This window comes from Hordeum vulgare, chromosome 7H, assembly GCF_904849725.1.
Source record: "Hordeum vulgare subsp. vulgare chromosome 7H, MorexV3_pseudomolecules_assembly, whole genome shotgun sequence".
NCBI lineage: Eukaryota > Viridiplantae > Streptophyta > Magnoliopsida > Poales > Poaceae > Hordeum > Hordeum vulgare.
This window is the reverse complement of record NC_058524.1, coordinates 380,767,538-380,911,716: the sequence shown is the minus strand read 5'-3', so window position 1 is coordinate 380,911,716 and position 144,179 is coordinate 380,767,538.

Here is a 144,179-nt window from a genome sequence, read left to right as displayed (position 1 = left end):
TTATTATCCATGGAAGATTGAAAATACAGTAACCCAACATCAACATAAGTAGAATTTCAGTTTTCAACAGTACCTAAGGAAGTGGTGGTTTGCTTTCTTATACTAATGTTATCACGAGTTTCTGTTTAAGTTTCGTGTTGTGAAGTATTCAAGTTTTGGGTGAAGTTCTTATGGAAAAAGAGATAAAGAGTGGCAAGAGCTCAAGCTTGGGGATGCCCAAGGCACCCCAAGATGATTCAAGGATGCCGTAAAAGCCTAAGCTTGGGGATGCCCCGGGAAGGCATCCCCTCTTTCATCTTCAATCCATCGGTAACGTTACTTGGGGCTATATTTTTATTGACCACATGTTATGTGTTTTGCTTGGAGCGTCTTGTATTGTAGGAGCCTTTTATTTTTGTTGTGTCACAATCATCCTTGCTGCACACCTAGAGAGAGAGACATGCACTCACCGTGATTTTGTCGAGCTTCACTTATATCCTTTGGTAGACAATTCAGCTCACATGTGCTTCACTTATATCTTTTGGAGCACGGCGTTGCGTGGCTTGGTAGTTGATCTATGCTATGAATAGTTACAGAAGTTTGATTCATCTCAATTAGTTTTGAGTTGTGGTTTTGGTAATATTGAAGTTATGCTAGTAAGGTCTTGTGCATCTAGAAATACTTGTGTTGAAGTTAGTGATTACCATAGCATGCACGTATGGTGAACCGCTATGTGATGAAGTCTGAGCATGATTAGTCTATTGATTGTCATCCTTTGTGTGGCGGTCGGGATCGCGCGATGGTTTATACCTACCAACCCTTCCCCTAGGAGTATGCTGTCGGGACCCCGATCTTGAGTCATAAGAACCTAGCCAGTAACACATCACATCACTTTGCGGCCTCACGCACGGTAAACTCCATGGCTGCCACCTTACCTTGGCCGGGACCGTTTGCGTCTTTTGGCTCACGTATATGAATATGTTGCTAGCGTTCAAACGACAAAGAACCCGGGTCGACATGACTAGTTATAAACCCCAGCGGTACAACCGTACAGGGATAGGCATACATAACCCAGAAAAGCAGGTGTCGGTCATCAGCGTGGGTAGACGAGTCGTAGCAAGCAACAAGGACTCCACTACACCGCGTGACATCTCCCCGAGGGGACAGACACAGCAACAAAGAAGGATACATGCCGGTCAATCAATGTGTTCCGAGCAGTAGCAAGCTACCAAGGCCCGATGGAAACACAAAGAGGCATTTCCCTGCAAAGAGTACTACTAAAGGCAAACAACTAGGTGTCGAATCCCACACATATAATGCATTTCAAACATACACACATTATGCACGATATGTGTAGATACAACATGGCATCACAACATAACTCTATGACTCAAGCATTTATTAAAGACTCATAAGAGTCAACATAGTATGATATTACAAACAGGGGTCTCTTGACCCGACACTCAAGTCATACAAACAACAAGCGGAAGCAAATCATGTCTGGGTACATACATCTACTAAAAGTGGGTGGAAAAGCCTGAAAAGCTACTACGACCCTACCAAAGGAGCCAGACCTCTGTCTGGGATTCCCAAACTATTCCGGTCAACATCGAACACATCGCGTAGAACCTTTTAATGAGTCTAAGTCTTCTCTGCAAAAACATAAATAAAGCAACCGTGAGTACAAAGGTACTCAGCAAGTCTTACATCAGAACTATCTACATATGCATCATGTTTACATGAAACGATTGTGGGGTTTGATTGGAGCAAGCCAGCTTTGACTCTTGGCTAACCTTTACTACGACTACAAGTTCTTTCTTTGAGGTGGGATAGCGCACACGAGTCCACATATTCACCAATTCAATACACCACTATGGACCCACTCTCGTCTCCCTATGAGAAGGCCTTCCATAGCACTCACACTTATCTTGCATGTTTTAGAGTATCCATTTAAATTGTCTATGTACCACGTAATGTTTCCAAGTAGTCCATAACCGAGGAACGAAATCTGGTTGATCGACCGAGAGACATTTAGCACTCCGCTTCTAATGTTCTCCTATGTACTAGCACAACCCAATTATAGATCGTGCTTGATATCTAGCGCATCAAGTATAGGTCGGACTTCGGGACCAAAGGGGATCCATGAGGAACAACTTATAAAATAGGTCATACAAAAACCACACGAAAGATGGCTAAGATTGCTGATACAAGATATTATAATATCAAGTCTTACGGCTAGGTGTGTTAGCCATTTCACCACTTTACCGGTTACATAGAGACCAATATTATAATTCTTGGGGAAGTTCCAACCATTATAACTGCCTGAGGTCCAGCTCCGGTTGGTGCCACGATGCTTCAGACTCAGCATGTCCGAAAAGAAAGTTTGCAACACAAATCGACGAGATAACGTTGCATGATCCTGAGGAAATGAACTACGGAAGACCACTCCAAAACATGAGTTGGATCTCAAGACCCACGTGAACACACTGCCCAAGACAACTGTGAACACATGAAAAATCTTACAACAAAACACTACCGAGTTCTGGATGGGAACCATCATTGCGGATAACGAAGCCATGTGCAAGTCCGTCTGGGCCCTTCGGGAATGACACCTAACTTCTTTTCCTTGAACAAATCAATCAGTGGCTTGGTGTGCTAGGAGATACATATGGAATGGAGGTAGCTAATCTCTCAGACCATAGAATACTTCGCACGTGCATGACTAACTTGAGATGATTCCGAAGAAAACAAATTAACTTTTCTCGAATTCACGGCGACAACTTGCATCAGATGCACATGAATTAGAGGAAGTCACTTCTTACACCTAACATATTCCTTGTGCACGAGACACGAAGACAATGTCTACAAAGTTTTCGGCACTAGCTTAATGTCCAACATAGATCATGGGACAAATGAGAATGTTGCCGATGGGCTCAACAACAATTCATCAAGATACCCATATAAATGGATTTCCATAACTACGTGAGAAAGATAATAGCATTGGTCAGATCGAAGAATATAATGGTGTATGCTCAGAGAAATCCATGAGTAAAACACCGCTACGAAAATCTTTGGTTCTGAGTTTGATTTGACGATAGCCCATGCTCAAATCAAAATTGAACAAGATAATATATGCAACAATTGATCACATGAATCAATCGATGAAAATATCATCTTTCTTCAGACTCACACAATAGAAAGATATCCCTTTTAAATGAGTTGAGTTTAGGCGAAGCTTTATCTTCCAACTCTCCAAGTTGCTGTTTAGCTTAACCAACTAGCTCGGGGTATCCAATACAGATTCTTGGAGAAGGGGTTGGTTTATAGAAAAACCAACTAGATCACGAGCTCTGTCATAACAGTCAGGAAACAACCTGGTAATACTTCCGAGAAGATAATCGGAAAATCACGAACCACCGATATATTATTAAGCTCGGGAACAATCTCGTTTTTCAGGGCAAGATGATGTGATCAATAGAACGAGGGATTGACAAAATCCTAACTCGTTGATCGAAAAGTGCTCGATGAACCATGGACTAGGTAGCACTGTCAGTCTTAGGATGACGATTCAATCACCATCACCATAAGAGTGAAATTATTGTCCATTAGCTACCAAGCAATAGCATTGCTAGGAGTATTGATTTCACACATCATGGTTCACTTGTCGATATTCCGGTTACAACCAACATGAAAACCGAGGAATGAACAATGATAGAGAAAATTATCGCTACATCAAGAGCTCATAAGAGATGGTGGAATTCTCATAACACTCTTGACAAAAAGAGGGTAATACTCCAAGATAGGACAGAACAAAAGCTGGTTTAGCATTTCGATCTGCGGAATACAACTACTTTGACCCAATCCAAGAAATGGATAAAGTACTAGAGTTTGCTTCTCCCAGTCATTCGAGAATAGAACAACTTGATAGACTAAAAGAATAATAGGCATCGATGACATGGATGCACAACTACTCTTAGCTATCCTCTCATAGATGAAGGTCAGAATCCAACTAAAGAGGGGCAACTCAAAGGCACATGATTTTCGGAGTTGTAGATGCATGGATTAGCATGTCGAACGAGTTCAACATAATTCTTCCAGATAACCTATGCAGAAAGGCGGAGTTGACATAGTCACAATATGGAATGGGGAACTCAGCACGAGCACTCTTATTATGATCTTTAGTTCACGAAGAACTTTGGAAGAATGATATACCACGCACCTTGAGGATTACAACAAGGTTACTAATCATTCTAAAGGAACTAGCAACACTATCAACAGAATTGAGCAGAATGATCCTTGGATTCAAAGACCCAGAAATAGAATACCTACAAGCTATTTAACATCAAGAGATGTTTTTTTTTCGAAGATGATGGCCAGAACTATCACACTGGAAACCAAAACACATCTAGACTATTGGGTAGTTATCGGAGTAACATGGTTTCCTAATACTTCACAAAATGTCGAGGTAATAGAATACCTCATCACGATGATTATTGTGCTTTGTCTGGCCAAAAGACATTGGGAAAAAGGAAGGAATTTGCATTCGCATCAGATTATTTGGGAACTTTGGAAAACTCGGACATCATAACGGCTGTACGGGCATGAACTATGAGGCAACCTGCAAGAAAACTAACAACATAACAATTGAATTCTTCTGGAGACACTGATCCAGGAAGACAACAACTTCTCTATAAGTCTCCAACATAGTAACTCGTCATCCTAATGAATAGATGAGAAAGCCTAATTCTTAAACCCCGTAGAATAAAGAAGAGGGTGACTCAGAATAGGAATGACACAAGGAAAGGAGTAAAAGAGCCTTACGTTCCCTTCCACAAACAATTCCCTTATATAACTAAAGAGTTGCTAGACACAACATCGACCAGTTTGGCTCGGTTATCCTACAGGCAGTCAAGCTCTGATACCAAAGCTGTCGGGACCCCGATCCTGAGTCATAAGAACCTAGCCAGTAACACATCACATCACTTTGCGGCCTCACGCACGGTAAACTCCACGGCTGCCACCTTACCTTGGCCGGGACCGTTTGCGTCTTTTGGCTCACGTATATGAATATGTTGCTAGCGTTCAAACGACAAAGAACCCGGGTCGACATGACTAGTTATAAACCCCAGCGGTACAACCGTACAGGGACAGGCATACATAACCCAACAAAGAAGGTGTCGGTCATCAGCGTGGGTAGACGAGTCGTAGCAAGCTACAAGGACTCCACTACACCGCGTGACATCTCCCCGAGGGAACAGACACAGCAGCAAAGAAGGATACATGCCAGTCAATCAATGTGTTCCGAGCAGTAGCAAGCTACCAATGCCCGATGGAAACACAAAGAGGCATTTCCCTGTAAAGAGTACTACTAAAGGCAAACAACTAGGTGTCGAATCCCACACATATAATGCATTTCAAACATACACACATTATGCACGATATGTGTAGATACAACATGGCATCACAACATAACTCTATGACTCAAGCATTTATTAAAGACTCATAAGAGTCAACATAGTATGATATTACAAACAGGGGTCTCGTGACCCGACACTCAAGTCATACAAACAACAAGCGGAAGCAAATCATGTCTGGGTACACACATCTACTAAAAGTGGCTGGAAGAGCCTGAAAAGCTACTACGACCCTACCAAAGGAGCCAGACCTCTGTCTGGGATTCCCAAACTATTCTGGTCAACATCGAACACATCGCGTAGAACCTTTTAATGAGTCTAAGTCTTCTCTGCAAAAACATAAATAAAGCAACCGTGAGTACAAAGGTACTCAGCAAGTCTTACATCAGAACTATCTACATATGCATCATGTTTCAATGAAAGGATTGTGGGGTTTGATTGCAGCAAGCCAGCTTTGACTCTTGGCTAATCTTTACTACGACTACAAGTTCTTTCTTTGAGGTGGGATAGCGCACACGAGTCCACATATTCACCAATTCAATACACCATTATGGACCCACTCTCGTCTCCCTACGAGAAGGCCTTCCATAGCACTCACACTTTTCTTGCATGTTTTAGAGTATCCATTTAAATTTTCTATGTACCACGTAATGTTTCCAAGTAGTCCATAACCGAGGACGCGGCTATTCGAACAGATTGAATCACCCTGCAGGGGTATACTTCTTCACACACGCTCCCACCACTTATCACCATATGCACGTCATGCATCTCGGCAACCTTCAAGCGGAAGCACTGGCGTGGGTGTCGGCCACGACTGTTAACCACACAAGACCCTAGTCCAGGTTTATCGCCTATTTAAGACTGAACCCGCAAGGAAGTCCGGCCGAGGTTTCCTCTACGGCCCCAAACGATGCGCGCAGGGTTCCCAAGCCCACCATCCGGGTGCCACTTGGTACACCGTGCCACTGTGTATCTACCTAGTGAAGCCTACCCCGTCGGGCAGAGCTAAACACGGCCGCCAACACTTTTCCTACAAACACTAGAAACTAATTGCAACTCCTGGATAGAGATCTAGGCAATTAATAAGCCGAGCGGGGTCATATTTCAGGGCCCAATGCATGGTAGTATCTTGTCTTGGATAACATACACATAACTCAGTTCTTAAGGACGGTCCCAATGAGACAACCCGCCATGTACTCCTACATGGCCTCTCATTGCTACCTTTACCAAATCAGATTCACACCTTTACTCTCACACTATAGGACATGAACACAACCATTCCGATACATCATTCAGATGGATCAGACCCGACACGACTCTAAGCATAGCAGGCATTGTAACAAGCATGGATGAGTAAGCACAACAAGGCTCAAGCAGTTGCTACTCATGCTAAGTGGTTTCAACTATTTACTGTGACAAAATCAGGTCATGCAGAGGAATGGGTTCAACTACCGATAACATGTACAGTTGAATCGTGTTTGTCCTGATGCAGTAAAAGAGAGCAGGAGCGAGAGAGTGGGTTTATATCAATATGTTCAAGGGGGGTTTGCTTGCCTGACACGTCTGCACATAGCAATGAGTCTTCATCAATGTCAACGATCACATCGTCGGAGACATCGTTTACCGAGGGGGAACAACACCGACAAACAAGAAAGAACAACAATTACTTCACGGAAGTGCAACACTATGATGCATGCTCAACACAAGAAATGAAAGGTGGCATGGCTAATGTGGCTATCATTTCTTAAGTTGAAGTTGGTTTGAATTAGGATTCAAACATCACGTCAAGCCGGGTATCTTTCCAAGTACCCATATAATTGATTCGACCTGATGCTCATAACAAATTGTATCAACATGTATGGAGTTAGTATTTTGGGGTACTTATTTGCATTGACCAATGTTTGGTCATAACAATTGAAGTGGAATTCAAATAAGTATCAATTTCCAACTCCAAACTATTTATTAGATTTACCCTATTCATCATTTTGCCTATTTAGTGTTGTTAACTTTTTCAAACATGCATGAAAATGTCATAATCAGATTCCTTGGATTTTTTTGATACTTTTTCATAAATAAATTATTTTCATCTGAGTTATCTTTTAATTTCTATGATTTTTACAAGTTTTATTAATTTCCTGGATTAATTTTCTAATTGAAAATCAATTATTGCGTCAGCACTGCATCACCATTGCGTCAGCAGTCCACTGGCTTGGTCAGAGTCAAACCTGACGTGTGGGGGCCACACGTCAGTGACTCATTTTAATAATAGGTTTTTTTAGCTAACTAATGACTTAATTAGAAGTGGGGCCCGTCTGTCATTGGCTCTGGGTTAAACTAACATGTGATTAGCTCTAAGCTAATCACCTGATGATGTGGACCCATCGTTCAGTGGCTCACCGGCGAGGTTCAACGCCGGCGACCACCGCATGTGGCGGAGTCCATGACTCCGGCCATGGGAGCGACACAGCAGGCCACTAGGGCATAGCCCGAGCTCGCCCGCATCCATTCCGGGGGTTTTGAGGGCGAGGGGGTCGCCGGAGACGACGACAGCAACGACGGGGCGGGGGCCGGAGCTTGGCCAGCTCAGGCTCGTCTCCAGAGGCTGCGAGAAAAGGAACTGGGGGCCGGGGCGGCACCTACGGGCCCCTAGGAGCATGCCGGCACCCCCCAAACGGGCGAGAGAGAGGCTCTGCCGTGACAGCCATTGCCGACAGCAGGGAGCTCGGGCTCCGGCGGCAAGAGGGAGATAGAGGAGGGAAGCTCGATGCGGAAGGAGGGGAATGGAGAGAGGGCCTCACTTCGGACCTCGTGGCACCGGTGGCGAGGTCGGGGGCGCGCCGTAGGCGGTGAATCGACGCCGGCGGTTCTCGGATCTGAGGACGAACGCGACCTCGAGGAGGGGGAAGAGGGGCCTGAGATGGGGAAAATGGATAAGGACGGAGTTGGGGCCTTCGTGGCGCTGTTAAAGCGAGGGGGGGGGGAGGCAGGCAGGCACGGTGGAGGTGGTCGGCGACGTGGCCGTGTGCGCCACGCACCTGCCTGCCCTCCTGGCACGAGGAAGAAGAAGACCCTCCTGCCCCTGGCGGGCTGGGCTGGCTTCCCTCCTCGGCAAGGAAGGCCAGGTAAGGTTCTTTCTTCTTCATTTTTTTTGTTATTTCCTGTTTTCTAATTTCTGACATTTGTTTTGATTTGTTTTGGCTCCAACCCTAGGCCAAAATATTTAAATCATTTGTGGGGTTTTGTTTGGACTATTTCCAGGTTCCACAAAAAGATTTAGTATTTTTGAAATAACTAAATATTTATAGTTATTTGTTTTGGCAATTTCCAGTGCCTTTGTGGAAAATTTAAATGTCAAAAGTTATTGAAAATAAAAGTCATCACTGAAATGTTGTTTCCAACATTTATCAGAAAAGATGAACACTTTTTTAAAACCCATTTTGGGTTCATTAAAAATCACACTTAGAAGAATTTCCTTTAGTGAGGTGAGGTGCTAGGGTTTTGTTAGTCCAAAATTCAAAAACATTTGGGTTTAACATGATGCAAGATGATGATGCAACTAATTGCAACCAATTATTCTAGGGCTATCACATATGCGTTGAATGCTTTGTTTCGATTACTACAAAAACTTTTGCAACAAGTATATGAGTTCTTCATGACTAATGTTGACTCCATGGTTTAGATGCACTTTCACCTTCCACATCATTATCTTCTTAGTGCCGTGCAACTTTCATCGGTGCACAAAACCCAACACTAGCCTCCCTCAAAACAACCACCATACCTACCTACTATGTCTTTTTCAAAGTCATTCCGAGATATATTGCTAGGCAACTACCACCATGACATGTGCCACCACGTGTACATTGCCATTGCATGATCGTAAGATATCTAGCATGATGTTTCCATTAATGTCTATGTCATTCTAGATCATTGTCACAGCACGCTACTGAAGGTATTCCATATAGAGTCATCATTGTTCTAAGTTTTGTGTTGTAAGTGTGATGATCATCATTGATGGAGCATTGTCCCATCTGAGGAAAAAAAAGAGGCCATCGAAGCCCATATACAAAAAGAGGCCAAAGAGCCCACCAAAAAAATGAGAGAAAAAGAGAGAAGGGACAATGCTACTATCCTTCCACACTTGTGCTTATTAAGCACCATGATCTTCATGATTGAGAGTCTCTCGTTTTGTAACCACCATATAGCTAGTGGGAAATTTTCATTATATAACTTGGCTTGTATATTCCAATGATAGGCTTCGTCAAATTTGCCTTAGGTCTTCGTGAGGAAGCAAGTTGGATGCACACCCACTAGTTTTATTTAAGAGATTTCACATACTCTTAGCTCTAGTGCATCATTTGTATGGCAATCCCTACTCATTCTCATTGATATCTATTGATGAGCATCTCCACAGCTCATTGATATGCCTAGTTAATGTGACCATCTTCTCCTTGTTTGTCTTGCAACCTCCACCACACTCCATTCCACTTATAGTGCTAAAACCATGGCTCACGCTCATGTATTGCGTGCGAGTTGAAAAGGTTTGAGAAAGTAAAGGTGTGAAAACAATTACTTGGCCAATACCGGGGTTGTGCATGATTTAAATTTGTTGTGCAAGGATGATAGAGCATAGCCAGACGATTATATTCTTTTGTAGGGATAGCTTTCTTTTGGCCTTGTTATGTCGAAAGTTCATGATTACCTTGCTAGTTTGATTGAAGTATTATTGTTTCCATGTCAATAGCAAACTATTGTTTTGAATCTAATGGATCTGAACATTCACGTCACATAAGAGGAGTTACAAAGGACATCTATGCTAGGTAGCATGAAAGCATCAAAAATTCATTCTTTATCACTTCCCTACTTGAGGACGAGCATGAGTTAAGCTTGGGGATGCTTGATATGTCTCAAACGTATCTATAATTTTTGATGGTTTCATGGTGTTATCTTGTCAACTTTGGATGTTCTATGTACCTTTTATATCTTTTTTGGGACTAACTTATTAATTCGGTGCCAAGTGCCAATTCCTGTTTTTCTGCGTTTTTGACTCTTTTCAGATCTTATTTTGGAACGAAGTCCAAACGGAATAAAATCCCCGACATAAATTTTTCCAGAACGGATGAAGATCATGGGACTTGAGGGCCAAGGCACGAGAGCCACAGGGGGCCCACAAGCCCTATAGACGCCACCAGGGGGCGGCGGCTACCAGACTTGTGGCCTCCCTAGCGCCCCCTGACCTAGCTCCTTCGCCTATATATTCCCTAAAATACAGAAAAAATAGGGGAATCCACGAAAACACTTTTCCGCCATCGCAAGCTTCGGTTTTGCGAGATCTTATCTGGAGACCCTTCCCGGTGCCCTCCCGGAGGGTACTTTGGAGTTGGAGGGCTTCTACATCAACACCATCACCCCTCCAATGACTCGTGAGTAGTTCACTTCAGACCTACGGGTCCGTAGTTAGTAGCTAGATGGCTTCTTCTCTCTCTTGGATCTTCAATACAAAGTTCTCCATGATCTTCATGGATATCTATCCGATGTAATCCTCTTTGGCGGTGTGTTTGTCGAGATCCGATGAATTGTGGATTTGTGATCAGATTATCTATGATATATATTTGAGTCTTTGCTGATTTCTTATATGCATGATTTGATATCCTTGTAAGTCTCTTCGAATCTTGGGTTTTGTTTGGCCAACTAGATCTATGATTCTTTCAATGGGAGAAGTGCTTGGTTTTGGGTTCATACCGTGTGGTGACCTTTCCCAGTGACAGAAGGGGCAGCAAGGCACGCATCATGTTATTACCATCAAGGGTAACAAGGTCGGATTTTATCGTAGATATGAGATTGTCCATCTACATCATGTCATCTTGCTTAAGGCGTTACTCTATTCTCATGAACTTAATACACTAGATGCATGCTGGAGAGCGGTCAACGTGTGGAGTAATAGTAGTAGATGCAGAAAGTATCGGTCTACTTGTTTTGGACGTGATGCCTCTAGATATAATCATTGCCATAGATAAAGTCACGAATTTGCGTGGTTCTATCAATTGCTCGACAGTAATTCGTTCACCCATCGTCTAATTGCTTTCACGGGAGAAGCCACTAGTGAACACTACGGCCCCCGGGTCTATTCACACCTATCGTTTCCACTTTTGCTTTTACTTTGCTTTGTTTCTTTTTTTCTTTCAGTTCTCACTTGGCAAATAATCTATAAGGGATTGACAACCCCTTCATAGGGTTGGGTGCAAGCTCTTTGTGTTTGTGCAGGTACTTGTGACAATCCTTCACTGGATCGATACCTTGGTTCTCAAAACTAAGGGAAATACTTACCGCCGTTGTGCTACATCACCCTTTCCGCTTCGAGGGAACACCAACGCAAGGCTCCAAGGCCACGGGGGAATCCTTTCTATATTTACCAAGGAAGTCCCTAAAGGCATAGCCGTAGCCAAAAGATTCCTGGTGCCGTTGCTGAGGAGTATCAAGACAAGAATAGTCTCCCATCAGCACGCTTGTTTCTGGCATCGTTGGAAGGTCTTTTGTTGTAGTAGCAATGATCATTTCCCTAGATACCATTACTACCATTGCCATGCTAGTTGTCTCGTGTCTTTCGCTATGTTCCGCTACCCACTCAAATGTCAGCCTCCCAACATTGCCATGAAAAACCTCTAACCTTTCCACAACCCAAAAAAGCACTGTTTGTCTATGATACCGCTTGCTCAGCCTTCTTATAGCGTTGCTAGTTGCAGGTGCAGTTGCTTCCATGTGCCAACATGGGTAATTGATGTATCACCATATTAAGTGCTATTTATTTAATGCACCTATATACTTGGTCAAAGGTGGAAGGCCTGGCCTTCTAGCCTGGTGTTTTGTTCCACCTTTGCTGCCTTAGTTTTTGCTACCGGTGTTATATTCCATAAGTAAGTGCTCCTAACACGCTCTGGGTTATTATGGGGACCCCCTTGATAATTCATCTTAGATTAAAACTGGTGTGGCAAGGACAACTTTGGTACTACATTTGCCTAATAACTAATAAACCACATAGGGAGTAATTAACCCGAGGATAATTAATCAACAACCCATGCCAGTGCTCCTCATGAATATTGATGCAAAATAGAGCATCGTGCAGGGCCAACCGAGGGCAACTCGGGAGATGTCTATCACGCCACCGTATGAAATATCTTGTGCATCAGATGCCTTGGGCTATCTCAGAGTTGAGGTTTTCCACTAAGGAATCCGAGGATATCACGAGTTTCGTGATCGAGGTTTTCTATGCAGCTTGTGGTTATTTGTGATGGATTAGTTCGAGCACCCGTGCATGGTTAAATCTCTAAGAAAGTCGTGCCCGTGGTTATCTGGCAAACTTGGAAACTTTGTTTAACATTCGGTTCTAGATAACTTGAAGTAAGCTTAATTAAAATATGCCAAATGTGTGCGTAACCCTTGAAAGGACGTGGATGTCGCCTAGAGGGGGGTGAATAGGGACTTTACAGTAATTATGGTTTAGGCTTGAACAAATGCGGAATAAAACTAACGTTTAATTTGTCAAGCACAAAACCTAAAACAACTAGGCTCACCTATGTGCACGAACAACTTATGCTAAGCAAGATAAACAACTAAGTGATAGCAAGATATATGACAAGAAACAATATGGCTATCACAAAGTAAAGTGCATAAGTAAAGGGTTCGGGTAAGAGATAACCGAGGTTCGCGGATACGTTGATGTATCGTAAAGTCCACACCCTTGCGGATGCCAATCTTTGTTTGGACCGGTGTGGAGGCACAATGCTCCCCAAGATGCCACTAAGGCCACCGTAATCTCCTCACGTCCTCGCACAATGCAAGATGTCGTGATTCCACTAAGGGACCCTTGAGGGTGGTAACCGAACCCATAAAAACAAGGTTGGGGCAATCTCCACAACTTAATTGGAGGCTCCCAACAACATCACGAAGATTCACCACAATGACATATGGCTTCGAGGTGACCACAAATGCTCGGGGCAATCTCCACAACTTAATTGGAGACCCCGATGCTCACCCGGAGCTTTACACCACAATGATTGAGCTCTGAGGCACCACCAAGCTTCTAGGACGCCAGAGCATCCACGAAGAACAATCTCTAGGGGTACCAAGTAGGCAAGTACCCAAGGGTAATAAGCTTCTTAACTTCTCACTTCTACGTATCACCATGGAGTAGTCAAACCGAGGCAACTAATGCAATGGCTAGAACACACGAACTGATCAAGTCCCTCACACTCAAATTCTGCACAACAACAAAAGATATGGAGAAATATGAGAGGAATAACAAGGAGCTCACATAGAACTCCAAGATCAAGATCCAAGGGGCTCCCCTCACATAGAGGAGAAAGTGATTGGTGGAGATATGGATCTAGATCTCCTCTCTTTTCCCTCAAGAACTAGCAAGAATCATTGGAGGGTTGAGAGTTAGCAATATCTAAGAAGGTCAACAATGGGGGAAGAACACGTGCACAACCGATAGATAAAGTCCAATGGGGAAGAAGACCTCCTTTATATAGTGGGGGAAAGAATCCAATTGTTACCCCCACTGACAGCCCGACCGGAGCGGTATTACCGCTGCTAAGAGCGGTACTTGCACTGCCAGAATGTCGGAGGGAGCGGTACTACCACCCGGGAGCAGTAGTAAAAAAATACTACCGCTCCAGGGGCGGTACTACCGCTGGCACGAGGAGCGGTACTACAGCTGGATACTGAAACTGCCATAACTTTCGCAACATACTCCGAATCGAGTAAACTCAAGCTTGTTGAATTCACGACAACAAGAGCTATCCAAAAACGACATAAAACCTTAAGAACATGCAGTTATGAGAATGATATAGAGATGTGAGACCTATATGAATGACGAACCGGAAAAAACTCCCAACATCGAAAACATCATAGAACATACATATAGACTCTGTTTTTCATGAACTCGAGCTTGTCATGAAGATGACCATAAGCAATAAAACTGAGAAGGAGAAACACCAAACAAGAACAAGGATATGATGCAAGGATGCTAATGGTTTGATCTCTCAACGAATGATACGATCAAGCTACTCACTTGAGAGCCCCCCTTGACAGTACGACAATCTATCCTACAACAAAAAAACCTATCAAGGGCAAACCTATACCTTGCACCTAGTACTCTTGAGCTATTTGATGATGATCTTGGCTTCCTCAAGATGGACCATCTTTCTTGATTGCTCCCCCATACTTACTATGGGGGAGCCACTCTTCAGCACATTATTCATAAGTCCATTGCCACCACAATGGACGGCAAGCTTGAAGCATGATATCTTCGGGATGCTCCACTTGAACTTGCACACCGCAATCTTGATGACTATCACCACATGATGTCATCCTTCATAGGTTGAATAAGATCTTACTCTTGACGCAAAACCATGGATACACACCTAACCCCACATAGAACTCTCACGAAGACATGGGTTAGTACACAAAAGCGTTATGGACAATGCTTACCATACCATGGGATCACTTCATCTTGTACACTTTGTGTGTTGACCATCTTGATTTACTCTCTGCTTAGTCTTGATTAACCTTGTGTCCTTACGAACAACCTTTGGATAATACTTTGAATACCACCTTGTTCATCATATAAACTCCTTGAAACCAACAGATGGACTTCAAGAAGTGCCTATGGACAAATCCTTCGAATATAACTTAAGGCAACCATTAGTCCATAGGGATTGTCATCAATTACCAAAACCACTTATGGAGAAATATGCTATGACAACCGCGACTGTCTCTTTAGTGAGCTCCTTCTCCGACCGAGGACACAGTGGGGTTATGTTTGATGTAAGTAGGTGTTCAAGATCATTCATTTGATCCTAATTGGTTCACGTCCGCTAAGGGTAGATCAACCCCCCCCCCTTTATCCTTGTACTCTTAAGTTAACCACCTCAAATAAACGCTTAGTTTCTTGTTGCAGCCTTACCAGTTAACCATACCTCACCCTTTAAGCTTTGCTAGTCTTGATACCTTTGGAAATGAGATCGTTGAGTCCTTGTGGCTCACAAATTACTACAACAATAATTGCAGGTAAAAGTAAAGCAATACTTTGACGTGAGCGCAATGGTTGTTCTATTTGGAGTTTCTTCTTCTTCTTCTTCTTCTTTGATCTAGGATGTGTTCCAAGCCGACAGCCTAGGATAGAAAGGATGGACGTCGTTCTTTTATCGTTTGTTTTTGTCTGTAGTCAGACCCTCCTCTTCTACACGGTGATTTATGTTTATGTATTGATGTGATCTTGATGTATCTTGTGGCGAGTGTAAGAGCATTCCATATACCCATCTCTTCTATACATGTACTTGTAACGACATCCATTCTTGCAAGACGACAAGATGTGCTTCCATCCCTGTCGAGCCCCTCATACCAAAATAAGGATAGGATCGCATCTTGGGTGTTACAAGTTGTTATCAGAGAAGTACCGACCTAGGAGCCCCCTTGATTGATTGAACTTGGCCGAGTCGAGTCTAGTAAAATTTTGCTTTGAGTCTAGTTATATATCGGAGAGTAGGAATATTTTCTCCTCGTCTATTCTCTAGTGAATTTTAATACTACTCCTCTTCTTGCTCAATTTTTTTAGGATCACGCGGGTATTTTGGAATCTATATGATGTCGATGTGACGGAGTTCTGTCTTGGTGCCTCTTGTCTGACTTGATTTCTTCCGAGGAGTTGAGCTCCAAGGGATTCTTGAGCACATCGTTATCATTCAAATTTCTTAATATCTCAGGAGAGAGGATGTTTGAAATTGCTTCAATACTAGTAGTGGCGAGAGGAGTTTGGTATCCCTAGTACTGGTGGATTGCGTCTGGATGTACTGCCATACTTGGGATCATTGTGTTTTCGAGGGTCCGAGATAGATGAGTTTCCGAGATCTCTAGTTATGTGTTGACATATGTGATACACTGGACGGGTAGTGTTATTTCTAGGAGTTGACTGATGGATTATACTCCTTGTATCTATGGACCCGATTGCATGACGACAAAATTTCAGGAGTTCTTAGGTGGGAATTCAAGTAGTTTCCTATAGGGCAATCTTCCAACAGATTCATGATGTGAGGTTGGGGTTCGACATCTAGTGGATTTGTTTGTTCACGGTCGTTTTTTATAGTGGAAAGTCTCGATATATGTCATTAGTATGCTTCGACAAGCCTTGTAGTTCACTATGCCTAGGGAGCATATTCGAGCGTCATTTTAATAAGACAATCCAATGTACGATCGAGCCCGTGCGAACCTTACCAAAAAAATATCGAAAGGAATCGCTGTCATGAATTTGTTCTGGCTTATTTTGTAAGCATCATCCATTGTTTTGTTAGACTATGGTAATTCGAGTTGCTTCGACGTCAGGTGGTAAATTCATATCTTTGCAAGAGGTGTTCTCATATTTTATGGAAATGTTGATTCTTTTTCTCAATCAAATTATCTTATCAATTCTTTTCAACCGGTGTGCTTATCTTCAAGATAATTCAATCCTCTCCAATATTGCAAGATCAATCTCTCATTTATTTCTGGGGTTTGTCTCATATTTCCCAAGTTGTCTTTGTTTTTCCCGCCCTCCCGCCCTTTTTCTTCACTGATTCAATTCTCATCCCAGTGCCTTTCTTGCATTGTCGCTTCCGCTATCTTTCCTCCATATCGTATCCGGTGATTCATTGTGAAGATTCTCAGGAGTTGTCAGTTCATCGTTTTTCATTCTTGTTCTCTTTTTTGGTGAATTCAATTCAAGCTATCCATGTTCATCATATCCTCGTCATCCTTTAAGTACTTTCCCATGTTGGTAATTCTTATCAAGTTTTTCGTGTTTTTCATCACTCTCTATTCCATCGGGAGTGTTGAAGATATCTCAGAAGTTTCTTGATTTCAACACTTTCAATTATTTTGAGGTTCCCAACCTCATCATGTTTTCCTTATACCGGTGCAATATCTCTCTTCCTAATCAATTGTTTCATCGGTGGTTTTTTTTGACTGCGCCATAACCCACATGTTTGTCCCAGGTTCTTACCTGGCTCTTCTAATTTTTTGTGCAGATCTCTAAATCTTTAAAATATGATTTAAGTATGGATCCCATAAGTCATATTCCCTCTCCAAGATTGCTACATTAATTTTATTTGTTGGCTCAACCTTTCTTTCTTCATTATTCCGGAGTGTCTCAGTAATTCGTGATGGTGCTTCTTGCCATCATTCTCTGCATTGAAGACGAAAGAAGTGTTTCTCTCAAAATATTGGTCCATTCTTTTGAAGATTGTTATTTCAGCTTCGCGCTATCCTCTCAATTGTTTCCAATCATGAGTAATTCCTTCCATATCTATACGATGCATTTATGACTTGTATTCATTTCTCGTTCCTCTCAAGGCCATCATTTCAGAAGATTTCTTCGTTCTTAGGTTTCAACTTTGAATATCAAATTCTTCACAATTGTCGTCTCTTCGTTCGTATCTCAATTATTCCGGTGCCTCATTCAAGTTTTCTCTTAGGCAGCTCAAAATCTCTTCATTCTCATGTTTTCCATGCATTTCTAATATCCCCATATGTTCTAAGTTCTTCATTTGATCATGATCTCTTCATTCTCATGTATCTCCATTCATTCATGGTATTCCCATTCATTTGTGAATTCTTACCGATGGCTTGTTCAAGCATTCTCTAATTGAATCGTGCTCTCTTTGTCCTCATGTAGCCCTGGTACTTCTTGAGCTTGCGTTGGTTTCCCCTTGAAGAGGAAAGGGTGATGCAGTAGAGTAGATAAGTATTTTCGTCAGTTTGTTGAGAACCAAGGTATCAATCCAGTAGGAGGAACAAGCAAGGCCCCAATCTTAGCACCTACACAAACAATCAAACACTTGCACCCAACGCTAAAAAGGGGTTGTCAATCCCTTCACAGTTGTTTACAATGATGAGATCTGACAGAGATAGATAAAAGATTGCTAGAACTAAAAGTAAAACAAAAGTAAATAAATGGCAGCAATATATTTTTGGTATTTTTGGTTTATAGATCTGAAAATATAATATGGAAAATAGACCCGAGGGCCATAGGTTTCACTAGAGGCTTCTCTCATGAAGGGAAAGAATACGGTGGATGAACAAATTACTGTCGAGCAATTGATAGAATCGAATAATTATGAAGATACCTAAGGCAATGATTATGCATATAGGCATCACCTCCGTGTCAACTAGAGCGAAACGATTCTGCATCTACTACTATTACTCCACACATCGACCGACTCCTACCTGCATCTAAAGTATTAAGTTCATGAAGAACAGAGTAACGCATTAGGTAAGATGACATGATGTAGAGGTATAAACTCAAGCAATATGATAAAAACCCCATATTTATATCCTCGATGGCAACAATGCAATATGTGCCTCGCTACCCCTACTTTGTCACTGGGTGAGGACATCGCAAGATTGAACCGAAAACTAAGCACTTCTCCCATTGCAAGAATTACCAATTTAGTTCGCCAAACCAAACCAATAATTCAAAGAGACTTGCTAAGATATGAAATCATGCACATAAGAATTCAGAGAAGATTCAAATAATATTCATAGATAATTTGAACATAAACCCACAATTCATTGGATATCGACAAACACACCTTAAAAGAGTATTACATCGGATAGATATCCAAGAAGATCATGGTATTGAAGAACAAAGAGAGAGAAGAAGCCATCTAGGTACTAGCTATGGACCCGTAGGTGTGTGGTGAACTACTCACGCATCATCGGAGGGGTAATGTACTCAATGTAGATGCCCTCCGTGATCGATTCCCTCTTTGGCAAATTACCGAAAAAGGCTCCCAGATTGGATCTCTTGGGAATAGAGGCTCCCGGCGGCGGAAAAGTACTTTTTGGTCTCCTTTTGGTATTGGGGGAATATTTGGGAGTTAATAGCCAAGGATTAGGGTTAGGAGAGCTACAGGGGGCCCACAAACTAGGGGCGCCCCCGAGGGCGCGCCCTGCAGGCTTGCCGCCTCCCAGCAGGTCTCTTGCCCCCTTCTCCAAGTGTGTCAGATGTCTTCTGGTCCAAGAAAAATAATCCCTGAGATTTTATTCCGTTTGGACCCTGTTTAATATTTCTTATCTGCAATACTCAAAAGATGGAAAAACAGAAACTTGCACTAGGCTCTAGATTAATAGGTTAGTGCCGAAAATAATATAAAGTAGCATATTAATGCATATAAAACATCCAAAACAGATAATATAATAGCATGGAACAATCAAAAATTATAGATACATTGGAGACGTATAAGGCCCACCTCATTTGTGTTATCCTCTTTCATTCCGAATTCTTATCGGGGTTTCTTCCAAGACTTCTTTAAGTTTGTGCTCTATATCTCTCCTCAATCTTTTCAAGAATAATAAGTGGTATGCTAAATCCGTTGCTTCTCATCAATTTAACTTGACGAAGGATAAGCATAATATAATTTTTAATCTTGTTTCGTCAAGGTGATTTCAATTCTTCTTTCGGAGTGGCTCATGATGTCAAATATTGATTCTAATTTGCTTATCTTTTCCTTTCCGGAGTTCCAAGTATTTATCAAGTATCTCCCATGAAGCTTCATCTAGTCTTTGCAAGGTTATTATTATTCTTTTCAACCTTCATTCCTTAATCATCCTTTTCTAGTGTTCTTCAACTAGTTCTTCATGGTGGTTTGTAGAGTATGTAATTCTTTTTGAAGTATTCTTCAAGATTATTGTTGGAGGATCTCAAGTATTATTTGTCTTGAATCGCGAAGTGCAATTCTTCCTAGTTTTGCTTTGAGGTGGTGTTATAGCATTCTTGACTCGAAAGGTGTCCCGAAGAGAATTTGTTTCAAGAATGAGATAGTTAAACCCAGCTATTTCCTTATTATGAGACATTTTCAACTCACGATTCTTCATTGAAGTTTTCTTGGTTTAGATTTCACCTAAAGCTTTGTCTAAGGATTGTTGCTATTATGGTGATTATTGTTGACCCAAGCTCTCAATGTATCCTCTTGTTGTAAGAAGTTGTGCTTATCTTGATGCTCCCAATCAATCTTTGTTTCTGTTAGTGGCTGGTTGTCACCTCATTATTTTGAGATGGTTTCCATAAGCCCATAACAAGCTTGTTCTTTTCGTTGTTGGTTTTCCAACAACTCCGATCAATTCTTCTTGCAAATATGCTTGCCAAATTCAATTGAGGTAGAAGTTTTCATTTTCTTCTTCGTTCTCTTCTCTCCAAAGATCTAGTTTCTATTCTCTTGTTCTGGAGTTGTTGTGATGTTGCTCTCTTTCATCCATTATCTAGTTTTGTCAAGATCGTGTTCTTCCCTTTCTTATTCATTTAATTGGAGGGTTGTGTCTTCTTTCATGTTCTTTCCTTGCTTATCAATTTAGTTAGTTTATTTTGAATCTTGTCAAGATCTTTCCATCTAACAAATTTTGCCTCTATTTCCTACCGAAATGCTGCTGAATTATCTTTTGAATTCTTGATTGTTTCTCATGTCATTCCTCATCTCATTGCAACCTCTAAGAGTCATTGGTTTTACTTGTTTGTCAAAGAAGAAACTAAGTTTTTACCTCTTGCTTTCTCTTCCTCTTCCCCTTTCATTCTTAGATCTCGGGGCGAGATCTCATGTTGGTGTAGGAGAGTTGGAACAACCCGGATCCGACGCTCCACAAGGTTCCACTTTTAGTCCATTGTCGCCGTGTGATTATTTTATTTGTCACACTCATCATCACATCATTCGCATAATCCACATTGCATTGGCACTCCGTTTGCGCCAGCTTTCAAAACTTGCATCCGTTATTAGTTACACGTTCTCTCCGTTTTTGTCGTTGACCATTTCGAGATCAACCACACACACACGCGCCCGCGGCATTGATAAAATATTGTTTATAAAAGTGTGTTAAAACTTTCTCGGATTGGCTTGACACTTGGCGTGCAGTCTAATTTAAATATAGGTAGGCTGCCTGCCAAATTTCGTCGCAACCGGAGTCCGTTTGCTACCCGAACGATCAATCGTAGCGGCACCGTCATCTTTTATTCGTCGGACATTTTTCTGTTTTAAAAACTCGTGTCTCGGCCCACAAACATTCCCTCTCTTCCCCACCTAGACTCTCTAAGGCATCCCACTATCCCACCTAACCCAACACCATGACTGGAGCCGTACGATCGCGCGGTCGAAATCGGACCCAAAACTACTAACCTACCCCTTCCTATTTAAACAGCCCTCCCGTGTTTAATTTGGACCTAACCCGTCTTCCACCTCAGGATTAGTGCCCCCCCAGAACCCTAGCCGCCACCACCCAATGCCGCCTCTCTCCTCCAGCGTGCAGGGCCCGCTGAGCCCATTAAGGACCCGCCCGAGCCCAAACCAGCCGCCGCGTGCTACCTCTTGAGCTTGCATTGGTTTTTCCCTTGAAGAGGAAAGGTATCAATCCAGTAGGAGTATCAAGGCAAGTCTCCAAAGTACCTACGCAAAAACAAGCAAACTTGCACCCAACGCTACAAAGGGGTTGTCAATCCCTTCACGGTTAACTTCAAGGTGAGATCCGAAGGCAGAAAGTGCAACAAAGTAAAAGTGTAGAGCTGAAAATATGATGTGAAGTAGACCCGGGGGCCATAGTGTTCACTAGAGGCTTCTCTCATGATAGCAAGTACTACGGTGGGTGAACGAATTACTGTCTAGCAATTGATAGAACCGCGCAAAGTCATGATGATATCTAAGGCAATGATCATACATATAGGCATCACGTCCGAGACAAGTAGACCGATACTTTCTGCATCTACTACTATTACTCCACACATCGACCGCTATCCAACATGCATCTCGTGTATTAGGTTCATGACAAACGGAGTAACGCCTTAAGCAAGATGACATGAAGTAGAGGGATAAATTCATGCAATAGATACAAACCCCATCTTTTTACCCTTGATGGGAACAACACGATACGTGCCTCGCTACCCCTTGTGTCACTGGGTGAGGTCACCGCACGGTATGAACCCAAAACCAAGCAATTCACCCATTGCAAGAATTATAGATCAAGTTGGCCAAACGAAACCCACAACTCGAAGTGAATTACAAGGATATGAAATCATGCATATAAGAGATCAGAGGAAACTCAAATAACATTCATAGATAATCTGATCATGAATCCACAATTCATCGGATCTCGACAAACACACCGCAAAAGAAGATTACATCGGATAGATCTCCATGAAGATCATGGAGAACTTTGTATTGAAGATCCAAGAGAGAGAAGAAACCATCTAGCTACTAGTTATGGGCCCGAAGGTCTGTGGTGAACTACTCACGCATCATCGGAGAGGCAATGATGTTGATGAAGAATCCCTTCGTATCCTAATCCCCCCTCTGGCAGGGCACGAGAACGTTCCCCAGATGGGATCTTGCGGAGACAGAAGCTTGCGGCAGTGGAAACATATTTTCGTGGCTCTCTTCCGTGGTTTCAGATTTTTAGGGAATTTATAGGCGGAAGAACTAGGGCAGGGGAGCCACAGGGGGCCCACAAGCCTGCTAGGCCCGCCCCCTAGACCGGGCCTGGGTGGCTTGTGACCTCCTCCTAGGTCTCCTGCCTTGGTTATCAAGTTTCCTGCGTGTCTTCTGTTATGGAAAAAATCATTCTGCAAGTTTTATTCCGTTTGGACTCCATTTAATATTCTCTTCTGAAAAAGGTCAAAAACACAGAAAAACAGGAACTGGCACTTGGCACTGAGTTAATAGGTTAGTCCCATAAAATATATAAAATAGCATATTCATGCATACAAAACATCCAAAGTTGACAAGATAATAGCATGGAACCATAAAAAATTATAGATACGTTGGAGATGTATCCCTGAGCTTAACTCCTGCTCGTCCTCGAGTAGGGAAGTGATAAAGACTGAATTTTTGATGTGGAATGCTACCTAACATGTTTGTCCTTTGTAACTTCTTTCTTGTGGCAAGAATGTTCATATCCGTAAGATTCAAAACAATAGTTTGCTATTGACATGAAAACAATAATACTTCAAGCAAACTAGCAAAGTAATCATGAACTTTTGAAATAACAAGGCGAAAGAAAGTTATCCCTACAAAATCATATAGTCCGGCTATGCTCCATCATCCCCACACAACGAATTTAGATCATGCACAACCCCGGTATTGGCCAAGTAATTGTTTTTGCACTCTTACTTTCTCAAACCTTTTCAACTCTCACGCAATACATGAGCGTGAGCCATGGATATAGCACTTATAGGTGGAATAGAGTGTGGTGGAGGTTGTGAGGCAAAAAGGAGGAGATGGTCACATTGACTCGGCATATCAAAGGGCTGTGGAGATACCCATCAATAGATATCAATGTGAATGAGTAGGGATTACTATGCAATGGATGCACGAGAGCTATATGTGTGTGAAAGCTCAAAAAAGGAACTAGTGGGTGTGCATCCAACTTGCTTGCTGACGAAGACCTAGGGAAATTTTGAGGAAGCCCATCATTGGAATATACAAGACAAGTTATATAACGAAAATTCCCACTAGTATATGGAAGTGTCAAAACAAGAGACGCTCTGTCATGAAGATCATGGTGCTATTTTGAAGCACATGTGTGGAAAAAGATAGTAGCATTGTCCCTTCTCTCCTTTTCTCTCATTTTTTTGTTTTTGTTTTTTTTGTGTTTGGGCTCTTTGGCCTCTTTTCATTTTTTTTTCTCATTTTATTTGTGTGGGCATCTTTGGCCTTTTTTTATTTCCTCACATGGGACAATGCTCTAATAATGATGATCATCAGTCTTTTATTTACTCACAACTCAATACTTAGAACAATGATGACTCTATAGGAAATGCCTCCGGCAGTGTACCGCGATGTGCAACGATGTAGCTTAGCGTATGACGTTCAAACATCTCGCTAGCTATCTTACGATCATGCAATGGCAATATGAAAGTGACGGCACAAGTCATGAGACAGAACGGTGGTAGTTGCATGGCAATATATCTCGGAATGGCTATCAAAATGCCATAATAGGTAGGTATGGTGGCTGTTTTGAGGAAGGTATATGGTGGGTTTGTGCACCAACAAAAGTTGTGCGGCACTAGAGAGGCTAGCAATGGTGGAAGGTGAAAGTGCATCTATACCATGGACTCACATTAGTCATCAAGAACTCATATACTTGTTGCGAAAGTTTTATTAGTAATCGAAACAAAGGGCTAAACGCATAGTCCTAGGGTAAGGGTTGGTAGGTGTTAACCATCGAGCGATGCCGACCGCAACACAAAGGATGACAATCAATAAATCAATTATGCTCCGACTTCCTAACATAGCGGTTCACCATACGTGCATGCTACGGGAATCACTAACTTCAACACAAGTATTTCTAGATTCACGACACTCTACTAGCATAACTCTAATATTACCAAATCCATGTCTCAAAACTAATTGAGAGGAATCAAACTTCTCTTTATAATCAATGCACAAGAATATGGAAGTTCTTATTATATCCTCTTTGGATGCCTATCCTCTTCTGGACTACTTTCTTAGCACAAGCCAATTACCAAGTTACTCAGAGAGAGCACTCTAAAAAAGATATAAGTGAAGATTGAGAGTTCTTATTTCTCCAAAATATGACACCCCGTGCTCTAAAAGGATCTAAGTGAAGCACTTAGAGAAAAATTATCTAGCTCAAAAGATATAAGTGAAGCACATGCGAGCTAAATTGCCTAACTCAAAAGATATAAGCGAAGCTCAATGAGTATTCTAGCAAAGTCATGATGAGTGCATTTATATCTCAAAAAGGTGTGCAGCAAGGATGATTGTGACACAAAAAAAGAAAAGACTCCTATAATACACGACGCTCCAAGCAAAACACATATCATGTAGTGAATAAAAATATAGCTCCAAGTAACGTTACCGATGGATTGAAGACGAAAGAGGCGTTGCCTTCCCGGGGCATCCCCAAGCTTAGGCTTTTTGGTGTCCTTTAATTTGGATTGGGATGCCTTGGGCATCCCTAAGCTTGAGCTCTTTTAACTCGTTATCCCATTGTCCATGAGAACATCACCCGAAACTTGAAAACTTCACAACACAAAACTTAAAAAGAAACTCGTGATATCGTTAGCATAAGAATACAAACCACCACCTCTTTAGGTACTGTAGCAAACTTGATTTCTATTTATATTTGTGTTATATGACTATATTATCTCTTTTCCATGGCTAGTACCCCCCGATTCTATCCATAGTTTCATCAAAATAAGCAATCAACACAACAAAAATAGAATCTGTCAAAAACAGACTAGTCTGTAGCAGTCTGCATACTTCGTATACTTCTGGTATCTCAAAAATTCTGAAACATTACGAAAATTTGGGCAATTCTCATATCAACCAGAATCAAAAAGAATCAACTCAAAATCTCTTTCTGGATAAGAATGAAAAATAATTTCGTGAGCGCAAAGTTTCTTTCTTTTTCAGCAAGATCAAACAACCAACACCAAAACTAGTCATAAAGGTTTTACTTGGCACAAACACAAAGAGAAAGAGAAAAACACAATCATAGCAGAATTATGATGGTGTGGACACAACAAAACAGACAGCAAAAAGCAAAAATAAATTCATTGGGTTGCCTCCCAACAAGCGCTATTGTTTAACGCCCTTAGCTAGGCATAAGGCGATAGAATCAAGTATCATCGTCTTTAGTACTCAAACGATAAGTAGCCCTCATCATGGATTCATAAGGCAATCTTATTTTATTTCTAGGAAAATGTTCCATGCCCTTCGTCAATGGAAATTCAAATCTAATATTCCCTTCCTTCATATCGATGATAGCACCAATAGTCCTTAGGAAAGGTCTACCAAGAATAATAGGACATGTCGGATTGCAATCAATATCAAGCACAACGAAATCTATGGGTACATAGTTCCTATTTGCAATAATAAGAACATCATTGATCCTTCCCATAGGTTTCTTAATAGTAGAATCCGCAAGATGCAAATTAAGAGAGCACTCATCAATCTCATTGAAGCCTAGAACATCACATAAAGACTTTGGAATAGCGGAAACACTAGCACCCAAATCACCCAAAGCAGTGCATTCATAGTTTTTGATCTTGATTTTGATAGTAGGTTCCCACTCATCATGAAGTTTTCTAGGGATAGAGACTTCCAACTCAAGTTTCTCTTCAAGAGATTTCATCATAGCACCGATGATATGATCAGTAAAGGCCTTGTTTTGGCTATAAGCATGTGGTAAATTTAGCATGGATTGCATCAAGGAAATACATTCATTCAAAGAGCAACTATCATAATTGAAATACTTGAAATCCAAAGTAGTAATTTCATTACTACTCAAAGTTTTGATATCCTCTACTCCACTTTCAGTGCTTTTAGCATCAAGATAGATAGACTCCGAATCATTGGGGCGTTTCTCAACCAAAGTGGATTCATATCCAGCCCCATCATCATTAGGTTTGACATTAGAAAACAAAGATTCAATGGGAGTCACACCAATCACTTTAAGATTTTCGTGATTCTCGTCACATATTTCAGGTTTAGGAGCCATTTTATTGACTAAGGTAGCCTGTTTATTAGAAATCTGGCCTACCAATTTTTCAAGACGAGCAAACTGAGAATTTAACGCAAGGAATTCTTTGGCCATATCATGAACTTTTTATTCATAAAAGCCATAAAAGAATTTTGCTCCCTTAGTTCTCTAGGAAAGTAACTATTATAATCAAACTGCGTAGACATGAAGCCTTTAACACTTGTTTCAATCTCTTCCAACCTTTTATAGTAAGCATCGTAATCCTTGGGTTGGGCCATATAAATCTTAGCACGCATACAAGCGCACAAGCGAACAGAAAGCAAGCGAAAGAAAAGGGCAAACTAAAAAGGCAAATATTTTTGTAATTTTTATTTTTCAGAAGTGGGGGAGAGGAAAATGAGAGGCAAAAAAGTAAATGCAAGAGATGAGTTTGCATTAGTTACTTGGATAAGCTTCACTTAGAACAGTCCCCGGTGCCAGAAATTGACACGTTGGAGGAAGACTATTCTTGACTTGATGCTCCCCGGCAACGGCGCCAGAAATTCTTCTTGCTACCTCTTGAGCTTGCGTTGGTTTTTCCCTTAAAAAGGAAAGGGTGATGCAGCATAGTAGCAGTAAGTATTTCCCTCAGTTTGAGAACTAAGGTATCAATCTAGTAGGAGTATCAAGGCAAGTCTCCAAAGTACCTGCGCAAAACCAAGCAAACTTGCACCCAACACTACAAAGGGGTTGTCAATCCCTTCACGGTTAACTGCAAGGTGAGATCTGAAGGCGGAAAGTGCAACGAAGTAAAAGCGTAGAGCTGAAAATATGATGTGAAGTAGACCCGGGGGCCATAGTGTTCACTAGAGGCTTCTCTCATGATAGAAAGTATTACGGTGGGTGAACGAATTACTATCGAGCAATTGATAGAACCGCGCAAAGTCATGATGATATCTAAGGCAATGATCATGCATATAGGCATCACGTCCGAGACAAGTAGACCGATACTTTCTGCATCTACTACGATTACTCCACACATCGACCGCTATCTAGCATGCATCTAGTGTATTAAGTTCATGACAAACGGAGTAACGCCATAAGGAAGATGACATGAAGTAGAGGGATAAATTCATGCAATAGATATAAAACCCATCTTTTTACCCTTGATGTCAACAACACGATACGTGCCTCGCTACCCGTTGTGTCACTGGGTGAGGTCATCGCACGGTATGAACCCAAAACCAAGCACTTCTCCCATTGCAAGAATTATAGATCAAGTTGGCCAAACGAAACCCACAACTCGAAGAGAATTACAAGGATACGAAATCATGCATATAAGAGATCATAGGAAACTCAAATAACATTCATAGATAATCTGATCATAAATCCACAATTCATGGGATCTCGACAAACACACCGCAAAAGAAGATTACATCGGATAGATCTCCATAAAGATCATGGAGAACTTTGTATTGAAGATCCAAGAGAGAGAAGAAGCCATCTAGCTACTAGCTATGGACCCGAAGGTCTGTGGTGAACTACTCACGCATCATCGGAGAGGCAATGGTGTTGGTGAAGAAGCCCTCCATGTCCGAATCCCCCCTCCGGCAGGGCACCAGAACATGCCCCTGATGGGATCTTGCGGAGACAAAAGCTTGCGGCGGCGGAAAAGTATTTTCGTGGATCTCTTCCGTGGTTTTAGATTTTTAGGGAATTTATAGGCGGAAGAACTAGGGCAGGGGTGCCACAGGGGGCCCACAAGCCTGCTAGGCCCACCCCCCTAGGCCGGGCCTGGATGGCTTGTGACCTCCTCCGAGGTCCCCTACCTTGGTTCTCACGTCTCTTGCGTGTCTTCTGTTATGGAAAAAATCATTCACATGTTTTATTCTGTTTGGACTCCGTTTTATATTCTCCTCTGAAAAAGGTCAAAAAACGCAAAAAACAGGAACTGGCACTTGGCACTTAGTTAATAAGTTAGTCCCAAAAAAGATATAAGATAACATATTCATGCAACCAAAACATCCAAAGTTGACAAGATAATAGCATGGAACCATAAAAAATTATAGATACGTTGGAGACGTATCACTGCCCGAGCGAGATGCTCCGCCATTGTGATGCTTTGCTTTATCGCTACTAGTAGCTTTAGTAGTAACAACATAGTTAGCGCGACAACCTCGATGGCAGCACGATGATGGAGATCATGATGAACTAGCCGCCGCCCGAGAGAAAGGACGAAGGTCGTCCCCATGCATTAGCCGTAGGCTCTATAGTATGCTATGTTTGTGCCACACCTCATGTGTGCCTTGCCATGAATCTGTCAAGGGGTACATGAGTGATCTAGGATTGAATCACTGAACAACAGTCAAAGTTATCCTTAATAACTAGTGGACTTAGGAATTTTTCTCGATTATGGAGGTGATTAAAGAGTTCGTCGTAAACGGTTACGTCGATGCAAGCTTTGATACTAATGTGAATAACTCTGAGTAGTAAACCGGATTCGTATACTAGAGGAGTCATTTGGAATAGTTCCAAATGGCGTGTGTTAGCAGCATCTATAGGATGACATAGAGATTTTTAAAGCACACATGGATCTGAAAGGTTCAGACCCGTTGACTAAAATCTCTCTCACAAGCAAGACATGATCAAGCCCCATAACTATATGGGTGTTGGATTCATTACAATCACATAGTGATGTGAACTAGATTATTGGCTCTAGTGAAAGTGGGGACTGTTGGAAATACGCCCTAGAGGCAATAATAAATTGGTTATTATTATATTTCCTTGTTCATAATAATCGTTTATTGTCCATGCTAGAATTGTATTGACTGGAAATTCAAATACATGTGTGGATACATAGACAACAAATTGTCCCTAGTGAGCCTCTAGTTGACTAGATCGTTGATCAAAGATGGTCAATGTTTCCTGGCCATAGACAAGTGTTGTCACTTGATAACATGAACACATCATTAGGAGAATGATGTGATGGACAAGACCCAAACTATAAACATAGCATATGATCGTGTCAGTTTGTTGCTACTATTTTCTGCATGTCAATGTATTTGTTCCTATGACCATGAGATCATGCAACTCCCGGACATCCGAGAATTACCTTGTATGTATCAAACTTTGCAACATTACTGGATGACTATGAAGGTGATATATAGGTATCTTCGAAGGTGTCTCTTGGGTTGGCATGGATCAAAACAGGGATTTGTCACTCCGTGTGATGGAGAGGTATCTCGGGGTCCACTCGGTAATACAACATGAAAATAAGCCTTGCAAGCAATGTGACTAAGGAGTTAGTCACGGGATCTTGTATTATGGAACGAGTAAAGAGACTTGACGGTAACAGGATTGAACTAGCTATAGAGATACCGACGATCATATCTCGGGCGAGTAACATACTGAAGGACAAAGGGAACAACATATGGGATTAACTGAATCATTGACATGGAGGTTCAACCAACAGAGATCTTCGTAGAATATGTAGGAGCCAATATGGACATCTAGTTCCCGCTATTGGTTATTGACCAGAGAGTGTCCCGGGTCATGTCTGCATAGTTCTCGAACCCGCAGGGTCTGCACACTTAAGGTTCGGGGATGTTTCAGTATAGTTGAGTTATAGGTGTTGGTGACCGAAGGTTGTTCGGAGTCCCGGATGAGATCCTGGACGTCACGAGGAGCTCCGTAATGGTCTGATGGTAAATATTGATATATAGGAAGTCCTATTTTGGTCGCCAGAAAAGTTTCGGGCTCATCAGTAGTGTACTGGGAGTGCCGGGAGGGTACCGAGGGACCACCGGGATGGGTGTGACGACCCTAGGACTTCATGGGCCAAGAGAGGAGGACAACCAACCCCTAGTGGGCTGGACTAAGCCACCTCTAAGGGCCCATGCGGCTGGAGTGGAAAGTAAAGGAAAAATACGAAAGGTGGAAAAGGTTTCCAAGTGGAAGGGGAATCCTACTAGGAGTAGGATTGGAGGAGGACTCCTCCTCTCCTCCCACTTCGGCCGACCCAAAGGGGAAGCACTAGGGCAGGCAGCCTCCCTCCTCTCCTCCTATATATACTAGAGCTTTTGAGGGTTTTGATACACAACAATTGCCACGTGCTCCCTCTACTTCTCTCTAGATCTGTTTCTCCTCTAGTCTAGTTCGGCGGTGCTTAGGAGAAGCCCTGCTGGATTAGTTCAAAACCACCACCACCATGTCGCCATGCTGGAGAACTCATCTACCTCTCCGCCCCTTCTGCTGGATCAAGAAGGCAGGGATCGTCATCGAGCTGTACGTGTGCTGAACGCGGAGGTGCCATCCGTTTGGCACTAGATTGGGATGGATCGTGATGGGATCGCGGGATCGATCGTGATGGGATCATGGGACCGACCGTGATGATATCGTGGGACGGGCTGCAACTTGGATCGCGAAGATGTTCCACTACATCAACCGCGTTATATACGCTTCCGCTTAGCGATCTACAAGGGTATGTAGATTCACTCTCCCCTCTGATAGATGATCATCACCATGGATAGGTATTGCGTGTGCGTAGGATTTTTTTTGTTTCCATGCAACGTTCCCCAGGAGTGGCATCATGAGCTAGTTTCATGCGTAGATAATATCTCGAGTAGAACACAAAAGAGTTTGTGGGCGTTGATGTCCAATTAGCTGCCCTCCTTAGTCTTTTCTTGATTCAGCGGTATTGTTGGATTGAAGCGGCCCGGACCAACATTACCCGCACTCTTACGAGAGACCGGTTTCATCGATTAACATCCAACTTGTTGCACAAAGTTGATTGGCGGGTGTCTGTTTCTTCAACTTGAGTTGAATCGGATTTGACCAAGGCGGTCCTTGGAGAAGGTGAAATAGCAACGTGCATATCGCCGTTGTGGTTTTGCGTAAGTAAGATGCGATCATACTAGATACCCATAGCAGCCACGTTAAATTTGCAACAACAAATTAGAGGACGTCTAACTTGTTTTTGCAGGGTATGCATGTGATGTGATATGGCCAAAGACATGATATGATATATTGGATGTATGAGATGATCATGTTGTAATAGTTAAATATCTACTTGCACGTCGATGCTACGGCAACCAGCAAGAGCCATAGGGTTGTGTTTAATTATTTTGTGCTTGGTGATGCTTTGCTTTATCGCTACTAGTAGCTTTATTAATAACATCATAGTTAGTGTGACAACCTCGATGGAAGCACGATGATGGAGATCATGGTGTGGCTCCGGTGACGATGGAGATCCTGCTGGTGCTTTGGTGATGGAGATCAAGAAGGACAAGTTCATGGCCATATCATGTCAATCCTTTTATGCACCTTGTTTTGCTTAGGATGACGGTAGCATAATAAGGTGATCCCTCACTAAAATTTCAAGATAAAATTGTGTTCTCCCCGACTGTGCACCATTGCGACAGTTCGTCGTTTCGAGACACCACGTGATGATTGGGTGTGATAGACTCAACTTTCACATACAACGGGTGCAAAATAGTTGCCCACGTGGACGACTCGGGTTAAACTTGCAGAGCCTAGCATGTATAGACATGGCCTCGGAACACAAGAGACCGAAAGGTCAAGCATGAATCATATAGTTGATATGATCCAGATGGAGACGTTCACCATTGAACCTAAACTCAACTCATGTGATGATAGGACTTGATTTAGTGGATTTGGATCATGCGCCACTCGAATGACTAGAGGGATGTCTATTTGAGTGGCAGTTCTTAAGTAATATGATTAATTGAACTCATTAACATGAACATAGTGAAAAGGTCTTTGCAAATTATGTTATAGCTTGCACTGTAGCTCTATTGTTTTAGATATGTTCCTAGAGAAAATTTAGTCGAAAGTTGATAGTAGCAATTATGCTGACTGGGTCCATAAACTAAGGATTGTCCTCATTGCTGCGCAGAAGGCTTATGTCCTTCATGCACCGCTTGGTGTGCTGAACCTCGAGTGTCGTCTGTGGATGTTGCGAACATCTAACATACATGTTTTTGATGACTATGTGATAGTTCAGTGCGTAATGCTTTACGGCTTCAAATTGAGGCACCGAAGACATTTTGCAACGTCACGGAACATATAAAATGTTCCAAGAGATGAAATTGGGATTTCATGCTCGTGCACTTGTTGAGAGGTATGAGACCTCCAACAAGATTCTTTGTCTACAAAGTAAGGGAGAAAAGCTCAATCGTTGAGCATGTGCTCAGATTGTGTGAGTGCTACAATCACTTGAATCGAGTGGGAGTTAAACTTCCAGTTGAGATAGTGATTGTTCTCCAAAGTCACTGCCACCAAGCTACTAGAGCTTCTTGATGAACTATAACATATGAGTGATAGATCTGATGATCCTTGACATATTCGCGATGTTGACACCGCGAAAGTAGAAATCAAAAGGGAGCATCAATTGTTGATGGTTAGTAAAAGCACTAGTTTCAAGAAGGGCAAGGGCAAGAAGGGATACTTGATGAAACAGCAAACCAGTTGCTGCTCTAGTGAAGGGGCCCAACGTTGAACCCAAACCCAAGACTAAGTGCTTCTGTAATGAGGGGAACTGTCACTGAAGAGGAACTACCCTAGATACTTGGTAGATGAGAAGGCTGGCAAAGTCGACAAAAGTATATTGGATATACATGATATTGATGTGTACTTTACTAGTACTCCTAGTAGCACCAGGGTATTAGATACCGGTTCTGTTGCTAAGTGTTAGTAACTCGAAATAAAAGCTACGGAATAAACAGAGACTAGCTAAAGGTGAGGTGACGATATGTGTTGGAAGTGTTTCCAACGTTGATGTGATCAAACATCGCGCGCTCCCTCTACCATCGGGATTAGTGTTTATTTGGTGTTTGCGTTGAGCATGAACATGATTAGATCGTGTTTGCTGGAAATCAATTACTCATTTAAAGAGAATAATGGTTATTCTATTTTCTTGAATAAATACCTTCAATGGTTTATTGAATCTCGATCGTAGTGATACACATGTTCATAATATTAGATGCCGAAAGATACAATGTAGTAATGATAGTACCACTTACTTATGGCACTGTCGCTTGAGTCATATTGGTGTAAAACGCATGAAGAAGCTCCATACCAATGGATCTTTGGACTTACTCATTTTTGAATCGTTTGAGAGATGCAAACCTTGCCTATTGGTGTAAATGCATGAAGAAACTCCTTGCAAATGGATTGTTTGGACTCACTTGATTTTGAATCACTTGAGACATGCAAGTTATGGGCAAGATGACTGAAGGCCTCGTTTTCCAGTGAGATGGAACAAGAGAGTAACTTGTTGGAAGTAATACATTTTGATGTATACAGTCCAACGAGTGCTGAGGCATGCGGTGGATATCATTATGTTCTTACTTCACACATGATTTGAGTAGATACTCGTATATTTACTTGATGAAACACAAGTCTTAATTATTGAAAGGTTCAAGTAATTTCAGAGAGAAGTGGAAGATCATCGTGACAAGAAGACAAATGTCTACAATATGATCGTGTAGATGGATATCTGAGTTGCGAGTTTGGTACACATTTAAGACAATGTGGAAATTGTTTCACAACTAATGCCACATGGAACACCATGGTGTGATGGTGTCTCCGAACGTCACAGCCTTGCCATATTGGATATGGTGCATACTATGATGTCTCTTATTGAATTACCACTATTTTTTGGGTTATGCATTAGAGACAACCGCGTTCACTTTAAATAGGGCACCATGTAATTCCGTTGAGATGACACCGTATGAACTATGGTTTGGAGAAACCTAAGATGTCGTTTCTTAAAAGTTTGGGGCTCTGACGCTTATGTGAAACAGTTTCAGCGCGATAAGCTCGTACCCAAGGCGGATAAATGCATCTTCATAGGACACCCAAAATAGTTGGGTTTACCTCCTATCTCAGATTCAGAATCAAAGCGTTTATTTCTAGAAACTCGTCCTTTCTCGAGAAAAAGTTTCTCTTGAAAGAATTTAGTGGGAGGATGGTGGAAATTGATGAGGTTATTGAATCGTCACTTCAACCAGTGTGTAGCACGGCGCAGGAAGTTGTTCTGGTGGCGCCTACACCAATTGAAGTGGAAGCTCATGAAGCTTTAGGATCAAGTTACTACAAGCCTCGTAGGTCGACAAGGTCACGTACTGCTCCAGAGTGGTACGGTAACCCTGTCTTGGAGGTCATGTTGTTGGACAACAATGAACCTACGAGCTATAGAGAAGCGATGGTGGGCCTAGATTCCGACAAATAGCTGGAGGCCATGAAAACCGAGAGAGAATCCATGTATGAAAACAAGTGTGGACTTTGGAAGAACTACTTGATGGTCTTAAGACTATTAAGTATAGATGGATCTTTAAAAGGAAGACAGACGTAGATGGTGAAAAGTCACTATTAACAAAGCTCGAGTTGTCGCAAAGATGTTTCTGACAAGTTCAAAGAGTTGACTATGATGAGACTTTCTCACTCGTAGCGATGCTAAAAGTCTGTTCGAATTATGTTAGCAGTTACTGCATTATTTATAAAATATTGTATATAGGATGTCAAAACATTGTTTCCTCGACGATTTCCTTGAGGAAAGGTTGTATGTGATAAAACCAGAAGGTTTTGTCGATCCTAAGGATAATAACAAGTATGCAAGTTCCAGCGATCCTTGTATGGACTGTCGCAAGCATCTCGGAGTTGGAATATATGCTTTGATGAGATGATCAAAGTTTTTGGGTTTATACCAAGTTTATGAGAAACTTGTATTTCCAAAGAAGTGAGTGGGATCACTATAGAATTTCTGATGAGTATATGTGCTTGACATATTATTGATCGGAAATAATGTAGAAATTCTGGAAAGCATAAAGGGTCGTTTGAAAGGAGTTTTTAAAACGAAAACCTGGATTAAGCTACTTGAACATTGATCATCAAGATTTATAGAGATAGATCAAGACGCTTGATAAAACTTTCAATGAAATGCATGCCTTGACAAGGTTTTGAAGGAGTTCAAAATAGATGGGCATAAGGTCTGAATTTGAGTAAGACTCAAATCTTGACCATGGCATAAGAAAGAGAAAGGACGAAGGTCGTCCAGATGCATTAGCCGTAGGCTCTATAGGATGGTATGTGATAACCCACAAGTATAGGGGATCACAATAGTTTTCGAGGGTAGAGTATTCAACCCAAATTTATTGATTTGACTCAAGGGGAAGAGAAAGAATATTCTCAAGTATTAGCAGCTGAGTTGTCAATTCAACCACACCTGAAAGATTAGTGTCTGCAAGCAAAGTGTCAGTAGCAAAGTGGTATGATAGCAACGGTGCCAGAAAAAGGTCTGTTGACGGCAGACTATTCTTGACTTGTTGTATCAATGGCGTTAGAAAATATGTCTTGCAGCAGGTAACAACAAAGTAGCAAGTAACAACAGTAGTGATAGCCGTAGCAAGTAACAGCAGTAGTGATAGCAGTAGCAAGTAACAGGAGTAAAAGACTCATAGGCATTGGATCGGTGATGGATGATTATGCCGGATGTGATTCATCATGTAACAACTATAACACGGAGAGATAAGTAACTAGCTCCCGTTCGTCAATCAAATGTAGGTATGTATTCCGTATGTAGTCATACGTGCTTAGGGAAAAGAACTTGCATGACATCTATTGTCCATCCCTCCCGTGGCAGCAGGGTCCTAATGGAAACTACGGGATATTAAGGTTCTCCTTTTAATAAAGAACCGGACCAACGTATTAACACTTGGTGAATACATGAACTCCTCATACTATGGTCATCTCCGGGAGTGGTTCCGGCTATTGTCACTCCGGGGTTGCCGGGTCATAACACATAGTAGGTGACTACAACTTGCAAGATAGTATCTAAAACACACATATATTGGTGACAACATGGCACTCGGGCCCTAGTGACAAGCATTAAGCAGGGCAAAGTAGTAGCAACATCAATCTCAGAAGATAGGGGATAGTAGGGATCAATCCCCGTCAAAACTAACTCGATTACATGATAGATCTCATCCAACTCATCACCGTCAAGCAAGCCTACGATGAGATTACTCACGAATGGTGAAGAGCATCATGGAATTGGCGATGGAGGAAGGTTGATGATGACGATGGCGATGATTTCCCCTCTCCGGAGCCCAGAACGGACTCCAGATCTGCCCTCCAGATGAAGAACAGGAGGTGGCGGCGCCTCCATATCGTAAAACGCGATGAATCCTTCTCTCTAATTTTTTTCCAGGCGAAACGGAATATATAGAGCTGAGTTTGGAGGTGGTGGAGCCTCGTGGGCCCCACAAGCCCTCACGACGCGACCAGGGGGGTGGCCGCGCCCCCTGGGCTTGTGGCCCACTTGCTCACGTCCTCCGATGGATCTTTGAGCATGTATTTTTCATTAATTCCAGAAAAATTCTCCGTAAATTTTCAGGTCATTCCGAGAACTTTTATTTCTGCACAAAAACAACACCATGGCAATTCTGCTGAAAACAGCGTTTGTCCGGGTTAGTTCCATTCAAATCATGCAAGTTAGAGTCCAAAACAAGGACAAAAGAGTTCGGAAAAGTAGATACGACGGAGACGTATCAAATCCCGCAAGCTTAAAGCCTTGCTTGTCCTCAAGCAATTCAGTTGACAATCTGAAAGAGACAAAAGAAAAACTTTGACGAACTTTGTTTGATCTTGTTTTTGCAACTATGTCTAACTCATAACCAAAATTTCAGCAAAATCACAAGCAAACCACAAAAGCAAATGACATCTAGGTCTCACGGTAAACTCATATCAATGGCATAATCAGCTAGCAAGCAAATAATTATAAGCGTCAAATGTCAACACTTCAATCAATACAACATGAAGCAGTACAAACAGATGGTATCTCGCTAGCTCTTTCTGAGATCGCAAAACATAAATGCAGAGCACCTTCAAAGGCCAAGGGCTGACTAAACATTGTAAGTCATGGCAAAGAAGATCCAGTCACAGTCATACTCAACACAGTTCAAAGCAAAGCATAAAATGACAGAGGTGCTCTCTAATTGGTGCTTTGATAAGAGGAGGATGACTCAACAGGAACATAAATAGACAGGCCCTTCGCAGAGGGAAGCATTGATTTGCAGGGGTGCCAGAGCTCAAGCTTTGAAAACAGGGATAATAATTTTAGGTGGCATGCTTTTCATTGTCAACGCAATGACTAAGATTTCTCAACATCTTCCACGCTACACATGCTATAGGCGGTTCCCAAACAGAAAAGTAAAGTTTTGACTCCCCCACCACCAATCAATCACACTCCACGGCTAGCCGAATCCTCGTTTACCGTCCATACCAACATCAATCCTGGGGGAGTTTTGTTTGCAATTATCTTTTCGATTTGAGCATGGAACTGGGAATTTCAATTACCGGCCCCTTTCTCGTGAATATAGTGAATAAACACATATCGAGGATAACACGCCTAGCATGGAAGATACTGATAGCCCCATGTCACCACATGAGCGGTTCGGGCACGCAAAATAGATTATTTCTTGAAGATTTAGAGAGTGGCACATGCAAATTTACTTGAAACGGCAGGTAGATACCGCACATAGGTAGGTATGGTGGACTCATATGGAACAACTTTGGGTTTATGGAAGTGGATGCATAAGCAGTATTCCCGCTTAGTACAAGTGAAGGCTAGCAAAAACTGGGAAGCGACCAACTAGAGAGCGACAACAGTCATCAAAATGCATTGAGATTAACTAACATTGAGTGCAAGCATGAGTAGGACATAAATCACCATGAACATGAACATCATAGAGGCTATGTTGATTTAGTTTCAACTACATGCGTGAACATGCGCCAAGTCAAGCCACTTGAATCATTTAAAGGAGGATACCATCCTATCGTACTACAACACAGTCATCTCAATATTCATGTGGGCATCCAAGACAAACCATTATAAGCTCCTAGCTAAGTAAGCATGGCATAAGCAACTATGATCTCTAAGTTGTCATTGCAAACATGTTTCTCTCACAACAAAGCTGAGTCAGGCATGATGAGCTAGTCATATTTACAAAAACAAAATAGATTGAGTTCATACCAGCTTTTCCAGGCTGAGTCACTTCATCATATATCATCATTATTGCCTTTCACTTGCATGACCGAACGATGTGAACAATAATAAGCATGCTCGTTCATTGGACTAAAGCTGGAATCTGCAAGAAAACACAAAGGAGAAGACAAAGTAATATGGCTCTTTGATAGCTAAACAGGTATGCATGCGAGAGCGACTAAACATTGTAACCATGGTCTTCTACCTTGACCCAAAGAAAAAGAAAACTATTTACACGGGAAAGCTCCCAACAAGCAAAAGAAGAAAAAGGAAATCTTTTTGGTTTTATTTTAAACTAGACAGACGCAGGAAAAGAAAACGAGAAAAAGAAAATAAACTAGCATGGATCATACAGTGACAAAGTGTGAACACCGACGAACAAAGAGAAAGCATAAGCAAGAATGTAAAGTCGGTGAGAACACGTACTCCCCCAAGCTTAGGCTTTTGGCCTAAGTTGGTCTACTCCCAAGGAGGGAAATAACCAGCTCCGGGGTACTCCGGACTGGACTGAGGATGCCACTGCTGGCTGAGCTCCTCTGGCTCCCACTGATAAACCGACGTCTGGTACTCGACTAGTGGCTCGGGCACGGGCACCTGTGGTTGGGCTAAGCCCCAATATGCGTAGATGTACGAGGGAACAATAATGTACCTGCCTGCATGAAGATTGAACAAAGAAGGAGCAGGCAAAGTAATAGTCTCACGAGTACCCTGACTGAATACCAGGTTATTATTCATCCTTCTATTTATATCTCTATCAAGAAAGTCATGGCGAACCATGCTATGGTAACCTAGATATCTCTCGGGAAGAAGAACCTCTTCTTGCTCCTATAGTCTAATGGGTATCTCAAAGTGTCTGGCAAGACGGGTAGCATAGATACCTCCATAGACAACACCTTCAGAACGGTTCAGGTTCAACCGTTGAGCTACTATAGCGCCCAAGCTATAAGTTTTAGCGTTATAAAGGGCTTCGCGCAAGACCGCAAGATCTGGGGAACTAAGTGGCCCAGCTTTCCCACGGCCAATCAAACATTTTCCCACAAAAAGTGAGAAGTACCGAAGCACGGGAAAATGAATGCTAGCAGCTCTAGCGCAAGACACTCCTCTCTCCTCTCCTACAGCAATTGTATTGATGAAAGCTTACAGGTCTCGTGGACGAGGTTCATGAATATCCCCAACATAAGATAATTTGCAAATATTGCAAAAATCTTGGAGTGACATGCGCTGGGGGATATCATAAAGTTTGAACTCAACCATAGGAGGATTCTTCCTCGGATAGAAGTTAAAGCTTTGTACGAACATATTAGTGAGGAGGAGGTATTGCGGACACTTATCTTCAACGAAGGCGGTATAAGGCCTGCATTTTCCACCAAGTGATAAAAGTCCTTATAAATTCCACCGGCGCGTAAGAACACATCGCTTGGCCACTCGCACGCTCGAACTTCTGCGACTCGAGGGACCAGTTACTTGGGCTTCTTCTCACTTCCATCATCCTTGGGGTCACGGCTTGACGAGCCTCTTAAGAACCTCCTCATCTTTTCCCTTTTCTATCTTTGAAAATTTCTGAATTTTTTAGTGACTCTAATGAAAAGTGAATAAGGCTCAATTAAACTCGTAGCAACTACTCCAACAAGTCCCTAGAGGCCATATTATGCATGAAAGCTACTTGGGACCAGCTAAAATCAGCATGCAAAGCTCAAGAACATGGTCACCAAGTCAACAAAACTACGCGGAGTATAAGGCACTAGAGAAAAAAACTAATTGGACCAATGGAGGAGTCACTTACCAAGGAGTAATTTCCCCAAAACAGTTCGGAGAATGGTGGTATGAGCAAAGAGATCGAAAGGAGTAATTTCCCCAAAACAGTTCGGAGAATGGTGGTTTGAGCAAAGAGATCGAAAATCCTAGCAAGAGGAGCAAGAACACGGGTTTGAGCTGCGAAACGATTTTTTTTGGAGGTAGGAGGAGCAGATAAGAGCAAGAATGAGTGGAGGGGGTGCCTGTGAGACCCACAAGCCTGGGTGGCGCGGCCAGGGGGGTGCCCGCGCCATCAGGGCTTGTGGCCCATAGGTGCAGCCCCCAGACAAGCTCTTTGTCTCAGGATTTTTCAAAAATTCCAGAAAAAATCATACTTGATTTTCAGGACGTTTGGAGAACTTTTATTTTCGGGGTACTTTTCTACCGGACGCTAAAACAGAAAACTGGGAAAACTAAACTAAATCTATCATTTTTCTTCTAAGCAACCGAAGGTGAAAGCTTGGAACAGAGGTTTGTGACTCCTCAATTCATCCATCTCATGGTCATCGAAAGAAATCCGTTAGTGAGGTTGATCAAGTCTCCTCAACAAACCTTTTCGAATCGCAAAAGAGAACGAAGAATTTCTGAATAGTCACTAGATCACCTCAATGGCGATGTGTATCTCCCCAACAAGCAAATCATACTTCATATTAGCAGGAGGAATAGGGCATTCAAAGCTCCCAATAAGAATCGATGAAGTTTTTTTGATAGCATTGATGCAATGTACTCGATATTGTTTCTTCGGAAAGTGCATTGTATGCTCATTACCGTTGACATAGAAAGTGACATTGCCTTTTTTGCAATCTATAGCAGCCCCTGCAGTGTTTAAAAAGGGTCTTCCGAGGATGACCTTCATGGCATCATCCTCAGGAATATCCAAGATAACAAAGTCTGTTAAGATAGCGACGTTAGCAACCAGAATAGGCACATCCTCGCAAATGCCGATAGGGAAAGCAGTTGATTTGTCGGCCATTTGCAGAGAGATTTCAGTGGGTGTCAACTTATCCAGTTCAAGTCTACGAAAAGAGAAAGAGGCATAACACTAACACCGGCTCCAAGGTCGCATAAAGCAGTTCTAACGTAGTTGCCTTTAATGGAGCATGGTATAGTGGGCACTCCGGGATCACCTAGTTTCTTAGGAGTTCCACCCTTGAAGGTATAATTATCCAGCATGGTGGAAATCTCAACCTGAGGTATCCTCCTCTTATTAGTCACAATATCTTTGATGTACTTAGAATACAGAGACATTTTGAGCATATCTGTCAAACGCATTTGCAGAAAGACGGGTCTAATCATTTCAACAAATCGCTCAAAATCCTCATCGTCCTTTTTCTTGGATGGTTTGGGAGGAAAGGGTTTCCGAACCAATGGTTCCCTTTCTTTACCATGCTTCCTAGCAGTGAAGTCATTCTTATCGTATCTCCTAGCCTTAGGCTGTGGGTTATCAAGATCAACAGGTTCAATCTCCACATCCTTATCATTGCTTGGTTGAGCATCATCATGAACATCCCTATTGATATTATCATTAGGCACATGTTCATCACCAGATTGTGTTTCAGCATCAGAGACAGAGACATCATTTGGACTCTCAGGTGTAGCAGCAACAGGGTTGCTAGCGTGCAGGTTCCTATCATCTTTCTTCTTCTTTCTAGTATGACTAGGTGCATCAGTGCTAACTCCTTGAGAATCTTGTTCAATCCTCTTCGGATGACCCTTAGGATACAGAGGTTCCTGGGTTATTCTACGGCCTCTAGTGACGACTCTAACGGAATTTTCATTCAACTCATCGAGAAGGTCATTTTGAGCTTTAAGTACTTGTTCTACCTGAGTAGTAACCATAGAGGCATGTTTACTCAGAAGCTTAAGATCATTGACATTTATGTCCACACAAGCACTTAAATGACTAAGCATACGAGCATTCTGTTCCAATTGTCTTCTAACATAATTATTGAAACTCTGTTGTTTGGCAACAAAGTTATCAAATTCATCCATGCATAAGCTAGGAGGTTTATCAAAAGGAATATCACTCTCATCAAACCTACGAAGAGAATTTACTTCTACTACCTGTATCGGGTTATCAAGACCATGGATCTCTTTGATAGGTGGTAGATTTTTGACATCTTTAGATTTAATGCCTTTCTCTGGCATAGATTTCTTGGCTTCTTGCATATCTTCAGGACTGAGGAATAGAATACCTCTTTTCTTCGGAGTTGGCGTAGGAGGTGATTCGGGAATAGTCCAAGCATTCTCATTGCACAAGATGTTATTCAGTAGAGTCTCAGCTTGTTCAGCAGTTCGTTCCCTAAAAACAAAACCGGCACAACTATCTAGGTGGTCTTTGGAAGCATCGATAAGTCCATTATAGAAGATATCACGTATTTCATTCTTCTCAAGAGGGTGATCAGGCAAAGCATTCAGTAGCTGGATGAGCCTCCCCCAAGCTTGTGGGAGACTCTCTTCTTAAGCTTGAGCAAAGTTGTATATTTCCTGCAAGGCAGCTTGCTTCTTATGGGCAGGAAATATTTTTCAGGGAAGTAGTAGACCATATCCTGGGGGCTATGCACACAACCAGGAACAAGAGAAGTGAACCAAGTCTTAGCATCAGCCTTCAGCGAGAAAGGAAACAGCCTGAGGATATAGTAGCGGCGGATCTTTTCCTCACTAGTGAATAGGGTGGCTGTATCGTGCAGTTTGGTAAGATGGGCTACAACCGTTTCAGACTCACAACCGTGAAAAGGATCAGATTCGACCAGTGTGATTAACTCAGGGTCGACAGAGGATTCATAATCCTTATCGGTCACGAAGATAGGCGAAGTAGCAAACTTCGGGTCGTATTTCATCCTAGCGTTCAGAGATTTTTCTTTCCACTTGAGCAGTAATTTCTCAACATCATAGCTATCCTTACACGCAAGAAAATCCTCAGCTATCTCTCCCTCCATAACATAGCATTCAGGCATAACAGGAAATTCAGGCATAGTTGCAGGTTCTACTTCAATAGTATCAGTAGTTTCAGAAGTATCATCACATCTAGCAGCAACTCTAGCAATTTGCGCATCAAGGAATGCACCTAGTGGCAAAGCAGTATCAAGCATATCATCATCATAAGCATCATGGGCAGCAGAAGTAGCATCATCAAGCACATGCGACATATCAAGATTTCCAACAGGAGGTGATGTCGCATACTTACTTATAAATGAAGGTGAATCAAGTGCACAGCTAGATGGCAGTTCCATACCTGTCCTCGTAGTGGAAAGCAAGATTTCAGTTCTTGGATCTTTCATATTCCTCATAGTGATGAGCATACGTCAATCCCAAGTGACTCAGAGAATATAGCCGTGCCTCCCCGGCAACGGCGTCAGAAAATAGCCTTGATAACCCACAAGTATAGGGGATCGCAACAGTTTTCGAGGGTACAATATTCAACCCAAATTTATTGATTCGACTCAAGGGGAAGCGAAATAATATTCTCAAGTATTAGCAGCTGAGTTGTCAATTCAACCACACCTGAAAGATTAGTGTCTGCAAGCAAAGTATCAGTAGCAAAGTGGTATGATAGCAACGGTGCCAGAAAAAGGTATGTTGACGCCAGACCATTCCTGACTTGTTGTATCAATGGCGCCAGAAAATATGTCTTGCAGCAGGTAACAACAAAGTAGCAAGTAACAGCAGTAGTGACAGCAGTAGCAAGTAACAGCAGTAGTGACAGCAGTAGCAAGTAACAACAGTAAAAGACTCGTAGGCATTAGATCGGTGATGGATGATTATGCTGGATGTGATTCGTCATGTAACAGCTATAACACGGAGAGATAAGTAACTAGCTCCCGTTCGTCAATCTAATGTAGGCATATATTCCGTATGTAGTCATACATGCTTAGGGAAAAGAACTTGCATGACATCTATTGTCCATCCCTCCCGTGGCAGCGGGGTCCTAATGGAAACTACATGATATTAAGGTTCTCCTTTTAATCAAGAACCGGACCAATGCATTAACCCTTGGTGAATACATGAACTCCTCATACTATGGTCATCTCTGGGAGTGGTTTCGGCTATTGTCACTCCGGGGTTGCCGGGTCATAACACATAGTAAGTGACTACAACTTGCAAGATAGGATCTATAACACACATATATTGGCGACAACATAATAGGTTCAGATCTGAAATCATGGCACTCGGGCCCTAATGACAAGCATTAAGCATGGCAAAGTAGTAGCAACATGAATCTCACAACATAGTGGATACTAGCGATCAATCCCCATCAAAACTAACTCGATTACATAATAGATCTCATCCAACTCATCACCGTCTAGCAAGCCTACGATGAGATTACTCAGGAACGTTGAAGAGCATCATGGAATTGGCGATGGAGGAAGGTTGATGATGACGATGGCGACGATTTCGCCTCTCCAGAGCCCACAACGGACTCCAGATCTGCCCTCCAGATAAAGAACAGGAGGTGGCGGCGCTTCCGTATCGTAAAACGCGATGAATCCTTCTCTCTGATTTGTTTCCGGGCGAAACGGAATATATAGAGCTGAGTTTGGAGGCGATGGAGCCTCGTGGGCCCCACAAGCCCTCACGGTGCGGCCAGGGGGGTGGCCGCGCCCCCTGGGCTTGTGGCCCACTGGCTCACGTCCTCCAGTGGATCTTTGCGTAGGTATTTTTGATTAATTCTAGAAAAAATCTTCGTAAATTTTCAGGTCATTCCAAGAACATTTATTTCTGCACAAAAACGACACCATGGCAATTCTGCTGAAAATAGCGTTAGTCCGGGTTAGTTCCATTCAAATCATGCAAGTTAGAGTCTAAAACAACGGCAAAAGAGTTTGGAAAAGTAGATACGACGGAGACGTATCAGTATGCTGTGTGTCGCACCTCATGTGTGCCTTGCCATGAATCTCTCAAGGGATACATGAATGATCCGGGATTGAATCACTGAACATCGGTCAAAGATATCCTTAGTAACTATTGGACTAAGGAATTTTTCCCCATTATGGAGGTGATTAAAGAGTTCGTGGTAAAGGGTTACATCGATGCAAACTTTGACACTAATCTGAATAACTCTGAGTAGTAAACCGGATTCGTATAGTGGAGCAGTCATTTGAAGTGGTTCCAAATGGCGCGTGGTAGCAACATATATAGGATGACATGGAGATTTGCAAAGCACACATAGATATGAAAGGTTTAGACTCGTTGACTAAAACCTCTCTCAAAAGCAAGACATGATCAAGCCCTAGAACTATATGGGTGTTGGATTGATTGCAATCACATAGTGATGTGAACTAGATTATTGGCTCTAGTGCAAGTCAGAGACTGTTGGAAATATGCCCTAGAGGCAATAATAAATTGATTATTATTATATTTCCTTGTTCATAATAATCGTTTATTATCCATGCTAGAATTGTATTGATTGGAAACTCAAATATATGTGTGGATACATAGACAACACACTATCCCTAGTGAGCCTCTAGTTGACTAGCACGTTGATCAACAATGGTAAAGGTATCCTGGACATAGACAAGTGTTGTCACTTGATAACGATCACATCATTAGGAGAATGATGTCATGGACAAGACCCAAACTGTAAACATAGCATATGATCGTGTCTGTTTGTTGCTACTGTTTTCTGCATGTCAATGTATCTATTCCGATGACCATGAGATCATGCAACTCCCGGACACCATAGGAATACCTTGTGTGTATCAAACGTCGCAACGTTACTCGGTGACTACAAAGGTCCTCTACAGGTATCTCCGAAGGGGTCTGTTCGGTTGGCATGGATCAAAACTGGGATTTGACACTCCATGTGACGGAGAGGTATCTTGGGGCCCACTCGGTAATACAACATCACAATAAGCCTTGCAAGCAATGTGACTAATGAGTTAGTTGCGGGATCTTGTATTACAGAACGAGTAAAGAGACTTGTCGGTAACTGAATCCTTGACATAGAGGTTGAACCGATAGAGATCTTCGTAGAATATGTAGGAGCCAATATGTACATCCAGATCCCGCTATTGGTTATTGTCCGGAGAGTGTCTCAGGTCATGTCTGCATAGTTCCCAAACCCGCAGGGTCTGCACACTGAAGGTTTGGTGATGTTTCGGTATAGTTGAGTTGTAGGTGTTGGTGACCGAAGGTTTTTCGGAGTCCCGGATGAAATAATGGACATCTCAAGGAGCTCCGAAATGGTCCGAAGGTAAAGATTTAGATATAGGAAGTCCTGTTTTGGTCACCGGAAAAGTGTCGGGCTCATCAGTAGTGTACCGGGAGTGCCGGGAGGGTACCGGGGACCACCAGGAGGGGTGTGATGACCCTAGGGCTTCATGGGCCAAGAGAGGAGGCAAACCAGCCCCTGGTGGGCTGGCCGAAGTGTAAGTGCATCTAGTGCCCCTTAGTGATTTTGGTGGTTTGAATACTTATAGGTTAAGTATCTAATGTGTTCTTGAGTGTACACAGGATATATAAGTCGCTGAAGAGTTTGAAATATTTGATGAATGTCGACCCTTAAAAATGTATATCTTCGGTTGAAGAAATTGGTCTGAAGCTAAAGAATTGAATCACGAAGAATTTGCGATGAAATTGATATTCCTCATGAAGATATTGAAATTGAGGAATTCGGTGTGTCCTGAAGAAAATAAATCTGAAGACTTTGAAGCACGAAGATTTATCCTTTATGTTTTATTTTCTTCACACTTGAGTAATAGGATGACGGTACTGTTAAAGGGGGTCGAGGTAACACTTCAGAATGAATTTCCTCATGATGCTCAACCCAAGCCTAATCCTACCAAAAGCCTCAAGTGAGGAATATGAGAGACATGAGGATTCTCATAGTTGAGGGTCCCGACCGTTACCGATAGTCGCGCCACATCATAGGTCTTATCCACATCAACGGTCATATTATTTAAGGGCATTAAACTCAAATCATGTCGGGATGCTCCCAGGCTATAAATAGCCGCCCCCACAACCATTAGCTGGTTGGCTGCTCCGTTAGAAAGTGACACTTGTCATAAGAGCAACCCAAATTCCTCATAGTCTTCGAGAGTAATTCATCAGTGAGGAATACCCCAAACACCAAACCACAAACCAAAAACCAAGTGATTGAGCATCAGTGAAGAAGTTGTTCCTGTGTGGGACTGAAGCCTTTTACCTTTGAGGACTGTGCATTCTCCAGACGGTTAGGCGTTGTAAGTGCATCTAGTGCCCCTTAGTGATTTTGGTGGTTTGAAGACTTATATGTTAAGTATCTAATGTGTTCCTGAGTGTACACATGATCTATGAGTAGCTGAGGAGTTTGAAATATTCGATGAATATCGACCCCTAAAAATGTATATGTTCAGTTGAAGAAATTGGTCTGAAGCTAAAGAATTGAATCGCGAAGAATTTGCGATGAAATTGATATTCCTTATGAAGATATTGAATTTGAGGAATTCGGTGTGTCCTGAAGAAAATCAATATGAAGACTTTGAAGCATGAAGATTTATCCTTTCTGTTTTATTTTCATCACAATTGAGTAATAGGAACACCGTACTGTTAAAGGGGGTCGAGGTAACACATTGGAATGAATTTCCTCATGATGCTCAACCCAAGCCTAATCCTACCAAAAGCCTCAAGTGAGGAATATGAGAGACATGAGGACTCTCACAGTTGAGGGTCACGACCGTTATCGATAGCACGCCACATCATTGGTCTTATCCACAACAAAGGTCATATTATTTAAGGACATTAATGTCAAATCATGTCGGGATGCTCCCAGGCTATAAATAGCCGCCCCCACAACCATTAGCTGGTTGGCTGCTCCGTTAGAAACTGACACTTGTCATAAGAGCAACCCAAATTCCTCAGAGTCTTCGAGAGTATTTCATCAGTGAGGAAATACCCCAAACACCAAACCACAAACCGAAAACCAAGTGCTTGAGCATCACTGAAGAAGTTGTTCCTGTGTGGGAATGAAGCCTTTTACCTTTGAGGACTGTGCATCCTCCATACGGTTAGGCGTCATGGTCTAGAGCAATCCAGCAGTCAATTGTGAATCGCTAGGTGACCAAGTTTGTGAGGGTTTGGAAGTCTGCCCTAAAGACTTACCACGAGTGTTGGGCGAGGACCTTGAGTTCTTACCCAAGGAGAATACGGTAGGGACCATGTGTCCCAGGACTGTGTGTCCTTTGGTTTCAATACCAAGTCGCTCCAAACCAGATGTACAACTGTCACAGCAGTTGGAACTGGGTCATCAACCACTGTCTTCACTGTGAAACTGATTCTATTTCCTCAACTCTTTATATTCCTCATATTGTGTGTTGATGATCTTCACTATCACTATTTGAAGAATTTGCTGAAGACTTTCTCTGAAATTCCTCAACTCCAAATTCTTCACGCAAGTTAATCCTCATCTGTTTTCTGCCTGCCTGCATACTGTGCAAATTGTTTTCATATTCTTCATTTGAAAAACTGTTGTAGCGATACTTTGCACTCCTGATCCTTTGATGTTTCCGTTGTAAGTTAGTCATCAGTGAGGAATTTCCTCAAAAGGAATTTCCTGAGTGATGAAATTCTAAAAATCTCCTATTCACCCCCCTCTAGTCGATATAACGCACTTTCAATTGGTATCAGAGCAAGGTACTCCCTTGTTCTGTGTAATTTTGGTTTAACCACCTGGAGTTTTAGTTATGTCGACTGCAGGCATGTTTAAGGTTACTGCAGCATGTCCTACTTTCGAAGGAAAGGACTTGACCTTCTGGAAGACCAAGATCGAGATGCATCTACAAGCTATTGACAATGATATCTAGTATATTGTGGAACATGGCGTCCCTATCATCTCTGCTACTATCTCTGCCGCTGATGTGAAGAAATTGAAGCAACTTGATTCTCAAGCGAAGAATATCATCTGTGGCCATCTAAGCAAGGGCCAGTATGGCAGAGTAAATGCTTTGGGCTCAGCAAAACTTATTTGGGAAAGTCTGTCCAAAGTTAATGAAGGAGTATCAACCCAGCGTGATTCTCGTGTTGATGTTCTTCGCAATCTCTTCAATCGCTTCAAGAGGTTTGACAATGAAAGTTGCCAAGATACCTTTGATCGCCTCACTGACATATCAAATGAACTGCAAGCACTGGGAGCACGAGACATTACTGATCACGAATTGTGAAGAAACTGCTAAGATTTTTGGATTCTTCATTTGATACTTTAGTTCTGATGATTCAAGAAAGACCAGACTACAAGATGCTTGATCCAGCTGATATACTAGAAAGACTCAATACTCATGAATTCCAACAAGAAGAAAAGAGAGATTTATATGGACAAAGCTATTCTAGACCACGTGCACTGAAGGCCAAAGAAATCTCCTCATCTCAAGAAGAAGACTCGGATGGTAGCATTGGTAATCCTGAAGAATTTGGACATGAGCTTGCAATGCTCGTGAGGAAATTCCAGAGGTTTACACGATGTGGCCAGTTCGGTAAATCTTCAAGAAGAGATATGAGGAAATCAGAATCTTCATCTGAGGACTACAAGAAAAGAACCTGCCACAAATACAAGAAATCAGGTCACTACATTGCTGATTGTCCTCGTTGGGGAAAGGAATCAAAGAAGAAGAAATACAAGGATGAAAGTTCTGATGACTCAAAAAAAGATGAAATCTTCAAAATCCTCATCTTCAAAGTTCTCATCACATAAGAAGACTAGTTTCAGAAAGGCTCGGGCACTTATTGGCAAGGAAATGGATTCCGAGGCAGAATCGAAGGAATGTGATGAAGAGGAGGGTTCTGATGAAGACTCAGAATCAGAACAGGCTAGTCTTGCACTTGCAACCACATTCGTGAGCAAGTCAATCTTCAACACTTAAGAAAATGATAACACCATCCACACTGATGACTATGCTGATGACTTCGCTCCAACCTATTGCTTCATGGCAAAGGGTTCAAAGGTACCGAATGATGCTTCCTCCTCTGATTCAAGTGACTGTGAACCTCATGATTATAAAAAACCCAGTTACAGTAAACTTGCTATCATTGCCACTAAACAACAAACTACCTGGAAAAGCTTCAGAAACTGCTAGATAGAAGCGATGATCTGTTGAATGATGAAATGAAAATTACTCAAATCCTCACTGAAGATATGAAAAGTCTTTAGTCCAGATTTGATAATCTTCAAGATCGTCATGTTACACTCCTCGCTGATCATGAGAAACTTTCCTATGTATTTCTTCAAAGGAATCTTGGTCTAGAGAAGCTAAGGATTTCTCATGATGATCTTCGTTTGGAAAATGATTCATTACTAGCTCAACAAATCAGTGCTGCTCAAGATGAATTCATTCCTCCGTGTCTTAAATGCATCAAACGTGAAACTGCTAATTCTTCACCAGACTCATCAAATGCTTCAATTGCTACAAATTCTTCAACTACTCATGTAGTGTCAAATCCCTCACTTGAGGAAAACACAAATGTCAGTAATGAAAATGCAGGGCTGAAGGAATTGTATGTCATAGGGATATACAAAAGTCTCAAAGGACATCAAACCCTTTGTGATGTGCTCAAAAAGCAGATCTTGAACAGGAACCCGAGGAAAGAAGGAATTGCCTTTGAGAGGAAATTGAATGCTGATGGATCTTATTGGAAACATGAGACGTATCCCAAAACCTCATGGGTTGCTGCTACTGGGCCTCCTTTTGACCCATCCAATCTAATAGGCTTTTCATGTGAATTATCCTATTCCTCAGATGAGTCATTTGACTCCAACTATAAACTATTCAAAAACCAATATTGTAAAGTATTTGCTCGATATGTTGGAACTAACTGCAGGAATAGCCCGCCCTTGAGGAAAATCTGGGTTCCCAAATGTTGCCTTGAAAATCTTCAGGTGAGTGTCCTCATGACACCACCTATTAAGAATTTGAACCCCAGATCAAATTCTTCAGGAGGACCAAAGTCTTCAAGAGGATCAAAATCCTCAACTGGTCGAAACTATGCTCGTACCCGTGCTAATGCTTCTAACATGTAGGGAATTACAAGGAATATGAATATTGAAAGTGCCTTATATCGACTAGAGGGGGGTGAATATGAGATTTTTAGAATTTCATCACTGAGGAAATTCCTTATGAGGAAATTCCTTATGAGGAAATTCCTCACTGATGACTAACTTATAGCGGAAACAGTAAAGGATCACAAGTGCAAAGTTTCAGAACATCAGTTTTTCAGTGTGAGGAATGTGAAAACAGATTGCATAGTGAGCACGCGCGCAGAAAACAGATGAGGATTAACTAGCGTGAAGAATTTGGGGTTCAGGAATTTCAGAGAAAGTCTTCAGCAAATTCTTCAAACAGTAAAAGTGAAAGTTATGAACACATAATCTGAGGAATGTAAGGAGTTGAGGAATTAGAACCCGTTTCACAGCGAAGACACTAGTTGATGACCCAGTTCCAACTGTTGTGACAATTGTACATCTGGTCTGGAGCGGCTTGGTATTGAAACCAAAAGACACACAATCCCGGGACACACAGTTCCTACCGTATTCTCCTTGGGCTAAGAACACACAGTCCTCGCCCAACACTCGTGGAAAGTCTTGATGGCAGACTTCCAAACCCTCACAAACTTGGTCACCCGGCGATCCACAATTGACTGCTGGATTGCTCTAGACCATGACGCCTAACCGTCTAGACGATGCACAGTCCTCAAAGGTAAAAGGCTTCAGTCCCACACAGGAACAACTTCTTTAGTGATGCTCAATCACTTGGTTCTAGGTTTGTGGTTTCGGTGTATGGGGTATTTCCTCACCGATGAATTACTCTCGAAGACTCTAAGGAATTGGGTTGCTCTTATGACAAGTGTCAGTTTCTAACGGAGCAGCCAACCAGCTAATGGTTGTGGGGGCGGCTATTTATAGCCTGGGAGCATCCCGACATGATTTGACACTAATGCCCTGAAATATTATGACCGTTGGTGTGGATAAGCCCAATGATGTGGCGTGGCAATCGAAATGGTCGGAACCCTCAACTGTGAGAGTCCTCATGTCACTCGTATTCCTCACTTGAGGCTTTTCGTAGGATTAGGCTTGTGTTGAGCATCATGAGGAAATTCATTCCAAAGTGTAACTTCGACCCCCTTTAACAGTACGGTGTTCCTATTACTCAAATGTGAAGAAAATAAAACAGAAAGAGTAAATCTTCATGCTTCAAAGTCTTCAGATTTATTTTCTTCAGGACACACCGAATTCCTCAATTTCAACATCTTCATTCATTCCAATGTGTTACCTCGACCCCCTTTAACAGTACGGTGTTCCTATTACTCAAGTGTGAAGAAAATAAAACAGAAAGGATAAATCTTCATGCTTCATCTTCAGATTGATTTTCTTCAGGACACACCGAATTCCTCAAATTCAATATTTTCATGAGGAATATCAATTTCATCGCAGATTCTTCGCGATTCAATTCTTCAGCTTCAGACCAATTTCTTCAACCGAAGATATACATTTTTAGGGGTCGATATTCATCAAATATTTCAAACTCCTCAGTGAATTATAGATCCTATGTACACTCATGAATACATTAGATACTTAACCTATAAGTTTTCAAACCACCAAAATCACTAAGGGGCACTAGATGCACTTACAATCTCCCCCTTTTGGGTGGTTGATGACAATTGGGTTAAGTCTTCGACAGGGATAAAAATATGAAGTGTAAATACTTATTTGAGGAATTTGAAATCAAGATGCACAAAGACTCCCCCTGAAGATGTGCATATCTTGAGGATTTTGCTTTTCACAGCAAATGCACATTGATGATTTATTATCATGGAGATCTCCCCATGAGTCTTGTAAATCATGCATGCATATAACGTATAGTATGAAGAAAATGAAGATGCATGATGAGAAATGGTATCTGACGAATTCCATCATGCATGCTTTAAAAATTTGAGGAATAAGCATACAAAGAAAGAATGTTCAAAACCGTCAGAGTACCATCGGGCTTAAGTTACTACTCATTACATAAAAACTTCAGAAGATCCAAGAGTTTGTAACTTAAATATAGTTCATAAGCCCCCAAATATCCCACTTGAAGAATAAATCTCAAGTTTCTCCCCCTTTGTCATCAAGTGACAAAAAGGGACAAACTGAGGACTAACGCCCGTGAAGACTTCACTTCTTCGCGGTTGATGAAGATGTGTGGTGCTTCTTGGGAGTAGTCTTCTTCCTTGGACCAGTGGCAGTGTCGAGCTGTTCTTCATCAGATTCAGTAGTGCGGAATGAAGAAAAGGAACTGTCTTCAAGATCTGGAACTGGAATTGGCCTAAACTTCTTCTTGGGAGGCCACGACCAGTCAAAGTCTCGCTCAAAGTCCAATTCTTCAAGTTCTGTCTGAGTCTTCAGACCAGCAAGTGTGGCCCAGGTGCAATCAAAAACCTCATGCAGATAGTGATGGTTAAGCTTCACAGAGTTCGGTGTTTCAGTGAGGGTTTTCACAATGGCGTCGAACTGGCGTTTGACCCACTTGTGATTGTGATCCACCTTCTGGTGAAGACTGAGGAGAAGCTCTCTTGTATTCAGCACGCGAGGAGCAACAGGGCTTTGAGGGTGAGTCTTAGTATCATCCCATGAAAAATATGCTTCCGGCTCTCTGAACTAGCCATCAAGGGGCCTACGACCTTCATCAATTACTGACTTGCCTTTTCCTTGAACCGGCTCGAAAGTCTTCTTTTTGACCCTGATAGGAGGCATATAACCAACATGGTTGTTGAAATCAGCGTGGAAGTTGATGCCTGTCCTTGTCCTGATGAATCTCATGATCCATGGGGCATATATCTTGTCATCAAATGGACACATAGAATTGTCGTCCAAAGTTCTCAAGAAGAAATAATGTATGTTGATAGGAATACCATGGATGATGTTGAAGAGGATATTCTTCATGATGCCTACGACATCTTCTTCATCATCATGGCCTTTGATCGGTGCAAGCACACTGCAGAGGATTCTGTAAACAGACCTTGGTGTATATTTGAGCTCGTGGACGAGGAAGGTTTTTCTCGGTGGTTGCCCTTTAGCCAAAGGCTTCATGAGGACTTCCATCATCCCGTTTGGCAGCTCACTCTCACCATAAAGCTTCACAGCCTCCTCTGAGGGAATTGATACTGGCAGTTCACGCAGTAACTCAGTAGCAGGAGCCTTATAGTGAGTGTTTTGCGTCATCCAGTCAAACACCCAGGTGTTAATGTCTTCAAGATCGCCAGATATGTGAAGAGTGGCATAAAACTGAAGAATGAGCTCACTGTTCCAATCAGAGATGTCTGAGCACATTTGTAGCAGGCCAGCTTCATGAAGGACATTGAGGACTGGAGCCAGGCATGGTATTGCTTCAAGTTCAACGGGATGAATATGCGTGTGCTAGAATATCTTATTTCTTCCACACAACACCGAGGCATAGTAATTCAGCTATGTCCTTGTCCAAAACTACAGATGTCTGATTTGAGGATTATCATAGGGATTTTTTCCAATGAAATACATGCGTTCTTCAAAGAAGTTCTCCTTTTGAAATTGCGGTCGCTTGTATAATGGCTGACGCTGCATTTGCTGAAGATTTTGCTGAGGAACTGGAGGGGAGACAACAATTGTAGTCTCTGGGTTCAGCACGACGAAAGCATTTTCTTGGTTTGGTGCATTTTCCTCAGCATTGTCCTGAGGGTGAGGAATTTCATCAGCTTGTGCTTCAGGCTGAGGAGCTTGCTCATGTTGTGCTTCATGTTGAGGAATGGGATCTGGCTGGGCATTAAGCTGAGGAATTTCATCAACTGGAGCATCCTGTTGAGGGTTCTGCTCTGGAGAAGGAATAGGTTCATTCTCTGCCTCAGTGTGAAGATCTTGCTCAGGAGGAGGAGATGGGTCAGCCTGTTTCTCAACTTGAGGATTTTTCTCACGACTTTGAATTTCATCAGCTTGAGGAATGTCACTTTGCTCTTCCTTAGCTTGCTTGGTGATAGAGGTAGTTTCATCAGCTGGTGTAGTTGATCCTTGTGCAGTGTCTTCCTAAGGAATGGAGGGCTGAGGACTGTCGTCAATACGAATTTCTTCGTCGGTGTGTTTGTCAGATGCGGCATCCTTCATTTCCTCATCTGGCCCTGTCTTCTGGTCTTCAAAGGTGACCATTTCATAAGATGGTGCGATGTTGAGGGGCACAGGGTCCAGTGGAGCATTTTCTTCAAGCGCTTTGAGGCGCTTGCCCTCGGTGTTTTCTTCTCCTAAGGAGGCCTTTCTCTTTTTTGCTTCCTTCTCAGCAGCCCTTGTCTTCTTTATGTTTGATACAGACCAAATCATCTTCTTCACCTTTGAAGCTTTTGGTGAAGGCGTTCTCTCAACAGATTCATCAGCTGGCATTGAGGAGCCATCTGGAACAGAGTCATCAGCCTGCTTTGAAGCAACAACTGGATCAGGGGCAGTCTCACCAGCTATAGCAGATTCATCAGCTGGATTTTCCGTGGTGATTTCTTCAATAGACGGTACATCCAAACTGCTTTCTTGGGGTATTTCTTCAGCTTCAGGAGTTTCATCAGCTTGAGCAAATTCATCGGCTAGCTCTTCAATCAGAGGCTCGGGAGTTGGTACTCGAGGGGCAGCCTTCTTGTTGTAGTCGTCAACAACTTTGGTGGAAAATTTGATGAAACTGCTTTTGAGACTCTGACGATCAGATATCTTGGAGTACTTATCTGTCAAAGTCTTCAACTCAGCCTGTGTTGAAACCAGTGCATCAGGCGTCAAGTTGAGGAGATTCTGCTTGAGGAATTTCTCCTTCTTGAGCTTAGCAAATTTGGCCTGTTTGGCTTGCTGCTCCTTCCACTTGGCCTCTTTGATGAATGTGGCCACCATGTGGCTGATGCCACGGGGAAGTTTCAAATCATCAAGCGGAGTGTTGGGGTCCTTATACCAGATGTTTATGTAGTCTAGGAGGACCTTGGGGTCCATGGCCAGAGGAATGGCGCTACCCGAAGCTCGAGCTACCCTCTCCTGCTTGTTTCTAATTATAGCTTGCAGGGTTTGATCATCATATTCATCACTACCCTATGATGCAGACGGGACTGTGATGATTTTGCTGGGGCTTGGTTGTGTTCCTCTTTCAGCAGACACCTGAGTCTTCACAGGAGGTGGTGAAGACTTTGTCTCCGAGCTGGTTGCAGCTGGGAGTGAGGAGCTGGAGGTAGCGGGCAGTGGCTTCATGACCGGCTTCAGTACTGGATTCTCTTGAGGCTTTGGTGGTGGTGCTGAGGATTTTGGCGCTCAGGGTTTTGTAACTGATGCCTAAGTTGGTTCCTCTTGAGACTTTGGAGCCCTGGGTTTTGACGGCATAGACTTTGGTTGAGGAATTGCTGAACCGGAGGTCTCAGCGGCAGAGGAAGTAACTGTAGTTGAAGCAGCAGCTCAGGATTCATTGAATTTCCTCACCGCAGCATCTACCTGCTTCTTAGGATAGTCATGAAGGGTCTTGAGGCTTGAGGGGTGTGCTACTTAATGAGCCTCAAGTGGAGCCCGTTTGCAAGGAGGCTTTAGAGCGAATTTCTTCGCATATTTGGCAGTGACAAATCTGTATTCCTTCCATTCCTTAGCCCATCGACGTTCTATCTTCTGAAGCCGAATCTTTCTCTTGGCCATTGTTTCATTTTCATCAGGTGTGCAATAGTCCAAGTAAATATCCTCAGGGATATCCAAAGCTGTATTCTGCTCAAGTTTCTTCCCTCCCTTCTGTTTCCTATCATCCTCCATTTTCTTTAGCTGAGGATTTTGCTGATGAGATTGAACTCTTGAGGATTCTGATGAGACTTGAAGATTTTCTTCAAGAAACGCAGCAAATGAGTTAATGTGATAAGCACCAAGAGATTCATCAGCTGACATGTGTGTACCTGTGAACAGAGTATAGTTGCGAGGAATTTGGAGAGGTCATATGCGTTCTCAGATTTGAAGAAAATGAAAAAGTTTGACAGTTGAGGAATTTAACCAGTGGTTGAAGAATTTGCCTAAGCATATTGTTCTTGGGTTCCAGAGTTGTACAGATCCGAAAATTCGCACAATTGAGGAATCTCGTGAAAATCTTAGATGCCTAGTGAAGTTCATCAATGGTGTGGTGACAGGAAGTGTTTGAGGAATCAGGTGCATATGGATTCTTGAAGAAAAACAGATTTCACATCACAGATGTAAAATAGTAGATCTAACTTGCTGTAAAAATAGGGTTTTTATTTACCCTATATGGCGCGCACGAAGAACAGAGAGGAGTTGCAGAGAGAAGTTCTTCGGTGCGTGTCCAATGCACCCTAACCGGGCAGCAGAGGACGACTACGGCGGCGGCGGACGAAGATGGTCCGACTCCGGCGTGGTTCCGGCGACGGAGAACTCGAGGCGGTGAAGCTGTTCTTCGTCGGCGACGAGACTTCCAGCGGTGGCGCTAGGGTTCGGGGCTTTTGCTGTAGCGAGAAAGTGATGGAGCGAAGAAGTGTTTGCCGAGGGGGATAAGGACATATTTATAGCCACGCAGTTACTGTTGGCGCGAAGAATTCGGACCAAACAGCCCCTGCCTCTACGTCTCCGCAGGACAAGTGTAGCTCCCGAGCAAGGCGGTGGAGATAGTGGAGATCGTGGTTATCCGAACGTGGGAAGTGGGTTCAGTTACTGTGTATTAAAGAAACATTTTTGAAGATTTGATGATTTTGTTAAAAAAATCATCAGCTAACAAGGACGCAGTGAGGAATTTGAACAAAGTTTCAAGTAGAACGCATATGAAGAATTGAATAGAGTGGAAGAGAATAGCATAGAGGGAAGGTAGGGTCTGATCACATTCACTTAGATGAAATATCAACTTGAGGAAATAGCTTTAAGTGAATGCTGTTGAGGACTTGAAATCACAGTCTATCTAATTAAACAAAAATCGTCAATGGAACTTGAGGATTTTGTGATAAATCGTCACAATGAAGAAAAATGTTTTGAAGAACAAGTTTTGAGGAAATGGAACTTTTCAAGAAAATCAACTTGAGGAATTTCACGTTGGGCGGTGGCGTGACCCACCATATAAGAATGTTGATTGCAGACGTCGCGTACAATTGTCGTAGGGCCCTGAGAATCAATTTCTTCGTTGATTTGTTCACATTCAGAGTGATATTCTTCATCAGTTGAAGAAAATCAATTCATCATGTGTTGCACATCTAAGTCATCAATTTTGCAGAAGTGTTAGGATGTGTGCATGTTTTTACAAAACATTTGAAGATTCTAAGATATTTAGCTCACACCGCAACTTGCAAAACCTTTTCTCATCCAAGGGCTTAGTGAAGATATCTGCCAGTTGATCATCAGTCTTCACATGGTTGATGAGGATATTGCCCTTGAGGACATGGTCCCGAAGAAAATGATGACGAATCTGGATGTGCTTAGTCTTCGAGTGCTGTACTCGGTTGTATGCAATCTTGATAGCACTCACATTCTCGCAGTAGAGAGGCACATTCTTCATGTTGATGCCGTAGTCCTTGAGGGTTTGCTTCATCCATAGTAATGGAGCACAGCATGAACCAGCAGCAATGTACTCAGCTTCGGCACTGGAGAGTCATACGCAGTTCTGCTTCTTTGAGGACCAGCAAACTAGTGATCTTCCGAGGAAATGGCATGTACCAGAAGTTGACTTGCGATCCACACGATCACCAGCATAGTCAGAATCAGAATACCCTACCAGATGAAGATTTGAGCCCTTAGGATACCATAATCCTAGTGTTGGTGTGTGAACTAAGTATCGAAGAATATGCTTCACAGCCTTATGGTGTGATTCCTTTGGTTTTGCTTGAAAACATGCACACATGCAAACACTAAGCATTATATCTGGCCTAGATGCACACAGATACAATAAGGAGCCAATCATAGAGCGATATACCTGTTGATCAAATTCTTTACCATTTTCATCAGTGTCGAGGTGGCCGTTTGTAGGCATTCGAGTCTTGGCACCTTTGCATTCATGCATGTCGAATTTCCGCAGAACATCCTTGAGGTATTTCTCCTGTGATATGAAGATTCCATTGCGTTGTTGACGAATTTGAAGCCTAAGAAGAATTTCAGCTCCCCATCATAGACATCTGATATTCTTCACTCATCATGTAAGCAAATTCATCACTGTATCGTTTGTCAGTACAACCAAATATGATATCATCGACATATATTTGGCACACAAATAGCTCATTATCACAGGATTTAGTGAAAAGAGTTGGATCGAGTGAACCAGGTTTAAAGCCTTTCTTCATGACGAATTCCTTCAATGTATCGTACCATGCCCGAGGGGCTTGCTTGAGACCTTACAGCACCTTTTTGAGTCTAAAGACTTTGTCTGGATTCTTTGGATCCTCAAAACCTGGGGGCTGAGCAACATATACTTCTTCCTCAAGCTTACCATTGAGGAATGCACTTTTCACATCCATCTGATATAAGATGATGTTATGATGATTAGCATAAGCAAGTAGTATTCTAATAGCTTCAAGTCTAGCAACAGGTGCAAAAGTTTCATCGAAATCTATTCCTTCAACCTGGGTGTAGCCTTGGGCTACGAGTCGTGCCTTATTCCTCACCCCTTGACCATCCTCATCTTGCTTGTTTCGGAAAATCCACTTGGTTCCTATGTTGTTATGCTTGCGAGGATCTGGTCGTTTGACTAGCTCCCATACGTCATTCAGCTTGAATTGAAGAAGTTCGTCTTGCATAGCTTGGATCCACTCTGGTTCCAAGAAAGCCTCAACAACTTTTGAGGGTTCTGTAATAGATACAAAGGAAAAATGCCCACAAAATTTAACTAAGTGTGAAGCTTTTGAGCGAGTGAGAGGACCTGGCGCGTTGATGTCGTTGAGGATATTGTCATGTTCAGCTTCATTCGCAATCCTCGGATGAGCTGGTTGAGGATTTCGTCTGGGCTGTGGAAGTGGTTCTGGAGCAATTTCCTCAGGAGCATCTTCTTGATTTTCATCAGTGACAGGGATGGTTTCTTCATCAATTTCCTCAGTGGGAACAATGTCTTCAGTAGGTTTGAGCTTTATTGCTTCCTTAGGAGACAACTTATCTAGATCAGAAGGCAATTCCTCTCTTTGTGAGCCATTAGTTTCATCGAACCGCACATCTACAGTCTCAACAACTTTTGTGATAGTTGTTGAAGACTCTGTATGTCACGCCAAGATGCAACCCTATCCTCAATTTGGCACGAAGGCGTCGTCAGGTATAGAAGCGCATCTCGTCGTGTCGCAAGAATGGATATCGTTACAAGTACATGTACTGAAAAGAAGAGAGATATAAAGAGAGTTGGCTTACACTTGCCACAAGCTACATCAGAGTCACAGCAGTACATTACATGACCATCATGAAGAAGAGCAGGGTCCGACTACGGACGAAAACAAACGAGAAAAAGAAACGACGTCCATCCTTGCTATCCCAGGCAGCTGGCCTGGAACCCATCCTAGATCGATGGAGTAGAAGAAGAAGAAGCAACTCCAAATGAACAATCAACGCGCTCGCGTCAAGTAACCTTTACCTGTACCTGCAACTGGTGTTGTACTAATCTGTGAGCCACAGGGGACTCAGCAATCTCATTTCCAAAGGTATCAAGACTAGCAGAGCTTAATGGGTGAGGCATGGTTAAGTGGTGAGGTTGAAGCAACGACTAAGCATATATGAGGTGGCTAACTTACGAGTACAAGAAATAAGAGGGGGAATATCTACGCATAGCGGACGTGAACTACTGATGATCAAATGACTGATCCTGAACACCTACCTACGTCAGACATAACCCCACCGTGTCCTCGATCGGAGAAGGAACTCACGAAAGAGACAGTCATGGTTACGCACACAGTTGGCATATTTTAATCAAGTTAACTTCAAGTTATCTAGAACTAGTGTTAAACAAAGTTTCCACGTTGCCACATAACCGCGGGCACGACTTTCCGAAAAGATTTAACCCTGCAGGGGTGCTCCAACTAGTCCATCACAAATTACCACAAGCCGCATAGAAATCCTCAATCACGAAGCTCACGATCTCGTCGGATTCCCTAGTGGAAAACCTCAACTATGAGATTACCCAAAGCATCACCGGAATCCCGATGCACAAGATATTCCGTCAAAGGTAAAAATAATCCAGCAAGGCCGCCCGACGTGTCGACGATCCCGATAGGAGTCGTGTACCTCGTTCTCAGGACACGGCGGATGAGCTAGACGTCGGGATCGCTAAACCTCCGGGTGACCAGAGGGGCGCCGGACATCGCTCAGGTGGGACCAACACTCATGAGGAGCACTGGCCCCGGGGTTGATTAAATTATCCTCGGGTTAATTACTCCCTATGCAGTTCATTAGTTATTAGGCAAATGTAGTACCAAAGTTGGGCCTTTCCAGACCAGCTTTAATCTAAAACGAATTATCAAGGGGGTCCCCATAACAACCCCGATCGTGTTAGGAGTGCTCATTTATGGAACATAACACCGGTAGTCGGAAACTAAGGGGGGCAAAGGTGGAACAAAACACCAGGCTAGAAAAGGCTGAGCCTTCCACCTTTTACCAAGTATATAGGTGCATTAAATTAAAAAGCATTTAAATATGGTGATATGACAAGGAACCCATGTTATCACATGGAAGCATCTGCACCTGTAACTAGCAACGCTAACAACAAGGTTAAGCAAGCAATAACATAGCCAATCAGTGGTTTGCTAGGTCGAAAAGGTTGAAGGTAATCATGGCATTGTTGAGAGGCTGATATTTAACAAGTGGTAGGCAACGAGACATAAACGATAGAAGCGGTAAACTAGCATGGCAATGATAGTAATGGTATCTGGGGAAATGGTCATCTTGCCTGAGATCCCGCCTGGAAGAAGAATGACCCCGTGAAGCAGACGAACCAACGTAGTCGAACGGTTCCTCACTTTCCGACACGCTTGCGGAACTCTATCGGAACGGAGCAAAGCAGAAACAAACATCAACACAGATATTCACCACACGATGCACAACATGGTGCACAACCTAATATGATGCATGATCAGTTCAATGATGCAAGGGATGGCATGGCAATTCACCTCACACAAACTCTACACATTAAGTGAAGCTCAATATGCAATGGGTTGCATATCGACGAAACTCCACGATCAATTATTTAATTAACTCCCGGTTATTTACACGACAATATTAAATGTTGTTAACATGGCAAGGGGTGAGCAATGAACCTACATGACAACCTAGTTGACAGCATGTCGGACTTAGAACGGAGCTACGGCACAAGTACATGCAACACAAGATTATATGCCATGAATGCGTCATGCATGCGAGTTCATAACACGGACAAGAAGGGAAAGAAACAGGTATCTCCACGGCGAGTGAAAGGGGAACTATGGTGGCAAGACAGAAACGATGCCACGACAACGCTCCTATCCCGATAAATCATCGAGATACCATGGCAACGAATAGGGAGCGCGTGCGGGAACGCTAAATAAAGATGGGGTGATCCCGATTACCGGGTTCCCATGTGTCGAGGCACAACAAAAGAGGAACACAACGTGCAACGGCCAACATACGGCGCGAACATACACACATCTCATACATCACAACATTATGGTACCCGACACGTCCCATCGGTATACCTTCAAGGCGTGCAAATCGGAGGGGATCGGGTCGTTGAAGGAGAACAACGGTCGTCGTGGAAGTCGTGGAAGTAGTCGTACACGGTCTCGTCGACGGTAGTCGTTCGCTCGGCATCGTGGTTCACGGTCTTCGGCGACGGTAGTCGAACTCGTTTCCAGGAGTCGTCGAGGACGTCGTTGAACTCATCGAATTTGTCGATGACTCACGGTAGGTGGGGATGGTCTACGTGGCGACGGGAGGCGACACAACAACATCTAGCAGCAACATCTGGCAGCAACTCGACAGCAACATAGCGGCAAGCTACATCATCTACCAAAAGCAGCAACTACAACTAACAATCTAGCAGGCAAGCAAACAACGGCGCAGGCATGCAAAGCTATCGCACCTAGCGTCATCTAGCAGCAACAGCAACTAAGCAACCTAGAAGCAAACTACAAGCAGCATCAGCAAAACACAGCAGCAAGCAGAACAGCGCAACAACACCACGCGCAGCAAGGCAACAACGGCATTAGGCAAGCACGGCAGCATAAGCAACCAGCAACAGCTAGCACGGCAGGAGGAGGCCGGGCAGGGAACTGGAGGCACGCACGGGGACGGAGGAGGCCGCAGCACATGGCTCTGGCGCGGGAGACGGCAGAGCAGCTCGGCTCCATGGGGAACGGCGACCCGCAGGCGGCAGGGGGCTGCTGCGGCGGCTCGAGGCTGGTGACTGGGAGGCGCGGCAACGTCAGCGGACACGGGGAGGCGAGGCCAGCAGCGCGGGCGAGCATGGCGGCACGCGGGAGGCGCAAGAGACGGCACGGCGGGCACGGCGCGGGAGGACAGGGCGAACGCCATGGCGGGGCAGGAGAGGGAAGCCAGGGCGACGTGGGGCTGCTGGCGCGGTGCTTGCAACCATGGCGAGGCCGATGGGATCAAGACTTGGGGAGGCTGCGCGAGAAGGGGAACACGGCGAGGGAGCAACGACGCATAGGGGAGGACGAGGGGATCGGGCAGAGGAACGAGAGGGCTCCCCGTGTCGCTAGGGTTGGGGTGCTGCTGGGCCTTGGCCCAACTCGGCCATAGGCTGGGCTACCCCTCTCTCTTGCTTTTCCCTTTTTTTTAAAACATAAAACAACCACAAAAGAAAAGGTTTTAACAAAAATAAAAAAATGCCTTTTGATTCCTTTAAAAATATACCCCAACTATAAAATAGATTGGGCATTTTTTTTACAGAAATAAAATGAAACCTATTTTTTAAATAATAAAATAAAACCCTTTTGAAGAATTAAAATTAAAACCCGTTTACAAGAGAATAAAAAAATCAAACCCCTTTTATAAATAAAATGCTACTCTAATTTTGAAATAAATCAAAAGAAGAAATAAAAGAAAAAACCCAAGGGTTGCCCCCACATTTAATAAAACGGTTTTAAAAGAAGACGAACTTGTTTCTAAAAGGGGTTAAAACCGAAATCTTTAGCAAACCACAAAAACAAATAAAAGAGGAGAGAGGGGGGGTCCTATTGCACGCAAAGACACCGAGAGCACTTGAAGCACACACACTCAAAACACCACAGGCAACAGACGATGCAAGATGCCATGCATGATGCGATGATGCAAACTAAATGAAGATGCAACAAATAAAAAATAAGCACACGATGGAAACGGAAATAAAGGGGAATCTTCTGGGGCGTCGGTCTCGGGCTGTCACACTATAGGTGTGCGAGTCCTTTCCATAACCGAGCATAAAACCCTCATGTACCTTAGGTGCAAATTTTGAGCTACGGTGAAGATCTCTCATCCAATATTTTGCACCGAAGACTTTGAAATAACTTACATTGGGTTTTTTATCAGTGAGGAGTTCATATGAGGTTTTGTTGAGGAATTTGTGAAGATATACCCTGTTGATGATATGGCATGCAGTGTTGATTGCTTCAGACCAAAAGCGACGAGGAGTCTGATATTCTTCAAGCATAGTTCTTGCCATCTCAACCAGAGTTCTGTTCTTCCTTTCGACAACACCGTTCTGCTGAGGAGTATAAGGAGCAGATAATTCGTGAGTAATACCAAGTTCATCAAGATAATCATCAAGACCAGTGTTTTTGAACTTTGTTCCATTATCACTCCTGGTATGTTTGATCTTGATGCCAAAGTTCATAGAGGCCCTTGAAGAAAATCGTTTGAAGATTTCCTGCACTTCAATTTTATATACTACGATATGCACCCATGTATATCTGGAATAAGCATCAACTATGACGAAGCCATATAAGGATGCTGCATTGGTTAGTGTGGCATAGTGAGTAGGTCCAAATAGATCCATATGAAGAAATTCGAAGGGACGTGTAGTGGTCATGATAGTCTTCGAGGGATGCTTGGATCTGCTCATTTTTCCGGATTCACATGCACCGCAGAGATGATCCTTGAGGAATTTGACCGATTCGATGCCGATGACATGCTTCTTTTTCGCGAGCTTGTGCAAATTCCTCATGCCTGCATGACCTAGTCTTCGGTGCCACATCCATCCTTCTGAGGTTTTTGCTAGTAAGCAAGTGGCTGGTTGAGGACCTGTAGAGAAATCAACAATGTACAAATCCCCTCTTCTTACACCTTCGAAGACTTTGGATCTGTCAGATTCCACGATGACTACACATCTATATCTACCAAAGATAACAATCATATCTAGCTCACAAAGCATCGAGACTGACATGAGGTTAAAACCAAGGGATTCAACAAGCATCACTTTGTCCATATGCCTATCCTTGGAAATAGCCACTTTGCCAAGTCCCAATACCTTGCTTTTACCTTTGTCAGCGTATGTGATTTGCTTCAAAGGTGATGGAGTTAGTGGCATATTCATCAGCAAGCTTTTATCACCAGTCATGTGATGTGTGCATCCACTATCAAGAACCCACTCAGTATTCTTGGGTTTATCAACCTGCAGATGAATTAGTACAGCTTACCATCTCATATGCTTCAGATTTGAAGAATATGATATCAATTTCATCAGATAAGAATTTCATCACAACAGAATTATAAGGATGTGTGAAATATTTCTATTTCATCAATATTAGCTTGCATCCTATCAAGCATTTCCTCAGGTCTTCAGCAAATTCTTCAGATGATGATTTTCATCTGGAGACCTGACGTGCACAAGTGATTCGTTCGATTTCTTCACCACCCACATCTGAAGGGGTGGTAAAGCATTCATCATCCTGCGAGCACCATATGAGAAAGGTGGCATTGAAGCTAATGCACTTCTCTTAGCAGTAGGGGGGTTAAAGTACTCATATGAATATGTAGAGAATTGGTTTGAGGATTTATGAACATAATGATTTGAAGAGTAACGCTCATATTCATATTCCTTGTAGTTTCCCTGCATGTTAGACGCATTAGCACTGGTACGAGCATAATTTTGACCAGTTGAGGATTTTGATCCTCTTGAAGACTTTGGTCCTCCTAAAGAATTTGATCTGGGGTTCAGATTCTTCATAGGTGCTTTCATGAGGACATTCACCTGAAGAGTTTCAAGACAGCTTTTGGGAACCCAGATTTTCCTCAAGGGAGGACCATTCCTGCAGTTAGTTCCAACATATCGAGCAAATACTTCACCAGATTGATTTTTGAACAGTTTATAGTTGGAGTCAAATGACTCATCTGAGGAATAGGATAATTCCCATGAAAAGCTAGTTAGATTGGATGGATCAAAAGCAGGCCCAGTAGCAGCAACCCATGAGGTTGTGGGATACTGCTCAGGTTTCCAATAAGATCCATCAGCATTTAATTTCCTCTCAATGGCAATTCCTTCTTTCCTCGGGTTCCTGTTCAAAATCTTCTTTTTGAGCACATCACAAAGGGTTTGATGTTCTTTGAGGCTTTTGTATATGCCTGTCACATACAATTCCTTCAACCCTGCATTTTCATCAGTAACATTTGTGTTTTCCTCAAGTGAGGAAATAGACACTACATGTGCAGTTGAAGAATTTGTAGCAATAGAAGCATTTGATGATTCTGGTGAAGAATTGGCAGTTTCGCGTTCAATGCATTTAAGACATGGAGGAATGAATTCAGCTTGAGCAGCGCTGATCTGTTGAGCTAGTAATGAATCATTTTCCATACAAAGATCATCATGAGAAATCCTCAGCTTCTCTAGATCAAGCTTGCTTTGAAGAAATTCATAGGAAAGTTTCTCATGATCACTGAGGAGTGTATCATAATGATCTTGAAGATTATCAAATCTAGACTGAAGACTTTTCCCATCTTCAGTGAGGATTTGGGTAAGATTCATTTCATCATTGAACAGATCATCACTTCTATCTAGCAGTTTCTGAAGTTTTTCTAGGGAAGTTTGTTGTTTAGTGGCAATGATAGCAAGTTTACTGTAACTGGGTTTTTTATAATCATCAGGTTCACAGTCACTTGAATCAGAGGAGGAAGCATCATTCGGTACCTTTGAACCTTTTGCCATGAAGCAATAGGTTGGAGCGAAGTCATCAGCATAGTCATCAGTGTGGATGGTTTTATCATCTTCTTCAAGGTTGAAGATTGACTTGCTGACGAAAGTGGTTGCAAGTGCAAGACTGGCCTGTCTGGATTCTGAGTCTTCATCAGAACCCTCTTCTTCATCACATTCCTCTGATTTTGCCTCGGAATCCATTTCCTTGCCAATAAGTGCCCGAGCCTTTCTGAAACTAGTCTTCTTGTGCGATGAGGGCTTTGAAGATGAGGATTTTCAAGATTTCTTCTTCTTCTTCGAGTCATCAGAACTGTCATCCTTGTATTTCTTCTTCTTTGATTCCTTTCCCCAACGGGGACAGTCAGCAATGTAATGACCTGATTTCTTGCATTTGTGGCAGGTTCTTTTCTTGTAGTCCTGAGATGAAGATTCTGATTTCCTCTTGTCTCTTCTTGAAGATTTACCGAACTGGCCACGTCGTGTAAACTTCTGAAATTTCCTCACGAGCATTGCAAGCTCCTGTCCAAATTCTTCAGGGTCACTAATGCTAACATCCGAATCTTCTTCTTCAGATGAGGAAATTGCTCTAGCCTTCAGTGCACGTGGTCTAGAATAGCTTGGTCCATATAGATCTTTCTTTTCTTCTAGCTGGAATTCATGAGTATTGAGTCTTTCAGGTATATCAGCTGGATCAAGCATCTTGTAGTCTGGTCTTTCTTGAATCATCAGAACTAAAGTATCAAATGAAGAATCCAAAGATCCTAGCAGTTTCTTCACAACTTCGTGATCAGTAATGTCTCGAGCTCCCAGTGCTTGCAGTTCATTTGATATGTGAGTGAGGCGATCAAAGGTATCTTGGCAGCTTTCATTGTCATGCCTCTTGAAGCGATTGAAGATATTGCGAAGAATATCAACACGAGAGTCACGCTAGGTTGATACTCCTTCATTCACTTTGCACAGTCTCTCCCAGATGAGTGTTGCTAAGCCCAAAACACTCACTCTTCCAAACTGGCCTTGGCTCAGATGGCCACAGATGATATTCTTCGCTTGAGAATCAAGTGGCTTGAATTTCTTCACATCAGCAGCAGAGACACTAGCAGAGATGATGGGGACGCCATGTTCCACAATATACCAGACATCATTATCAATAGCTTGTAGATGCATTTGCATCTTGTTCTTCTAGAAGGGAAAGTTATTTCCTTCGAAAGTAGGACATGCTGCGGTAACCTTAAACATGCCTGCAGTCGACATAACTAAAACTCCAGGTGGTTAAACCAAAATCACACAGAACAAGGGAGTACCTTGCTCTGATACCAATTGAAAGTGTGTTATATCGACTAGAGGGGGTGAATAGGAGATTTTTGGAATTTCATCTCTAAGGAAATTCCTTATGAGGAAATTCCTCACTGATGACTAATTTACAGCGGAAACAGTAAATGATCAGAAGTGCAAAGTTTCACAACAACAGTTTTTCAGTGTGAGGAATGTGAAAACAGATTGCACAGTGAGCACGCACGCAGAAAACAGATGAGGATTAACTAGCGTGAAGAATTTGGGGTTGAGGAATTTCAGAGAAAGTCTTCAGCAAATTCTTCAAACAGTAACAGTGAAAGTCATCAACACATAATCTGAGGAATGTAAGGAGTTGAGGAATTAGAACCCGTTTCATAGCGAAGACAGTAGTTGATGACCCAGTTCCAACTGTTGTGACAGTTGTACATCTGGTTTGGAGCGGCTTGGTATTGAAACCAAAAGACACACAATCCCGGGACACACAGTCCCTACCGAATGATAACACCATCCACACGGATGACTATGCTGATCACTTCGCTGCAACCTATTGCTTCATGGCAAAAGGTTCAAAGGTACCGAATGATGCTTCCTCCTCTGATTCAAGTGACTGTGAACCTGATGATTATAAAAAACCCAGTTACAGTAAACTTGCTATCATTGCCACTAAACAACAAACTGCCCTGGAAAAGCTTCAGAAACTCCTAGATAGAAGCGATGATCTGTTGAATAATGAAATGAATCTTAGTCAAATCCTCACTGAAGATATGGAAAGTCTACAGTCCAGATTTGATAATCTTCAAGATCTTCATGTTACACTCCTCGCTGATCATGAGAAACTTTCCTATGAATTTCTTGAAAGGAAGCTTGATCTAGAGAAGCTAAGGATTTCTCATGATCATCTTCGTATGGAAAATGATTCATTACTAGCTCAACAGATCAGTGCTGCTCAAGCTGAATTCATTCCTCCATGTCTTAAATGCATCGAACGTGAAACTGCTAATTCTTCACCAGAATCATCAAATGCTTCAATTGCTACAAATTCTTCGACTCCTCTTGTAGTGTCAAATTCCTCACTTTAGGAAAACACAAATGTCATTAATGAAAATGCAGGGCTGAAGGAATTGTATGTCATAGGCATATACAAAAGTCTCAGAGGACATCAAACCCTTTGTGATGTGCTCAAAAAGAAGATCTTGAACATGAAGCCGAGGAAAGAAGGAATTGCCTTTGAGAGGAAATTGAATGCTGATGGATCTTATTGGAAACCTGAGCAGTATCCCAAAACCTCATGGGTTGCTGCTACTGGGCCTCCTTTTGACCCATCCAATCTAACAGGCATTTCATGTGAATTATCCTATTCCTCAGATGAGTCATTTGACTCCAACTATAAACTATTCAAAAACCAATCTGGTAAAGTATTTGCTCGATATGTTGGAACTAACTGCAGGCATGGCCCTCCCTTGAGGAAAATCTGGGTTCCCAAAAGTTGCCTTGAAAATCTTCAGGTGAATGTCCTCATGAGACCACCTATGAAGAATTTGAACACCAGTTCAAATTCTTCAGGAGGACCAAAGTCTTCAAGAGGATCGAAATCCTCAACTCGTCGAAACTATGCTCGTACCTGTGCTAATGCTTCTAACATGCAGGGAAATTACAAGGAATATGAATGTTGAAAGTGCATTATATCACCTAGAGGGGGGTGAATAGGAGATTTTTAGAATTTCATCACCGAGGAAATTCCTCACTGATGACTAACTTACAGCGGAAACAGTAAAGGATCAGAAGTGCAAAGTTTCAGAACAGCAGTTTTTCAGTGTGAGGAATGTGAAAACAGATTGCACAGTGAGCAGGCACGCAGAAAACATATGAGGATTAACTAGCGTGAAGAATTTGGGGTTGAGGAATTTCAGAGAAAGTCTTCAGCAAATTCTTCGAACAGTAAAAGTGAAAGTCATCAACACATAATCTAATGAATGTAAGGAGTTGAGGAATTAGAACCCGTTTCACAGCGAAGACAGTAAGGACTTGATGACCCAGTTCCAACTGGTGTGACGATTGTACATCTGGTCTGGAGCGGCTTGGTATTGAAACCAAAAGACACACAGTCCGGGGACACACAGTCCCTACCGTATTCTCCTTGGGCTAAGAACACACAGTCCTCGCCCAACACTCGTGGTAAGCCTTCAGGGCAGACTTCCAAACCCTCACAAACATGGTCACCCGACGATCCACAATTGACTACTAGATTGCTCTAGACCATGACGCCTAACCGTTTGGAGGATGCACAATCCTCAAAGGTAAAAGGCTTCAGTCCCACACAGGAACAACTTCTTCAGTGATGCTCAATCACTTGGTTCTAGGTTTGTGGTTTCGGTGTATGGGGTATTTCCTCACTGACGAATTACTCTCGAAGACTCTGAGGAATTGGGGTTGCTCTTATTACAAGTGTCAGTTTCTAACGGAGCAGCCAACCAGCTAATGGTTGTGGGGGGCGGCTATTTATAGCCTGGGAGCATCCTGGCCTGATTTGACACTAATGCCCTTAAATAATATGACCGTTGGTGTGGATAAGACCAATGATGTCGCGTGGCTATCAAAACGGTCGGAACCCTCAACTGTGAGAGTCCACATGCCACTCGTATTCCTCACTTGAGCCTTTTGGTAGGATTAGGCTTGGGTTGAGCATCATGAGGAAATTCATTCCAAAGTGTAACTTCGACCCCCTTTAACAGTATGGTGTTCCTATTACTCAAGTGTGAAGAAAATAAAACAGAAAGAGTAAATCTTCATGCTTGAAAGTCTTGAGAATGATTTTCTTCAGGACACACCGAATTCCTCAATTTCAATATCTTCATGAGGAATATCAATTTCATCGCAGATTCTTTGCGATTCAATTCTTCAGCTTCAGACCAATTTCTTCAACCGAAGATATACATTTTCAGGGGTCTATATTCATCAAATATTTCAAACTCCTCGGTGACTTATAGATCCTGTGTACACTCATGAACACATTAGATACTTAACCTATAAGTTTTCAAACCACCAAAATCACTAAGGGGCACTAGATGCACTTACAAATATGAGCGTTATTCTTCAAATCATTATGTTCGTAAATCCTCAAACAAGTTCTCTGCATATTCATATGAGTACTTTAACCCCCCTACTGTTAAGAGAAGTGCATTAGCTTCAATTCCCCCTTCTCATATGGTGCTCGCTGGATGATGAATGCTTTACCACCCCTTCAGATGTGGGTGGTGAAGTAATTGAACTAATCACTTCTGCAGGTCACGTCTCCAGATGAAAATCATCATCTGAAGAATTTGCTGGAGACCTGAGGAAATGCTTGATGGGTCGCAAGCTAATATTGATGAAATAGAAATATTTCACACGTCCTTATAATTCTGTTATGATGAAATTCCTATCTGATGAAATTGATATCATATTCTTCAAGTCTGAAGCATATGAGATGGTAAGCTGTACTAATCTTCTGCAGGATGACAAACCCAAGATTACTGAGTGGGTTCTTGATAGTGGATGCACAATCCACATGACTGGTGACAAAAGCTTGCTGATGAATATGCCACTAACTCCATCACCCCTGAAGCAAATCACATATGCTAACAAAGGTAAAAGCAAGGTATTGGGACATGGCAAAGTGGCTATTTCCAAGGATAGGCACATGGACAAAGTGATGCTTGTTGAATCCCTTGGATTTAACCTCATGTCAGTCTCAATGCTTTGTGATATTGATATGATTGTTATCTTTGGAAGATATAGATGTGTTGTCATCATGGAATCCGACAGATCCGAAGTCTTCGAAGGTGTGAGAACAGGGGATTTGTACATTATTGATTTCTCTACAGATCCTCAACCAGCCACTTGCTTACTTGCAAAAACCTCAGAAGGGTGGTTGTGGCATCGAAGAGTTTGTCATGCAGGCATGAGGAATTTGCACACGCTTGTGAGGAAGAAACATGTCATCGGCATTGAATCGGTGAAATTCCTCAAGGACCATCTCTACGGTGCTTGTGAGTCTAGGAAAATGACGAGATCCAAGCACCCCTCGAAGACTATCATGACCACTACTCGTCCATTTGAATTGCTTCACATGGCTCTATTTGTACCTACTCATTATGCCACACTAACAAATGCAACATATTTATATGGCTTCGTCATAGTTGATCATTATTCCAGATATACATGGGTGCATATCATCTTATAAAACTAAAGTGCAGGAAGTCTTCAAACGATTTTCTTCAAGGGCCTCGACGAACTTTGGCATCAAGATCAAACACATCTGGAGTGATAATGGAACAGAGTTCAAAAACACTGGTCTTGATAATTATCTTGATGATCTTGGTATTACTCACGAATTGTCTGCTCCTTATACTCCTCAACAAAATGGTGTCGTCGAAAGGAAGAACAGGATGCTGGTTGAGATGGCAAGAACCATGCTTGAAGAATATCAGACTCCTCGTCGCTTTTGGCCTGAAGCAATCAACACTGCATGCCATATCGTCAACAGGGTATATCTTCACAAATTCCTCAAGAAAACCTCATATGAACTCCTCACTGAGAAGAAACCCAATGTAAGTTATTTCAAAGTCTTCGGTGCAAAATGTTGGATTAGAGCTCCTCACCATAGCTCACCATTTGCACCTAAGGCACATGAGGGTTTTATGCTCGGTTATGGAAAGGACTCGCACACCTACAGAGTATTCAACAACTATGACAACAAGGTTGTTGAGACTGTAGATGTGCGGTTCGATGAAACTAATGGCTCGCAAAGAGAGCAATTGCCTCCTGATCCAGATAAGTTGTCTCCTCGGGAAGCAATAAAGCTCAAAGCTATTGAAGACATTGTTCCCACTGAGGAAATGGATGATAAAATCATTCCCAGCACTGATGAAAATCAAGAAGATGCTCCTGAGGAAATTGCTCCAGAACCAATTCCTCAGCCCAGACGAAATCCTCAACCAGCTCATCCGAGGATTGCAAATGAAGTAGAACTTGACAAAATCCTCAATGACATCAACGAGCCACGTCCTCTCACTCGCTCAAAAGCTTCACACTTAGTTAACTTTTGTGGGCACTTCTCCTTTGTGTCTATCACAGAACCTTCAAAAATTGCTGAGGCTTTCATGGAACCGGAGTGGATCCAAGCCATGCAAGACGAACTTCTTCAGTTCAAGCTGAATAACGTATGGGAGCTCGTCAAACGACCAGATCCTCGCAAGCACAATATCATCAGAACCAAGTGGATTTTCTGAAACAAGCAAGACGAGGATGGCCAAGTGGTGAGGAATAAGTCACGACTTGTAGCCTAAGTCTACACACAGGTTGAAGGAATAGATTTTGATGAAACTTTTGCACCTGTTGCTAGACTTGAAGCTATTCGAATACTACTTGCTTATGCTAATCATCATAACATCATCTTATATCAAATGGATGTGAAAAGTGCATTCCTCAATGGTAAGCTTGAGGAAGAAGTATATGTTGCTCAGCCCCCATGTTTTGAGGATCCAAAGAATCCAGATAAAGTCTTCAGACTTAAAAAAGCGCTCTATGGTCTCAAGCAAGCCCCTCGGGCATGGTATGATACACTAAAGGAATTCCTCATGAAGAAAGGCTTCAAACCTGGTTCACTCGATCCAACTCTTTTCACTAAATCCTATGATAATGAACTATTTGTGTGCCAGATATATGTCGATGACATCATATTTGGTTGTACTGACAAACGTTACAGTGATGCATTTGCTTACATGATGATTGAAGAATATCACATGTCTATGATGGGGGAGCTGAAATTCTTCTTAGGACTTCAAATTCGTCAACAACACAATGGAATCTTCATATCACAGAAGAAATACCTCAAGGATGTTCTTAGGAAATTTGACATGCATGAATGCAAAGGTGCCAAGACTCCAATGCCTACCAACGGCGACCTCTGCACTGATGAAAATGGTAAAGAATTCGATCAGCACGTATATCGCTTTATGATTGGCTCTTTACTGTACTTATGTGCATCTAGGCCAGATATAATGCTTAGTGTTTGCATGTGTGCACGTTTTCAAGCAAAACCGAAGGAATCACAGCATAAGGCTGTGAAGCATATTCTTCGATACTTAGATCACACACCAACACTAGGATTATGGTACCCCAAGGGATCAAATCTTCATCTTGCGGGATATTCTGATTCTGGCTATGCTGGTGACCATGTGGATCGCAAGTCATCCTCTGGCACATGTCATTTACTCGGAAGATCACTAGTTTGCTGGTCCTCAAAGAAGGAGAACTGTGTTTCACTCTCCACTGCCGAAGTTGTGTACATTGCTGCTGGTTCATGCAGTGCTCGATTGCTATGGATGAAGCAAACCCTCAAGGACTACGGCATCAACATGAAGAATGTGCCTCTCTACTGCGAGAATGTGAGTGCTATCAAGATTGCATACAACCGAGTACAGCACTCGAAGACCAAGCACATCCAGATTCGTCATCATTTTCTTCGGGGCCATGTCCTCATTGCAATATCCTCATCGACCATGTGAAGACTGACGATCAACTAGCAGATATCTTCACTAAGCCCGTGGATGAGAAAAGGTTTTGCAAGTTGCGGTATGAGCTAAATATCTTAGAATCTTCAAATGTTTTGTAAAAACATGCACACATCCTAACACTTATGCAAAATTGATAACTTAGATGTGCAACACACGATGAATCGATTTTATTCAATCAATGAACAATATCACTCTTAGTGTGAGGAAATCAACGAAGAAATTGATTCTCACGGCCCTACGACAATTGTACGCGCCGTCTGTAATCAACATTCTTATATGGTGGGTCACGCCACCACTCAACTTGAAATTCTTCAAAAGTCGATTTTCTTCAAAACAGTTGTTCTTCAAACTTGTTTTTCTTCAAAACTGAAATTCATTATCATGACGCTTTGTCACAAAATCCTCAAGTTAATCAAAATTCTTCAAAAACACTTGATGATTTTTGTTAACCTAGATAGACTGTGAGTTCAAGTCCTCAACAGCATTCACTTATAGCTATTTCTTCAATTTGATATTTCATCTAAGTGAATGTGATCGGACCCTACTGTCCCTCTATGCGACTCTCGCCTAGTCTATTCAATTCTTCATATGCGTTCTACTTGAAACTTTGTTCGAAATCCTCACTACGTCCTTGTCAGCTGATGATTTTGTAACAAAATCCTCAAATCTTCAAAAATATTTTTTATTGTTACACAGTAACTGAACCCTACTTTCGTAGTTCGGATAACCATGATCTCCACCGCTTCGGTCGTGGGCTACATGTGTCCTGCGAAGACGTAGAGACAAAGGCTATTTGGTCCGATAATTTCGCGCCAACAGTTACCACCTGTCTATAAATACGTCCCCATCTCCCTTCGGTAAAATCTTCTTCCCATCGCCCTCCTGCTACAGCAAAGCTCCAAACCCATAGCGCCACCGCTAGAAGTCTCGACGCCGGCGAAGAAGAGCTTGACTGCCTCGACCTCTCCGTCGCCGAAACCACACCAGAACCGGACCATCTTCGTCCGCCGCCGCCGTAGCTGTCCTCTACTGCCAAGTTAGGGCGCATTGGACTTGCACCGAAGAGCATCTACTACTACTTCCTTCTCTGTTCTTTGTGCGCGCTATCTAGGGTAAAAAAACCCTATTTTTACAGCTCGTTTGATCTACTATTTTACCTTCGAGATGTGAAATCTGTTTTTCTTCAAGTATCCATCAATTTCTTTTTCCATCAAACACTACCATTCCTCAACTATTGATGAACTTCACTAAGCATCTAAGATTTTCACGAGATTCCTCAATTGTGCAAATTTTCGAATCTGTACAACTCTAGAACCGAAGAACAATGTGCTTAGACGAATTCCTCAACCACTGGTCAAATTCCTCAACTATACAAAATTTTCATTTCATCAAATTTGAGAACGCATATGACCTCTCCAAATTCCTCGCAACTATACTCTGTTCACAGGTACAAACATGTCAGCTGATGAATCTCTAGGTTCTCATCAACTTAACTCATTTGCAGCGTTTCTTGAAGAAAATCTGCAAGTTTCATCAGAATCCTCAAGAGTTCAATTTCCTCAGCAAAAGCCTTAGATGAAGAAAATGGAAGAAGAGAGGAAGCAAAAGGGTGGCAAGAAGATCGAGCAGAATACTGCCATAGATATCCCTGAGGATATATACCTGGAATACTGCACTCCTGATGAAGAAGAAACTATGCCCAAGAGGAAGACCAGGCTTCAAAAGATAGAACGCCGATGGGCTATGGAGTGGAAAGAGTACAGATTCGTCACTCCCAAGTATGCAAAGAAATTCGCTCTGAAGCCTACTGGAAAACGGCCTCCTCTTGAGGACTATCAGGATGCACACCCCTCAAGCCTAGAGGCAATTGATGACTATCCTGAGGAAAAGTCAAAACACTTGTCAAAGCTTCACAAGCAAGCAGAAGCTGCTGTGAGGAAATTCAATGAAGAATCTGCTGCTGCTGCAACTTCCGCCACTTCCTCTACAGCTGAAACTTCTGGCACGGGCATTCCTCAAATGAAGTCTGTGCCACCAAAACCAAAGGCTTCAAAGCCTCAAGAGAAAATGCCTCACAAAGCTGCACCAGCATCAGCTCCAAAACCCTCAGCACCTCCAAAGGCTTCAAAGCCTAAACAGAAGCAAATAGTGAAGCCACTGTCCACTGTCTCCATCTCCTCAGTCCCGTCTGCAACAAGATCCGAGACAAAGTCTTCACCGACTCCCCTGAAGTCTAAGGTGACTGCTGGGAGAGGAACAAGACCAAGCCCAAGAAAAATCTTCAAAGTTCCTTCTGCATCAGAAGGTATTGATGAATTTGATGATGACACTCTGCAAGCCATCATCAGAAACAAGCAAGAGAGGGTAGCTCAAGCTTCTGGCAGCTCCATTCCTTTGGCCATGGACCCAAAAGTCCTCCTAGATTACATCAACATCTGGTATGAGGACCCCAACACTCCAATCGATGATTTGAAGTTTCCCCCGGGCATCAGCCACATGGTGGCCACATTCATCAACGAGGCCAAGGGGAAGGAGCAGCAAGCCAAACAGGCTAAGGTTGCAAAGCTTAAAAAGGAGAAATTCCTCAGACAGAATCTCCTCAACCAAACTCGTGATGCACTTGTGTCAACACAGGCTGAATTGAAGACTTTGACAGACAAGTACTCTAAGCTCTCTGACCGTCAAAGTCTCAAAAGCAATTTCATCAAATTTGCCACTGAAGCAGTTGACAAGTACAACAAGAAGGCTGCCCCTGCAGCACCATCACCTTAGCCTCTGATTGAGGAACCAGATGATGAAACTTCTCATGCTGAGGAAATCCCTCAAGAAAGTCGTGCTAATGAACCAGCTATTGAGGAAATTGCCAAGGAAAAGCCAGCTGATGACTCTGCTCCAGCTGATGAAACTGCTTCAACTGAGAAAACGCCTTCACCAAAAGCTTCAAAGGTGAAGAAAATGACTCCGTATGCATCAGACGTGAAGAAGACCAGGGCTTCTGAAAAGGAAGCCAAGAAAAGAAAAGCTTCATCAGCAGAAGAATCAACTGAGGCCAAGCGTCTCAAAGCTCTTGAAGAAAATGCACCTCTGGATCCTGTGCCTCTCAACGTTGCTCTATCATATGAGGTCACTCCCTTCGAAAGTGAAGACAAGGAGCACGTGGCTGATGAGGAAATGAAGAATGCTGAGTCTGAGGAACTCACTGATGAGGAAATTCGTATTGATGAAAGTCCTTAGACCTTCATTCCTTGTGACGAAACTGCACAAGCATCAGCTGCAACAAGCAAGATCCTCAAGCTGAGGAAAAACAAAGTGAAAATCCTCAGCCTGATGAAATTCAAAATCCTGAGCAAACTCCTCAACTAGAGGCTCAGGCTGACCCAATTCCTCCTCCTGAGCAAAATCCTCAAGCTGAGGCTCAGGATTAACCAATTCCTCCTCCAGAGCAAAACCCTCAACAAGAAGTTCCGGCTGATGACATTCCTCAACCAGAGCATGCTCCTCAGCCTGAAGCACAAGCAGATGAAATTCCTCAACCTGAGGAACATGCTGAGGACAATGCACCAGATCCAGAGAATCATCTTATCATCCTCAACCCAGAAACTGCAATGATTGTCTCTCCTCAAGGCAAGAGGCAAAATCTTCAACCAATGCAGCGTCACCCGTTCTCCAAGCAGCCAAAGTTTCAAAAGGAATCTTTCTTTGAAGAACACATGTTCTTCATCGAAGGAAATCCCTATGACAAGCCTCGCATCAGGCATCTGAAGTTTTGGACCAGGACACAGCTCAACTACTATGCCTCTGTGGTGTGTGGAAGAAACAAGATTTTCAAGCACAGGCACATTCCTCACGTTGAGCTTGACGAAATTCCTTGCTTCACCCCAGTCCTCAACATCCTTTATGAAGCAGGACTCCTCCCTATGTGCTCAGATATCTGTGATTGGAATAGTGAAATCATTCTTCAATTCTATGCAACTCTGCACATCTCTGGAGATCCAATAGACATCAACACATGGGTGCTGGATTGGATGACGCGGAACACACACTTCAAGGCTCCTGCCAATGAGCTGCTGCGTGAACTACCAGTGTCAATTCCCTCAGAGCAGGCAGTAATGTTGTATGATGAACGTGAGCTGGCAAACAAGTTGATGGATGTCCTCATGAAGCCTTTGGCTAAGGGGCAACCACCAAGAACAACCTTCCTGGTTCATGAGCTGAAGTACGAACCCAGGACGGTTTACAGAATCCTCTGCAGCGTTCTTGCGCCAATCAAGGGTCATGATGATGAAGAAGACGTTGTAGGCATCATGAAGAATATCCTCTTCAACATCACACATGGCATTCCCATCAACATCCATGTTTTCTTCTTGAGGACTCTGGCAGAAAATGCTATGGCCCCTTTCGACCTGAAGATTTACGCTCCATGGATCATGAGTTTCATTAGACGCAGCTCAGGCATCAACTATCACGCTGATTTCAACAATCATATCGGTTATATGCCTCCTCTAAGGGTCAACAAGAAGACTTTCGAGCCTGTTGAAGGAAAAGGCAAGTCTGTCATTGATGAAGGCAGTCGGCCCCTTGATGGCCAGTTCAGAGAGCCGGATGCAAATTCCTCATGGGATGACACTAAAACCCATCCTCCTAGACCTGTTCCTCCAAGGGTGATGAATACCAGAGAGCTTCTTCTAAGTCTTCACCAAAAGGTTGATGGGAATCACAAGTGGGTCAAACACCAGTTCGGCGCCATTGTGAAAACCCTCAATGAAACACAGAATGCTGTGAAGCTTAACCATCATTATCTTCATGAGGTTTTTGATCGCACCTGGGCTTCACTGGCTCATTTGAAGACTCCACCAGAACTAGTAGAATTGGAGTTTGTGCAGGACATCAACTGGTCGTGGCCACCAAAGAAGAAATTTAGGCCAGTTCAAGTTCCAGACCTTGAGGACAGTTCTTTTTCTTCATTCCGCACTACTGAATCAGATTAAGATCAACAAGACACTGCCACCGGTCCAAGGAGGAAGTCTGCTCCCAAGAATCCTCACGCGTCTTCCTCAACTGCCAAGAAGTGAAAGTCTTCACGGACGTCAGTCCTCAGTTTGTCCCTTTTTGTCACTTGATGACAAAGGGGGAGAAACTTGAGAGTTAATCTTCACGCGGGATATTTTGGGGGCTTATAAAATTTATTTAAGTTACAAACTCTTGGCTCTTCTGAAGTGTTTTATGTAATGAGTTGTAACTTAAGCCCAATGGTACTCTGACGCTCTTGAAAGTTTTTTCTCCGCATGCTTATTCCTCAAAATTTTAATGCACGCATGCTGGAATTCGTCAGATACCATTTGTCATCATGCATCCTCAATTTCTTCATACTATATGTCATATGTATGCATGATTTACAAGACTCAGGGGGAGATCTCCATGATATAAATCATCAATGTGCATTTGCTGAGAAAAGCAAAATCCTCAAGATATGCACATCTTCAAGGGGAGTCTCTCTGAATCTTGATTTAAAATTCCTCAAATGAGTATTTACACTTCATATGTTTATTCCCGTTGAAGACTTAACCTAATTGTCACCAACCAACAAAAAGGACGAGATTGTAAGTGCATCTAGTGCCCCTTAGTGATTTTGGTGGTTTGAAGACTTATAGGTTAAGTATCTAATGTGTTCTTGAGTGTACACACGATCTATAAGTCGATGAGGAGTTTGAAATATTTGATGAATATCGACCCCTAAAAATGTATATCTTTTGCTGAAGAAATTGGTCTGAAGCTGAAGAATTGAATCGCGAAAAATTTGTGATGAAATTGATATTCCTCATGAAGATATTGAAATTGAGGAATTCAGTGTGTCCTCAAGAAAATCAATCTGAAGACTTTGAAGCACGAAGATTTATCCTTTCTGTTTTATTTTCTTCACACTTGAGTAATAGGATCACCGTACTGTTAAAGGGGCTCGAGGTAACACTTCGGTATGAATTTCCTCATGATGCTCAACCCAAGCCTAATCCTACAAAAAGCCTAAAGTGAGGAATATGAGAGCCATGAGGACTCTCAGAGTTGACGGTCCCGACTATTACCGATAGTCGCGCCACATCATTGGTCATATCCACATCAACGGTCATATTATTTAAGGGCATTAAGGGCATAAATAGCCGCCCCCCACAACCATTAGCTGGTTGGCTGCTCCGTTAGAAACTGACACTTGTCATAAGAGCACCCCAAATTCCTCAGAGTCTTCGAGAGTAATTCATTAGTGAGGACATACCCCAAACACCAAACCACAAACCAAAAACCAAGTGATTGAGCATCACTGAAGAAGTTGTTCCTGTGTGGGACTGAAGCCTTTAACCTTTGAGGACTGTGCATCCTCCAGACGGTTAGGCGTCATGGTCTAGAGCAATCCAGCAGTCAATTGTGGATCGCCAGGTGACCAAGTTTGTGAGGGTTTGGAAGTCTGCCCTGAAGACTTACCACGAGTGTTGGGCGAGGACTGTGTGTTCTTAGCCCAAGGAGAATGTGGTAGGGACTGTGTGTCCCGGGACTATGTGTCCTTTGGTTTCAATTCCAAGCCGCTCCAAACAGAAATACAACAGTCACACTAGTTGGAACTGGGTCATCAACCAGTGTCTTCACTGTGAAACGGGTTCTATTTCCTCAACTATTTATATTCCTCAGATTATGTGTTGATGATTTTCACTGTCACTGTTTGAAGAATTTGCTGAAGACTTTCTTTGAAATTCCTCAACCCCAAATTCTTCACGCAAGTTAATTCCTCATTTGTTTTCTGCGTGCCCGCATACTGTGCAAACTGTTTTTCATATTCTTGATTATGGAAAACGGTTGTAGTGATACTTTTCACTCCTGGTCCTTTGTTGTTTCATTGTAAGTTAGTCATCAGTGAGGAATTTCCTCAAAAGGAATTTCCTCAGTGATGAAATTCTGCAAATCTCCTATTCACCCCCCTCTAGTCGATATAACGCACTTTCACGAAGCCACCTCGAAGGGCCCATGCATATGGAGTGGAAAATAAGGGGAAAATACAAAAGATGGAAAATGTTTTGTAAGTGCATCTAGTGCCCCTTAGTGATTTTGGTGGTTTGATGATTTATAGGTTATGTATCTAATGTGTTCTTGAGTGTACACAGGATCTATAAGTCGCTGAGGAGTTTGAAATATTCGATGAATATCGACCCCTAGAAATGTATATCTTCGGTTGAAGAAATTGGTGTGAAGATGAAGATTTGAATCACGAAGAATCTGCGATGAAATTGATATTGCTCATGAAGAAATTGAAATTGAGGAATTAGGTGTGTCCTGAAGAAAATCATTTTGAAGACTTTGAAGCATGAAGATCTACTCTTCATGTTTTGTTTTCTTCACACTTGAGTAATAGGAACACCGTACTATTAAAGGGGGTCGAGGTAACACATTGGAATGAATTTCCTCATGATCCTCAACCCAAGCCTAATCCTATCAAAAGCCTCAAGTGAGGATTATGAGTGACATGAGGACTCTCACAGTTGAGCGTTCCTACCGTTTCGATAGCCACACAACATCATTGGTCTTATCCACACCAACGGTCATATTAGTTAAGGGCATTAATGTCAAATCATGTCGGGATGCTCCCAGGCGATAAATAGCCACCCCCACAACCGTTAGCTGGTTGGCTGCTCCATTAGAAACTGACACTGTCATAAGAGCAACCCAAATTCCTCAGAGTCTTCGAGAGTAATTCATGAGTGAGGAAATACCCCAAACACCAAACCACAAACCGAAAACCAAGTGATTGAGCATCACTGAAGAAGTTGTTCCTGTGTGGAACTGAAGCCTTTTACCTTTGCGGACTGTGCATAATCCAGACGGTTGGCGTCATGGTCTAGAGCAATCCAGCAGTCAATTGTGGATTGATGGGTGACCAAATTTGTGAGGGTTTGGAAGTCTGCCCTGAAGACTCACCATGAGTGTTGGGCGAGGACTGTGTGTTCTTAGCCCAAGGAGAATACGGTAGGGACTATGTGTCCCGGTACTGTGTGTCTTTTGGTTTCAATACCAAGCCGCTCCAAACCAGATGTACAATGGTCACAACAGTTGGAACTGGGTCATCAACTACTGTCTTCTCTGTGAAACGGGTTCTAATTCCTCAACTCTTTACATTCCTCAGATTATGTGTTGATGATTTTCACTGTCACTGTTTTAAGAATTTGCTGAAGACTTTCTTTATAATTCCTCAACCCCAAATTCTTCACGCAAGTTAATCCTCATCTGTTTTCTGCGTGCCTGCTTACTGTGCAATCTGTTTTCACATTCTTCATATTGAAAAACTGCTGTAGTGAAACTTTGCACTCCTGATCTTTTACTGTTTCCGTTGTAAGTTAGTCATCAGTGAGGAATTTCCTCAAAACAAATTTCCTCAGTGATGAAATTCTAAAAATCTCCTATTCACCCCCCTCTAGTCGATATAACACACTTTCAATTGGTATCAGAGCAAGGTACTCCCTTGTTCTGTGTGATTTTGGTTTAACCACCTGGAGTTTTAGTTATGCCTCGTCAACCCAACGGAACTTTTCACTGCCTTCCGATTCCACATGGCTATGCTATTGTGATGGTGGATCAATTAATGGAGAATTTTGAGCAGCTTGAGCTTGACTACCCTACAGGTGAAGGGGAGATTTAGCTAGTTCGTGTTGTGGGGAGTACATGTCTATGGCAGAAGGAGTTCATCAAGCTGCCAAACTGGACGCCTTCGCCTCCTCCGACGACGACGACGAGTCAGGGCACTCCGCCTCCTCCCCTCCTCTCCTCCTCCTCCTCCTCCGGCGAGTGATCAGGGCACTCCGCCTCCTTCTCCAGCTCCTCCGACACGTGAGGGCACTTCACCTCCTTCTTCGCCTACACTAGCACATCAAAGCAGTCCGCCTCCTCCTCCGCCTCGTGGGCCATGTCGGAAGGCAAATGCCGCCGCTCCAGCTCGTCCGACGCGTCAGAGCAGTTCGCCTCCTTCTTTCAAGCGGAAGAGATACACCTCCTTCTCTCCGGCAGCTAGCAGTACAAGCAGAAGCGGGAAATTCGGTCCATCTCTCAAGCCTGTGGAAAAGTTACCATATCAGAGGGCCAAGGAGGAAAATGAGGATATATGTTGTGCCGAATTGAGGGCCCATTTTGCAAAGAGAACTCCACCTCCGAAGGAGAAGCTAGATCCGGTGAGAGTGGAGCGCACTATCAATCAACTACAGCGTCCACCATCGCCTCCGTCTGATTCCAACTATGACCGCATTCTTAAAAAGACATATGCACAAGCTGTTCGGTCGGGAACTACTTCTAGTGATGCAAGGTTAGCAGAATGAAGAAGTGGGAAAACAATTCCCGAGCTCGATATCGTCGTCGCTAATCATCCGGAGATGGTGGCCGGTACCAATCCTGATGATTGCTTGCGGGATGATGTACCAAAAGAACAATACAAATACGTGCACGCGAAGCCTCTCGTCAAACCTGGTCATCCTGCTCTAACAAAGATGATGCACAGATTGCATGAGTGGTACATGAAAACCTGCAGGGAGTCTGGGAAAAAATCTATGCATGTGGCAGTGAAACCAGAGCACGAATTCATTGGACTTCCCATGATTACTATTCAATTTGAGGAGTTATTTCAGTTATACAATAAAACGGCCCTTGACAAACAACTCATGGCTTCCTACTGTCTGGAAGTATTACTTCTATAGTTAAGTGTCGGGACCCCGATCCTAAGCCATAGGAATCCAGCCTGTAACACATCGCATCTCTTTGCGGTCTCACGCACGGTTATCCCCACGGCTGCAGCCTGACCTTAGCCGGGACCGTTTCCGCCTTTTGACTCGCGTATGCAATTGTGTCGCTAGCAATCCAATGTCAAAGAACCCGGATCGACATGTCTAGTCATAAACTCAAGCGGCAGTTCCGTACAGAGACAGGCATACATGACCCAGCAAAGCAGGTGTCGGTCATCAGTGAATGTAGACAAGTCGTAGCAAGCTACAAGGACTCCATTACATACAAGTGACATTTCCCAAAGGGACACACACAACAGCTAAGAAGGACACATGTCGGTCAACCAATGTGTCCGGAGCAGTAGTGAACTACCATGGCTCGATGGAATCACAAAGGGGCATTTCCCCGTAAGGAGTGCTACCAAGGCATACGACTAGGTATTCGAACCCCATACATATCAAGTACAACACACATACGCATGGATCCCGATATGTATAGATACATCGATGGCATCACAACATAACCATAAAAATACAAACTTTATTTAGAAGGCTCGGAAGAGCCTCACACATAATATTACACAGATCGGGGTCTCACGACCCATTATCACCAGTCATACACAAAAGTCTTACAAGCCAGCGGAAGATTAAAACTGTCTGAGTAAAGATAAATGGAAAGATAAAGGCACATGGCCTGACTATCTACAGACCCAACCTAGGGCCAGATCGTAGCTGGGACACCAGCTACTCGTCGTTGTCAACGTCTAGGTAGAACCCTCCATTAGGGTCATTAACAACCTCTGAAACAATTTATTAATCAAACATGAGTACAAAAGTACTCAGCAAGACTTTAGGATAATCTATCTACTCATGTAATGTATCAACAAGGAGTTGTGGGTTTTCATGCAGAAAGCTAGCATTTGACTCTTGGCTAAACAACTTGCATTTTTAAATAGTTTTGACAACTATGTTTCTCGCACACGATTCCACTAACACCACAACAATACTCTATCATGGAATCATTCCGTCTCCCTACGGAAATGCCATCCACGACACTCACACTTATCTTGACAATTTTATGAGTAGCTATTATAGTTATCTATGAACAACATATGCTTCCAAGTAGTCCATATCCGCGGACACGGCTATTCGAATAGATCATAACCCTACAGGGGTGTACTTCTTCACACACGCTCTCACCACTTATCGCTATGTGCATGTCATGCACCTCGGCAACCTTCAAGCGGAAGCCCAGCGAGGGAGTCGGCCACGACCGTTAACCACGCTAATACTTAGTCTAGGTCTATCGCCTATCGGAGGGTAACCCGTACGGAAGTCCGGCCGAGGTTTCCGCCACGACACCAAACGATGTGCGCAGGGTTCCCAAGCCCACCATCCGGGTGCCCTAGGTACACCGTGCCCCTGCCTACCGAATCATAGCCCACCTCTAACGCCAGTGCTACGGACGGCCTCGAGCATAACTATAAACACCAGAAACTACTTGCAACTCCTGGACCGAGTACTAGGCGAATAATAAGTCGAGCGGGTCATATTTTAGGGCCCAGCATGTGGTAGTATCTCGACTTGGATTACATACACGAAACTCGGTTCCTAAGGACGGTTCCAATGAAACAACCCGCCATGTACTCCTACATAGCCTTTCACCGGTACCTTTACCAAATCAGGTTCAACACACAACCTTTACTAACTGAACACATTCTCATGATCTTGTTCATCACCCAGATGACAGACCATACACAACTCTAAGCATAGCATGCATAGCAGGATAAGACACATCATGGCTCAAGCAACTACAAGGTATGCTAGGTTGCAAGGTTCAGCTATTTACTGTGACAAGGAAAGTTCATGCGAAGGAAGTGGGTTCAACTAACGTGGTAAAAGCATTGAAAGCATTTGAACCTAATGCAATAAGTAAGGGCAGGAGCGAGAACATGGGATTTATCGGGATGATCAGAATGGTTGCTTGCCTTGTTGCTCAGCAGAGGGGTGATATCCGTCAGTCGGATAATCAGTCGTATCCGGAGGGGCGGAGCCTACCGGAATAACAACAATCAATCAATATCAAACATATGCAACAAAATGATGCATTAAATGCAATGTAGCATGGTTTGAGATGACTAACAAAACCTTTTGGGGTATCTTGATTTGAAATCATAATTCAAATATCATTTGAATTATAATTTAGCAAATTCTTTTAATTGATTTGACCTGATGTTGTTTCATAACTTTGTTTTTCATGCATGAAAATAGCACCATTTGATTCCTTGATTTTTCTGATCATTTTACATATATTATTTGTCAAATTTGGAGTTATATTCAATTTTCTATGAATTTCCAAAGTTTTGAACTTATTCTGGAATTCATTTTAAACAGAAAATCAGTTATTGCATCAACATGACATCAGCACGTCAATCTAGCCGTTGAATGTCAAACCTGACCAGTGGGACCCACTGGTCAGTGACTCTGGCCAGTTTTTAGTTTAAATTTAACTTAATTAGCTAATTAACAAGGTTGGACCCACATGTCAGTGTCTGATTAGGTTTTAAAATAATATTTTTTTTGCTAATCTTAATTAGCGTGGGGGCTGGCCCCACTTGCCAGTGACTCAGGGGAGTCAGATCCACCGGCGGCGAGGTGGATCTCACCGGCGATGAGCCTCCGGCGACCACAGAGACGGCGGAGGGGCTCGTGTTTTCCATTCCGGCGACCAAACTTCACGCGGAGGGCACGAGACGAACGACACTTCACCCGCGGTTCCATTTTTGCACGCAGCACGGGGTGAAGTTGCCGGACATGACGCCGGCGATGAGATCGGCGGCGGCCGAAGCTCGTACATCATCGGGGGCACTGCTACGAGGCTCAACACGCGCGGGGCTAGGCTCCTACAGCACCTACACAGCGCACTGAAGCCATTGGTGGCCTCAGAATGACCAGCCGATCACCGGAGGGCTACCGGCGACGAGGTCCCGCGGAGGATCTCGTCGGGCTCCTGTGGAATCGGGGCCTAGAGCTCGGAATCGAAGGGGGAAATGAGGGAGAAAGAACCCTGAGCTCACAGGGAGTGCAGAGGCGACGAGAGCAGGCTCGGGGATGGTCTGAGGAGGAAGAATGACGGCGGTGAATGTCGGCAATCCGAGGAAGAAGACGATGGCATCATGGCGTCTCAGGGGTTCTTGGCGTCGCGCGACTGGCTGGAGAGCTTCAGGGGACCAAGGCGAAGCAGACGCGCAGCTCAGGTGAGAGGGAGAAGGGCTGGAGTGACGGCGAGCTCGAGCTCAGCTCGGGCTCTAATGGCGGCCGAGAGGGGGAATGAGCTAGTGGCGAATGGCGAGGGGATGAGCACGGGGAGCTTATCCCCTTCGCGCCAGCGCGATGCGATGGCCAGGCAGGCACGCAGGTGCGTGGCAGCGCCGGAGGGAGCGGCGGCCACCTCCTGGTGTCGACTGGCACAAGGAAGACGACAGGCGCTGAGGTGGGCTGGGCCTCAGGTGAGCGACAGGTAAGGTTTTTCTTATTTCTTTTCTTTTATGTTTTCTGTGTTGTTCTTACTGACTTTGTTTTGTTTTATTTTTGGTTCCAAACTATTCCTAAAATAGTTTGAATGATATTGGAGCGTTAGTTGGAATATTTCCAACCACATATAAAGTTTTCAACTTTTTTTGGAAACTTTAAAATATTTGAAATCAAATATATACTCCCTCCGTTCCATAATATAAGTCTTTTTAGAGATTTCACTAGAGGACTAGATAGGGATGTATATAGACATACTTTAGAATGTAGATTCACTCATTTTGCTCTGTATGTAGTCTTTTAGTGAAATCGCTTAAAAGACTTATATTTAGGAACGGAGGGAGTAATTGATTCCAGTAGCTTTTAACTTAAATTTAAAATGCCAAAAGTATTTTGAAAATATGATTCACCTCGGATATCTTGTTTTCAACATTTAACAGAAAAGATGACCTTTTCTAATGGCCATTTTGGGATCATTGATTTGGCACTACTTTGGTTTTCTTTTGAATATAGAGTTTGTTGAGGTTTTGCTTTGATTTCATTTCCTTCCTTGAGTGCAGTTCAAAATCTTAAGATGCAATGGAAGAAAACATGAGCTCAAACTTGCTAAACCCTAATGGGGATCAGGGATGTGACATTAAGTCTCTAGCTCAGCTCGTTCATTGCATGTATATATAATTATCCTCACTATATATTATGTAGATTGAAGATCATCGAATTAAAAAAGCAGGAATCGTCGACGTTGGGTTTATTAGCCCAGATGCCATAAATGAATTGACGGTACGAAACTCAATCAAAGAGACCGAGGAGAACTTGCTAAACTCGTTCCTTATACATAAGAAAGTGGAAATAATCTTTCCTTACAACTTCAAGTGAGTGTTGTTGTCTTCTTTGTAAACTCGGTCTCGCTTACTCGAGGTTAATTAAGTAATGTAAGTGATGAGTTATATATGCGTGCGCAGAGACCGGTTTATTCTGCTATCCATTGAGGTTGGCAGGGCAGTAGTAAATGTCTTAGACTCGAGACATAAAGACGAAGAGGATTATGAGGACATTACTGCAATGCTCAAGAAGTAAGTTCAGTCAGTATACCGAGACCATATCGGCATGCAACTTTTGTTAATTTCCTGATATTAAGTAATCATTTTCTTTGCATGGTAGGGTTTGGACGAATTTCGCTAATATGGTTCCCGGTCTAAACAAAGAGCTGCAATTTACGCACCCCAAAGTAAGTAGTACTAGCTAGTTCCGCGCATCCCTAATTGATTCAAATTTTCATCAATATATCATTAACATGCTTGCTTATCAGTTTGATTGAACTCTATTCTCGTAAAGTGTATGTACCAGAAGGAAGGAACTCTTTTATGTGCATACTATGTATGCGAGTTCATTCGCCACTCGACCTGTGAGCGGGTCTTCTATAAGAAACAATTTCAAGTATGTAAATAGTATTCACAATTGTGTTGAGTTTTATTCATATATATGCATGTATTGAACCCCTTCTTTAAATTAGATCTACGAGATGCGGGATCAACTCCTACCATACGATCGCACACGAGCAATTCAAGAGGAATTGGCGGGATTCTTTGTTGACCACGTCATATCTAAAGACGGAGAATGCCATGTGGATTTGTCATTGATCTTAATTAGATGATGTTTTGGATTAATTGTAAAATAAGATATATTGTATATATGTAATAGCGTCGGATAGATATACGGAAACTTGTTGTTCGACCAAGCATGGAGATATAGATGACACTTCTCTCTATTAGCTAGCTAACACAATATGAAACCACTAAATTAACGCTCCAAACCCCATCCCCCCATTCAAAAAAAAACAAAAACCCCATCTCTGACCAGATGCTGACGCATGGATGCCATGTTGTCCCTGTTGGTGTGACCAACCGAGACTAAAGAACCTCCTGCCCGAGCTACCCGCAGAGGCCACGTGGAGACCCTTCGGTTCCGGTTAGTAAGGGAACCAGGACTAACGGTTATGGGCTTTAGTCCCAACCATTTAGTCCCGGTTCAAGAACCGCGCTAATGGGCCTCTGGAACCGGGACAAATGTGCCATTTTCTACTAGTGAATGCTTAAGGGCTGGCACGCCATTGGCTCCATAGCCTCCCTAGAAATTTTATCGGAATCTGGGAAGATCTCAAGAACTCCTTCAGCCCCCGAATGCATATGACCTCATCAATGTTATCCAGAAGGATGGCGAATCAACTTGGAAATTTTGGAATCGGTTTTTAACTAAAAAGAACCAAGTTGTTGACTGTTTAGAAACCGTGGCCGTTGCAGCATTTAGGCACAACATCTGGGATGAATGGTTGGACTGGCAGCTCAGAGAGGATAAGACAAGGACCATGGCGGCCCTCACGGCAATAATGACCTGCTCTTGCATGGGAGAAGATACTTGCTCACATGCAGCTCCCAAAGAAGCAACACTGGACATCGAAAGTCGGAAACGAGAATTTCAAGCTAGGCGCAACAAGCACAAGCGCCAAAACAAGAACAACGATAGTGATGTCAAGGACCCAGTAGTTCACACGGGATTCAATAGCTCATGGACTAGACCCAAAAGGACATCCTTCCAAGGAATCAAGGACGACCGAAGCGCTCTAGACAAAATACTTGAAAAGCCCTAGCAAATCCATGCCACCCCGGATAAACCCGCTAACCACACCAATCAATACTATTGGATGTTCAAGAAGGATTGTAAGGCTTTTTCCTGGGAGCCACGCAAGGTGGAGTCTAGGAGCGACGACGATGAGGACGAACCTCGGAGGCCAAAAATAGTTTCCCTCTAAAGTAAAGGAAGTGTACATGACTTATGTAACACACATTCCTAAAATGAAGAGAAAACATGCACTTCGGAATGATTACTTCATAGAGCCAGCAGCCCCGAGGCTCACCCCCTTGATGTCCTTCCCGATTACCTTCGATAAAAAGGACCATCCGACTAGCATCCGTCATGGTGGATTAGCCGCCCTATTTTTGGACCCCCATTGTCGACGGGTTTCACCTTACACGCATCCTTACGGATGGTGGAACCAGTTTGAACCTGATATATGCGCACATGGTCAGGAAGATGGAGATTGATTCATCAAGGATCCTACCCAGCAAAACCACATTCAAGCGAGTGACACCAAGCATGGAGGCCTGATGCACATGCTCCATTGTACTTCAAGTTGTTTTTGGCTCGCCCGACAACTTCCGCTCCAGAAACTTGATTTTCTATATAGCTCCTTTCCCTAGCGGCTACCACACATTGCTTGGTCGTAATGCCTATGCCCGATTCAACGCGGTGCCGACCTATGCATACCTTAAGCTCAAGATGCCAGGACCCAACCAGATCATCACCATTAACGGCAACATAGAGCACTTCCTGTAGACCAAGGAGTAGATAGCAATCTATGGAGCCGATACCTGGATAGCCAAAGAGGAAACATGAATGGAAGGTCGGCAAAATTTACGGGGGTCTTCCAAACGCGTCGGCACGGACGCGGGTCAAACTCGTGTCCCTCCTAAATAGGTATACACACTTCCCTCCCCCTGCTACCTAGTAGCGCGCTATGTACCTCGCATACATAAATTCACACTTAAAAATTCTTTGTGACATCGGGGAGCACAAAATTATCATACCAGGAGTGTCATATGGGATGATCCGAACACACCTGGATCATGTTGATCTATTAGGCACATAAAGACCCACCAAGAAATCATTTCGGTAGCATCAAACAGTCAAACCATGGCTCGAGCCTCCTCGAGAATAGGAAGCACCAAGTACAAAACTCTGTCACATTGGCATAGAGGTTCCAAAATACCTGCGTGATCATAAAAAAATTGAGTGAGAAGAGGGGTAGAATTAAAATTCTTACGTCAAGATTCCTCACCAGAGTATAGAAGAGGAGTAAAAAGAATCCTAACCTCTGATATATAACTAGACTCAAAATAACGTCCATCCTTGCTGTCCTAGGCTGCCGACCTTGAACCCATCCTATGATCAAAGAAGAAGAAGAAGAAGAAGAAGAAGAATCTCCAAATAGAAAAATCATTGCACTCACGTCAAAGTTTCGCATTACTTGTACCTGCAAGTGTTTTTGTAGTAATCTCTGATCCAATGGGACTCAGCAATCTCATTTCCCTGAGTGATTAACTTAAGAGTACAAGCATAAGAGGGGGTGATCTACGCATGGTCGTGAACTTATAATGATCAAGAAATGATCCTAAACACCTACTTACGAGTCAAACATAACCCCATCGTGTCCTCTTTGAGATGCAGAACTCACGAGTAGAGACAGTCACGGTTGCGCACACAGTTTGCATATTTTAATTGAGCTCACCTACCGTTTTGTATGACCGAGTGTTACACAAAGTTTCCAAGTTGCCACATAACCGCGGGCACACCTTCCTGTAATATTTAACCCTAGAGGGGTGCTCCAACTAGTCCATCGCAAAGTACCACAAGCTGCGTGGAATAACCTCAACCACGAAAGGCCCATAGTCTCCTAGGAAATTCTGATGGAAAACCTCAACCTTAAGATAGCCAAAAGTATCCTCGAAATCAAGCACACACGACGTTCTAGAAGGGTAAAAAAATCCAGCAAGGCCGCCCGACGTGCCAACAATCCCGATAGGACCCGCTTATCTCGGTCTCACGACATAACTGGATCAGCGGAGTGTACAATGGCCTGATAGAAATCTCCTAAGTTGCCCCAGGTTGGTCCCGCACACGACTCTAGTTTGGACCAACACTCAGGAGGAGAACTGGCCGAGGGTTGATTCATTATCCACGGGGTGATCACCCCCTATGCAAATTTTAGTTGTTATTAAGCAAATTGTACCAATGTTAGTCCTTTCCAGAAGAGTTTTATCCCAAGACAAAAATCAAGGGGGTCCCCATAACTCCCCAAGCATGTTAGGAGCGCTCAATATGGAACATAACACCGGTACACAAGTAACTAGGGCGGCAATGGTGGAATAAAACACCGAGCTAGAAGGCCAAGCCTTCCACCTTTTACCAAGTATATATGTGCATTAAATTAAATAGAAATAATATGGTGATATCTCAAGAAAACCATGTTGTCACATGGAAGCAACTGCACCTACAAGTAGTAGCGCTATAAGAAGAGTGAGCAAACAGTACCATGGCCAAACAAAGGTTTGCTGGGATGTGGAGGGGTTAGAAGATTTTCATGGCAATGTCGAGAGGCTTGACATAATAGGTGGTAGGTAACAAGACATAACCAAAGAAGTGAGACAAGTAGCATAGCAAAGATAGTACTGGTATCTAGGGAAATGATCATCTTGCGTGAGATCCCGCTTGGAAGAAGAACAAATTCCTGAAGTAGATGAACCAACGTAGATGAATGAATCCTCACACTCCGAAGTGGATCGGAACCCTATTGAGAAGAAACAATCCGAAATAACAATCAACACACGATAACACCACAACATATGCAAGACATGATGCACAAACACATATGATGCATCTCTGGTTTAATTATGCAAGGCATGACAATCACAACAATCGAACGGTACACATTAACTGAAGCTCAATATGCATTGGGTTGCATACTAACGAAAATCCACATTCGAATCATTTAGTTCACTCTTGTTTATTTACATGACAAGTTTAAATGTTGTTAAGCATGGAAAAAGGTGAAGCATAAATAAACTATCTATCTATGCATTTTAAATGAGGTCGGAAACGACTTATAGCATTTCTAAAACGACCCCATAGGTTAAATGCAAAAGTGGTCGAGATCTGAACTAATCATATGTTATAATTATTAAATAGAAAACTAAAGAGAACCATGTGATTTTACACGTCATTCTAGTCGATTTACTTATACAGATAATTCAAAGCAGAGTTATAGTCTAAAATATATGACCATCACAAGATAATATGTCATGTGTGCAAAATGTATGCAAATGACAGCCACAAGTATGTTAAAACACATATGCAACAAGATATATGAAACTACATGAGATTCTAAGAATTTTTCATATCTAACATATTCAAAACGGAGGTACGGTTCAACAAATACAACCATCACAAGTTATAGCTATAATCTGTCCAAAAGTAGCAACATGGCAATTTTCCACATCAAAACAACAAGCTACAGGAATCTAAAATGCACAAATAAGATATGGGGAAGTACTTGACAATATGAACAACAATCATCTCCTAATGGCGAATAGAATAGGAGCATGGATCACTAGGAAATGAGCTCACAAAATGGCTACTTGAACACAGTTTTAGACTTAGTGAAAATATCAGTTTTGCACTACCAGAATTATCACGAAGGCATATTGACAATAGTAAAACTATATGTTAAAAGGACTTCCATGGCATGAAATTTAACAGGGTGATGGAGGGCAACATTTACTACAATTAACTTCAAATACTGCACAGAATCATTGATAGCATCCACCCAATATGGCATCATGAACTAAGCAGATTCTCAGACTTAGAAAAATTACACGGTGAAGTGCACATCAGTTTTCATCAGCATGGCATATTTGACAACGAAAACAACTAGCATGCAAAACCTATATTTGAAAACTATTGCCACAAACTAACAGAGGACAACATACTCTATCACTATCTTCATTGTACCAACCACAAGCACCTATGGATTACTAGCAAAAGGCATGGCAACATAGCAACAGAATAACATAGATTTCATACTTAGAATTATTTGACCCTACCAAATACCAACATCATGTTAGCATGTTAACATGATGAAAACTACAGCTAAACAAGATATACATGGCATGGGAAACCTACTAACATCACCTAGGCATGTCCTACTACAAATCACTCCATTTCACACATTCAGAAGAGTCACGTTTTGCTTAATTTGAGCTTCGCAAAATAGGAACTTTACCAAACAAATATTGCAGTGTTTAACATGATAGCAATTTTAGAGCAACAAACAAACATGTTAATGATAATCTACATGGCAACCCGAGGCATGGCATCAAAGTAGAGATATCCTAGAGCAATTCTGATGAATGAAGCACATGTAAAAGGCCTATGGATTGTTTGTAATCATCCATGAAAGTTCAAATAAAATAACAGTTTTAGATTATCACGAAGCACTTGCAACATAGATTTGAGCATGCAAATGCATCCTATTATGCATGCAAATGTTATAAACATGCACAGTGGAAAGAGTACATGATTGTTCATATAAAGTTTATGTAAATCAGAGCTACGATTATTTAGCTACAAATTAAATCATTCTAAATGACAACCATGCAAATCAATGCAAACAACAAGTTTAAATATTTAAACATGGATGAAAGTTGGTTACAATTAATCTACACAAAATTTTGTACATTTTACAAATATAAAATATTTTCATCCTATGCACGGTTATTTATTTATTGGAATTTTTAAATCATGCATTTTTCTGAAATTATGAAAAAACCTGGAAATTAGCTAAATCGCAGAGCAGAAAAATACACGATCTGGGCCCAATCTGATGGGCGCCAGATACTAACCTACGCTTAGGACGGAACATAGGGTGGTCCTCACCAGCATGGCCCTCGGCCGGTAGAGCTACGGTGCTGGCGCGGGGCGAGGCAAAACCCACGCGGGCACTTGGCACGATCAACACCCCGTGATGGGCCGACCCACAACGGCACGGCAAGCGAGAGTAGGTGGGCGCTGCGAGGAGTTGTTCCTGTGTTGGATCCCGAGCAAGGTCACGACAGCGCGAGGAACACACGATGCTCCGGCACCCATGACGGGGTAAAGACGACACGGATGAGGCGGATCGTGCATGGACGGGCTAGATTCGGCGGCGGCGGAGGTCGGGAGACGACCGACGGCAGCTCAGGCATGCAGCAGGATGACATTGTTATATCTATTGCTACACTTATTAGGCGGTCTGGCTACACTTTATTGAGACCGTGATACATCCCAAACGTATCTACACTTTATTAAGACCGTTTTATATGTTTTGCTACACTTTTATATCGTTTCACACATATTTGGACTAACCTACTAACTCAGTGCACCGAGTGCCATTTTCTATCTGCTGATGTCTATTTTGCACTCACTTTTACCCAATTTTCCGAAGCCCGAAAAATTCCAGGAAAATATATAAAAGATCAGCGTAGCGGAAGCTTCCAGATCACCGAAGATGGGCCAGAGGGGGGCCTGGGTCCATCAAGGCGACCTCCTGGCATGGCCTGCCCCCTGGCCGTGCAGGCAGGCCGCCTGGGTGGGTCCCACCTCCTTCATTGCACTCCTTCGGCGTATATTTAGTCCTCCGACAGAAAACCCTTCCACAACTTCTTGAATCGCGAATTTGTTCATCGTTCCGCCGCCGCAGCGCTTCCGATATCGAAAGCATCACGAGACCTCTTCCCGCACCCTGTCGGAGGGAGGATTGACCTCCGGGAGCTTCTCCACCGCCATGGACGCTTCCCAGACGTGCCGTGAGTAGTCCTCGTTGGACCATGAGTCCATGACCAGTAGCTATGTGATGTCTTCTCTCCAATCTTGTGCTTCAATGGTTAGTCCTTGTGAGCTGGCCTACATGATCATGGCATCTATGTAATTATCTTGCTATTGCTATGCTCGGTTTGTTGGGATCCGATGGATTATGAGATTATGTTGAGATTGTTCTGAGTTATATTTGATTATCCTTTTGTATTATGTTCCTTAGTGATTCATGCATATTCTTCGTTGCTATTTTTTGCTTTGACCGAGTAGTAGATTGTAACTCCAAGAGGGAGCGTTATGCATGATTGTGGATTCATGCCCCTCGATGTCTAGCTTGTGTGACAGAAGCATGAGACTGGGAAATGTGTTGTTGCCACCAGGGAGAAAACAACGGTGCTTGTCACCACGGTTGCAAGGATTGTTTACCTTACGCATAGTTCGTTAATGCAGTTGTCCATTGCTTTGAGTTTACAGTTTGGGTGCGCTCACAACTTAATACCAGCGAGATGTTCTGGATATATATCTCAAGGTGGATGATTAGTAAGTAGATGCTGATGAATAAACAATCTACTTGTCTTGGCGTACTGCCCATTACTATTGAACCTCTAACTATCAAGTAGCATAATTAGGATTGCGGTGTGTTCATAATTCTGTCAATATCCCAACTGTGATTTGTTTACCCAAGCATAGTTGTTTATCATCTTCTGGGAGAGAGACATCTCTACTGAACATCATGTGACTCTGGTCCATATCACCATCATTGTTTACACCTCCATCATTTACCGCTTTCATTTACTTTTTCGTGGCAATCACTATTACTATTCCCGCTTGTGTTTTGATCCTTTGCAAACTACAAGGCCGGAGTGATTGACAACCTCTTTGTACTCGTTGGGAGAAAAGTTATTTGTTGTGTGTGCAGGTCCACGTCTTCTGCTAGCGCCAGGGTGGAAGACACCTACTTGTTGTTCCTAGGAGTCCTCCTGGTTCGATAAACCTCACAGTTCCTGTGTGAGGGAAAACTTGCTGCTCACTACATCTCAACCTTCCACTTCGGGTAACCAACGAGGTGCGAGAAGTATATACATCATCTCGTCATCAAGCAGAGTTTTATGGCGCAGTTTCCAGGGACTCCAGTCTTCAAGATAAGGGAGTTGCACACTATCTTTTACCTTTGCTTTGTTTACTCAGTATGTCTAAATCCTTTGCCTCTAGTGTAGCTCCCGAAGGAGAGATTCTCACCTTCAAACAAAGGGTTGGAGAAAGTTTGAAAGATGCTTGGTATAGAATTAAAAATTCTCTAGATAGAGCCACCAAGAAGCAATCCACCACTATTCTGCTTAGAAATTTTTATGTTGGTATTATTTCTTGGCATAGGTTTGTTCTAGACATAGCAATAGGAGGGAATTTCTTGGAAGCTCCCGTTGGGGAGGCTCTTAACGTTATGGAAAATCTTGTCGGAATCCCACCTATTGTTGACATAAAGGATGATATCACTTTATCTCATGTTATGAGTAAACTTGAGAAGATAGAGCTAGAGATGCCAAGCATGAGTAAAATTAATGAAGTAGATCATAGGATTCAAGGGAACTTAAATAGACTTGATAGCTCCATGAACAAAATTTACAAAACTTTGGAGACCCTTAAATCCCATGATGTGGATCCTTCTAGGATTGATAAGATCGAGGATATTTTTGAAACTTTAGGAACTACTCTATCCTCCATCAAGACTAAAAAGGTAGAATCCCTCGCAAGGAAAGGACCTAGGTTCGTTAACGTACCCAAGGTTCCTCAACCCAAAACGAGTATACCTATTGCTAAGGGTGTTGAAACTGTGAAGACCTTGGAAGAGACACCTCTCTTAAATAGAATTAGAAATGAAATTCCAATTGGTCTTACTACCTTTGCTTTTTCTCCTAGAAGTGTTGCTGCTAAGCCTCTCTTTAGAGTCCTCTTAAGACTAGTTGTATTATGGAAGAGCTCTTTGATGATCTTGATGATGGTTCAATTGATACAAGTTGATCTTCTTGCATTATGCCTAGCTCAAAGGCATAAAAGAAAGCGCTACTTGGGAGGCAACCCAATTTTTTTTTTACTTTCTGTTTTAGTGGTCTTGATGCTTGTTACTACTGTAGCAACATCATTGTATCTTTATTTTTAAGCTTTGTGCCAAGTTATAGTCTTCGATTGCAAGAAAATTCAAAAATTGTGACATGATGTCCAAAAAACAGATTATGTTAGCTTGATGGAAAAATTCTCCAAAAATCACCAGATCACCTTTTTTATCAGAATTGTTTTGACAACATGTTCTATATAATTACCTTTCTGGCGTCTGTTCTGATTTTTTAAATTTGAGTTGGAGAAGTGCCCCGAATAAATTATTTACTACCGGTTGTTCTGTTTTTCACAGATTCTGCCATGTTTTGCGTTTTCATCATTTTGCAAATCCTAAGCTTACTTTTTATTTGCAAAAACCGTTTGGAAATCATGAGAAACAGTAGCTTTTCATGAAAATATTTATTTCCAGCAGGTAATGAATTATTTTATTAAGGGTACTAACCACTCTAATAAGCTTATGATGAGTTTTGAATGATGGGAGTTTTCAAGTATGTGATGGGACATGATGAAAAAAGATACAGGAGTGTCAAGCGCTCAAGCTTGGGGATGCCCCCATTCACCCCAAGAAATATTCAAGGACACTCAAGCGTCTAAGCTTGGGGATGCCCCATGCATCCCCTTCTCTATCAACAAACATCGGTTGGTCCCTCTCGATGTTATATTTTTATCACTTCATACGTTATGTGCTATGCTTGGAGCGTCATGCTATTTACTTTTTAGTATGTTTTAGTTTTTCTTGTTGTTCATAACAAGTCGGAACCTAGCCTACCTTGTTTCGGAGAGATACACTCTCCATTCCACTCTAGAACACAACATAGGTTTTCATGCTTATCTTTTTTGTGTGTTCTCTATCTTTACATAGCTACTGTCATGCCTAGCTCTTAGTGTTCATGATATATCTTTTTAAGAGCTTTTATTTAGGTTGCTTTTAGAAATCTCTTGAGTTATCATGCTTATCTTGTTTACAGAGTTGGCCCGTTGCACTGAGTTGTGTGTCTTGCATGAGTAGGTAATTGAGGTTGCTATTTAAGTATAGTAGTAACTTGCAATAGTTTTGAGGTATTGATTTGAGTAATGTTTGGACTATTGGTTCCAAGAGCTTGAGCCTATTAGTGATAGGTGTCGTATTTAGGGAAATCCGTGTGTTTTTCAAAACTAAAAATTAGTTGAGAACTCTTGCTACTAAATTGATCGCTAACCTCTAGAGGGGTTGGAATATATAGAGTACCATCACGTTACCATGAGTCGACGATGCGCAAGGATAACCAAACCCGCAAACACTCCTCCTCGGGGTACTTCTCTCTTTGTGAATTTCCTAACTAGATAGAGAGTTACCGATAATAAGTGTATGAGTTCTTCGGACTAATGTGAGTATTCGATTGTTGGCACTTCCGCCATCCATATTTTGCTAGCTTCTTCGGTACCGTGCATCACCCTTTCTTACATTGAGAGTTGGTGCATACTCCGCCGGTGCATCCAAACCCATGACATGATACGCTCTGTCATACATAAGCCTCATTATATCTTTCCTCAAAATAGCCACCATACCTACCTATTAAGGCATTTCCATAGCCTTTCCGAGATACATTGCCATGCAACATCCACCATCTCATGACTTGATCTTCATGTCATACATGCTTTTGCTTGATCATAGAGCCGCATGATAGTTGGGCCTTGCCCCAAGTATTGCTACATGACGCGCTAGTATCATTGCATATCCTGCTACACTGGCAGAAGCATACATTTGCATACATCATGATAGTTTTCACTTGTCTTTATGTTGAGTACTTATTATAAAGTGTGATGATCTTCTTTTTTTCATGTAAAACATAGAGTGATGCCCTTAAGAGAGGAAAAGATCCCAAAGAGGAAAAAACAAAAGACCCCAAAGAGAACAAATGAGAGATAAAAAGAAAGAGCCAAATAGGCCAAAAAAAGAGAAAAATAAATAGAAAGAGAGAAGGGGGCAACACTGATGACCCACAAGTATAGGGGATCAATCGTAGTCCTTTCGATAAGTAAGAGTGTCAAACCCAACGAGGAGCAGAAGGCTCTGATAAACGGTTTTCAGCAAGGTAATAACTGCAAGCACTGAAAGTAGCTGTAACAAGTGAAGGTGTAGTGAGGTGAAACGTAGCAAGTGGAAAGTAACAAGTAACAAGTAGTAGCAATGGTGCAGCAAGTGGCCCAATCCCTTTTGCAGCAAGGGACAAGCCTGAACAAAGTCTTATACAAGGAAAAACGCTCCCGAGGACACACGGGAATTTCTGTCATGCTAGTTTCATCATGTTCATATGATTCGCGTTCGTTACTTTGATAGTTTGATATGTGGGTGGACCGGCGCTTGGGTACTGCTATTACTTGGACAAGCACCCCACTTATGATTAACCCCTCTCGCAAGCATCCACAACTACGAAAGAAGAATTAAGACAACGTCTAACCATAGCATTAAACTAGTGGATCCAAATCAGCCCCTTACGAAGCAACGCACAGACTGGGGTTTAAGCTTCTGTCACTCCAGCAACCCATCATCTACTTACTACTCCCCAATGCCTTCCTCTAGGCCCAAATATGGTGAAGTGTTATGTAGTTGACGTTCACATAACACCACTAGAGGAAAAGACAACATACAACATATCAAAATACCGAACGAATATCAAATTCACATGACTATTATTAACATGACTTATCCCATGTACTCAGGAACAAAAGTAACTACTCACAAAGCATAATCATATTCATGATCAGAGGTGTAATGAATAGCATCAAGGATCTGAACATAAACTCTTCCACCAAGTAATCCAACTAGCATCAACTACAAAGAGTAATCAACACTACTAGCAACCTTACAAGTTCCAATCAGAGTCGCGAGACGGAGATTGGTTACAAGAGATGAACTAGGGATTGGAGAGGAGATGGTGCTGATGAAGATGTTGATGAAGATGCCTCCCCTCCGACGAGAGGAGTGTTGGTGATGACGATGGCGATGATTTCCCCCTCCGAGAGGGAACTTTCCCCGGCAGGATCGTCATGCCGGAGCTCTATATTGGATCTTCTCAAGTTCCGCCTCATGGAGGCGGAGAAACAACGAAAAAGCTCCCGATTGATTTTTTTTCTAGAACGAAACCCTTCATATAGCAAAAGAGGGGGCCTGTGGGCTGTCAGGGAGCCCACAAGCTTGCTAGCCGCCCCCAGGGGGGTGGCGGCTACGAAGCTTGTGGCGCCCTGGTAGCTCCCCTCTGGTACTTCTTTTGCCCAGTATTTTTTATATAATCCCAAACAAATCCATGTAACTTTTCAGGGCATTTGGAGATGTGCAGAATAGAGGACTAAGATTTGCTCCATTTCCAGTCCAGAATTCCAGCTGCCTGAATTCTCCCTCTTTAAATAAACCTTGCAAAATAAGAGAGAAAAGGCATAGATATGGTACCACAAAGTATTATAACAGCCCATAAAGCAATAAATATCAACATGAAAGCATGATGCAAAATGGACGCATCAAACACTACTATTGTTTTTGAAAGATCCACACTCGTACTCCATTGCTATATTTGTACTACATAGAGATTATCATTCATGCATAACTATGTGGGGACCCTTACACTATAGAACTTGGTTTGCATATTCCAATGATGAGCCTCCTCAAATGAGCTCTAGGTCTTCATGAGCAAACAAGTTGGATGCACCCCCACTAGTTCCATTACAGAGCTTACCTTAGCTCATATGTGCATCCGTTACATGGCAATCCCTACTCCTCACATCATATCTATCATTTGGCTTTCTCTCGCCTATGGTTGTCCTCATTGAATTGAGCCTATCACACCCTTTTTGTCTTCCTTCCCCGTCATTATTCTATTTTCCATCCTAAGTGCCAACATATCTTGCTTACACTCTTCCATTGTATGAGTGCTCAAAGTTGAAAGGGAGAGGATCATTTTGACTTGTGCCTGACTACTCGTATGCGATGAGTCAAAATAAGATTCCGAAGGAGACCAAGTGTGATGTTTAGTAGATTGAGTTCTCAATTAAAAAATATATTTTGTGATCTCAACCCATCTCCCATTCCTTGCACGCAAACACCATCTGGAGACATTCGAGTCACGGACAACGAGAGCTCTTGCACCTTTATGTTCTTACTTTGCTAATTTCAATACTAGATATAAACTCTTGCTTGTTATTGTCTTGACTTGAATTGCATATCTTACTTGCTTTAATTTGAAGTTCTTATATGTGTGTTAGCATGTCACCACATAAATTATTGTGTTATCATTTATCTACTCGAGGACGAGCAGAAACTAAGCTTTGGGATGTTGATACGTCCCAAATGTATCTATAATTTCTGCTTGTTCCATGATCTTTTGGGTGACATTGTTATATGTTTTGCTACACTTTTATATCATTTTACACATATTTGGACTAACCTACATACTCAGTGCACCCAGTGCCAGTTCTTGTTTGCTGATGTCTATTTTGCAGGGGCTTTTACCCAATTTCCGAAGCGCGAAAAATTCCAGGAAAAATATATAAAAAATCAGCGTAACGGAAGCTTCCAAATCACCGAAGATGGGCCAAAGGGGGGCCAGGTGCCGTCCAGGAGATCTCCTGGCGCGGCCTACCCCCTGGTCACGCCAGCAGGCCGCCTGGGTGGGTCGCACCTCCTCAAGTGCCCTCCTTCGGCCTATATTTTGTCCTCCGAGAGAAAACCCTTCCACAACTTCTAGAATCACGAATTTCTCCATCGCTCCACCGCCGCAGCCCTTCCGAGATCGGGATCGTCAGGAGACCTCTTCCTGGCACCCTGCCGGAGGGAGGATTGACCTCCGGGAGCTTCTCCACCGCCATGGACGCTTCCCAAACGTGTCATGAGTAGTCCTCCTTGGACCATGAGTCCATGACCAGTAGCTATGTGATGCCTTCTCTCCAATCTTTTGCTTCAATGGTTAGTCCTTGTGAGGTGCCCTACATGATCAAGGCATCTATGTAATCCTCTCGCTATTGTTGTGCTCGGTTTTTGTTGGGATCCAATGGATTATGAGATTATGTTCAGATTGTTATGAGTTATATATTTGATTATCCTTTTATGTTATGCTGCTTAGTGATTCATCCGTGTTCTCCGTTGCTATTTATTGCTTTGGCCGAGTAGTAGATTGTAACTCCAAGAGGGAGCATTATACATGATTGTGGGTTCATGCCCCTTGATGTCTACCTTGAGTGATAGAAACATGAGACTAGGGGATGTGCTGTTGCTACCAGGGAGAAAACAACGGTGCTTGTGACCAGGGTTGTAAGGATTGTTTACCTTACGCATAGTTTGCTAATGCAGTTGTCCGTTGCTTTGAGTTTACACATTGGGTGCGACTCGTAACTTAATACCGGCGAGATGTTCTGGATAGATATCTCAAGATGGATGATTAGTAAGTAGATGCTGATGAATAAACGGTCTACTTGCTTTGCGTACTGCCCATTACTATTGAACCTCTAACTACCAAGTAGCATAATTAGCATTGCAATGCGTTCATAATTCTGTCAGTTGCCCAACTGTGATTTGTTTACCCAAGCATAGTTGTTTATCATCTTTTAGGAGAGAGACGTCACTACTGAACATCATGTGACTCCGGTCCATATCACCATCATTGTTTACACATTCATCATTTACCGCTTTCATTTACTTTTCCGTTGCAATCACTATTACTATTCCCGCTTGTGTTTTGATCCTTTGCAAACTACAAGGCCGAAGAGATTGACAACCTCTCTATACTCGTTGGGAGCAAAGTTATTTGTTGTGTGTGCAGGTCCACGTCTTCTGCTAGCGCCAGGGTGGAAGACACCTACTTGTTGATCCTAGGAGTCCTCCTGGTTCGACAAACCTCACACTTCCCGTGTGAGGGAAAACTTGCTGCTAACTACATCTCAACCTTCCACGTGGGGTAACCAACGAGGTGCGAGAAGTATATACATCATCTCGTCATCAGACCGCACGCCAACTTTCAACCTATTGAGAGAACATCTTATACGCACTTTTAGAAACAATATTTTAACTATGTCGCGGGAGCGTGCATGTGTGGTTGGTCTCGAAATGGTCAATGACAAAAAAATGGAGAGAATCGGCAACTAACAACGGATGCAAGTATTAAAAAATGACGGAGCCGAAGTGCCCATAAAATGCGGATGATGCACATGATGCAAATGCGACAAACAAATAAGTCATAAGGTGATAAAGAAATAAAAAAGGGAATCTTATGGAGCTTCGGTTCCGGGTTCTTACAGGGAGCAACATACCACAAGTCCCATCATCTAAAACCCTGTATTAGCCTCCTATTATCATATTTGTTCTTTTTACCATACTATTTGTATATCTTTTCACATTGACCCTACGAATAATAAAAAGACCTCTTTTGTCCTTACACATCTTTTTTGTCTTGTTTTCTATATCATTATTGCCCGAGGTGGTTTCCTCCCACATAAAGTAGAGTACGGCTTCAGACTGGGGGCATAGATCTACAAATGAGCCCATGATCAAATCTGATGTTTGTTCGTCATCTCACATGTTGTGTTATATGCACATGTTTGTAATCATGAGTTTGGTCAATGATTGGGTTGCCCGGCTACTGTGCTTGCCTCTTATGTTCTGCTTTGTTCGGCTAAGTGTAAAGGGAGAGCCACTGTGATTATACTTCCAGCTTGGCTAGTCAAGCACCTCAATGGAGAATGCCGAAAATCAACCGTCACGATAAGTGCAAACAAGTCAAGCTATCCGAAGATAGTGTAAAACTAATGTACCATTAGCGATGAAGCCATGATAAATGATGGGTCCATCTTATAAGGATCAAGGTGTTAGATGGGTGAATTTTGGCTATGCCTATTACCACTACACCGGGGCTTGCTCAACTACCCCACAACTTGGAGATCTTATGACTAAGTCAAAGTGGTAAAGCCATTATGATTGCCTTGTTCATCTTAGCCCACAAATCACAACTATGTTCGAGACGTTGTCTAAGGATTTACATGTGCTGAGAGAACACCCCACGTAGTTTCTACAAAGGGTCAGAAGACGACGACAGGAAACTTCCATATAAACAAACATTCACAAAGGAGATGATCATTAGGACTCAGTCTCTTTTGCATCCTCCAAGACCTCAGCCATATAATGATCGACTATTTGGCTCTTCCTTGCCGGAGGCCCAAAGGCGATCTCCAGCTAGTTGATCTTCGCAAAATGCGCCATTTGCGGAAGCATATGCCTACTGGATGCCCTCTAGACAAGCCGACATATTCTAGTTGACGAATTGGGGGTTGGCCTCGTAGAACCTGTCCAGCAAGCCGAGGAAGATGCTTGGCATCAGCCTTGATGGCCACAAGTTCATGCAAATGTCCTTCATAATAGGTCCTGCCACCCGGAATAGCTCCGCCAACTGCTTCATTTGGTTGTTCAACTACGACACGTGCTCGGATGCCTAGAACTGATGCCAAAATAACTTCTTGGATGGCTCATAAGGAAGGCCGACATGATGGGCTCAAACGTCGGCAATGCTGCAGGGGAGGTCCGCAAAGGCCTGTGAGGGACGCCAGTTTTGCGTAAGATTGGCAAAATGGCTATCGCCAAAAATAAATTGAAGCAAAAATGGCTTATCGGCGAGGATCTGGCTCCCTTGCTGGAGCACTTTACGATCCGCTCGGGCCTGGGTCCTTGTCTCCTTGCACTCTAGGCTCGGTGTGGCGAAATCGATGGAGAGTTTCTTCTTCTCCTCGCGCAGGATGTCCTGCTTGGCATAAGCCCCCATGAGGTCTATTTCCAACAACAAGAAACGAGTTTTGTGCTTGGCTGCGGCCACCTTTGTGTGACAGCCCGATGCCGACACCCAGAAGGTTCCCCCTTTTATTTCCGTTTCCGTCGTGTGATTAGTTTTATTTGTTGCATCGCCATTTAGTTTGCATCGTCGCATCATGCATGGCATCTTGCATCGCGTGTGGTGTTTTGAGTGTGTGAGCTTCGAGTGCTCACCGAGTCATAGTGCGATAGTAGCTCCCCCTCTCCCCTCTTATTTTGTTTTTGTGGTTTGCTAAAGTTTCCGTTTAACCCCCTATTAAAAGTTCGTCTTCTTTTAAAATCCTTTTATTAAATGTGGGGGCAACCCCTTGGGTTTGCTTTATTTTTTTCCTTTTGTTATTTTAAAACTAGGGACTCTTTTATTTAAAAAAAGGGGGTTTGTTTATTATTTAAAAAGAAAGGGTGTTATTTTATTCTTAAAAAAAGGTTTCATTTTATTTGTTTTCAAATGCCCACGCTATTTTATAGTTGAGGTATATATTTTTTTAAAGGGAGCCAAAAGAATTTTTCTATTTTGTTCAAAAAACCTTTTTCATTTTCGTTGGAGTTTTCTTTTTTTTAAAGGAAAAAAACCCACAAAAAGGGAGAGGCCCAGCCAGCCCCCTCCTGGTAGCCCTAGTGAGAGGAGCTCCTCTCCCTGCTCTTGCCTCGCCGTCGTCCTCCCCGGTGCGCGTTGCCCTCTGTCCCGATTCCCCTCGATCAGCCCGATCCAGCTCCCCTTGCCGCGCCGACCTCGCCGTGCTCCTCCCCTCCAGTCCCTTCCTCCTCCTGCCATGGCCGCCCTCCCCCGCGCTGCCCTGCCGTGCCGAGGTGCCCCGCGCCCCGCTCCTCTCCGTCAGCCCGCGCTCGCCCCGACCCTCCTGTAGCCCGAGCCCCCGCGCCGTCCTCTGCTTGCCGCTCCAACCCCCGCCTCCAGGTCGCCGCATCCCTGCCATGCCGCCTGCAAATCGCGTCCCGTCGAGCCGAGCTCGTCGCCGTGGCCCCAGCGCCGCCCTCGGCCTCGCCCTCGCCATGGCCGCACCGCGGTCTCTAGCAGCCCCCGTCAGCCGCCTGCTCTCGACGTGGCCACCTCCCTCCTCCTCGCCATGGCGCCCGATGCTTCGCTACCGAGCCGCCTTGGCGTTCCCCTGCCCGTTTTGTTGTTGCCGCAGCCTTGCTCGCCTGCCGATTGTTGCTGTTGTAGCTTCTGCCTGGCGTGTCCTGTTGCCGTTGCTGCTGATGCCCTAGTGCCTAGCTGTTGGTGCCGACTTGCAGCTGCTGCCACTGGCCGGTTGAGGTAGCCGCCGCTGCCGCTGTAGCTGTTGCCGTGTCGTTGACCTACTATCGAGCTGCTTTGTTGTAGTTGCCGCTGCTTAGCTGCTTGCCCGCTGTGCTGTTTCTCGCTGGCCTGAAGCCTGCCTGCCGATGCATGTTGCTGCCATGTAGTTGTTGTTTGCTTGCTGCCGCTGTTGCTGCCGGTTGCCTGTTGCTTGCTGGCCTGCGTGCCTATGCTTGCTTGTGCCGTTGCCGGCAAGCCGAGGAAGATGCTTGGCATCAGCCTTGATGGCCACAAGTTCATGCAAATGTTCTTCATAATAGGTCCTGCCACCCGGAATAGCTCCGCCAACTGCTTCATTTGGTTGTTCAACTACGACACGTGCTCGGATGCCTAGAACGGATGCCAAAATAACTTCTTGGATGGCTCATAAGGAAGGCCGACATGATGGGCTCAAACGTCGGCAATGCTGCAGGGGAGGTCCGCAAAGGCCTGTGAGGGACGCCAGTTTTGCGTAAGATTGGCAAAATGGCTATCGCCAAAAATAAATTGAAGCAAAAATGGCTTATCGGCGAGCATCTGGCTCCATTGCTGGAGCACTTTACGATCCGCTCGGGCCTGGGTCCTTGTCTCCTTGCACTCTAGGCTCGGTGTGGCGAAATCGATGGAGAGTTTCTTCTTCTCCTCGCGCAGGATGTCCTGCTTGGCATAAACCCCCGTGAGGTCTATTTCCAACAACAAGAAACGAGTTTTCTGCTTGGCTGCGGCCACCTTTGTGTGACAGCCCGATGCCGACGCCCAGAAGGTTCCCCCTTTTATTTCCGTTTCCGTCATGTGATTAGTTTTATTTGTTGCATCGCCATTTAGTTTGCATCGTCGCATCATGCATGGCATCTTGCATCGCGTGTGGTGTTTTGAGTGTGTGAGCTTCGAGTGCTCACCGAGTCATAGTGCGATAGTAGCTCCCCCTCTCCCCTCTTATTTTGTTTTTGTGGTTTGCTAAAGTTTCCGTTTAACCCCCTATTAAAAGTTCGTCTTCTTTTAAAATCCTTTTATTAAATGTGGGGGCAACCCCTTGGGTTTGCTTTATTTTTTTCCTTTTGTTATTTTAAAACTAGGGACTCTTTTATTTAAAAAAAGGGGGTTTGTTTATTATTTAAAAAGAAAGGGTGTTATTTTATTCTTAAAAAAAGGTTTCATTTTATTTGTTTTCAAATGCCCACGCTATTTTATAGTTGAGGTATATATTTTTTAAAGGGAGCCAAAAGAATTTTTCTATTTTGTTCAAAAAACCTTTTTCATTTTCGTTGGAGTTTTCTTTTTTTTTAAAGGAAAAAACCCACAAAAAGGGAGAGGCCCAGCCAGCCCCCTCCTGGTAGCCCTAGCGAGAGGAGCTCCTCTCCCTGCTCTTGCCGCGCCGTCGTCCTCCCCGGTGCGCGTTGCCCTCTGTCCCGATTCCCCTCGATCAGCCCGATCCAGCTCCCCTTGCCGCGCCGACCTCGCCGTGCTCCTCCCCTCCAGTCCCTTCCTCCTCCTGCCATGGCCGCCCTCCCCGCGCTGCCCTGCCGTGCCGAGGTGCCCCGCGCCCCGCTCCTCTCCGTCAGCCCGCGCTCGCCCCGACCCTCCTGTAGCCCGAGCCCCCGCGCCGTCCTCTGCTTGCCGCTCCAACCCCCGCCTCCAGGTCGCCGCATCCCTGCCATGCCGCCTGCAAATCCCGTCCCGTCGAGCCGAGCTCGTCGCCGTGGCCCCAGCGCCGCCCTCGGCCTCGCCCTCGCCATGGCCGCACCGCGGTCTCTAGCAGCCCCCGTCAGCCGCCTGCTCTCGACGTGGCCACCTCCCTCCTCCTCGCCATGGCGCCCGATGCTTCGCTACCGAGCCGCCTTGGCGTTCCCCTGCCCGTTTTGTTGTTGCCGTAGCCTTGCTCGCCTGCCGATTGTTGCTGTTGTAGCTTCTGCTTGGCGTGTCCTATTGCCGTTGCTGCTGATGCCCTAGTGCCTAGCTGTTGGTGCCGACTTGCAGCTGCTGCCACTGGCCGGTTGAGGTAGCCGCCGCTGCCGCTGTAGCTGTTGTCGTGTCGTTGACCTACTATCGAGCTGCTTTGCTGTAGTTGCCGCTGCTTAGCTACTTGCCCGCTGTGCTGTTTCTTGCTGGCCTGAAGCCTGCCTGCCGATGCATGTTGCTGCCATGTAGTTGTTGTTTGCTTGCTGCCGCTGTTGCTGCCGGTTGCCTGTTGCTTGCTGGCCTGCGTGCCTATGCTTGCTTGTGCCGTTGCCGGCTGATGCATCTTGGTGCTGCCCTGCCGTTGCTGCTGCTAATGCTTGCCTAGTTGCTGCGTGCGTTTTGCTTGCTGCCGTGCTGTAGCATGCTTGCTAGCATGCATGCTAGCTTGGTCTTGTTGCAGTTGCTTAGTTGCTGTTACTAGCTTGTGTCAGTGGCTTGCTTGTGTGCCTAATGCTGTTGCCTGTCGCTGGCTATTGCTGTAGGATGCTTCTGTCGATAGCTGCTAGGATGCTGTAGATGCTGCTGCTTTGCTAGCTGAAGCTTTTGTCATTAGATGCTAATGCATGCTAGGTAGATTGTTGTTTCTTGCTTTTGTTGCCGTCGCCACATAGACCATCCCCGCCGTCGTGGAGTCGACAAGCTCACGACGACCATGACGTCCTCGACGACCCCCGATCATCTTCGGAACTTGTTCGACTACGGACGCTGAACACCGTGTACCGACGCCAAGAGTACGACTACCGTCGACGAGACCTTGTACCACGACGACTTCCACTACGACCTCGACTTCCACGACGTCCACGACGACCGTTGTTCCCCTTCACCGAACTGAACCGCTCCGATGTGCACGCTCCGAAGGTATAACGTTGAGACGTTGTCGTGTACCGTGTACAAGTGATGTATGAATATATGTTTGTATGCACCGTATGTTGCCCGTTGCCTGTTGTCTTCTTTCGTCGTGCCTCAACACATGGGAACCCGAGATACGGGATCACCCCATTCTTTATTTAACGTTTCCGCACACGCTTGTATACGTTGGCACAATATCTTGTTGAGTATCGAGATAGGAACGTTGTCATGGCGTCGTTTCCGTTTTTCCGCCATGGTTCCCTCTCGCTCGTCGTGGCGACACCTGTTTCTTTCTCTTCTTGCCCGTGGTGTTATGAACTCGCATGCATCACGCATTCATGACATATAATCTTGTGTTGCATGTCTCTTGTGCCGTAGCATCCGGTCTATGCTCCGCGTGTTAACCGACTAGGATGCCACGTAGAACCGTCGCTTCACCCCTTGCCATGTTACCAACAATTAAATATTGTCGTGATAATTAACAGGAGTGAATTAAATAATTAAACCTGGAGTTTCGTCGATATGCATCCCGTTGCATATCGAGCTTCACTTAATGTGTAGAGTTTGTGTGACGTGAATTGCCATGCCATGCCTGCATCATTGAACTGATCATGCATCATATTAGGGTATGCATCATGTCTTGCATTTGCCGTGCTGAATATTTGTGTTGATGTTTGTTTCCGGTTTGCTCCGTTCCGATAGAGTCCGCAAGCGTGTCGGAATGTGCGGACCCGTTCGACTACATTGGTTTGCCAACTTCACGGAGTTGTTCTTCTTCCAAGCGGGATCTCAGGCAAGATGATCATTTCCCTAGATACCATTACTATCATTGCCATGCTAGTTTTATCGCTTCTATCGATTGTGTCTCGTTGCCTACCACATGTTAAATATCAGCCTCTCAACAATGCCATGAATACCTTCAACCCGTTCGACCTAGCAAACCACTGATTGGCTAGGTTACTGCTTGCTTAACCTTGTTATTAGCGTTGCTATTTGCAGGTGCATTGCTTCCATGTGAAAGCATGGGTTCCTTGTTAAATCACCATATTTAAATGCTATTTAATTTAATGCACATATATACTTGGTAAAAGGTGGAAGGCTCGGCCTTTCTAGCCTGGTGTTTTGTTCCACCTTTGCCCCCTTAGTTACCGGCTACCGGTGTTATGTTCCATAAATGAGCGCTCCTAACACGATCGGGGTTGTTATGGGGACCCCCTTGATAATTCGTTTCAGATTAAAGCTGGTCTGGCAAGGCCCAACTTTGGTACTACATTTTCCTAATAACCTAATAATAATGCATAGGGACCCGCCGACACCCGCGGACTATTTTAATCAACCCCCGGGCCAGTGCTCCTCATGAGTGTTGGTCCCACCTGAGCGGTGTCCGGCGCCCCTCTGGTCACCCGAGGTTTAGCGATCCCGACTCCTAGCTCATCCGCCGTGTCCTGAGAACGAGGTACGTGACTCCTATCGGGATCGTCGACACGTCGGGCGGCCTTGCTGGATTAGTTTTACCTTTGACGAGATATCTTGTGCATCGGGATTCCGGTGATGCTTTGGGTAATCTCAGAGTTGAGGTTTTCCACTAGGGAATCCGACGAGATCGCGAGCTTCATGATTGAGGATTTCTATGCGGCTTGTGGTAATTTGTGATGGACTAGTTGGAGCACCCCTGCAGGGTTAAATCTAGTCGGAAAGCCGTGCCCGCGGTTATGTGGCAACGTGGAAGCTTTGTTTAACACTGCTTCTAGATAATTTGAAGTTAACTTAATTAAAATATGCCAACTGTGTACGTAACCGTGACTGTCTCTTTCGTGAGTTCTTTCTCCGATCAAGGACACGGTGGGGTTATTTCTAACGTAGGAAGGTGTTCAGGATCATTCATTTGATCATCAGTACTTCACGTCCGCTATGCGTAAATTTCCCCCCTCTTATTTCTTGTACTCGTAAGTTAGCCACCATATATATGCTTAGCCGCTGCTGCAACCTCACCACTTAACCATATCTCACCCATTAATCTTTGCTAGTCTTGATACCTTTGGAAATGAGATTGCTGAGTCCCCTGTGGCTCACAGATTACTACAACACCAGTTGCAGATACAGGTAAAGGTTACTCGACGCGAGCGCGTTGTTTGTTCATTTGGAGTTGCTTATCCTTCTTCTTCTTCATCGATCTAGGATGGGTTCCAGGCAGGCAGCCTGGGATAGCAAGGATGGACATCGTTCTTCTTTTCTCGTTTGTTTTCGTCCGTAGTCGGACCCTGCTCTTACTCTTGATGATTATGTAATGTACTGATGTGACTCTGATGTAGCTTGTGGCGAGTGTAAGCCAACTATGTATATATATCTCTTCTTTTCAGTACATGTACATGTAACGATATCCATTCTTGCGACACGACGAGATGCGCTTCTATCCCTGACTAGGCCTTCGTGCCAAATTGAGGATAGGGTCGCATCTTGGGCATCACACTTTGCCAGAGCCATCTCCGAGCTAGCCCGCCTACCCGCAGCCCTTTGCTGCTCGGCCTCCTGCCGAGTTGTTTCAAGCTTGGCCTCGAGTTTCCCTTGTACGATCGAAGAAGCTACAAGATCAATACATAATCTTCCTAGACCCTAATGCTACAAAGATAGATCGGATGAGGAATTATAAAGGCAAAATCATATTTTCAATTTTACCTGGTGCTTCCTCCATCCGTTTTTCATAAGCTCCATGTCCTTCTAGGACATCTCAAGCTTACAGTTGACTTCTTCCAACTCTTGGGAGGTGGAAGTTGCAACCTAAAAATATAATAAAACAAGAAGATGTTATAACTCCTCGGATAACATCAATCCCTTGATTAGATCATCTCATCCAATGAAGGTCTCAATGGCTACTACTATGTTGATTTTTCCCAATTAATACCCGCGATCAAGATCCTCGGATCTCACTCAAGGCTTTGGGGCTACTGTGGTTCGATACCTACTTTCCTCGGACCAATATCGAGATAGAGTACAAAGAAGATTCTCCAATGAAGATCCTTATGGTCAGCGTTAGACTTGTTCAGGGGATACTGAGGGAGCCCTAGACTAAGGTGTCCTAGCCTAGGTGGTGTAGTTCATGGGTTGGACTGTGGGTCCATCAAGGAGAAGGACTTCAGAAACCTTATGACAAAGCATGCACATTTTGGATTCTATCAAAGGCTTGGCATGCACTTGAGGGAAGGCTGGTTCGTTCTAATCCATAGATGGTAACCAACACTCATGTAACCCTAGATACCCGTGATGCCTATATAAACTATGGAGTTTAGCCCGTAGAATGGAGATATACAAAACATTATAACCTCTAGGGTTTAGCCCACAACCTCACGATCTCGAGGTAGATCAACTCTGTAATCGCTATAACATATATACAACAAGAGCAGGACGTAGTGTTTTACATCCATCGAGAGGGCCCGAACCTGGGTAAAGCCTTGTGTTCTTTGTCTCCTTTGACCCTCGATCTGATTTTGTGGCTCGGCCCCCCTAACTGAGACCTGTCGGTTTTGATACCGACACCCACCCCTCGTAGCAAATAAAGTCCACATTTCTGCTTTCTCCACATTCCTTTACAAGTTCAAACCTTCACTGCTTGATTGCAGCACCGTCTCCTCGCTGGGGATGCTCCTTCCAATTGCTCGGCCTCATCGATGTAGTCAGGTAATCCACACCTCCCCCATACCCCCTCTGCCACACCTTCTCCTCCTCCATCCCATATGCCCCGACCGTCGAAGCGACACCTTCTACACAAATCAACACCCCATCCTCCATATACTCGCCCCCAAAAGCCATGGTGCATGCAGTATAGCCATCAGCTCAAGGAGTATTTGGCATCTTAGAAGCAAATTGGGGCAGCACAGCGAATGAGGCCGCGATGGCTGCCATGCATGACGACCCCTTAGGAGCACTACATCGTCAAGGCCACCATTGATGCCTCGCACATGGACACCACCACGCGATTGGCTGCTTTAAATAACAGTTCATTGTGTTTTCTCAAGGGCACCGTCGGTGTCTTCGACGAGGACTTCAAGGTGTTTTCTCAGCGTGCACATCCTTACCTCAACTCCACGGTTGGCATGTAGGTGCCTGGATAGGCTCAGGTGACTCACCACAATGAGGAGGGCACACATGATGTGGAGGCCTCGCCCTCTTCCCAGTTTAAGCATCCTCTCATCGTCGATATCTCTAATGATGAGGAATAGTTTGTTTTTAGCTTACTAAAGACCTATGCATAGGTAGATGTGCTAGTTAAGCTTATTCAATTTACCTGTTTCATGTTCTTATCCAGCCTTTCCTTTCAAAATTCTAGTGAATTGTCCAATGTAATGTTGCTAAGCAATCTGATCTTCTAGTATGGTATGTTATGGTTCTAGTGATTGTCGAGTGTTCTATTGTAATGCTTCTATGCAATATGATCTTCCAGTATATTCAATGTAATTCTAGCTTTTTGTCTAATGTGTTGGTTTCCACGGTAGGGTCCATTGACTGCAAATTAAAAAAATCTACGCGCACAACAACCGGGCTCAAGCTGCGAAGATGGATCACATATTATTACCACTAGACGCACAGTGCCGTGCAGCGGAAGTAGAGTTGGGGGAGCGCATCCGCGAGGTTCGTCTCCTTCTTGGCCGATATCCCTCGAACAACCGGCCATAGAATCACACATAGAGGTTTGCCGGAGCGGCGCAAGCACACCGCCTATAATGGTGTCTGCACGTGCAAGAGGAACGCCATGCAGAGAACTGCTAGGTCTGATCACATAGTCGGTAGCAAGTGGAGGTGGCTAGTTGCAACACATGAAAATCCCTAGTGATGGCGCTGAAGTTTTTAACTGAATAAGTGTGCCGCACCTCCACTATATTTAGACATCTATCGTGGGCTTAACTCTTGTGACTCACACGGATCCTAAAGACCACAAGTAGTTCCCTCCCTTAAGCATGTGACCCCTTAGGTTCTCGTTCACTTGGTCGCGAGTCAGATCACATATGTATCGACCAGTCGGTAGCGGCCTCTAGCTAAGTATGCCTACTCCAAGTGTCCGATGAATCTAGTTAGTTGAACATGTACTTCATACTTTTTTACCGTTGACATACGATATAGATTGTTGTGCTCAAGGTGACATGGTCATCCTTGTTGCAGCACGACCTCTTTCTCATTGTAGTGAATCAGAGAAACACTTCGGGTTATATAATAATCCTCATCGCATGGCCATGCTTATCCAGGTGGGATCACCCGAGGGGCCCAGAGTATATTTGTCCTGATCAAAGGAGAAAATCTCGCCTTGCTCGACCACGTATCGCAGCATGGGTGTGGACAAGCTCGCAACCTACCTTTGTAACTACAAAGTCATGGAGTAGTGTTTGGTCGGTGTCATGGTTTTGTTATGACATGATGTCCTCATAGGATAACTTAGTTATGAAGCCATTGCTTCTAGGTGGTAGCTTGAACGGGGTTGGTCAGAATCGACAGACGCGAGTTTTACCCAGGTTCGGCCCCTCGCGGTGTAGGTAAAAGCCTACATCTTGTTTGATTGCCATTGATGATGACCATCTTGATTACAATGATGTTGTCTTTCTACCAATAACTCAAGGGATTCTATCATGTCCTTCTAGTGACCCATGGGCACCCAATATATAATAGGTTGAGTCCATGGTTTACAATAGATTTCAAGTTGTACCCGTAGTAAGAGTCCAACTCTAAGTCTTGTAGGTCTTTTGTGCCTTCCAAGTTAGGAGGTATTCAACTTGTGCATGCTTCATTAAGCCGACAATAGCAAGCCGGGTTTTCTCTTCCGAACCGATCAAGCCCGGTTGGTTCTTCCCTCCAGGTCGGATCTACCCAAGTGTGGTCTTCTTTCCGGACTGGATCTTCCTAGGCCGACTCTTCTTTCCAGGCCAAGTCTTGCCAGGTCGGGTTCCTTCTAGGGTTCAGTGCATAAAGACCTGACCAATTTAATGCCATGTATGACAAATTTTCGGGCCCTTTGGTCCTGCCGGGTTATGTCTTGCCACGCTGGGTATAGCCGCGAGTAATTCCCCTAACACTAGCCCCAAGGTTAGCTTGAATTTATTCATGCTAATCTCCTGAAATAATAATAATTAATATGTTAAGGGACCGGCTCGGTCCACTAGCCGTCTTACTCAATGAAGCAACTCCTCAAAAATTCAGGTCTCTTTTTTCATATCAATAGGCTGGCTTCAAAATCAAATTGCCGATGCTGGTTACATGCAGAAAATGTAGAAAAATAACGAATCTAAAGTTGAGTCGGCTTCTAGTGCCTTAGCTTGATGAAAATATTGAGTATAAAAAATTCCATGTGATGTTGAGCCGGCTTTCAATGCTCTGGCTTAATAAAAAATAGATAATAAGAATTTCATGTGTTGTTGAGCCATTTTTCAATGCTTCTCGGCCTTCTATGAATAACTTGGAGGAGATGAACTTTGCAAGCCTCGACCAAGAAAATGAGATCTGACTCACTCAAATTTGAGATCTTGAAGGTGTTCTTCTATTTTTATCAGCATATTAATTGTAGGCCCCCAAACTCCGAGTTTATCAGTCCATGATGACTTGGTGCTTTGTATAGAAATAATAGCTTTACTATGTAGCCCCCAAGTATTGGGTTGTCTTGCCTGCAGCAACCTGGGACTTGTAATTTATACTTAACAAAACTATAGCCATTGTAGCCCCCAATTCTTAAGGGTAGAACATAGTGATATCTTAAGTCTTGCTGACGTATAAATGTTTGCAACTTTGAAGAAATCCGGTTAGTTCATGTGAGTCACCAGTTATAAATTTAATGTTTTGCATTTCACATGTGTAACACCCAAGGGTATGCTCATCATAATGTAATGGGTTGGGTCTTCAATTTGGAACTTATGATCTGTTTAAACAACTGAAAGTTGTAGTCCCCAAGTGTTGGGCCGCATGCCTGCAGCGACTTGGAACTTTTTAGAAAATTTCTAGATCTTGAACTAAGCACTGTAACCTCCAAGAGTTGGGTCGTACCCCTGCAGAGACTCATGACATACATGTACTTTCTCCTTTGAAAAGAATACCATCATATGATGTAGCCCACAAGTGGTAGGCCGCATGCCTGCAACGACTTGGGACTGTGTGAATAACATAATCCATACGTATTTATACATGCAATGCTGAATGAGGCCGACTAAAAAAAATTGAGTTTGAAGAAGCATGACTTCTTGCCTTATCTTGTAGTGCCCTCATGCACTTCAAAAAAATATCTTGAACTGATATTAATCTGGCTTAAATGAATCCTTAACCGTGATTACACTTCAACCTATAAATTTATTGTTTGTATGAATATTCCAGAATAATGCCTTTGTACTTGAAATGAACCACTCGTCGTAGTTGCAATACAACCCGACAAAATAAGTATGAGAAATCATTTGAATGTTGCACCGTAATATATAGCACGACTTGGATTTTTCATGACCTGGTTATGTTTGTGACCTCGTGTATTATTTAACCCATCATTTTTCTTATGAAAAACCGGTACCTATAAAAAAAAAGACACACACACACACACATGTATACTTGTAAAATATTACTTAAAAAAGTCGGCTTTCAAGGCACGACATAAGACCGACTTTCAAGGCTCGAGTCTTGGCTCGCTTTCCATTGGAAGCAGACCATGTAGCCTCTTATGGTTTTTCCTAGCTCTCTAAAAGCTGGCTCTAACATGAATTAAGCCGATGTTTTAACTTTGACAAGTTCAGGTTTGATAGATTCCATGATAGGCATCAGGACGATTGACTTATCATAAGTATAGTCTGGTCATTTTATCGAAGTAGCATCAAGGTGACAGGAAGGTTTAACCAATTATGATTGTGGCAATGCCGGGTCAAGAGGGATATTAAATGCTAACTCAATGAGTCGGGAGCCCCCAAGTGACAAGTGATCAAAGAATAAAGAGAAACGACAAAACTCTCAGGTCCAGAGGTGTCGTCTTTGTTTCATTGATGTTTATCGAGCAAGATACCCATGACTAGACTATGCATCATGGCGATTGATCTTCTTTGGTAACCTAACATTTTGCAAATATGGCAGGATACCCTTGTCTAACTACACATCATGGAATCTAGTTCTCTTTGGCAACCTTTACGTTTTGGCAAATAAGGTAGGATACCTATGTTTGAACTGCCCATCATGGCAGCTAGTTCTCTTTGGAAACCTTGACTTGAATCTTTGAACTAGGTGTGTCCCTGGTCGAATGAGGAGGTAGGTGGCCTGCTAGGTACACAGGTTCATCGACATCTATAAATGCCATCCACTAACCAAAACTCTGGCGCGTTGCATCTAAATGGGAGAAGCCAGCTTCCTATATTTTGATCCACGGCTAAGGGACTATAGAGATGCTGATTATGTCTGACCTCAACTGGGCTACTTGATTTGCAAAGTCATCCAGACTTCCATTGTCATACATGAAAGGGCGATGGTCTGTGCCGACGCGCCGGGCGAAAGAATCGTTCGACCGCGCGCGGGCCGCCTGATATGTCAGCTGTAGGCGGGTCGCGTCATTAGATGTCCCTGCAATATTTTTTCCTCGATGCAACAAATTTCGACGCTATGCAGCAACTTTCGTTAACGGTTGCAATAAAAAAATTGTAGAAAAAAATCTATGTCATCGTAGCAAAAAAATGAAGAAGATGATGTGTGGTATCAAAAGTCAAACGACGGTTGTAGCAAATATCTACGTGACGTGTATTTAACTTTTTTAGTGAACGGTTGCAACAAAAATGATGCCGGCTGTAGCAAAAAAATAACACGGTTGTAGCAAAAGTCAAAACGCCGGTTGTAGCAAAAATCCAACAAACTCGAGTTGCAACCAAACGTATATGCAACTTTTTTACTGGAAAAATATAGTAAATAAAAAATGCTTGTAGCAAATATGAACGCTGGTTGCAACAAATTTAGATGAGAAAAAAATCTGAATGAAAAATGTTTGTATCAAAATAACATATGGTTGCAGCAAATTTAACGTAAAAATGTTGCATGCACGTGCAAGCGAGGCGCGAGGCCCGCGCGCGACCGATCGAACGATTCGGCCGGCGCCCCGGGTGTAAGCGTTTACCTACATGAAAACAATGCTTCACCCCAACATTGGCTTGGTATAGCACCCACTTGCCAAGAGATTTCCACACATTGTGGACCATAGTGCCAATGCAAATCAAGCTCTTTCGGGTTGGTGTCACTACCAAGCCAATTTCTCTGTGCTGTCTGGGCGATAGGTCGCAATCGAGGGGATATGGTCTTCACTGGTGGCTGCCACCATGACATTTTTTTGAAAAAGGACATTTCATTGAATTGAATTATCAAGTTTATACAATCGCACGGTAAAAAGACCCGGCCTCTGCATAACAAGATGCACGCAGCCAACGAAGTCCACAAATTCGTGAAAAGTAAAAAAGCAAGAGGCAACTAAGGAAACATAGTAGAGCAGCCTAGGATGTTGCCAATCCTATCGGAAAGTCACACCGCCATCCATGGGGTAGAAAACATCCATGGTAGTACGCTCCAGACGTGTAGACGTCGTCATAAAAAGGTTCATGTCTTCTCGCTTCTGCAGGATAGACCAAGTATGGAGACATCACGGACATACATGAATAACATGCACAGGAGATGGAACACATTTTTTGTTAAAAACAATATCATTCTTGGTGGGCCACATTGCCCAACATAAGGCAACCGCCCCCACAACAATGTGTGCAGAAAATTGAATATGAATACCTCTCAACCAACTGCCGTATATGTTTCATGCATTACCTGGTGGACATAGGTTCGAAGCTATTTGTACAATGGTCCACACAAACCTAGCAAACTTACACCAAACAAAATAAGTGTGTAATAGACTCGTTGTACGGATAAAAGACACATTTTTTGCATCCTTGCCTGTTGCGCCGTGCCAAATTATCCCTCGTTAAGATGCCGCCTCTATTAAGAAACCACGGGAATATCTTCACTTGAAGAGGAATTTTAAGCTTCCACAATTTTCTATTATCAAGCGGCACCACATTATGAACCGGTGCATCATACATTGACTTGATCGAAAACTGGTCATTTTGATGCAATTTCCATCGAAACAAATCTGGTTCATCTGACAGCTGAATGACCTCCAAACGTGTGAGTAATTCCTCCCATGCTGCCAGACGAGGTCCAACAAGAACCCCACGAAAAGAGAGAGCATGATTTGCTTGGCACAAATCTTGTTTGATCGTAACAAATTTATGTCTGACGATCCTGTACAAGCTAGGGTATTGCACACTGAGCGGGGTTGTCCCTAGCCTGGTATCTTCCTAGAATCTGACCTAGGTGCCATCTTTGACCGAGAAAGTTCCAATTGAAAGAATAATTCCTTGGCCTTCATAACCCCACTCCAAAAATGTGAATCGCCAGGTTTCCACTAGACTTGAGATATAGCTTTGGACCCCACGTACTTGTTATGAATGATTTCCTGCCATACGCCGTTCTTAGTGAGTAATTTGTACAGCCAATTGTTGAGAAGAGCAATGATTTTAATCTCAAGATCTTGGACTCCAAGTCCCCCTTGTCTCTTAGGTCAACATAATACATTCCACCGAGCCAGCCTATATTTTTTTGTTTCATTATCACTCTGTCAGAAAGATCTCGATCTAAAGTAACCGAGGTGCTGAAGAACTCCTTTAGGTAGGTGGAAGAAAGATATCATATATAAAACCATGCTGGTGGGGACCGAATTGATCATAGTTAATTGACCCCCCGTATGACAAGATTTTGGGCTTCCAGCCAGCAAGCCGTTTCTCTAGTCTTTCTTCCACATACTTCCATTCAGCTATAGTCAACCGCCGATAATGAATAGGCATACCCAGATAGCGAATCGGGAATTACCCGATTTGGCAGCAAAAAATTTCAGCATATTGGGATGCAGCTTCTGCGGCCTCGCCAAAACAGAATAACTCACTCTTATGATAATTAATTTTGAGACCAGAAAGTTCCTCAAAAGCACATACGAGAAGTTTGAGATTTTTTGCTTTTTCTAAGTCATGATCCAAGAACAAAATGGTATCATCCGCATATTAAAGAATAGAGAGACCTTCTTGTAACAAATGAGGAATGACACCACAGACTTGTCCAGCCAACTTAGCCCTCACAACAAGTGTAGCTAGCATATCAGCCACAATGTTAAACAAAATAGGAGATGCGGGGTCCCCTTGGCGTAGCCCCTTCCTAGTCTAAAAGTAGTTGCCCACCTCATCGTTAACCTTGATGGCCACACTACCTCCAGACACAAAACTCTCTACCCATCAACACCACTTGTGTGAAAACCCCTTCATGCGTAATGTTTGCAACAGAAAGGGCCATTTAACTTTATTATAGGCCTTTTTGAAGTCCATTTTAAAGATGACTCCGTTCAACTTCTTAAGGTGAAGCTCATGTACAGTTTCATGAAGTGCAACAACTCCATCTAGGATGTTACGTCCTTGCATGAATGTTGTTTGAGTGGGCTTGACAACATGGTCAACCACCCCGTTCAGCCGGTTTGTTGCGACCTTCGGAAAGTTTTTAAAACATACATTAATAAGTCGAATCAGTCTAATTTTTGAATCTGACTAGAGTCCTTAGTCTTAGGAAGCAGGATAATCTCCCCACAGTTCAAACATGCGATGTCAAGTTCCTCATCATATAGTTCATTCAATAGTTGAACTAGGTCCGACGTAATCATATTCCAAAAGTATTGATAAAACTCCGCCAGAAAACCAACCGGTCCACGAGCTTTATTATGTTCCATTTGAAACACCGCATCCAGATTTCCTCGTCCGTGAACGGTGAGGTTAGGAATTCATTTTCCGCGTCCGACACTTATTGGATGTCATGCGTGATAGACTCATCCATCTCAAGAGTTGTATGCATAGACGGTCCTAAAAGTTCTTTGTAATACTTAGTAATAAAACTTCTGAGTGACACGTCCCCCTCAATACGACCTCCTCCTGATCTAGAGCAAAAATACGTTTTTTCCTATGTCTGCCATTGGCCAACATATGAAAGTATTTCGTACTATCATCTCCATGGGCGACCGAGTCTGCCTTGGAACGCTGGTACCATTTAATTTCCTGCTCGTGTATAGGCGGGCTAGCTGCTCACTGAGATTGCTCTTTTGCTCAACCTCCACAGCAGCAAGAGGCCTCACCTCCGCGATCTTATCAAGGGTATCAATTAATGTGGAAAGACAAAGCTTTTCTTTCCTTTAGATGCCAATTTTGTGTTTCGCCCATCCACGAATGAAACGACGCTGAGCGATAACGCGGAAATTCCATCGTTTAATTGTCGTATTGCCACTCGGAGGATGTGCCCACACATTTTTAACCAAGTCATGAAAACCTTCTCTAGTGAGCCATCCTAGTTTAAATTTGAACTGATGACGGGTGCCACTTGGAGCTGCCTAGCCAAAATTGGTTAGCAATGGAGCATGATCCGATAAGGCCTCGATTCTTTCTAGTGCCCTGACCGAAGCTAAGGGATATTTGAATTCCCAGTCGGTGGTAACTAGTACCCGATCAATTTTTTCTAAAGTTGGAACTCCTCTATTATTGGCGCAAATGTATTGACGACCGTACATAGTCAGTTCTCGCAAGTCGAGGCTGTCAATAACATCATTAAAAAGAGCTGGCCATCTTGTATCAAACTGGTCGATATTTTTTTCCTGCTGAAATATAAGGATATCAAAGTCCCCCCGATTAACACGGGATGGGGATTTTGTCGGCAAGTGTTGACCAGCTCTTTGAGAAAGGCTGACTTGAACTCCTCGTGAGCAGCGCCATATGCAGCTACCAAGCTCCAAAGAAAGTTGTCAGACTTATTTTGAAGGTGGAATTTGATATGATATTCCCCCTTCGATGTGGACAAAAGTTGCAAAATTGTGGAGTTGATGCCTAGCAAAATACCCCCTGACCTTCCAGACGGCGGTAAAATGTGCCATTCATAATCGTAACCAGATGAAAAATGGTTAAGATCACTTTTTGGAAAGTCATGTTTGTCACACTTAGAGATGGCCACAAAGTCTAAAGCGTAACCTTAACAGTATCGACAAAGTGTTTGTACTTAGCAAAGTCTCCAAGACCTCTACTATTCCAAAACATCCCTCTCATGATGAGGCATTTTTTTGTTTAGAGACCCTTGCCTTCTTAGATGGGCGCCCCTTTTTATTTGATGAATTAGAATTGTTCTTTCTTACCGATGTGACAAGGTCACATAACATCGTGTCACACACAATATCATCCAAGTCTACTTCAGTTGTGTTAGTAACTAGATGGCAAAGGAGCTTGTCGTCATGATTGGCATCAGCGTCCTCATCCTCGTCATGTGATACTAAGGGGTCCACAAACAAGGGCGACCTAGGAGCAACCGTAAGCCGGTCGAACTCCACTTGTTTAAGAGCCCTAACAGAGAGGTCTATCATTTTTTCACTACTTCCTAAAGAAATACCAAGGCTAGAAATATTTGATGAAACTTTGGCATTATCAAATGAAATAAAAGATTTTTGCAGAGAGATACCTTCAAAGTCGAGGTTGCGGGAAGACGTTCTACGCATGGCCTTCAGCATGGAATCCTCATTACTGGATGATGTACCATCAACATTGACAAGGTGTCGATCGCTTCGTCTGAGTGGCGTGGGAATGGATACCACAGTTGCCCCAACCTTGGGAACCCTGCAAGGTGTAGTAGAGTCTGAAGAGGAAGATCAAAGCCGTGAGTGCTGCGCCTCACCCTCCACCTCCGCGACTAACTCAGACGCTGACGTGTCTGCTGTTGATGATGGCGCGGAAGAGAAGGCTCGAAGCTCCGCCATCGCGAACTCGTGAACCAATTTAACTGATGGGAAAAAATCACACCCCGTCGAGATGGCGATTGCGCTGCAGATGAAAGTTGAGACGGAATATCGGCTACAATGTCCGCCAGTCTTGCAGCCCCCAAAGCGGTTGTTGTGTGTGGATGCTGGCATGAGGGAGCGGCCGAGCTTCGGGAAGATGTGGCCGAGGCGACGATGGGAGTGCAGACTCGGAGGAATGAGCCGAAGTGATGGCAGTAGGTTTTATAGATGTTGTGCCCGCCGGAGCAGCAAAGGCATTGTGTCCATGTTGAAAGCCGAAGATGCTGAGCCCATATTCGAAGAAGCGGCCGCCATTGGCATTCGACGATTCGGATTTGGCGGAGTGACCGCAATGATTTTTCTTTGGCGCCGAGGTCCGAGTCAAAGGAGTTGAGTGAGTGGCAAGCTACATGGGAACAACTCCTCCCGAGTTGTGAGTAGTCACCAATGTAGTGGATGATGACGAAGCTCTGGTCCTCTTACTTGGATCGTTTGCCCTCGTAGTGTCCTCCCTGTCATGGCCTTTCTCGCCGTCATGATCCTCTCCGTGGTCCCAAACTCGAGGCACAAAATCGGCGTCAACACGGAAATCTGAATTTTCCAGCGTGTACTGAAACTTTGTGTTCGTGGGGTTGAGATGCATCGGTGCAACAGGGTACCAGGTAACCTACTATAGAGACATGATGGCTGGGAAGGAGATCGCCATGCCATGGGGGTCACGATAGTGGCAATAGATGCACTGGACTTGCAGGATGGTTGATGCCTTTTGCAAAGACAAGGAGATCGCCGCTGTTGAGGTTGGCAAAGCTGAAGGCGATTTGGTCCCTACAGTTCAACAATGACGTGCGGCCAGGGCAATCAGCAAAGGCAGTACAGGAGGACATAAGCATGGGTGCTTGGAGTAGCTAGGGGCTTCGGGTAGGCTCGGGGATTGCGCAGATGTTGGCGTGGCGGACCGACCACAGCAACCTCCCAAGTGCAGGACGATGACCCACCCTGGAAGGAGCACATCGCCTTAGTGCGAGGCCCGACGTCATCCAGGAGAAGGACTTCCCAGTCCAGGAGCAAGACAGCATCCACATCATCATGCTACAACGGCAATCAATCGGCCCCCGACTTTGAGTTCAAGGGGAAATAGGGCACCAATTAGTAATTGCCTTTTTCTTCTTTCCCTGGTAGCCTCGGGTGTGGTCGTAGCAAACATATGATCTACCAGCTCTTAAGGCATGCACTAGTGCATTGTCTCTTATCACGTTATCATAGGAGCATTAATAATTTAAAATACAACCATATCAATGCATTGTTTCTTATGAGTTGTATCTACATTTAAAAATTTGAGGTAATGCGTACATATGATTGGGCTAACACCATTTTTTACCTATGGCCACGTGTAAGGGTTGTATGTTAGTTAAGATATAACCTCATTCTCTTTCTTCATTAACTAGTATGCCACATTAGCAAAATGCATATGAAACCGTGTTAACAAACTAGCATTGGCATATACCTAATAGTACTAGCCTTCGTCATGTACCACTAGTGGAAGTGTTTGAGGATTCTTTGGTCTTGACTAAGTGTTCACGCCATAAAAAGTAGCAGCAACAGTAACACTCGCTTCCCTCAGTAATTGAAGCCTAGGATTTACATGAAGGAGCAGCAAAAAACTCTATTGATGCACCGAAAAAAGTTAAACTATTTTAATCGGTCCCAGCAGAGATTTGTTCTCGACGGAACTTGCTATTGAACAGACTGCATAGCGCACGACACGCCGCCTAAACAAAGAAAATCTTCTAAACTCTTGTGGTACAAGCGACTTGTGGGGATGAAACAACCAAAATTGATTTTTCATCGGAGTTCGATGGATTGACGAAGATGGCCGCGGTGGACAAACTGCAACTCTAACTTCTTTTGAACTCGAACCTCACACTTACGACTCTAAAGTTAATCACGAGTCTGATCACAAGATGATGAATCTGCTGGCTCTGCTCAAGATTGCCCTGTATCGGGTTATCCCGGGTGATTGTTGTGTGTCGGCTCTTCTTCACCTGGACAATCGTGAGCTCCTTGATACCTAAAGATTTCCCTCCAAGAACACAACACCACCGTGCACTATCCCTACGGTGGGCACAAACTATTATGGTTTTGTCATGTAAAGATGTGCTTGTAGGAAAACTTAGTTGTGAGGCCATTTCTTCTAGGTGGTAGCTTGAACGGGGTTGGTCCAAATCGAGAGACGCGAGTTTTACCAAGGTTCAACCCCTCGCTGTGGAGGTAAAAGCCTAGATCCTGTTTCATTACTTTTTTTTTACCGGCTACTGTAGGGAAAACCCCCCACAGCCATTTTTCCTTTATTCCCATTTATGAGAGCAATATGTACAAGAGGAAATTAGAATGTACAAAGGGGAAGAGGAGCAAAGATTACAAACCTCAAGGAGGCAAAAAGGACACCCATTTAAGGAGATCATCCCTGAAACTAGCCTTAATTCTATGAGCTAACAGAGAAATGTCATGAATGAATCCAGATCTCCATTTTCTGAACTTTGGCTGCTCCTGGTTGAAGACCTTTGCATTTCTGATAGTCCATATGTTCCAACATGCAGTGAAGACCACCTCAGCAAAGAAAGGGTTATGGAAGTCCCTTTTAGCAGCAACAGCAGCACTCCACATGATTGGACCCTCACATGTGATCTGCAGGTAATTCCAAACCCTGGTACTGAAAAGACAGTTGAAGAATAAGTGATCTCTGTCTTCCTTGACTCGAGCATGACATAGAACACAAAGGTTGGAGTCAGAAACATTCCAGTGACGCTGTTCAAGCATATCTTGAGTATTTAGCCTGTCCATGATGAGCATCCAGGCAAACATCTTAATCTTCATGGTACTGCAGCTTCTCCAGATCCAGTTGAGTAAAGGGTTTGGTATAATACTGCTATGAATATGAGCATAGTAACTCTTGGCTGTGTAAACCTTAGCATCCTTTCACCATACCCATCTATCAGAGGCCTGGTGATCAAGAACCAGGTCCTGAAGCAAAGATTGGACCGAAAGCAGTTCCTGATAAGCTTGAGCAGACAGTGGTAAGTGAAACATGGAGAGCATGTTGTCATCATAAAAGGCTGTAAAGACCTCTTGAGCTGTGCAGAAAGGATCAGCCACAAAAGAAAACAGTCTTTGAAATCTGGCAGCCAGTGGCATAATGGAGTTTCCAATCAACCAGGAATCAGACAAAAACAGGAAGGAGTCACCCTTGTTTGGCAGAACATATGTAACTGATCTGAATTTGTCAAGCCGTTTACAGATATCCTTCCACCAAAAAGAACCACAAAGGACAATTCCCTGAGGTACTGTGTCATGATAGTAAGTGTTCCAAATCAAGTGAACCCAAGGGATATCAGCATGATTGAGGAGTTTATCAACATGTTTGAGCAGTAGTGCTTCATTCTGGACTGCTAGGTTCATAATCCCTAGCCCCCCTTTATTTTTAGGCCTGCACACCAGAGGCCAAGCAGCAAGAGAGGGTGCATGATCATTCCCATTTCTTCTCCATAGACATTGCCTTTGAATCCTCTCCAGCTGCTTCAGTATGCCTGGTGGGATATCCAGACTGCAGAGAAAGAAGATAGGCATAGAAGACAGGGCTGAGTTTAAATACTGCATCCTTCCCCCCTGAGCAAGAAAAGATGAACTAGCACTGAGTCTTCTTTCCATGTTATCAACCAGAGGCATGAGATCAATGATTCTTGGTTTAGTTGTCCCAACAAGAAGGCCAAGATATGTGAAGGGCAAAGATCCCACCTTGCAACCAATGGAGTCTGCCAGATCCTGTAGATGCTGAGGAGAAGTGATAACAGGTAGAAGGGCAGATTTTTGGTAGTTCACGTGTAATCCACTGGACTGGGAGAAAAGTAAGAGCATTTTCTTGAACTGCAACAACTGGGATTTATCAGCAGATAGGATGATAAGGGTATCATCAGCATATTGCACTATGGGGAAATCCTTATCATGACAAGGTATGGGCAGCTGTATCAGCCCCTCCACCATCAGTTGATTAACCAGAGTTTGTAAAAAATCAGCAGCAATAGCAAAAAGCAGTGGAGACATGGGATCTCCCTGCCTGACACCTTTCTTGCACATGAACTTCTTTCCAGGTACACCATTTATCAGAACTGAAGATGAGCCAGAAGTTAGGAGCTGCTTAATCCAAAGGATCCATCTGTCATTGAAACCTTTGTGCTTAAGAATCTGGAAAATGAATTCATGTTCCACAGAATCAAAGGACTTTTCAAAATCCAGCTTAAGAATAACTATAGGTTTCTTGGATTGATGACATTGGTGCAGGTATTCTAGAGTCCATCCCACACAATCTTGAATGGTCCTAGATTTGATAAAACCATACTGATTCTTGTGAAGGCACTTCACAATCTGCAACTGTAGCATGTTAGCAATCATTTTTGACAGAAATTTGAGACCCATTCCAGTAAGTGATATTGGTCTGTAATCTCCCACATGTTCAGGTGATCTCTTCTTTGGAATCAGAGTAATATAAGATGAGTTCATGTTCTGAAGCTGAGCCCGACCAGCATGAAAAGTAGCAGCAAGTTGATAAAACTCAGGGGAGATAATGTGCCAGCATTTCTTGAAGAAAAGACCATTGAAACCATCAGGACCTGGAGCTTTGTCAATGGGCATATCCTGATCAGTCTTGTCCATTTCAGACTTAGAAAAAGGTTCTGTGAGAATATCTAGACCCTCCACCTCATGAAGCATGGATTGTAAATCAAATGCCATGTTAATGCCAAGAGAAGTTCCCATTCTATCCTTAAAAGATACCCAAAAGCATGCATCAATTTGATCATGATCAGATATGGTAGAACCATCATTTAACTTGAGGGATGCAATGAAATTCCTCCTATATCTCTCAGTAGCAATATCATGGAAAAATTTAGTGTTTTCCTCAACAACCTTAACAAATTGATAGTGGCTCTCTTCTTCCAGTACAAGCACTGAAGATGCAGAAGATGTTCCAAATGTAATTTAACAATTTTCCTGAAATTAGCTTCTGGTCTGAGAAGTGACCTCAACTCCTCAAGCTCATCCAAACACAACACAACTTGATTACATCTGGAAATAAAAGTTTTTAACTGTGATAGATTTGTCTGCCATTTTTTCAAAGCCTGCCTAAGATGCTTTATCTTATCCATAATAACATCAGTAATGTGGGTTTTCCTTGAAGGAATGAGCCAGGATTGCTGGACACATTCCATGAAGCCCTCCATATCAACCCAGTAGTTTTCAAAGCGAAATAGGTTGCATTTAGGGATGGAAGTGTTGACAGTGACCACACAAGGAACATGATCAGAAGCAGTCTTTGCAATGGGTAGCACTTGTGTAAGAGGATATGAGGAGATCCAGTTGGCTGATGTGAAAAACCAGTCAAGCTGCTCCAGAAGAGGGGAATCTTGCATATTGGACCAAGTGTAAGATCTGCCTTTAATGGGTAGTTCCAGCAATCCCAGATGCCCAATAATTTCAAGATGAACATGTCATTTACATCAGCCCCAGGAAGGTTTCTGTTGTTAGGGGATCTAATGAAATTAAAATCTCCAAGAAGCAACCAATTAGCCCCAGTGGGAATATTCAGATTATAGAGCCAGCTAACAAAAAGATCTCTGGCTTCACCTTGACATGGACCATAGACATTCACTAGAGTCCATGATTCACCTGTGTGATTAGAGGTAAAAGAGATGTTCAATCCATAGGGTGTGCATTCCACTAATTGACCAGTGAGAATGGAAGAGTTCCAAAGGGTGATAAGCCCCCGTGATGCACCCCTGGAAGGAGAGTAAGCAAACTGATCAAAGCGTTTGGGACAGAAACATTTGACTGTACGAAACTCTATTGACTGCATTTTTGTTTCCTGCAAGCACACCACAGCAGCTAGGCTCTCATCAATCTTGTTACGGACCGCATGCTGCCTATGGTCCGAATTTAGGCCACGCACATTCCAACACAGCACACGCCAACTTCTCGTAGAACGACTATCCATTGCACAATATATATATATAGCAAAAGCAGGGCTATGTAATAGCCAGTGCAACCAAGGTTCCGAAAACCAAAAGACAGAGCAAGCAGGAGTTTGACAGTACATGGAGCCAGTACAGTAACAGATTAACATAGGTGAATTAGACATTAGTAGACGATGGCGCGGAATCAGCAGGATCTTCCATAAGTCGATCCACCGTAAGCTGCTCAGGGGCAATGCCTAATGACTGCCCAACCTCCTGAATCACTGGGATAGGAGTGGCAGGAGGTACTTGCACATCCTCAGTCTCCTGCGATGTAGAGGGCATTGGCTTGGCCTTGGGCTTTCTCTTCTTGGGGACGTGCGCAGGCAGCTCCTGCAGGATTGGCTTGAAGCCATCGCGCTTGATGGAGCCACGAGTACAACGACGGACAGAGGAGTCAACGACCGGAGTGGCCTTCTTGCGGGTCCCCTTCTTGGATGGAGCAGGAGAAAGAAAAGATAAGTCCTTTGTAGATGAAGAAGGACTGAGCGGTATTACCTCGTGTATTGTGAGAGAAGTACTAGCAGGCTCTGATGGTGATGGTTCTGGAGCATCAGGGTCGAAGGCCGCCGCCCAGGATCGCTTGGGGATCATAATGGGCTCCAGAATTGGCATCTGTAGTTGACAAGGCACGTGCATAGAAGTAGCAGCTCCCATGAGAGCATCGAAGGTGCGTGCCCAGGAAATAACTGGCGGTAGAGGAGGCCCGTACACAACCCTTGCAGCCCCAACAAAGATGTTGTCGGTCTGAATGTGAGGGGGTTTATAGAGGACAATTGCCACAGGATTGTCATCGTGTGCCTCCTCCATCACAGGCACATCTTCCTCCAGCTCAGCATCATGCCCCTGGGCAGCTAGTGGCATGTCAGCATCAGGGGCATCAGGGTTAGCCAGCGGGGGTTCTTGAGCAGCAGGTTCCACCTCCATGTCTCCCTGCGGCTGAGGGTCTAGGTCCACATGCTCATGAACCGAGTCCGAAGAAGTAGGACTCGGTTGATCAATCACCATAGACTCTTGATCCTGAACAGGTCCGGCAGCAGGTGCTTCCGGGGCCGCTTCAGGTTCCCATCCTCCATCAGTAGAGCAGGCGGCTGTCCCCAACCTCCGGCATCAGCAGCAGGAACCACTGGATCTTCAGGCGCCAGCGGCACCGCATTCCAACCCAGTGCAGGATACGGTGGCAGAGCAAATTGCAGATTATCATGAATGAGATGTCCAAGGAGCGGGTGAGGGTTACCATTGAGGGGCATGGGATCCTCATCATTAGGCAGAATCTCGGCAGCCTCCGCACCAAGGATGTAAACCGGCGCAGACCAGGAAACCTTGGCGCCTCCCCAAGCAGCATATTCAGAGAAGTTGATATTGCGAGGGACCAGCCGGTCATCTGGGAACGAAGCAAACACGATGGAGCGTACCAAATAAGGATCATCACTGACCCAATGGTGAAACTCTCCGAAGGTGTTGACAGCAGCCCGGAGATCTTCAGTGTTGCGGAAGTCCACGGGGACCCCCAGAATCATGAGGCAGCCCTAACGAAAACCCTCTTGGCCACGGAAACCAAGACCCTGATCATGACGCAGGAAGCACACCACAGAGTTATGAGCAACTTCCCGCGGAACCATGTGGACCGCAACATAACTTTCCGCCGCATCTCAGAGCTCAAACAATCCAACACCCTCAATCCATGGCTGGGCAGACCGGACATGTAACCCTCGGTGAAGAAGAAAAGCAGCAACTTCTTGCCGTACCTGAATCACGTTGTCAGCCGGGCGTGTGGGATGGACGTCAGCGATGACAAAACGCTCATGATGTCTGGTGATGGGGACCACATGCGTGGTGTAGGTCCGAGGCAGCCGGTCCGGTCGTCCATCGATTAATGTTGTGGCCAGGCGGGAGGAAGAACTCAGGATCAAGCTCGAAGTTCGCCATTGCGGGAGGCAGTGGCGGAGTGGCAGGTGGCGTCTCGGAGGAAGTTCGAGGATGCGACGGCGATGAGACAAGATGGAACTGTGCCGCAGGCGTTGCGGTTTCACCAAGAGTATCAGCAGTTCCCGAGATATTAGCGACACGGGAGGTGGTGGGTCTCTTACAGTTCCAAGTCAGACAATTATTACGCATAAGAGAGGCTCCTCTAGATCGTGCGTGGCCCACAGTACTGACAGCGAATCCAGGCGAAGCCGTGCAGTTCGCAGCTAGATGGCCCCGAGCGTTGCAAATTGAGCAAGAAAAGATATCCTCAACCATGCCATTAATGAGGTCATCAAATGCTAGATGGGCCTCCTGCGAGGATGGAATATCCATCGTAGGATTAGGGTCGGGCCGCGAGAAGGAGGTAACCTCAGCAGACTCATTAATGAGTGTGGAAATAGGCCCAGAATCCAAACTTGCCCCCGAAAAGTGATTCTCATCATTTAGAATACCATGAATCTCGGCGGGATCAGCTGTAGATCCTTGTTGCACGGGAGAAGTTCCGTTTAATTTGGCAATTTGAAAATCATCGCCGGGAGATCCAGGAGATGAATCTTGGCGTGAAACTGTCCCGAACGTAATATGTGGCATGGCTGTCGTCCACCGGAGTTCTGCCGGCGGTGGCGCGGAGATGATGAAACGTTCAGGAGAAGGCACCGAATAACTAGCCTGTTCAAGCGTGAGTAGCTCATCTTGGGAAATAGGACATCTGTAGCCCTTGCAAACTTCATATTGCTGAAGGGATGCGAATGTGAGCTTCTTACGAATAGATGATTCAGATTTAAGAGAAGATTTGAGGGGTCTGGAATGCATCACCATCAGACCTAATGAGGCTCTCCTCTTAGAAGGACTCACAATAATCCATTCAGCATCACATTGCTTCTTCCACAGAGCAAACTCCCGATGCCAATTAGGACCACCATGTCCCCATAGATGGAAAAAGCACTTAAAACTTGAGCACTTGAAAGAACGTAAATCCAGAATATGAAAACTGACTTGCATGCAGGACACTTTGAATGAGAAAACCGAATCTGTCACTTGAGAGACACAAAACTCAATAGCTGATCCCCCAATCACCGATTCCAAAGCTGTTGCGACTGTGTCCGTCGAGAGACGGAACACATGACGACCAAAGGAAACCACCATGATGAAAGAGCAGCGGTGTTTCATAGGGTGCACCGTAACACCAGAGTGGCGATAAACCTCATCAGAGAAAGCCAAACTGTGCGAAAAATCCAGATCCAACGTAGAATCACCCATGCAAGCCATGCACGACCACGTGAGGAGGGTCGGGAGGGTTCACCTGAGCAGAGGAGCGGCAAGGATGGAGGATACGCCAGCTAGAGTGCCAGATCACCATTGGGTCGCCGCGGTGGGAGGTGGGAGGTGGGAGGTGGGAGTCGCCATTTTTATCTATGATCGCCATTGTTGTTTCATTACTATTGATGATGATTATCTTGATTACAAGGGAGTTTTCTTGCTACTAATAACTTGAGGGATTCTAATATGTCCTTTTGGTGACCCAAGGCTCCCTTTATGTAATAGGTTGAGTACCTGGTTTAACATAGATTCCGGGTTTTATCTGTAGTAAGAGTCCTACTCTAAGTCTTGTAGGTTTCTTGTGCCTTCCAAGTTAGGAGGTATTCGTCTTGTGCAAGTTTCCTTGAGACGACAATTGCAAGCCAGGTCTTCTCTTCTAAACCGATCAGGACAAGTTGGGTCTTCTCTCTGGGCCGGGTCTACCCAGGCCTGGTCTTCCTAGGTCGGGTCCTCTCTCCAGGGTGAGTCTTGCGAGGTCGGGTTCCTTCTAGGGTTCAACCCATAGAAATCTGGCTCGTTTAATGCCTTGCGTGACCAAGTTACGAGCCTTTTGGTCGTGCTGGGCTATGTCTTGGACGTCGGATCTAGTCGCGGGTAACTCCCCAACAGTCGGCCCAAAGCGGTTTGTCACCATCCTGAGTACATACGCCAGCTCGTGTCTTAGGACATAGAACGCATGTTGTACTAGAGACTTATAGATGACCTATCGTTGCATCTCATAGTCAAGTCTGTCCAACTCAGACCTTATCTCGACTCGAATCAAACTATGTTGAATCCGAATAGATCTTTGTGAGTCTATATTATCTAGCTAGCATCCAATGCTACATGGTCACTGAGACCGGACCATCCACCATGTCATATGCTAGTGTAATTAGCTGCGCATCCACACAACCCTTTCGACTAGGGACCAATTAGGACAGCCATCATTCAATGCATAGTCTCATGAACAAGTCACGTACTTGTTAATACACATCACCGATGATGTCCAAGGACTATCTTTATTCATAAACAGATAGGAAATAGCATCATACATGATTGCCTCTAAGGCATATCTCCACCACAATGTAATGCTTCTATGTAATGTGGTCCTAAGTTAACTTTTGGTTCATTTGTTGTAGTGATCATTTAATTGTTCTTAGCACGAATGTACTAAATGCATTTTAACCATATACATTGCTATATTTCCTAGTTCTTAGCATGCATAGTTTAGGTAGCTATTTTTTTATGTGGTTGAAACTAATTTGTTTGATCTGTAGTGTGTTTATTTTTCATTCCATATTTTACTGGTTCATAAGAAAGGTCTTCCAAGTATAATTGGAAAGGACGGATTGCATTCAATATCAAGCACAACGAAACCTACAGGGACATAATTTATGTTAGAAAGAATAAGGACATGAGTTATTCTACCCAAAGGTTTCTTCATGGTAGAATAGGCAAGATGCAAGTTAAGGGAATAATCTTGTGTATCGGTGAGACCAAGCACATCACAAAGAGATTTTGGTATAGTTGAAACACTAGCACCAAGGTCAGACAATGAATTACATTTGTATGCTTTAAGCTTTATATTGATAGTAGGTTCCCATTCATCATGCAAATTTCTAGGTATAGAAACTTATAGCTCAAGTTTCTCACCATAAGCTTTTATCATTTCTTCTACAATATGTTTAGTAAAAGATTTATTTTGTTCATAGGTAATGGTTGAGAAAATAATGTATTACAACAAGGAAATACATCCAACCAAAGAAGTACTCTCATAATTACAATCCTTGTAATCCAAGATAGTGGGCACATCACTAATTAAAGTTTCGACCTCTCCAACCCCACTTTTTTCATTTTTATAATTAGAATCATCACCCTCTGAACAAACGAGACGCCTTCTAGCTAAAGTTGACTCATATCCAATCCTTTTATCATCTATTCTGAGATTAGTAACCAAAGATTCAGTTGGATGAGTACCAATCTTTTTAAGATCTTCATCATGATTACGATAAAAACCGGGTGGAAGAGCTTTTTCTAAGAATTCCCATTTAGCCCTCAACCTTGTGGTCCCCTCCTTACTCTCATTAATAGCTACTTGGATAGATTTAATGCAGTCACTAATTTCATGCTTTGGTGGAAAAATTTCGATAACTCATAAATTCTTTAATGGTGTTCTCAAGATTAGTATGTATCCTATTATTACTATTTGATGAATTTCCATAGGAATTACCATAGGAGTTTCCATAATTATTAAAGGAATTATCGTGGTACCATCCAGCATTGAAATTTACTCTATAAGCATTGTTTTTGGAATTATTTTGAGAGATAAAGTTCACATTAATAACATCATCATTTTTCTCAATCAAGGTAGACAAAGGCATATCATTGGGATCAACTTGAGCATGTTTACTAGCAACCATATTCCTAACACCGTCCATTTTACCACGCAAAGAAGAAATTTCCTCAACATAATTTGCCTTCTTACTAGTTGGAGCTCTTTTGGTGTGCCATTGAGAATAATTTGTCATGATATTTTCTAGAAGTTCGATGGCCTCTCCCAATGACACCTCCATGAAGGTACCAATAATAACCCACCACTATAGGGGATTGCAACAGTCATCGCGGGTCGTAGTACACCCTATTTTATTGATTTTATAGAAAAGGACCCAAAGAATATTTATTGGTCTTAGCATGTGAGTGTTAAATTCAACCACACTTGGGATATCCCTCTGCAGTAAAAGTTTTCGTAGCACGGCAAAATAGTAGAAGTAGCGGTAATGGTAACAACATCAGTTTTGTAGTGATTGTAATAGTAGCAGCAACAATAGTGACTTAGGAAGATTCAGTTTATGAAAAGCATAGGCACGTGGATTGGTTATGGATAATGATTTATATGACATCAATCATGTAACAGTTACACACTAGAGCAACACAAAACTAGCTCCAATTCATCAATGTAATGTAGGCATGTGTTCCGTATATAGTCATACGTGCTTGCGATAAGAAATTGATGACATACTTTTCCTTCCCTCCCATGGCACTGGGGTCCATAAGGAATTTTAAGGGATATTAAGTATCCTCAAACCATGGCAATCACCAGAAAGAATTAACACATGGTGAATAGATGTACTCCTCAAACTATGGCAATCATGAGAAAGAATCCCAATTTTTGTCACCTTGGTGTATGCGGACCATGACACGTAATTGGTGCATACAACTTGGAAGATAGGACCCAAAGTAATCTCATATTCATAAAAACATAATAGGTTGAGATCTTAAATCGTGGCATTTGGGCCATCATGGCAAGCATTAAGCATACCAAAGTCATAGCAACATCAATCTCAGAACATAGTGGATAATAGGGATCATGCCCTATCAAAATAATTCGATTACATGATCAATCTCATCCAATTCCATCACTGTCCAGCAATCCTACAAAGTAATTACTCACTCTAAGTGGTGAGCATCATGATGGTGTTGATGAACAAGGGTTGGTGATGATGACGGCATCGAATCCGCCTCTCCGGAACCCCAAATGGAGTCCAGATGAGCCCTCCCGAGGAAGAACAAGAGGTGGTGGCGGTTCCATCTCGTAAAATGTGATGAAAACTTCCCTCCTATTTTTTCTCCGTAATTGTGAGTTTAAAGGACTAGATTTTGGGTCGGAGGAGCAACGAGGTAGCCCCAAGTCATCAGGGCACACCCGGGGGGTGGGGGGAGCGCCCTGTTGGCTTGGCACTAAGAGGTGCCCCCCCCTCTGGTGGGTCTTCCCTCCCATGGTTATTATATTTCCCAAAAATATCCACAAAAAGTTTCATCCAAATACGAGAACTTTTATTTGTGCACAAAAAAACACTATGATAGTTCTGCTGAAAACAACATCAAACCTCGGCTAGTTTCATTTAAATCATGCAAATTAGGGTCTTAAACAAGAACAACATTATTTGGAAAAGTAGATATGTTTGGGACGTATTAACTACCCCAAGCTTAAGTCATTTCTTGTCCTCAAGTAATTCAGTTTATAAAATGAAAGTGATAAAGAAAACTTCTACAAATTCTTTTGTTCTCGTTGCTATATATATGCTTAGGTAGTGTTCTCGTTTTCAGCATAAATCATAAATAACTATAACCATGATAACGATTAAACATTATATTCACTCATGGAACATAACGAACTAGGGAGAAATTATAAAATATCTTGAATGCCAACAATTTGTCAAAACAATCATGATATAATATGATAATATGGTACCTCGCTAGCCATTTCTCACGCCGCAAAACATAAATGCAGAGCACCTTGTAATTCGGAGTAGAAAATATCAAGTCATGCTCACATCCAACATTAACTATACTGAGTGGATAAGAATGACAATAGTGCTCTAAGATATGGTGCTTTTTTTAAGAAGGTGATAACTCGAATAAAAAGAAAATAACATGAAAGTAATTAACATAAAAGTAAATATAAAGGCACTTCGGAGAGGGAACGTTGATTTGTAGAGGTGCGAGAGCTCAAGGTTTAAAACTAAGATGAAATTGTAATTTTGAGTATTGTGCTTTTCCTGTCAATGTCACAATAGATTTTTCAATATCTTCCATGCTAAACACATTATTGGAAGTTCCCAAGTAGAAATATAAATTTTACTCTAGTCCATCATTCATTCACAAGCCATGGCTGGCCGAATCCTCGAGTGCCCTCCAACGTATCAACTATCCCAGGATTTTTTTGTTTAATTATTTTTGATCATGTAGGACTAGGCATCCTTTTTACCAGAATCTCTCATGCAATGACATGTGAATAAACGATCATATTGAGAATGACTTGCTTAGCATGGAAGATAACGCCCGCCCCATTGGTCCATGAGCGGTACGAGCACACCAAACGGAAGTTTATTTGAATGCTTCAAGGTGTCACTGATGACCTAGAAGTGTAGGGGATCAATCATAGTCCTTTCGATAAGTAAGAGTGTCAAACCCAACAAGGAGGAGAAGGAAATGATAAGCAGTTTTCAGCAAGGTATTCTCTACAAGTGCTATAAGTAACAGACAAATAGTTGGTAGAAAGATGATTCCTAACAAATGACAAGTAACAATAGTAGCAAGTGTACAGAAAGTTGCCCCAATCCTTTTTATAGCAAAGGAGAGGCCTGAGAGTAGTCTTATATAAAGCAAACGCTCCCGAGGACACATGTGAATTACTGTTTAGTCATGTTCATCATGTTGACTTGATTCACGTTTGTTACTTTGATAATTTGATATGTGGGTGGACTAGTGCTAATTTGTTCTCTTACTTAAACAAGCAAACCACTTATGATTACCCTCTCTCGCAAGCATCTGCAACTACGAAAGAAGAATTAAGACAAATCTAACCATAGCATGAAACATATGGATCCAAATCAGCCCCTTACAAAGCAACACATAAACTAGGGTTTAAGATTCTGTCGCTCTCACGACCCATCATCTACTTGTTACTCCGCATGCCTTACCTTAGGCACATAACATGGTGAAGGTTAATGTAGTCGATGTTCATACGACACCACTAAGAGAAGCAAAAACATACACATCATGAAAATATCAAACGAATACTAACTTCACATGGTTAATTATAACAAGGCTTCCCCCATGTCCCGGGAAGAATAGTAAATACTCACACCTCATCAACATGTTCAAGACAAGAGGTATAATAATATTAATTAAGTATCTGAACATAATATCTTCAACCAACTAATCCAACAAGCATCAACTATGAGATGTAATCAACACTACTAGTAACCCACATGTACCAATCTGAGGGTTTGATGCAAAGATTGAATATAAGAGATGAACTATGGTTTGGAGATGAGATGGTGATGGTGAAGATGTTTATTAAGATTGATCCTCCCATGAAGGAGGAAGTGCTCGTGACAACGATGGGTTTGATTTTCCCCTCTCGGAGAGGAATTGCCTTGATAGAATCTTTCTACTCGAGAGCAAAAGGGCCTATGCCTAGGTTTCTGCCTTGAGATGGTGGAGCTTTGTCCCTAAAGTATTTTTATGATTTTTATAGGTCAAAACACACCATATAGGAGAAGAGGGGGTCGGGAGACATGCTGGTGGACCACGATGCAATAGGGTGCGCCAAGGGAGTGGGGATCGGGGTCGGCATGTCCTGTTGGATCGTGGCCCATAGGTGGCCCCCTCTGGTATATTTGTGGCCCAATAATTCTTAAATATTCCATAAAAATTCTCTATGAAATTTCAGGTCATTTGGAGTCTAGTGATTTTCACCCATTTCTTGGGTTTCGGGTCCAAAATTCCAATTTCCAATCATTTCCCTCTTTGTGGTGTACGTTCTATATTCGAAGAGAAAAGCCATAATAATTGCACGATAATGAGGAATACTGGGCAATAATATTATAGATATTATTAAGGATTCATATGCATAATGGGCGTATGAACTCCACCAAGCTTGGACCTCACTTGTCCTCAAGCGAAAGCTGAGCTCGATAATAATGACCACACGATTTGAGAGTGTGGTGTCAATAGAAATAGAATATGGACATGAGAGCATCTTGAATATTAACATAGCAACAAGTTTTTTTTAGCATATAGCTTCTCATAAACAAGTAATGATCTATCCATGATTGTTGAAGTATGAAGCGTAAAATTTATTGGCAAACAACAAAACATGTTCTTAGTCATCGAGACAATCATAATCCATCACATTTCACAGGAGAGTGTATGTAAGAGCTTTTATATTATTAAGTTCACATACTCAACTATCATTTAGTCGTCTATGATTGCTACCACTCATTGCATATTTTGAGATTAATGTTTTCATTGGACACAAAGGAAGATAGGTGCTTCACTGTTTTTCCACCCAACTTATTTACATCAAGGATAATGTCAACACTAATGGTTCGTAATCTCCTACATTCAACTGGATATATATATATCTGGATCAATTCCAAACACATGATGCTTGCCAACTAGAGAGTTAAGAGGTTGGACTAGGGATAACTTTACTGACTCTTGCACAAAATCTAACTCATGAAGATACAAGAATGTCCCTTCACAGAGGGAAGCACAGGTTGTCATGCACTTTTAGGTTGGATGTGCAAACTGTTAATGCAAAGGAACATAACTTTATATTGCCCCTTATGATAGAAAACTTTATTATGCACTGTGTTACTTTTATCTCTTTGCCATCATAAGATCGTACAAAGCTTTTTTTTACTTGAAACAAAAATCATACATTTTTAGGAGAAATTTTATTGCTTGGTGCTCCAATGACAACTTATTTGAAGGATCTTAGTCAATCCATAGGTGGGTATGGTGGACTCCCATGCAAAGAAATTGGGTTTCAGGTTTATGGATGCACAAGTAGTATCTCTACTTATGGCGGAATATTTTTGGTCAGCAAAAGATCTAAAGCAAGCACCACATGTTACAGGATCCAAGACGAAATAACTTCTATGCGAACGTAAACTATCATAATCATTATGGTGTCTTCCATCTACAACATCAACGCTCGCCCATTATATCATATTTGGTGAGTGTTTATAAACGCAAAATATGTCCAATATAGTGGATTCATATGTGAGTGTGCTCTGTCTCATCATAATCTTGCATAGATTGTAACAATGACTAATGCTATGTCGGCTTATTCCCAAAAACTTTTATCACAAATACTTTTACTATGTGGAGTCATTACTCTTCATGGGATTAGCATATGATTCTTTTTATATCTTTTATTTCATTGCTATGATGATAGATGCAGGAGAGTAAATCACATTAGATCAACGAGTCTTTATTATATAACTCGCGCAATCAATTACAAGGATTGATAGATCTCAAAGAAAAAATGTAAGCAAAGCAAAGAAAATCAGAAATATATTTCTGTAAATCAAAACATAGCTAACGATCAAACTAAGATAGATGGTAATGATAGGAGTGATGGTGATACAATACCGGGGCACCTCTCCCAAGCTTGTAACAAGCTAAGGGTGGTTCCATACCCATGTACTCATGTGTCCTTCTTGGGTGATGGTGATTATGACGTGATAGGTTGGTCCTCCGTTTTCCAAGGCATTAGCTCACCATCATACAAAGAACATCTTGTCTCCGGTACCGTGAAATCAGCAGTGATGCTCATCCTCTTCAACCTAAATTCACACTCCTAGTTTGTGTTTTGAAGGTCAAAGATTTGAGCTTGGAGTTCTTCAATCTATTCTTGAATCTTTAAGAGAGCCTCTCCCATGTTCCTAGTGTCCAACTTGTTCTCCCGGATGAAGCCTGTGATCATGGATTGATTAGCACCCAAACCACGTTTAACCACCCCATGGCACTTGAAGATCTCTTGCTCCACCGCTACAAGCCTAGCCTTCTCGATCCCCTCCTTTTCGTAACCTCGCACGTCCCATATGTGGATCACCCCTTTATGCATCTCAATGGTTTGAGGGTGTTTCATCAACTCAGGGAGGTAAGGGTTGATGACCTTCTCGAAGAACTTGTCCTTGGATGACCTTGGTGTTAACATGACAATCTAGATCTCTAAGAAAAATAGCTCAAAACAAGAACAAAGGGGAAACTTGCGATGCGGTGGTCAAAACATATGGGAGTATATATAATGATTTTTCTAGGTAAAAATACTTGTCGAGTAAGAAAACAGAGTTTGGGGGAATAAGAGGGCCCCACGAGGCAACAGGGCGCGCCGAGGGGGGTGGTCGCGCCATATTGGCTCGTGGCCCCCTTGTGCCCCCCCTGAGTCCTTTTTACTTTTGGAATTTTTCTGCAATAGCAAAACCAATAGAAAGTGTCTTTATGGAATGTTTGCAGTCGGTTTACTTACCGTATCACATACCCATCCTTTTTGAGCATTCTCGCGTGTTCCGGAAGGCCTCTCTTATGTTTTCTTCGGGATTCTTAACTTGGACAATGTTAGTTTCAACATTAAGGGGCATAACATAGATATTGTGTTTAATTCTTTGTCCATTTTTGCATTCGAAGTTGTCAATCTTTATAGAACCAAAGTGGTAGACCTCCTCAACGACATAATGGCGTTCCCATTTGGACAGAATCTTACATGCAAAAAATCTAAAACGAGAATTGTACAAAAGAAATAGGTCTCCTACATTGAATTCTCGTTTTTGAATCCTCTTGACAAGCCATTTTTTAACTTTTGCCTTAAATTTTTTGGCATTTTCATTAGCTTTTGTCCTCCATTCATCTAATGAACTAATATCAATTAGCCACTTTTTTACCAGCGATTTTAAAATCATAGTTGAGTTCTTTAGTTACCCAATTTGCTTTATGTTCTAACTCAAGAGGTAAATGACAAGCTTTTCAATAGACCATTTTATAGGGAGACATTCCCATGGGGTTTTTATAAGCAATTCTATAAGCCCATAAATCATCATCCAACTTCTTAGACCAGTTAATTCTGTATCTATTAATAGTCTTTTGCAAAATTAATTTATTTCTCCATTGCTCAGTTCAACTTGGCGAGTAGACTCAGAATGAGAAAGTGATGCATTTCTATGGTTAACATCATATTTAGCTAGTAGTTTACAAAAAGCA